Source organism: Loxodonta africana, chromosome 6, assembly GCF_030014295.1.
Source record: "Loxodonta africana isolate mLoxAfr1 chromosome 6, mLoxAfr1.hap2, whole genome shotgun sequence".
In the NCBI taxonomy this organism is placed as follows: domain Eukaryota; kingdom Metazoa; phylum Chordata; class Mammalia; order Proboscidea; family Elephantidae; genus Loxodonta; species Loxodonta africana.
Window position 1 is genome coordinate 19,527,844 of NC_087347.1, and position 144,179 is coordinate 19,672,022.

At 38.0% G+C, this 144,179-nt stretch overlaps 1 protein-coding gene and 2 long non-coding RNA genes across 3 annotated transcripts; all 3 read right to left on the reverse strand.

The window, feature by feature from the left end:
• Positions 1-15,012: 15,012 nt before the first annotated feature.
• Positions 15,013-60,167, reverse strand: LOC135231527 (putative serine protease K12H4.7). The gene is made up of 6 exons (XM_064286631.1): positions 60,113-60,167; positions 38,690-38,804; positions 27,014-27,212; positions 25,743-25,833; positions 23,475-23,683; positions 15,013-15,482 (listed from the first exon to the last, which is right to left on the reverse strand). Exons 1-6 carry the CDS (start codon positions 60,157-60,159, stop codon positions 15,373-15,375), a joined length of 771 nt encoding a protein of 256 aa, XP_064142701.1. The 5' UTR covers positions 60,160-60,167; the 3' UTR covers positions 15,013-15,372.
• A 5,733-nt stretch (positions 60,168-65,900) lies between these two features.
• On the reverse strand, positions 65,901-77,483 carry LOC135231528 (uncharacterized). The gene is made up of 3 exons (XR_010322225.1): positions 77,257-77,483; positions 71,474-71,658; positions 65,901-65,965 (listed from the first exon to the last, which is right to left on the reverse strand). It is a non-coding gene; the product is annotated as an uncharacterized LOC135231528 (long non-coding RNA).
• A 22,937-nt stretch (positions 77,484-100,420) lies between these two features.
• LOC135231529 (uncharacterized) lies at positions 100,421-108,788 on the reverse strand. The gene is made up of 2 exons (XR_010322226.1): positions 108,726-108,788; positions 100,421-100,565 (listed from the first exon to the last, which is right to left on the reverse strand). It is a non-coding gene; the product is annotated as an uncharacterized LOC135231529 (long non-coding RNA).
• Between the last annotated feature and the right edge of the window lie 35,391 nt (positions 108,789-144,179).

Consider the following 144,179-nt stretch of genomic DNA (forward strand, 5'->3'; position numbering starts at 1 on the left):
TAAACTCTAAAGGCACTGAAAAGAGAAACTCATGGTTCTACAACAATACTAGGAGACCTCAACACACCACTCTTGGTTAAAGACAGAACCTCTAGAAAGAAACTCAACAAAGATACAGAAGAGTTAAAGGGCACAATTAGTCAACTTATTCTTGTAGACATATATAGAACATTGCACCGAAGAGCTACAAACTACACATTCTTTTCCAGTGCACATGGAATGTTCTCCAGAATAGACCACATCTTAGGCCACAGAGCAACACTCAGAAAAATACAAGACATTCAGGTAATACAAAGTATCTTCTCTAACCACAATGCCATCAAGGTAAAAATTAACAACAGGAAGAGCAAGGAAAAAAAAATCAATTACTTGGAAACTACATAACTCCCTGCTTAAAAACCACTGGGTAATAGAAAAAAACAGAGATAGAATCAAACAATTCATAGAGTCAAATGAGAATGAAAACTCATCATACCAAAACCTTTGGGATATAGCAAAGGCAGTCCTCAGCAGTCAATTTATAGCAATAAATGCATACATCAAAAAAATTAGAAAGAAACAAAATCAAACATTAGCTACACAACTCAAATAGGAAGAGAACAAAAACAAAAACAAAAAAAGCCCACCGCCACCAGAAAAAAGAAATAATAAAGATCAGAGCAGAAATAGAGAATAGAAAAACAATAGAAAGAATAATAATAATAAAGCTGGTTCTTTGAAAGGATCAACAAAATCAACAAACCACTGGTCAAACTAACAAAGAAAAAAAAAAAAGGAGAGGACACAAAGACACCAAAAAAGAAAGTTACAGACTAATATCACTTATGAACATAGATGCAAAATATTCTCAACAAAAATCAAGCCAAGAGAATTCATTATGATATTAAAAAAAATAATACACCACGAACAAGTAGGACTCATACCAGGTATGCAAGGAATAAAATATGCATAGAAGGGAAATTTCTCAATATAGTAAATGGCATCTACGCAAAACCATTGGGCAACATCATCTTAATGGAGAGAGGCTGAAAACATTCCCATTGAGAACAGAAACAAGACAAGGGTTTCTTTATTATCACTCTATTTAACATTGTGCTGGAAGTCCCAGCTAGAGCAATAGGCAAAAAAAGTAAGAAAGAAAGACAACCAAATTGGCACTGAAGAAGTTAAACTGTCCCTATTTGCAAATGAGATGATACCATACACAGACAACCCAAAAGACTATATGTATAAGACAACTATGGGAACTAATAGAAAGATCCAGCAAAATAGCAAGATATAAGACAAGTGTACAAAAATCAACTGAATTCCTATACACCAATAAAGAGGACAATGCAAAGGAAATCATAATAACAGTACCATTTATAATAGTCCCTAAAAAAATAAAATACTTAGAAGTAAATCTAACCAGGGGTGCAAAAGACTTATATAAAGAAAACTACAAAACACTACTGCAAGAAACCAAAAGATTTCTACATAAATGGAAAAACATACCATACTCATGGATAGGTAAACTAAACATTGTGAAAATGACAATTCTACTTGAAGCAATTTCCAAATACAAGGCAGTCTCCAACCAAATACCAACAACATTCTTTAAAGAGATGGAAAAACTAATCATTAAATTTATACAGAAAGGAAGAAACCTTGGATAAGCAAAGCACTATTGAAGAAAAAGAAAGTAGGAGTACTCACACTATCTGACCTCACAACCTACTTTATAGCTACAGTAGTCAAGATAGCCTGGTACTGATAGAAGGACAGATACTTTGACAAATGGAACAGAATTGAGAACCCAGATGTAAATCCGTCCACCTATGGTCATCTGATCTTTCACAAGGGCTGAAAGACCATCAAATGAAAAAAAAAAAAAAAAGACAGCCTTTTTAACAAACGTGCTGACAAAACTGTATGGGCATCTGCAAAAAAATGAAACAGGACCCATACCTCACACCATGTACAAAAACTAATTCTAAATAGATCAAAGAGCTAAATGTAAAGCCAAAAACTATAAAGATGATAGAAGAAAAAATAGGATCAATGCTAGAGGCCCTAATACATGGCATTAACAGGATACCAACCACACGTAATCAACAAAACACAAACTGCAGAAGATAAGCTAGATAACTGGGATCTTCTAAAAATTAAACATGCTCATCAAAAGACTCCACCAAAAGAGTAAAAAGAGAACCTACAGACTGAGAAAAAATTTGGGGCTACTACAAATCAGGCAAAGGTCTAATCTCTAAAATTTATAAGAAATTCCAACATCTCTGCAAAAAAAAAGACAAATAACCCAATTAAAAAATGGGCAAAAGAAATGATCAGACACTTCAATGAAGAAGAGATTCAAGTGGCCAACAGACACATGAGGATATGCTAGTGATCACAGGCCATTAAACCCGTTGCCATCCAGTCAATTCCAACTCACACGGATCCTACAGGGCAGAGTAGAACTGCCCCATACGGTTTCCAAGGAGCATCTGGGAACTTGAATGAGTGACCTTTTGGTTAGCAGCTATAACTCTTAACCACTAAGCCACAAGGGTTTTCCAGTAGCCGTTAGTGAAATGCAAATCAAAACCAAACTGTGATAACATCTACCCCTGCATTACTGGCAGGGATCAGAAAATTTTAAAAAAGGAAATAACAACTGTTGGAGAGTCTGTGGGGAAATTGGAAATCTTATGTACTTCTGGAAGGAATGTAAAATGATACAACCATTTTGGAAAATGATATGCTGCTTCCTTAAAAAAAAAGAAATACCATATGATCCAGCAACACCAATCCTAGGAATATATCCTAGAGAAATGAGTCATCACAAGAATAGAAATATGCACTCCCATGTTCATTGTAGCATTGTTCACAATAGCAAAAAAATGGAAACAACCTCTATTCCCATCAACAGAGGAATGGATAAACAAACTATGGTGCGTACACACAATGGGGTACTAGGTGATGATAAAGAACAATGATGAATCTGTGAAGCATTTCAAGACAGGGATGAATCTGGAGGACTTTATGCTGAGTGAAATAAGTCTATCAGGAAAAGACAAATATTGTATGAGACCATTAATTTAAAAACATATGAAAATGTTTACACATAAAAAGAAAAAATCTTTGGTGGCTATGAGGGAGGGAAGAGGTGGGGATGGAAAAACACTAAATAGACAATAGATAAGTGCTAACTTTGGTGAAGGGTAAGCCAGTACTCAATTCTGGGGAAGCCAGTACAATTTGTACAAGGCAAGGTCATAGAAGCTCCATAGATACATTCAAACTCCCTGAGGGACAAAATTACTGGGACAAGGGCTGTGGGGACCATGGTCTTAGGGAACATCTAGCTCAACTGGCATAACACAGTTTATAAAGATAATGTTCCACATTCTATGTTGGTGAGTAGGGTCTGGGGTCTTAAAAGTCTGTGGGTGGCCATCTAAGATACTCCACTGGTCTCACCCCTTCTGGAGCAAGGGAGAGTAAAAGGAGCTAAAGATACAAGGGAAAGATTAGTCTAAAAGACTAATGAACCACATCTACCACAGCCTATACCAGACTGAGTCTAGTGCAAGTAGATGGTGCCAGGCTACCACCACTGACTGTTACACGGATCACCATAGAGGTTCCCAGACAGACCTGGAGAAAAATGTAGAACAAAAATCTAACTGGCAAAAAAAGACCAGACTTACTGGCCTGACAGAGATTGGAGAAACCCTGAGAGTATGGCCTCTGGACACCATTTTAGCTCAGTAATGAAGTCGCTCCAGAGGGTTACCCTTCAGCCAAAGATTAGACAGGCCCATAAAACAAAACAAGACTAAAGGGGTGCAACAAACCAGGGGCAAAGACTGAAAGGCAGGAATGGACAGGAAAGGTGGTAATAAGGAACCCAAGATTGAAAAGGGAGAGTGTTGCCATGTCATGGGGTTATAAACCAATGTCTTAAGACAATATGTATACTAACTGTTTAATAAGAAACTAGTTTGTTCTGTAAACCTTCATCTGAAGTACAATTAAAAAAAGAAAAGAAAAAGCTGGAGACACCCTAAACCCCCATCAATAGATGAACGGATAATAAATATGTGCTGTATGCTTACAATGGAATATATGCAGCCATAAAGAATAATGAGTCCAAAACATCTTACAGCATGGATGTATCTTAAGGATATTATGCTAAGTTAAGTAAATCAAGCACAAAAGGACAAATATTGTATGATATCACTTGTATATAATGATAAAAATAGGTATACATAGAAATATATATTTTTTGGTGGTTAGTAGAGATGGGAGGGATAGGGAGAAGAAATCACTCTGTAGACAGCAGACACTTTTTTATACTGATTTAGTGGATATTATGAAAAGACATTGAACTGTATGGATCACAGCACGTTATAGATAACATTGCAAAGAATGAGAATTCATGAACACTTGCTTGTGCTTACGTGGAACAAGTAAATAGATTAAGAAGCAGTGATTCCAAAAGAAGAGGATAATTTGTGGTTCAAAGTCAGGAGAGGTGTATATCAGAGTTGAATCCTTTCATCATACATATTCAACCTGTACGCTGAACAAATCATCCAAGAAGCTGGAGTATAAGAAGAAGACAGGGGGTTCAGGATTGGAGGAAGACTCATTAATAACCTTCAATATGCAGATGACACAACCTTGCTTGCTGAAATTGAAGATGACTTGAAACACTTAATGATGAAAATCAAAGACCATGGCCTTCAGTGTGGATTATTCCTCAGCATTAAAAAAAAAAAAACAAAAACTGCACAGCTGGATTAATAAGCAATAGCCTGATAAACGGAGAAAAGATTGAAGTTGTCATGGATTCCATTCTACCTGTATCCATAATTAGCTCCCATGGAAGCAGCAGTCAAGAAATCAAAACAGGGTTAACAGTCTGCAAATCTGCTGCAAAAGACTTCTTTAATGTGTTGAAATGCAAAGATGTCATCTTGAAGAATAAGGTACTCCTGACTCAAGCCATGGTATTTTCAATCAGCTCATGTGCATGCGAAAGCTGAATGATGGATAAGGAATACCGCAGAAAAACTGACACCTTTGAATAGTGTTGGTGAAGAATTTTGGATATACCATGGACTACCAAAAGAAGGGTCAAACCTGTCTTGGAGAAAGTACAACCAGTGTGGTCCTTTAGAAATAGGGACGGCAAGACTAAGTCTCACATACTTTGGACATGTTATCAGGAAGGATCTATTCCTGGAGAAGGACACATTGCTTGGTAAAGTAGAAGGCCAGCAAAAAAAAAGAGGAAAACCCTCAACAAGATGAATTGACACAGTGGCTGCAACAATGGGCTCAAGTATAACAATGATTGTGAGGATGGCGCAGTACTGGGCAGTGCTTCCTCTGTTTTATATAGGGTTGTTATTAGTCGGAACTGACTCGACAGCACCTAACAACGATAACAACAACATACAGAACAAATTAGTTTCTCATTAAACAATACATAAATTGTTTTGTGACACTGGTTGCCAACCCTGCGATATGCCAACACTCTCCCCTTCTCCACCCCAGATTCCCAGTATCCATTCCTTCAGTTTTCCTGTCCTTTCATGACTTCTCATCTTTGCTTTTTGCCTGATGTGCCCATTAGTCCCTTATACAAGTTTGAACTATGAAGCACATCCCTCATATGTGTTACTGTTGGCCCTATAGTCATGTCTTATTTTTGTCTGAAAAGTGAACCACTAGAGTGACTTCAGTACTAAGTTAAAAGGGTGATCTGGGGCTAGCTCAGTTGGCATAACATAGTCTATAAAGACAATGTTCTACATCTGACCGTGGTCAGTAGCGACTGACATCTTATCTTAAAAGCCTGCAACCAGCATCTAGTGTACATCTACTGGTCCCATCCCAGCTGGAGCAAAGGAATATGAAGAAGACCAAAGACACAAGGGAAAGTTTAGTCTAAAAGACTAACGGACCACAACTACCATAACCTCTACCAGACTGAGCCCAGAACAACTAGATAGTGCTAAGTTATCACTACCAACTGCTCTGGAAGGGATCACAGTAGAGGATCCTGGACAGAGCTGGAGGAAAATACTGAACAAAATTCAAAGACAGCTGTTATTTTTGGCCATGGGAAAGGCAATTCTGAATGTGTGTGATGGGTGTACAACTTAATCAAGGTAAATGATTGCAATAAGAAATACACAAAATCAAGGGGCCTTATTAGTAAATGCTGTAACATATATGATTTGGCAAGAACAGCTTTAACAATCAAATATATATATGTGGTTACATCAAACCAAAAAAAAAAAAACATTTCTGTCAAATTGATTCTGAATCACAGCAACCCTATATGACAGAGTAGAGCTGCCTCATAGGGTTTCAAAGGAGTGGCTGGTGGATTTGAATGGCCAACCTTTTGGTTAGCAGCCATAGCACTGTGCCCCAAATGGCTACATAAGTTGATATATATCCATATATGCATGTAGCAAGATATATGTCTGTATATATATATGTGCATATTTAGCTGTATCTATAGGCATCCAGGGAACCCTGGTAGCACATTGGCTAAGCATTTGGATTCTAACCAGAAGGCCTGCTGTTTTAATGCACCAGCTGCTTCTTGAAATCTTTTGAGGCAGTTTCACTCTGCCCTACGAGGTTGCCATGAGTTGGAACTGACTCAGTGACAATGGGTTTGGTTTTCTTGGTATTGGTAAGCATAGATATAAACATGTTTGTGTGTGCTGCACCTGGATTAATATGTATAATAAAGCACATGGAGGGCACAGCCACAGATATCTCCCATATATAACCAAACACCTCACAGGATTGATTTACTGGGGTTTGAAGTTTTAGGACTATATTCTCCCGGGACAACTCGACCCATGAACACAACATGGTACATGAAGTTTATGACTTACATCCCAGTGTGGTAAATGATGTCTGGGATCTTAAAAGCTGGTGAGTGGCCATCTAGGGTACAACTGTTGGTCTCTATTTGTCTGGAGTAAAAGAGAAAGATGACAACTAAAGTCTTAAACGAGAAACTAGTCTACAGGATTAATTGCCTATGCGAACCAGGGCCTCATCTCTCAGATAACAGAAGACCTAAATGGTGCCCAGCTACCACTAGTGACCATTCTGACCAGAGACACAATAGTTGGTTCCGAATAGAAGGGGAAAAAATTGTAGAAGAAATTTCCAATTCTAAAAAAATAAAAATAAGGCCAGATTTACTGAACTGGTAGAAATTAGAGGAACCTCCGGGTCATTCCCCCTGAGACAACCTTTAAATGATGAACTGAAACAACTCCCAAAGGTCACCTTTTAGCAAAACAGCTCGGGTCATAAAATAATCAATCTCACTGGTGATAACTATGCTTCCTTAAATTGTCTCAATGTGAGCTTCCTGTCTCCTGGTCTAGTAAAGATTGAACGCTCCTGTCTGTTCCTAGACCTGCATTGTCCAATACAATAGCCACTGGCTATGAAGGGCTTGAGACATGGCTAATGAGAATTGAGATGCGCTTTAAGTGTAACACCCATACCATACCAAAGCCTTACTACTAAAAAAAAAAGGAAAATATCTCAATCATTTTGTATTAATTATATGTTGAAATGGAAGTTTTGGGTGTATTTGTTGCTGTTATTAGGTTCCATGGAGACAGTTCCGACTCACCTAGACCATATATGCAAGAGAACGAAAAGACTGCCTAGTTCCATGGAGACAGTTCCGACTCACCTAGACCATATATGCAAGAGAACGAAAACACTGCCTAGTCCTCAGCCATTCCCCAAATCTCTGCTATGTTTGAGCCCCATTTTTGAGGTCACTGTGTCAGTGCCTCTCCTTGAGGTTCTTCACTTTTTTCCCTAAACCTTTACTTTACCAAGCATGGTGTCTTTCTCCAGGGACCGGTCACTCCTGATAACAAGCGCCAAGTACGTGAGATGAAGTCTCATCACCTTCCTAAGGAGCATTCTTGCTGTACTTCTTCCAAGGTAGATTTATTTGTTCTTCTGCCAGTCCATGGTATATACAATATTCCTCATCGACACCGTAATTCAAAGGCATTAACTCTTCTTCTGTCTTCCTTATTCATTTTTCAGTTTCTGCATGCGTATGAGATGATTTCAGATCAGTCACACCTTAGTCGTCAAAGTGACATCTTTGCCTTTCAATATTTTAAAGTTGCCTTTTGTAGCAGATTTCCCCAAAGCAATATACCATTTGGTTTTTTGACTGAGGCTTCCATAGGTGTTGATAGTGGATCCAAGTAAACCTTGACAACTTCTGTCTTCAGCTGGGTTCTCATGAGAAGCAAAACCAGTAAAGCGTATAAATATGTACACAGAAAGATTTAAATCAAGGAAACAGCTCATGCGATTGTACAGGCTTAAACACTCCAAGTCTGTAGATCAAGATGGAGGCCTCTACCAATTTACACAGCTGAAGAAGCTAGCTAACCCAAGATCGACATGTAGAAGAGCAGGGCTCCTGATCAGAGGCTGCGAAGGTCGTCAAACCCCAAGATGGGCAGGCAAGACAACAAGGTTTCTCCTTATTCGTTTAGCTGCAGATCGGCAGATCAGGGAGCTGGACTCTTGCTTACAGGCTGTGAAGATCCACGAATCCCAAGATTGACAGGTAAGCTGCTAACTGAAGTCCGAAGGACCAGAGGTCAGACAACAAAAGGCAGCTGATGAATCCAGAACAAGCCAAAATCCTTGGCAAGTGGAGCAGGAAGTAAGTAGGTGATGGAGGGTGGAGAGATGAAGGCTGAGGGTGTAGTAAGCCACCATGGCCCCACCCCCGCCAGTACCACTCAGCAGATTCTATCATGGGGTGATTGCACATCAGATTTCAACACTGAAGTGATTACAACGCTGTACAACTGCCAAAACACTGAAAATCATGGCCTAGCCAAGTTGACACACAATCTTAACTGTCACAGCTTCATTATTTTCTCAATTTAACGTGATGTTGTTTATAAGTACAATTTTGAATACATTAGGTTAAATAAAATAATAGCATAAAATTAAGCCTTAGGTAAATTAATATACATATGTATATATCTATATATACATATGTATGTGTACACATACATGTATGTTTTTGTTAGTTGTCATCAAGCTGATTCAGATTCATAGCAAACCTAGGTACAACAGAACTAAACTGCTTAGTCCTGTGCCATCATCGCAATCATTGCTATGGTTGAGATCATTGTTGCAGCCTCTGCATCAATCCACCTCATTGAGGGTCTTCCTCTTTTTCACTGATCCTGTATTGTACCAAGCATAATGTCCGTCTCCAGGGACAGTCCTATCCTGATAAAATGTCCAAAATATCTGAGGCAAAGCCTTGCCATACTTGCTTCTAGGAAGCATTCTGTCTGTACTTCTTCCAAGGCAGATTTTTTGTTTTTTTCGCCCATGTTATATTCAATATTCTTTGCCAACACCACAATTCAAAGTCATCAATTCTTCTTCAGTCTTCCTTATTAATTGTCCAACTTTTACCTGAATATGAGGCAACTGAAAACACCATGGCTCGTGTCAGGTGCAACTTAGTCCTTAAAATGACATCTATGCTTTTATCACTTTAAAGAGAACTTTTGCAGCAGGTTTGCCCAATGCCATATGTCCTTTGATTCCTTGACTGCTGCTTCCATGGGTGTTGACTGTGGAAATAGTCAAATGAAATCCCTGAAAACTTCAATCCTTTCTGTTTATCAAGATATTGCTTACTGGTCCAGTTGTGAAAACTATTATTTTCTTTATTTGAGGTGTAATTGATAGTGAAGTATGAGCTTTCAGCAAGCAAGGTTGTGTCATCTGCATATCGCAGGTTGTTAAAGAGATTTCCTCCAAACTTGATGCCACATTTTTCTTAATATCATCCAGGTTTTGGAATTATTTTTTCAGCGTACACACTGAATAGGTATAGTGAAATGATACAACCCTGACCCAAAACTTTCCTGACTTTAAAACATACAGTATTCCTATGTTTTGTTCAAACAATTGCCTCTTTCTCTGAGTACAGGTTCCTCATGAGCACAACTAAGTGTTCTGGAATTCCCACTTTTGGCAAAATTATCCATGACTTGTTATGATCTACACAGTCAAATGCCTTTGCATATTCAATAAAACACAGGTAAACAACTTTCTGGTACTCTGCTTTCAGCCAAGATCAATCTGACATAAGCAATGATATCCCTCATCCCACTTCTGAATCCAGCTTGAATTTCTGGCAGTTCTGGTTTGGTGTACTACTGTAAGTGATTTCCTATGATCTTCAGCAAAATTTTACTTGTGTGTGTCATTAATAACAAACCAAAAAAGCCAGTTGCTGTAGAGTCAATCCTGACTCATAGCAACCTTATAGGACAGAGTAGAACTGCCCCACATGGTTTCTAAGAAGTGCCTGGTGAATTTGAACTTCCAACCTTTTGATTACCAGCCATAACTCTTAACCACTCTGCCACCAGGGTTTCCACGGCATTAATAATATCATTCAATAATTTCCACATTCCGTTGGATCCCCTTCCTTTGGAATGGGTAAAAATATGGATATTTTCCAGTTAGTTGGCCAGATAGACGTCTTTCAATCTTCTTGGCGTAGACAAGTGAGCACTTCCAGTGCTGCATCATTTTGTTGAAATATCTCAGTTGGTATTCTCTCAGTTCCTGGAGCCTTGTTTTCACTATAGCTTGGATACCTTCCTTTATTGGTTCTTGATCACATACTACCTCCTGAAATGGAAGAAGGTCAACCCATTATTTTTGGTATAGTGACTTTGTGTATTCTTTCCATCTTCTTTTGATGTTTCCTCATTATTTCACATTTCCTTGTAGAATCCTTCAATATTGCAACTCGAGGCTAGAATTTTTTCTTCAGTTTTTTCAGCTTGACAAATGCCGAACGTATTCTTCCCTTTAGTTTCTATGTCAAGGTCTTTGCTCATTTTGTTATAATACTTCTTTTTCTTGAGCTGCCCTTTGAAATCTTCTGTTCAGCTTTTATTTCGTCATTTGTTCCTTTAGCTTTAGCTACTCTAAGTTCAAAAGAAGCTTTCAGAGTACTTTCTGGCAGCCATTTTGGTCTTTTCTTTCTTTGTTGTCCTCTTAATGACCTCATGCTTTTTTCATGTATGATGTCCTTTATATCGTTTCACAACTCATGTGTTTGTTGGTCTTCAGTGTTCAGTGTATGAAATCTGCTTTTGAGATGGTCTCTAAATTCAGGTGGGATACACTCAAAGTCGTACTTTGGCTTTTGTGGACTTTCATGTGAGCACTTGATGATCTGTTCCACAGGTGGCCCCTGGCCTTGATCTGACTGATGAAATTGAGCTTTTCTGTCATCTCTTTCCACTGTTGTAGTCAATTAGATTCCCATGTATTTCATCTGGGATTGTCCATGTGTATAGTCACTGTTTATGTTGCTTAAAAAAATGTATTTGCAATGAAAAAATCCTTAGTCTTGTGAAATTCCATCATGCAATCTCCAGTATCATTTCCATTACTATGGCCATGTTTTTGAACTACTGGTCCTTTTTCTGCATTCCAATCCCCAGTAATTATCAATGCAACTTGATTAAATTTTTTGTCAATTTCAGACTTCAGAAGTAGGTAAAAAATTCTTCATCTTTAGCTTTATTGTTTGGTGTGTATATTTGTATAATAGTAGCACTAACTGGTCTTCTTTTTAGGTGTATGGATATTATCCTATCACTGACCACAATGCACTTCAGGATAGATTTTGAAATGTTCTTTTTGATGATGAATGAGACACCATCCCTCTTCAATTAAAATTCCTGGCATAGTAGATCATGTGATTGTCTGATTCAAAATGGCCAACACAAGTCCATTTCAGCTCACTAATGCCTAGTATATCTAGGTTTATGTGTTTCTTTTCATTTTTGATGGCTTGACTTGAAAATTTTCATTCATACTTTGAACATTCCACATTCCTGTTATTAATGGATGTGTGCAGCTGTTTCTGCCCATTTTAAGTAATACCACACTAGTAAATGAAGGTCCCAAAAGCTGGACTCCTTTCCTGTCATTAAAGTCAAGTCCAAGGAAGCATCTCTTGCCCTGTCATCTTTTGAGTGCTTCCAACCTGAGGGGCTCATCTTTTGGCACAACTCCAGGGTGGAATTTTTTCTTCAGTTCTTTCAGATTGAGAAATGCCCAGTGTGTTCTTCCCTTTTGGTTTTCTATCTCCAGCTCTTTGCACATGTCATTTTGATACTTTATTTTGTCTTCTCGAGCCACCCTTTGAAATCTTCTGTTCAGCTCTTTTATTTCATCATTTCTTCCCTTTGCTTTAGCTACTTTGAGACATTTCAGAGCAAGTTTCAGAATCTCCTCTGACATCCATCTTCGTCTTTTCTTTTTTCCTACCTCTTCAGTGACCTCTTGCTTTCTTTACGTATGATGTCTTTGATGACATTCCACAACTCCTCTGGTCTTCGGTCACTAGAGTTCAGTGCTTCAAATCTATTCTTCAGATGGTCTCTAAATTCAGGTGGAATATACTGAAGGTTGTATTTTGGCTCTCATGGACTTATTCTGATTTTCTTCAGTTTAAACTTGAGCTTGTTCATGAACAATTCATGGTCTGTTTCATAGTCAGCCTCTAGCCTAGTTTTGACTGATGCTATTGAGGTTTTCCATCTTCTATTTCCACAGATGTAGGTGATTTGACTCTAGCATACTCCATCTGGTGAGGTCCATGTGTATAGTTGCTGTCTCTGTTAATGAAAAAAGGTATTTGCAATGAAGAAGCCATTGGTCTTACAAAATTCTTTCATTCAATCTCTGGCATTGTTTCCATTACAAAGGCCATGTTTTCCAACTACCGATCTTCCTTCTTTGTTTCCAACTTTTGCATTCCAAGCACCAGTAATTATTAATGCATTTGATTGCATGTCCAATCAATTTCAGACTGTAGAAGTTGGTAGAAATCTTTGGTTTCTTCATATTTTGTCTTAGTGGTTAGTGCGTAAATTTGAATTATACTTGTATTAACTTGTCTTCCTGGTAGGTATATGGATATTATCCTATCACTGACACCATTGTCCTTCAGGACAGATCTTGAAATTTTCATTTTGATGATGAATTCAACACCGTTCTTCAAGTAGTCATTTCCGGCATAGAAGACTCTATGGTAGTCTGATTTAAAATGGCCAATACCAGTCCATTTCAGTTCACTAATGCCTAGAATATTGATGTTTATGCATTCCATTTCATTTTGACAATTTCCAATTTCCCTAGATTCGTACTTTGTACATTTCACGTTCTGATTATTTTGTTTCTTCTTATTTTGAGTCACGCCACATCAGCAAAGGAAAGTCTCTAAACCTTTACTCCATCCACATCATTAAGGTCAACACTACTTTGAAGAGTGAACTCTTCACCAATCGTCTGTTAAGTGACTTCCAACCTGGGGAGTGCTCATCTTTTGGTACTATATTAGACAATGTTCAACTGATATTCATAAGGTTTTCCCTGGCTAATTCTTTTCAGAAGTAAACTGCCAGGACCTTCTTCCTAGTCTGTCTTAGCTGAAATATGTCCTCCATGGGTGACCCTGCTGGTATACAAATACCAGTGGCATAGTTTCCAGCATCATAGCAACATGCAAGCCTCCACAGCAAGAGAAACTGATAGACATGTGGGAGACATAGTTCCCCCTAATATTATTAACTTATGATACATTCACCAAACTAAGAAACCAAAATTAGCACACTAATATTAATAATAACTTCAATCGTATGTAGTAACTAAAGAGCTACTCAAATAATGAGATCAATAACATCTCACTAAACAGACAGTAGATAAGTGATAACTTTGATGAAGTGTAAGACAACACACAATACTGGGGAAACCAGAACAACTTGACCAACACAAGGTCATGGAAGCTCCCTAGATGCATCCAAAGTCCCTGAGTGACTGAATTACTGGGCTGAGGACTGGGGATCATTGTCTCAGGGAACATCTAGCTCAATTGGCATAACATAGATTATAAAGAAATTGTTCTACATTCTACTTCGGTGAGTAGCATCTGGGGACTTAAAAGCCTGTGAGTAGCCATCTAAGATGCTCCACTGGTCTCACCCCATCTAGAGTAATGGAGGATGAAGAAAATCAACGGCACAAGGGAAAGATTAGTCCAAAGGACTGGTAGACCACAAGTACCACAGCCTCCACCAGACTGAGTCCAGCAGAAATAGGTGGTGACCAGCTACCACCAAGGATCACAATACAGGATCCTGAACACAGCTGGAGAAAAATGTAGAACAAAGTTCTAACTCACACACACAAACAGACTTACTAGTGTGACAAAGACTGGAGAAACCTCAAGAGAATGGCCCCTGGACACCCTTTCAACTCGGTACTGAAATCACTGCAGAGGTTCAACATTCATTCAAAGATCAGACAGACCCATAAAACAAAATGAGACTGAATGGGCACAGCACCCCGGGGGCAAAGACATGAAGGCAGGAGGGGACAAGGAAGCTGGTAATGGGGAACCCAAGGATGAGAAGGGGAGAGTGTTGATAGTTCGAGGAGTTCACAAGCAATGTTACAAAACAATGTGTATATTATTTGTTTAATGAGAAACTGATTTGTTCTGTAAATCTCCATCTAAAGCACAATAAAAAATAATATTAATAAAAAGAACATCTCAGGCCTTTTTTTAAGGAAAAAAAATACCATCTTGACTAAATAATACCCTTGAAATAGGTTTTAGACATCTATCGCTAATATGGAGTTCTCTTCAGATGAATTAAAAATCACCTAATTTGGACAGGAGTTACAATGAAATCTGAGATAAGAGGTATAGTAATTTCCATGTTGAGGAAACTTTAATTTTTTTATTAGGCAAAGCAGTACCATTTTTTAAGCGCTGGGGACTCCAGGAAAGGTTGGTTGGTAGAATCCCTAAATTTTCTTAACAAAGACAGGAATTCATTATTTGGCAAAGTATTTTGTCTTGTTTATGTATTAATAGGTATATAAAACAAATCAAAACATTTATATTTGCATGTTATGAACAGCCTTTATTGAAAAGAATAAGAGTGATGAAATAGAGATTGTTCAGGAAAACATGGAAAGTATAGCTTCCATCACCATGGCAACCAACTGAATGTTTACACCTGGTATTCCAGGGTAATTATTTCTTGTGTGCTGGATGATCTGCTCCTTTGCAAGGTCACCAAGAAAGGAGGAACAAGATGACCCTCCATGAACACAAAACCAACTTAAATCCTACAGAGAGGGATTACTCTAATTTCACCCTTGTAGGACATTTTGCATTTCAGCAATAAAATGAGAGTCTAGATTTCAGGTTCTGTTGCATGTGTTTTTCAGAGAGATCTATTTCTTTAGCCATTTTCGTAGAATCCGGAAGATTTTTTCTCGTGCATGAATCAGTTCAGCTGAATCAATATCCTTTTGTTCGAATGTATCTGCACAATGTACTGAACCTAAAAAGAGAAAGATAAATGTTAGAATACTTACATACCAAGCATCAGAAGACCAAATGCCCTTAACTCCTAGCTACATTTTTAGAACCACTTTAAACCTGTTCAAACAATCCAAAACTTCACCCCCATCCTTCAAAGGTTCTAATTTAATTCGTCTGGGGTGGGGGTGGGTATCAGTAACTTTCAAAACTTGGTTAAAAGGTGATTAAAACGTGCAGCTGTAATGAAGAAAGAGAATTAGTTTACTAACATAATGGGCTTTGAATCAAAGAAGTAAGCTTCTTTGTAGATTAAGGAACGGCAAATATATGATATTTATTAAAGCAAGTTATTGTGGAAGTGTACGTAATTCTCTTGTGCTACAAACTAATCAATGTGTCTGGGAATGGCTAAGGTAGTAGATTTAGAGAATAATGCTTTTAGTTTGCTTTTTCTTCAGTCCAAGTGTGGTATAACTTAAGTTCCATCTGAGAAAATTACACTGTCTGAATCTTAGTGAGTTTCATTTTAGAAAGTTCTCCCAGCAAGTCTACTGGAGTTGCAGTGTACAGGCCCAAGAGCCGATTGCTCCATTTTCAGATATTCTGCAAGTTGGCTCTTACACAGTGAGCTTGAAATTATCTTGATGGGAGCATGTACACCACGAAAATCAGCAGATGCTAAAAAATCAGTGCTTTTTTTTTTTCCTTAAGAAAAATGGATTGATAAACATGTAACATGTAAGTATAAGATGAAACAGGCAAAATTTGATGGGGACTTAAATATTTGTCAAACCCTTCATTTTGTGGATGTAGAACCTACACCTCAGAGAATTTAAGTGACTCGTCAAGAAAATTGCTAAGGATTGAAGCCAGATCACCAGAAGGTCTGTCATTATGTAGCAAATGCTATCAAATGTGAGCTCAGGGTTTACAAATAATCATCCAACCAAAACAAAAACATAACAAAATGGAACATTTGCCTTAGAGTTCAACTCATGGTGACCCCATATGTTTCAGAGTAGACCTGTGCTCCATAAGGTTTTCAATGGCATGATCTTTGGAAAGCAAATGACCAGGCCTTTCCTCTGAGGCACCCCCAATCTTTCAGTTAGTAGCTGAACATGTAACCATTTGCGCCACTCAGGGATCCAAGCATCCATCCATTCGGTATTATTTATTTTAGGGGCAAGACGTATTTGCTACTACACAAATATTCCTTACTGTCAAGTCGATTCTGATTAATTGTAATCCTTTTGGAAGGAGTAGAACTTCCCCATCAGGTTTCCAGGGCTGTAATCTTTAAGGAAACAGAACACCACATCTTTGCCTACAGAGCAACTGGTGGGTTTGAATGCTGGCCTTTTGGTTAGCAGCTGAGAGTTTAACTGTTGCACCAACAGAACTCCTTATTTTCTTTTAAGAAGCTAAAATTATGTAACAACCATGGCACATCCAGGCAGTGGAGTACTATTCACCCATTAAAAAAAAACTTCTATGTACTTAGATGGAAAGATCTTCTGTGTATATTGGTAAAAGAAACAAGGAAGTTATCAGACCATGTATATATTATGCTACCTTTTTTCGCAAAGGGGTAAGAATATATATGATTGCATTTGCCAAAAGAAGAATCCCTGCTGGCACCGTGATTGAAACACTCAGCTGCTAACCAAATGTGGGCAGTTCGAAACTACCAGCCATTCTGCTGGAAAAAGGTGTGGCAATCCGCTTCCATAAAGATTTACAGCCTTGGAAACATTTAGAGGAAGTCCTACTCTGTCCTAAAGGTGATTATGAGTTGGAATCAAATTGCTGGCAGTGAGTTTTTTTTTTTTTAATTTGATTTGCAAATAAAGAAATATCAGAAAGATGAACAAGAAACTAAGAGAGATGGCTCCTTAACTGGTTAAGAGGGAAACAGGGTAGGAAAGGTAAGACTTGTGTCTGTAAAGAAATAAGCAAAGCCCCTCACAAGTGACAGATGGTTACAAAGTATGGAGTTTCCTATAAACATGAACAATTTCACAGAATTTCAAGTTCAGATGAGGTGACACCATGACTGTGATGAGATCAGGTATAAATAAGACACACTGTAATCATGTGTGACAAAAACAATGACACCCTGCAAATATAAGGAATCCTGGGTGATGCAAACTGTTAAGTCTGGGCTACTAACTGAGAGATTGGCAGTTCAAATCCACCCAGAAATGCCTTGGAACAAAGAAATGGCAATCTACTTCCAGAAGATCACAGCCATTGAAAACCCTCTGGAGCACAGCAGCACTCTGAAACACACAGGGTCAACATGAGTGAAAGCTGGAACTGTTTATTATTATACAACCAAAGTAACAACCTATCCTTTTTTCCAGGCTGACATTCGTAGCTACTATTGTTCTACCATGACAGCTCTAGCCCCACTTTGTTCCTCCTGCCTCCTGAATAAAAATTATAATGATTCTTGATCATTGAATTGCCTCAAATGACTTACAGCATTTAATTTTGACCAATGGCCAAATCTGAACATGCCAAGATATGAAATGGTAGTTCTGACGCATACTGAAATTACAAATATCCAAGAATACATAATGAAGTTCAAAATAAAAAAAGTAGCTGATTACACCAACTTGATTTTATTCTCTAATACAATGAGTCATAAAACTGTATTTTCAATGAGCACAGAACACTAATTGAATACAAGACCAATTAGAAATGGGATAAAAAGAGATGTGGAAATGGAAGTAAAGGGGAAAAGGCATATTTATCTACAAAATTTGACTCTCTTTATAGATAAATGGCTTTTTTTTTTTTCCTCAGCTAATGTGAAAAACCTGTAGATAAGACTTTGGCCTTCTTGCTGGGTTCTCTTAACTTCATTTTTGTAATTTTATAATTTTTCTTTCAGCACATAGTCTCTGAACATTAGCCATATGGTACGCACCATGGATTCAAAAATGAATAAGATCCAGTCACAGCGATCAGAGAGATTGCTTCCTAGAGGGTGAATCCTAAACTTCCCCTTCACCTTCTCAGTTATGCCTAGATATCTGTGACCAAAGAAAGATCTCTGTGCAGTTATTTGATCAATATCTGTCTCACATGTATGTTGAGTAGCTCCGAGGAGCAGTGATTGTGTGCACCCTTATCCCCCTAGTGTCCAGCTCACCATCTGACACAAGTAGACCCTCCAGAAATACTTTTAAATGAATAAATTTGAATACTCCATTTTACTAAGTTTCGTGAAAAATAAGGATTTGCAATAGCTTTCTCAGGTTTTCGAGGTCTTTTTGAAACCGTAAGAACTTATATCTCCAAAAAACTTGGAAGACGGGTGGCACAATGCTAAAAGAATTAGACTTCTAATGAGACTCCTTGGCTTTGAATACTGGTCCTATTACTTATTACACTGGGAGTCAGTCTGGTTGTCTTAACCTCTGTATGAGTCCTTGGGTGGTAACATCAGAGAGGCAGGAGGTTCAAATTCACCCAGAGGTGACTCAGAAGAAAGGCCCGACTAGCTCTTCAGAATAAATCAGTGATTTAAAACTCTATGGAGCATAGTTCTGCTCTGACACACACGGGGTGATAAGGAGTTGGGGTCAACTAGACAGCAATAGGTTTACTAGTTTTATGGTCCATTTTCTCATCTGTAAAATGAGAAATGTGTTAACAATTTCCCCTGATTGTTAGGAGGATATGAGATTATACATGTAAAGTGTGACATGCAGTGCACAGTATGGTAGCCACCATGAGCTACCTATGGCTATCTTGTTGTTGTTACATGTTGCTGACAAAGTTTTGACTCACAGTGACCCTATGCACAACAGAAAGAAACACTGCCCTGTCCTGTGCCATCTTCACAAGTGTTGTCATGTTTTAGCCCACTGTTGCAGCCACTGTTTAAGTCCATCTTGTTGAGGGCAGTCTTCTTTTTTGCTGACCCTCTACCAAACATGATGTCCTTCTCTAGAAATTGGTCCCTCCTGATAACATGTCCAAAGTATATAAGACTAAGTCCCACCATATTCCCTTCTAATTAGAATTCTGGCTATACCTCTCCAAGACAGATTTGCTTATTCTTCTGACAGTCCAAGATTTATGCAATACTATTTGATAACAGCATAATTTAAAGGCATGGATTCTTCTTAAGTCGTCCTTATTCATTGTCTAGTTTTCACATGAATATGAGGCAAGTGAAAACACCATAACATGGATCAGATACATCTTAGTCCTTAAAGAGAAAGCTATGCTTTTTAACACTTTAGAGAGAAATTTTTGAGCAATGGAATGTACTCTTTGATCTCTTGACTTCTACTACCATGGATGGTGATAGTGGATCCAAGTATAACGAAATCCTTCACAACTTCAATCTTTACTCAACCTGTCAGGATGTTGCTTATTGGTCCAATTTTGAGTTTTCTTTATGTTGAGAAAAAAATCCATACTGAAGGGTATGGTCTTTGAGCTTCATCAGTTAAGTGCTTCAAATTCTCTTCATTTTTACCAAGCAAGGTTGTATCATCTGCATATCGCAGCTTGTTAATAAGCCTTTGTCCAATCTTTATGCTCTATTCTTCATATACTCCACGTGTGGGTAAAGATCACTTGAAATGTGCCTCATCCAAACTGGCATGGATACACACTGGACTTTCAGTGCTTAGTATTAAAAATGTAAAAATCATGTTAATTATCCTCATATTAATTATATGTTGAAAATATTTTGAATATATTGTGTTAAATAAAATATATTCTGAAAGTTAATTTGTGTTGTGTATTTACTTGAAAATTTTATATGTTCTCCAAATGTATAGCTCAAATTATACTTTTATTAAATAGCATTGGAAAAAAATAGTGGCTGGTGGTGCAGTGACTAAAGCACTTGGCTATGAACCAAATGGTCAGAGGTTTGAACTACCAGTTGGACCACTGTTGAAAGATGTGGCCGTCTGGTTCCATAAAGATTTACAGCCTTGAAAACACTCTAGGGCAGTTTTACTCTGTCCTGCTTGGTTGCTATGAGTCAGAATCAACTTGATGGCAATGGGTTTGTTTGGTTTTTGGTAAGTACAAACAAATTAGATTAATTTAAAAATAAGTAGAATTATTGTAAAATTTCGTGTTAGGGACTAATTCTGAAGTAGAATACAAAAAAATTGTGTTTGTGTGGTAAAATAATAATTCTATGCAAGAAAGGTTGTTTAGTAGCCTTGGTACTCTATGGTCACCTATTCCAAGTTATTTAAGTATTCTTCCTCAGAGTTACCAATCACTGAGCAATTTTTACATGTCAGGCTCTATAATAAATATTTTATACTTACCATCTTCTTGAATATTATAGCCCTATAATTTGTGAATCCACCACCTGTCAGTCAGTTTGTCACACTGCTTTGGCTTGTATATTATTAAGATTCTGGAATTTTTGCCACAGATATTTAAAATACTAACAGGGTCACCCATGGAGAACAGGTTTCAATGGAGCTTCCAGCATATGACTAGAAAGAAAGGCCTGATGATCTATTTCTAAAAAGTAGCCAATGAAATCTCTATGGATCACAATAGAGTTATTGTCTGATAGAGTACTGGAAGATGAGCCCCCTAGATTAGAAGACTCAAGCATGCCAGTGATCATAATGGTTCTTTTGTACATGGCATTGCTATCAGTTGGAGCCTACTCAATGGCAACGAGCCATAAAGTTTGTGATTAACATATATAATGTGTAATATATAATATATTTTGTTTCAAGGCCAACTTCATGGTTTCTATTATGGCATTATACATCACCCACTCTTGAATGTGAGAGAAATGGCAGTCAAACCAAGTATGCAGGAATTGTAGGTTCCCATGTCATAGCTATAGTGAGCACCTCCTGCCTGGGTATATCCATGGGATTGTGACTGAGTTCTGAACATTATTTGATACGTCTTGGTGGGGAAAGGACAAGGATACCTTCATAGAGAGATCAGAAAACTAGAAAATCTAAAGTCTGATGTTTCTGAAAGCAACACTGACCCTTTAAACCTTAAAACTCCCTGACCTGCTCTGATATAATAGGAACTTGCTTTAACCACATTTCTTCTCATGTGTCTTCCCACCTATCTTTCTGACATTTTAATTAGTCCCTAGAAGAATTGTAATTTTCCATTAAGATGTGATCTCATCCTTGATATCTATGCAGAGGCAAGAGAAGGACAAGAACAAAGTACTAGTCTGGTCCCTGTTCAGATCACATTTATGCTGTGTACTTTTTTTTACTCTTTACAATAACAAGAGGGGCATGAGACTGTCTTCTTACTGAATTTGCAGTCATCAAGCCAAAAAAAGCAAAATGATTGGGAGCTTTGGATAAGGCATTTTCCTCCCCACAAGGAATTTATGTTAGGATCTCATCTCCGGGGGATACCATAGTAATAGTGCCTTCTGTTTTCATTAGAAAACCAAAATGACCTCGTCCAGCTTCTTATAAGTTAAACTTTTGGGCAAAAATTGATTACTAGCTTCATATACACTATCACACTCTTACATGTGAATGAAAGAAATTTCGGAATAGCTGGAGTGAGAATAGATGAAGGGTACTGCTCAGGTGTCTTTTGAACTATTTCAGAAGATACAGAGAAGTTTAAGAGCCAGGTAGCAGGAATTTGACAGTGTTTTTGATTTGGGTTGGATAATTGTAGGAATGGTAATTTCAACCCAGGAACTTTCTAAAATTCCTGCCACTAAATCTATAAACTTACTGTTTTCCATCATACTTATTTGCTCCATTTACAGCAGAGTCATCTGTGAAGGCAGGTCCTCCATGAGTTGCCCGACCCTTTCCTTTCGTGACTTCCCTTTAGTGTGACATCTTTCTCCCTAATCCTATTCCATTCAACAGCAGCTTTTTTTTTTTTTTCTCTCTTCCACTCTTCACAGCCAAGGATTTTAAGCTTGCTGTTTCTGTTTCTTCACCTCCTCTATTTCCATGTACTTTATCCTGACTTCTACTGACTCGTCCAGAATAACACTCAATGAGAGAGGTCAAGGTCACTGAGTCCAATGACCTTTTTGACATTTTCATATTAAATTTTGAGGGTTTTTAAGCTGAAAATCATGGTGTGGGCTTCTGTAAATGTCCCATTAGCATAATAAACAGAGCATTTTATTTTGCAGTGAAAATACATATTTTATCCAGTACCATATATAGATTGTTGAGATTATTTTAAAACTAATTTCAGTAACCTCAGCAGGTAAAAGGGATCAAATGGAAAGACGGTGTGATCCAAGAAAGATTACTACTCTAAGAATCAAGCTATTGTGCTGGCGGACACTAATTTATACAGTGTTCAGAAACCTTAGACAAAACAACTTCTTTTAATGAGCAATTACATTCACAAAAGAAAATGACCTTATATCTTTGATTATATGAAACCATATATACTTCTTAAATAAATAAACACGAGGACAATAGTACTCAAATGGTTAATTTTATAGGCACATTAGATGTCTATGCTAATTACTACTTTTTAATGTGTCCTATTTTAGATGCCAGCCAGAAGTTGAAATACTATTGAAGACTAAATGATCTACTAATCACATGCTTGGAAATATTTTCTGCTTTTTTTCAATAACATCAAAAGCAATTTATTAATGTTATTGATAGCTGTAGACAAGTCTGCCACAAACTCATGGAGACCCCATACACAACAGAACTAAATGCTTCCTGGTCCTGTGCCATTCCTGAGATTGGTTGCAGATCAAATCATTGTGATCCCTAGGGCATTCATTAGCTGATTTCTATAAATAGATCATTTTAATCCGGAAGCTCCATCGAAAACTGTACATCATAAAACACACAAGCCTGTAATGACAGACTGGTAGTGGCTGTACATAATGTGTATTGTCAGGAAATCCAACCGTGTCTTCCCAAAATGAAGGCAAGAATTCAACCACTGAACCGCTTTAGCCTCCTTCATTTATTATGACACGCTGACATATTTCATCCTATTTATAGGTCTTTGACTATTCACAATGTGTTACCTTTAATGAAGACAGCAGGTAAATCTTTACTGATATCCTTTGTGATCCCCAGAGGGTGCCAAGGATCAAAGGAACCATTGGGAAAGATGATTTTGCTTCCTGTCACGTTGAAGCCACCATAGTATGCATTGGTCGACATAACACCTGTGTTCAGTGAATCATAATTGAACTCAGGGCCAAAGAAATCAGAACATTGTTGAACAAAATAACTGCAAAGAAAATGAGGCACAATTTTAGGTGCTGGAGATTGGGGTTGAGGAATGCAGGAAAGACATCCACGGAAAGAGTGTTATTTATTTAGATGTTTTGTTTTCCCCTGAGAATCTGAGTTGCTTAAAACAGCTAAAGAAGGATTTTTTCAGTTTAAGAAGCAAATGTATCTATTTATCTAGCTAGCTATCTAGCTATCTGTCCAAGTCTAGCTTTTCCTCCTATGAGGTCCTCGATTCAGTAAACACAGAGGAATGTGGCCAACGAAGTACTTGCCTATTGGACCCTTGGTCAAGTCAATGTACCACCTTAGTGAGGGGGCTATAGACACCACAGGCTGCTGCTTTCTGGACTTGACCCAGGGCTTCAAACAAAAAAAAATGGGAAATGCTGCCCTTTGCCTTCCCAAGTCCATACTTGGACTAGTAACCACTGTGGAAGGAAGAAAACTGAATGCATAGCCTGCCAGCCTGATAAAGAAGAGACTACAGAGGCAGTGAAAGTGAGAGACTACCTCCAATGCAGAGAGGCAGGCCCCAGAGCTACTGGAACCCACCCAATTCTAGTTGTTCTAGCCTGAGTGTTTAGAACATCAAACAGAGAGAGACTAAAGAATAGAATCAATCAAAAGGAAGATTTCTCCTCCTGTGTCCTAGGAGCAAAAGTGATATGCAAAAGAACAAAGGGCTGAAAATGTAGATGGCCTTCTCTCCACACTGGTGGAATAGACACCAAAAGAAGTGAGGTTACGGTAGTTGTTTGCCCCAAAACAGGTACCTTCACCATAGACTTCACTCTTTAAAATTGTGGTTTAATTAATACACTTGACATAGACTAAGTCCTAGCTCCTTTCCTCATTAAGAAATTTGACCTTTGGACTTTGGTAGGAGAAAATATAGGCTCCAAGTCAGGAATCATACCTTGCTCTACAAACCCAGTAAATATAAACAAAGGATCACAAAACAATGAGAATAAAGTTTACTAGGGGTTATCTGTCTTGCTTCATACAACTAGCAAACCTTCAATAACCAAAATCCAAAACGGATGGAGAATTTGTTTTCTTTAGTTGCAACTTTGCTGTCACCCATGATCCTTAATTGGATTTTTCAATAAACACACAAAAGTACATTCTTGGTTAAAAAGTATTAGACAAAATGACCTTCTAAAGCCAGCAAGTAAGACTGAGGCTCCTAGTTTACTTATTCTTATTCATGCTCTAAAACCGATAGAGGGTTTCCTGGCAGCTACTAATTAAGTCAGATTTGGAAATCTCAGATTTGGTCCTGCATATCTTATTGGAATTATTTTTGATTTCTCAAACTTCCATCTAAAATATTTCTACCTTAAGTTTTATCAACCTGAAATTGGCCAACTTGATCAATTTCAGTGTGGAAAAGAAAAGAAAAGAAAAGAAAAGAAAAGAAAAGAAAAGAAAGGAAGGAAGGAAGGAAGGAAGGAAGGAAGGAAGGAAGGAAGGAAGGAAGGAAGGAAGGAAGGAAGGAAGGAAGGAAGAGAAAGGAAGAAAGAAAGAGAGAGAGAAAGAGAAAGAGAGAGAGAGAGAAAGAAAGAGAGAGACAGAGAGAGAGAGAGAGACAGAGAGAGAGAGAGAGACAGAGAGACAGAGAGAGAGAGAGAGACAGAGAGACAGAGAGAGAAGAGAGAGAGAGGAGAGAGAGAGAGAGAGAGAGAGAGAGAGAAGAGAGAAAGAGAGAAAGAGAGAAAGAGAGAAAGAGAGAAAGAGAGAAAGAGAGAAAGAGAGAAAGAGAGAAAGAGAGAGAAAGAGAGAAAGAGAGAAAGAGAGAAAGAGAGAAAGAGAGAAAGAGAGAAAGAGAGAAAGAGAGAAAGAGAGAAAGAGAGAAAGAGAGAAAGAGAGAAAGAGAGAAAGAGAGAAAGAGAGAAAGAGAGAAAGAGAGAAAGAAAGAAAGAAAGAAAGAAAGAAAGAAAGAAAGAAAGAAAGAAAGAAAGAAAGAAAGAAAGAAAGAAAGAAAGAAAGAAAGAAAGAAGAAACCTGCAATCATGGTTTCTAGTGACAAACAGAAGTCAAAATAGAACCTTTACCTGAGAGGCAACCCAGTGAAGGGCTGGTTCTTTGAATCCGTGGTCTGAAAGAACCCAAATTCAGTGCAAGACTGGTAGAAGAATTGCCTGCCTAGAAAGCAAATCATCAATTCATTTAACCAGAAATGGTATTTTTGTCAATTACCAACTAAAAGCTTAAAAGATTTCAGTACACAGTTTTACATGATGCTCTTGACATTCTAAAACACATTTGATCTCATCATTATCAATATTTTTAGTCATATACAACATTGCCAGAGCAAGACCTGACTACATCTGATGAGAAGGAGATTCTGGGAAGGTCCCCACATGCTCCTAAAGGAATCCTGTCTTTTTTCCTCAGGACCATCTCTATGAGCACCTCGATTCTGCCCTTCTTTCTGCTCTCGATTTCCAGCATCTGCTGGAACATGCACCATTCTGTCTGTATCTGCCTGTAGTTAACTTCCCTTCAGGATGTCACAGGTTCTTCTCCACAAAATTTCTTGAAGGAAGGATGCACACTCAATGTCACTGTGCTTAACCATCTCTACATCTTCAGTCACGCTATAACTACAAGTTCTCCCCAGAGGTCACCAATATTGCTGGGATGATATGGATCAACTCATTGATTTGTGGATAATAACTGAGAATTTCAGTTCATTTAAAGTCTAGCAGCTATGTTAAGGATTCACATGTCTTTGGTCAATTTAAACATATTAAGAACTATTCATACTACAAATAGCTTGAAGTTTTAGTTATATTGGATGTCAAACAGGCTAATGATAGAGAGAGGGCCCCTGGGTGGTGCAAATGATTTTTACTCGACTACTAACTTAAAGGTTGGCAATTTGAACCCACCCAGCAGTGCCACGCAAGAAAGCCCTGGTGATCTTGTCCTATACAGATTACAGCCTAGAAAACCTATGGTACATTTCTGTTCTGTAACAAATGGTATTGCCATGACTCGAAATCGACTGGACAGCAACAGGTTAGGTCATTTGAGAGTGCAACCACATTTGGAGACCCACTTTGTACAGAATTTGAAGTGGAATGAACTACTTTGTTGGCACCGGTGATGCTAGATTAGTGTTGAAAAGTACTAATGGCCACCTTTCTGTGTTTTGTTTCTTGCAATCCTAAGCATTTGGTATTTCTGAATCTTTTACTAAAGTGGTTTAATCTGTGTATGCCCAACTCCTCGACTCATTCAGTCTCTGTTCCCATCCTTGAGGAAACCCTTTAGCTCTGGTTGTTTTGTCAGTTCTCATTTTCACCAGATAATGCTTTACCTATTGCAGGATTTTGGTGGTTGATGTAAGAGTCCAAGTAGACTTCCAGTTTCTTTCTGTAATGTGCAGGAAAGCAACGCAAATATTCATGATTGTATAGTAACTGTATAATCCTGATGTATCTATAGTATGGTGAACCCAGTGAGGTGTTAGCCATCATGTCACAAAGTTCATCGATGCTGAATGAAATCTGTTCTCCCTGCAAAAATCAAGATTCCAGTTATCCTTAAGACAATATATATGAGATGGCTTTCGGCTCCAAATGGAAATGAGCTCCAAAATTATTTTCAATGCTTCAAATGATTGTTTTCAATTCAAATAAGTTACAAATAGTCTTTGGTGACTTGGCCTGAAGATCAACTCCTGAAAACTATCAGCTCACTTGTATGGATTTGCAGAGTCTACTAGAAGCGAGTGAACCTCCTTTGTGCAAGATACATATCTCATAAAAGCACTTGGTTTAACAAAGACTTTTGTATTCAGGTCGCTATTTTGTTTCGAATTGGTAACAAACAAGCAAGCTTTGATTTAGCATGCAGTATCTTGCCAGATCAATGCTAGAACCTGTGGGAGGTGTAAAAGGTGAGTGTCAAAGATCTAGTCTAAGAACACATGATACATAAAATATGGAAAGAGTAATGAGTGACTCTGGGATTTCTGAGAGAGTTTTGTGAGGACTAGAATCCTGAGAAAAGCTTCTTGAGGATGTAGGAATTGATGTGGACCTGGAAGATGGTATAAGGTTTAAAAAATAGAAATAGAATAAATTTGTAATATTTTATTAATATGAAGTATCTCAAATAGGCATAGGTGTAGAGATTAGTGTTTAATAGTGTTTATAGGCAAAGAGGGAAAGAAAAAGGGGGAATCATTATTTACGTAACATAGAGTTCTCGTTTATGGGGATGGAAAATTTGGCAATGCATATTGGTGATGGTTGCACAACATGGTTAATGTTATTGTTTTTTACTGAATTGCACATGTGAGAAATGTTGAAATCCAAACGTTAGGTTTTTATATTTTCACAGTAATAAAAATTAAAACTCTAGCATGCATTTTAGGCAAGTAGAACAACACGTCTGAAGGAGTGGTGGCAAGGGTGTGCAACGTCTATGAGGATGATCGGTAAGCCTGGTTGTGTGACACTGAATTAGCTACTTAACTGTCTGAGCCTTAGTTGGCTCATGTGTTCCATGTAGACAACAAGAAAAAGCTACTCAGAATAACTGATAAGATTGCTGTGAGGATTAAATGAAAGCTGTCCTTAGGATCATGCCTGGAACAAAGGTCTTTCAATAAGAAGCAGCATTGTTTTCATTATAATTGTTGTATTTCTTCTTCCTTTTTTTTTTTAATTGTGGTAAGGGTATAGGAATTAGAACATTTGCCATTTCTATCATCTACATATATATGTAATTAATATTTGTTAATTACGATTATTATGTTGTTCAATAAACACCATTTTTTTGTTTTAGTCAAGAAAACTAAAAACACAAAGCAAAACTGGATATATCTATTAATCATAGAATCCAGTCAGATATAAAACTCTTACATTTTTGTTGGTTATCATTTTTAGAGGGTTAAAGGTCTGTGTAGAAAAGTTTTTAAGGGAACAATAACATTTTTTACTTCAAATATACTATACCTATTAAGAACAACAAAAGTTTTAATGTAGATGAAGGCCAAATCTGTTGGCAGAATTATACTTCCTGATTTACACTTAGTGAATTGTCTATGGATTTAGGAACCCCTAATGCCATTTTTTTTTTTTTAATAATGCCATACTTGGAGGTCCAGGGTAGTGCAAATGGTTAACACACTCAGCTGCTAATCTAAAGGCTAGAGATTCAAGTCCTCCCAGAGGTGTCTCAGAAGAAGAGTTTAGCAATGTACTTCCCAGCAATCATCTAATGGAAACTTTGGGTACAATTCTACTGTGACACACATGGAGACACTATGAGTAGGATCGACATGACGGCAACTGGTTGATTAAACTCTACATTTGCACAGGAAATCTAAGGCTGGATACCAACACTGAATGGGTTGCTAGAGAAAATGAGTGTGAGAAAGGAAACATAAAACAAAACAAAACAAAAAATCAAGCCCAGAGTCGACGAGTCGATTCCGACTCATAACGACCCTGTATGATAGAGTAGAACTGTCGCATAGAGTTTCCAAGAAGCTCCTGGCGGATTCCAACTGCCCACCCTTTGGTTAGCAGCTGTAGCATTTTACCACTACGCCACTAGGGTTTCCAAAGGAAACATATTTACTCTTTTTTAACTCGTTTTTCTCACGTTTCATAGACTTTCCTATTGTGGGATTATGAGGAGGGGTAAGGAGAGCCCTGGTGATGGTAGTGGTTAAGAGCTCTTCTGCCAACCAAAAGGTCTGTATTTCAAATTCATCAGCCATTCTTAGGAAATCTGTTGGGCGTTCTACTCTGTCCTATAGGGTCGCTATGAGTTGAATCTGATTCAACGTCAATGGGTTTGACTTTTTCCTTTTTTTTTTAAGGATGGACATTTGCAGTTAGTATAGAAGACAAGAAACTTAAATTCAATGTAAATTCCATAAGAATCACATGAGGACCTGATGCCTAGTTCCCACTGTAGAGGTTTGTCAGTGAGGACAAGGAATCTGCATTGTTAACTTGACTTTCAGGTAACTGTCCTGCAAATTGGTCCTAATCACAATTTTAGAAATTCTAGTAGAGCTGAACCCTCTTAGGCGCTGATATTGAAAGAAAAAAAACTACTGTCACCATGTGTTCTATACAGTGGCATTTCAGGGGATTTGGTTTGATTTGGCATAGCTAAAGCCCTGTTAAGAGAAGGAATAGATTTGCAGTGTTTGCTTGAGTGAGGGGAAAAAGCCTTTAAAAACCCATAATTTCCTGAGCTTCATCTATGTTCATGGCTTCATATTAGATAATCAAAACCAAACCAAACACATTGACGTCCAGTCGATTCGGACTCATAGCGACCCTATAGGACAGAGTAGAACTGCCCCCATAGAGTTTTTATAAGTGGTATCTTATAAAAGAGAGGACTAGCCACAAGGAGCACCTGGTGGATTCGAACTGTGAATCCTTTGGTCAGCAGCCATAGCACTTAACCACTACGCTACCAGGGTTTCCTCATATTAGATAAATAGCAGGGGATTAATACATATTCCTCTTTTCTACTAGGCTCTTCAAAGGGCAAATCTAAATATCAATTTTCTTACTAGAGTTGTATGTTAGTTCAGCAGAAAGAAAACCATATGAACTTCAATCCACTCACTTCCCTTACAGCATGTAAAATTTTTCAAAATCTAAGCTTAGTGTATTATCAGAAAAAAAAGCTAGATTTTTGCATACGAAAATTCTATGCTTCAAGGTTGTAAATGTGTAGTTGCCAATTGACATATTCCTAAGAATGTTCCGATATTTCAGTCTTTTTTAACTCGTTTTTCTCACGTTTCATAGACTTTCCTATTGTGGGATTATGAGGAGGGGTAAGGAGAGCCCTGGTGATGGTAGTGGTTAAGAGCTCTTCTGCCAACCAAAAGGTCTGTATTTCAAATTCATCAGCCATTCTTAGGAAATCTGTTGGGCGTTCTACTCTGTCCTATAGGGTCGCTATGAGTTGAATCTGATTCAACGTCAATGGGTTTGACTTTTTCCTTTTTTTTTTAAGGATGGACATTTGCAGTTAGTATAGAAGACAAGAAACTTAAATTCAATGTAAATTCCATAAGAATCACATGAGGACCTGATGCCTAGTTCCCACTGTAGAGGTTTGTCAGTGAGGACAAGGAATCTGCATTGTTAACTTGACTTTCAGGTAACTGTCCTGCAAATTGGTCCTAATCACAATTTTAGAAATTCTAGTAGAGCTGAACCCTCTTAGGCGCTGATATTGAAAGAAAAAAAACTACTGTCACCATGTGTTCTATACAGTGGCATTTCAGGGGATTTGGTTTGATTTGGCATAGCTAAAGCCCTGTTAAGAGAAGGAATAGATTTGCAGTGTTTGCTTGAGTGAGGGGAAAAAGCCTTTAAAAACCCATAATTTCCTGAGCTTCATCTATGTTCATGGCTTCATATTAGATAATCAAAACCAAACCAAACACATTGACGTCCAGTCGATTCGGACTCATAGCGACCCTATAGGACAGAGTAGAACTGCCCCCATAGAGTTTTTATAAGTGGTATCTTATAAAAGAGAGGACTAGCCACAAGGAGCACCTGGTGGATTCGAACTGTGAATCCTTTGGTCAGCAGCCATAGCACTTAACCACTACGCTACCAGGGTTTCCTCATATTAGATAAATAGCAGGGGATTAATACATATTCCTCTTTTCTACTAGGCTCTTCAAAGGGCAAATCTAAATATCAATTTTCTTACTAGAGTTGTATGTTAGTTCAGCAGAAAGAAAACCATATGAACTTCAATCCACTCACTTCCCTTACAGCATGTAAAATTTTTCAAAATCTAAGCTTAGTGTATTATCAGAAAAAAAAGCTAGATTTTTGCATACGAAAATTCTATGCTTCAAGGTTGTAAATGTGTAGTTGCCAATTGACATATTCCTAAGAATGTTCCGATATTTCAGTCATGAAGCAAAAGGTACAATAAAGACTCTTATAAATAATAATAATCTTGGAAATGTAAAAAGAAAAAGAAAACATTAAGAGTAAAATCTATCCTTGACCAAGCCCTTTCCAGTCGCTTCCTAACTTCAAAGCACTTCTAAAAAATTATTGGGTGTTATTCATTAAAATCCCCAAGCCAACAGTGCTGAGGGAAAGAACCTACCCTGTGAATATTAAAGTTTGAATTTTAAAGAGCATGTGAGCTTCCTTTAATGGTTCTTTCAGGAAGACACTATCCTGCCATCACCTGAAGAACAGCCTTGCATCTTAGCTCTGCCTCATTTTGCCTGTGTGACTGTAGGCCAGTCACGTGGCCTCTCTGAGGATCAGGGTCCATATTTTTAAAAATGGATGTAACAAAGTCCACCAGGAGAGTATCTTAGAGTAACTGAGATAAAGTACATGCACTTGTCCTACACAGTGCTGCATCAGAGTTGTGATCGTTAAATCTGATATTTTCCATGATAGAATGAACATTCAATTTAGAAAAAAAAAAAAAAAGGAAGAAGAAAGGGAAAAGGGAGGAAGGGAGGAAAGGAAAAAAAAAAAAAGCCATGAGGATAAATTTGTTAACTTGTAATCTTTTTGAAAAAGACGTTTTGAAAATGTAATATATATATTATTACAGTAGTCAACGTATAAGTTTTATTCACAGAAACTCACATTGAAATTCTGATACAGCGCCTTAGTAGACTTGTTTCTTTGGGCAAGTGATTTCAAGCCTGGGCTCCTCATTTGTAATATAGAACTAACATAGAGACAATGAAAGAACTTCTAGCAGAAAAAAATATAAACTACTTAGTATAAGGTCTGGGGCAGGATAAGCCCTTGACCTGTGGAAGTTGTTATTAATATCATTATCTCATTATTATTGTTGATATCCCTTAACAATATGGATAGGCCATCGCCCTTGGATGCTCATTTCTAGGCAAACTTATTTTAGTACAAGTCCCTTACATTTGCAAACGATCAAATTGCATGATCTTGGCCTGACAAAACAACTATCAGCCTCAAAAATAACCTCTAAACGGTTTTCCAGACCATTGGAGGCTAGCCATATCATATTTGGCTTCTAAGTCCTGAAATGTTTGTAATCTTTGCTGAGAGTTGCTGACAACCAAATTGGAGACCAAGCACACCAGTAACAAAGTCAGGGAATTCTCCATTGTTCTGAATAGAAAGGTGGGCAGGAAATTAACACTTAACACATTAAATCACAGAGAATTATCTGTACCTGAAGTATTATTTTAATTCTGGTGAAAAGTGGGCATGGCATACCCTTACAGAGATTTTAAAAAATGCATATAGAGTCAATTACTAAGTAAGTACTAATTATTAAGTAATAAAAATCTCAGGTATGATATCCAAATTAGAAAACAGATATACAAATCACAAGCCAAATCTTTCCTTGAATGACCCTTTAGAAATGATCAAGAATTTTCTCCACAAACTACTTCCAAATAGAATAGGGAAGGAAGTGTGACCCTCATCTCTTCTGTGTGACTAAAATGTCCAGGTGTGGAGGAGGATGGGTACAGGAGAGTCGATGTGGATGGTTCTGTTATTTTAGGCCCTCATTAATTGTTTTTTGGGGGAAAGAAGCCAGTGGAAGTTTCTGCTCCCCAGCCTGACCTTGTTATTCCCAACATGTTTTGCCAAGAGTTAGGGGCAGCTCCTTTCCAACAATGACTTCAGCTTTCAGTGGATTCTGAACCCAAATGGTCTCAGGTTTCTTAATCACTAAACCAAAAACAAAAACAAAACAAAACAAAAAAACTCTAATTCATTCAAAGTCATCCATAATTACAATTTCTATTTTTCCCTTCATAGAAAGATGAGTTTCTATCAAGACTTTAAGGTATAATTTAAAAAAATATTTTCTTTGCTAGACATTCCACATATACTATTATTGAATGCCTATTATGGGTTGAATTTTGTCCCTCCAAATGTCAGGTTGCAGTCCTAACCCATGATTTCTGTGAACACGAACTCATTTGGAAATAGGGTCTTAGAAGATGTTATCATATAAATTAACATGATGTCCTACCTAAGTAGGTGAGTTCTAATCCAATATGAGTGGTATCTTATAAAAAGAGAGGACTAGCCACAAACAGACAGACACTTACTAATGAAGGAAAAAAAGGCATGTAATAATGGAATTATGATGAGGCTGAAATCCAAGGAATGCCTAACGTTACCAGAAGTTGAGAGAGATTAGAAAGGATCTCCCCTAGAGCCTTCAGAGAGTACATGGCCAAGGTGACAGCTTGAATTAGGGCTTCTAGCCTACAGAACAGTGAGACACTAAGTTTATGTGGTTTATAGCCACCCATCTTGTGATACTTTGTTAAGGTAGTACAAGGAAACTACTACAATACCCCATGATATAGATGCATTATGCCCAAGAGCTTTCTTTGGAGCTAGTAGTACCCACTTCATGTGATAGTCTGCTGTGAGACACATAGATAACAAGAAAAAGAAGCTGTGGAGGAGGGACATGTAGATCAATCTTGACCCAAACCAATGTTCCTTCTCTGGATAAAAAAGAAAAACTGAGTGGGAGCCAGGCAGAGTCTCTGTTCTAAAGAAGGGTATGATCTAGTAGCAGGAATATACACACAGAGTACCCCAAATGAGGTGGAAAAAAAATACATATACAACAAGATCACACATAAAATGCTGGGAGTCTGGAGCAGTGGTTAAAAAAAAATCAGCTTGATGTAATCAGGAAGGATTTCATGGAGGTTGCTTTTGAAAAGCACTTAAGGTATTTTCAGGGGAACAAGAATGGGGGGCATTCCAGAAGACTAGAGTAATATGAGGGGAAATGTTCATGTGAATATAAGAAGAGCAAATTGTAGAATTTGGCTAGACATTGGAAACCCTTGTGGCATACTGGTTAAGTGCTACAGCTGCTAATCAAGAGGTCAGCACTACAAATCTGCCAGGCACTTCTTGGAAATGCTAAGGGGCAGTTCTACTCTGTCCTTTACAGTCGCTATGAGGCAGAATTGACTCGATGGAAGAAGGATTTTTTTTTTTTTTTTTTTTTTAGAACATAAGTCGTGAACTTTGGAAGAATGGGACTTGCTATAATAGCAGACTAAACACTTTTTTAGGAGTTCATTCTGTTGATGAAAAGAGTTTCCTGAGGGTTCTTTCATTCTACAACTCATCTGGTCTTCGGTCACTAGTGTTCAACGCGTCAAATCTATTCTTGAGATGGTCTTTAAATTCAGATGGAATATACTCAAGGTCATATTTTGGCTTTCATGGACTTGCTCTGATTTTCTTCAGTTTCAGCTTAAACTTGCATATAAGCAATTGATGGTCTGTTCCACAGTTGGCTCCTGGCCTTGTTCTGACTGATGATATTGAGTTTTCCATCGTCTCTTTCCACAGATGTAGTTAATTTGATTTCTGTATGTTCCATCTGGTGAGGTCCATGTGTATTGTTGCCATTTATTTTGGTGAAAGAAGGTATTCACGATGAAGAAGTCATTGGTCTTGCAAAATTCTATCATTCGATCTCCAGCATTGTTTCTATCACCAAGGACATATTTTCCAACTACTGATCCTTATTCTTTGTTTCCAACTTTCACATCCCAATCATCCATGAAGAAAGCAAGAGGTGACGGGAAAGAAAGAAAAGACTAAAATGGATGTCAGAGGAGACTCTGAAACTTGCTCTTGAGTGTCGAGCAGCTAAAGCAAAAGGAAGAATTGATGAAGTAAAGGAACAGAACAGAAGATTTCAAAGGGCCTCTAGAGAAGACAAAGTAAAGTATTATACTGGCATGTGCAAAGAGCTGGAGAAGGAAAACCAAAAGGCATTTCTCAAGCTGAAAGAACTGAAGAAAAAATTCAAGCCTCGAGTTGCAATAGTGAAGGATTCCATGGGGAAAATATTAAATGATGCAGGAAGGATCAAAAGAAGATGGAAGGAATACACAGAGTCATTATACCAAAAAGAATTAGTGGATATTATTTCAAGAAGTGGCGTGTGATCAGGAACCGATGGTACTGAAGGAAGAAGTCCAAGCTGCTCTGAAGGCATTGGTGAAAAACAAGGCTCCAGGGATTGATGGAATATCAGTTGAGATGTTTCAACAAACAGATGCAGCGCTGGAGGTGCTCACTCGTCTATGCCAAGAAATATGGAAGACAGCTTCCTGGTCAACTGACGGGAACAGATCCATATTTATGCCTATTCTCAAGAAAGGTGATCCAACCGAATGTGGAAATTATAGAACAATATCATTAATATCACACGCAAGCAAAATTTTGCTGAAGATCATTCAAAAGTGGCTGCAGCAGTATATTGACAGGGAACTGCCAGAAATTCAGGCTGGTTTCAGAAGAGGACATGGAACCAGGGATATCATTGCTGATGTCAGATGGATCCTGGATGAAAGCAGAGAATACCAGAAGGATGTTTACATGTGTTTTATTGACTATGCAAAGGCATTAGACTGTGTGGGTCATAACAAACTATGGATAACACTGCAAAGAATGAGAAATCCAGAACACTTAATTGTGCTCTTGAAGAACCTTTACATAGATCAAGAGGCAGTTGTTCAGACGGAACAAGGGGATATTGACTGGTTTAAAGCCAGGAAAGGTGTGTGTCAGGGTTGTATTTTTTCGCCATACTTATTCAATCTGTATGCTGAGCAATTAATATGAGAAGCTGGACTATATGAAGAAGAATGGGGCATCAGGATTGGAGGAAGATTCATTAACAACCTGTGTTATGTAGATGACACAACCTTACTTGCTGAAAGTGAAGAGGACTTGAAGCACTTACTAATTAAGATCAAAGACCACAGACTTCAGTTTGGATTACACCTCAACACAAAGAAAACAAAAATCCTCACAACTGGACCAATGAGCAACATCACGATAAACGGAGAAAAGATTGAAGTTGTCAAGGATTTCATTTTACTTGAATCCACAATCAACAGCCATGGAAGCAGCAGTCAAGAAATCAAAAGATGAGTTGCACTGGGCAAATCTGCTGCAAAGGACCTCTTCAAAGTGTTGAAGAGCAAAGGTGTCACCCTGAAGACTAAGGTGCGCCTGACCCAAGCCATGGTATTTTCAATCACATCATATGCGTGTGAAAGCTGGACAATGAATAAGGAAGACTGAAGAAGAATTGACGCCTTTGAATTGTGGTGTTGGCAAAGAGTATTGAATATACGGTGGACTGCCAAAAGAACGAACAAGCCTGTCTTGGAAGAAGTGTGGCCAGAATGCTCCTTAGAGGCAAGGATGGCGCAACTGCGTCTTACATACTTTGGACAAGTTGTCAGGATGGATCAGTCCCTGGAGAAGGACGTCATGCTTGGCAGAGTACAGCGTCAGCGGAAAAGAGGAAGACCCTCAACAAGGTGGATTGACATAGTGGCTGCAACAATGAGCTCAAGCATAGCAATGATTGTAAGGATGGCACAGGACTGGGTAGTGTTTCTTTCTGTTGTGCATAGGGTCGCTAGGAGTCAGAACTGACTCGATGGCACCTAACAACAACAACAAGGGTTCTTTAGAAAGAGAGGCAGCAAGATAAGAGGTGTGTTTTAGGAAGATTAACCTACAGTTTGGTATACAAAGAACAGGTTTGAGTGGGGCAGACAGAAGGCTGGAAGACAGATCAGAAACCATGAAGAATCAGATTGAGAGTAAGGGAGGGATAACAGTGAAAGAGGGCATTGCCACAGCTGCCTATCTTTACCAATCTTTCCAGCCACATAGCACAGTGCTGCCACTAAACTGGTACACAGTGTGGGAGGATGGAAGCAAGGGAGGAAAAACGAAACAGAGTGTTAGAAGGAGGTAGGGAGATGGTGGGGGAAGGAGGAAAAATATGAGAGACATTTCCATTTTGACTTTGGAAACTTGTGTGCAATATTATCAACTAACAATTATCAAGACCCTCCCCCCAAAAAAGCAAAAAAAGAGTGTACAAATCTGGAGAGATCGAAGTAAGATTTGCAGTCTAGCTAACTGTATGGTGCCCAAATCAATTGGCTTTTATAATGTGCTATATTTACCTAAGATGCTAAACCCATTGCCGTCGATTTCATTCTGACTCATAGCGACCCTATGTAAGATGCTAATATTGGTTAAAATGAGACTTTTCAGTATACTTTTTTAATTCCTTGTGAGTCCATAATTAGTTCAAAATAAAAAGGTATAAAAAAAAATCAGTGTTAAATCATGAACCAATTTATCCCCTTGTTCTACCAGATGTCTGTCCTTACTTACTCTTTTTGGCAGTTAACTTGGCTGGGTTAGAACAGGGTGACCTGCGGGGTGAGACTGCCTTGATTAGGTACCCCAGCCTCTGGACATATTCCTTAATCTCTGGCATTCCTCAAAAAAAAAACTTTCCCTAATATCCCAAAAAAGTTGTGATTTTCTAGATACATGAAAGTTCACAGTTTTTCCATTTCAAAATCTGTCTTACTCGACCCAATGGATCAAAAGAGTTAGAAATGTCATCATCTTCATATTCAAATTTTCTTTTAAATTTCCTGCTTCTGAGAGTTATTCAAAGTATGGAAATTTACCTTGTCCTTTTTTTTTCCTTCAGTTCACACAAAAATAATTTCTTTTTTTTCTATTTGCTTATAATTCTTACTATCAAATAGGTCAGACTCAGAGTACTCCTACTTAATGGGACAGCTTTTTAAAATTTTGGAAATGAAAAAGTTTATTGAAATAGTTGTACTCTGTCCTACAATGTATCCATTACTGCATTTTGTAAAGAGTTTCCAAGTGTATTTAGAATAAAAGATGAGTAGGATGAGGAAGTTGTAGCAAATTAATAATTTGATAGCTGACATGTTTCATCATTTAGTTTGATTCTCAGAAGAGAAGCTTGTATGTATTGTTTGAATTTTTTAAAATACACCCACACCACGTGTGTCTTCACAACTAATTTATGACACCTAGACAACTAGTGAACACCTACTTGAGAATTTCTTTCTTCCTCTATATGTTCTCCCCCCACTTCTTTCTTCATTTTCTTTTACCTTATAATTCTTTTCATTCCTATTATTCTGAACAGCGGACTTAAGTGGAAACATCAAACGGTCTAGAAAAAAGGCTTTGTCCATTGCAGAGTAAAGTCTCATAGGTTTACATAACCTAGGGGAAAGAAAACAGAAAAACAGAAGTGAAGTTCCATTTTACTTCAACATCAAAACCCAAATGTAGAAAATAATCCGAAATGGATTAATACTGAATTTCTTCTGAATATTTATACTGTGGAAGGAGAAATAAATTATGGTCCCTACTTTAAGTTTTCAAAATATATCTATGAAAATAATTCCATCCAACTTTCCAATTTTTATGTAACACTACAGCTAACAAATTGCTTTCATTTAAATCAATGCATTGGATCACAAAAATCCTGAGAGCATTCTGAGACAGTGGCTATCTTTGAAAATCTAACATTGCAGAAGACTCATTTCTTTAAGGAATATGTCTCTATAATACATAATAATTTGAGATTAAAATGATATTTGATGCTCTTCCCAAACACACTAACAATATACATATATTGATCTTATTTCTACACCACTACACACACACATGCACACACATGGTATATATTAGCAGGTAACTAACTTTGAAATAGAGACACAGAGCATTTCTAAGATTATAGGGAAGAATCACAAGGATTATCCATTTTGCCTCTGACATTTTATTCTGTCTATCCCAGTCATACATCTCAAGCCTGCTAGCCCATTACACCCTGTCCCTAGTCCTTTGAACTCTTCTTTGCCTGTCTGAGAACCTTTGGCTTCATAGCACTGAACTCCATCACATCTCTAATGCAAAGACTTGCTGTTTACAAATAGTCTATTGAACCTTGGCCTTTCCCTGCATTTGTTAGCATGGCACAGAGTTCTGAAGGAATTCCTCCCCCCTCTTCAACCTTTGGAAAAGAACCACATGTCTAAGCCCATCTCTTCTCTTAATGATAGCTGGAGACATAGTGCCTACCAGTGTGGGTTAAATTGTGAAGGAAGGAGAAAGATCTAAGTGTCAGAAACCTACTAAACATGCCATGAGGACAGGAAACTCCTACTTGTGGACAGAAGATGATCCAAAGCTCAATGACATTATTTATGTCAAAGCAATTTATGCCAAAGAAGAATGAACAGAAGGATGTGGCTGCCTCTTGTGGGATTTGTACATCCAGATTCAATACAAATAAATTTCAATCTAAGGATTAAAGGGAGATTTATAGTTCTCCATGATCAAAGGGAAAGGGGAAGACAACATTCATAACAAGTCACTCATCTTGCAAAAGCAGGCCTGTGGTACAGTGCTTAAGCTCAGGATTGCTAACTGAAAAATTCAAGGGTTCAAACTCACCAGCTGCTCTTCAGGAAAAAGGCCCTGGCAATTTGTTCTCTTAAAGATTGCATCCCAGCAAAGGAGAATGAAGAATACCAAAGACACAAGGAAAATATTAGCCCAAGAGACAGAAAGGGCCACATAAACCAGAGATTCCATCAGCCTAAGACCAGAAGAACTAGATGGTTCCCAGCTACCACCAATGACTGACCTGACAGGGAACACAACAGACTGTCCCTGATGGAGGAGGAGAAAGCTGGGTGCAGAACTCAAATTCTATTAAAAAGGCCAGACTTAATTGTCTGGCTGGTACAGGAGGAACTCCAGAAGATATGGACCCCAGACTCTCTGTTAGTCCAGGACTAAAACCATTCCCTAAGCCAACTGTTCAGCCAAAGATTAGAACTTGACTATAACACATAAAGTGATACTTGTAAAGAGTGTGCTTTTTAGCTCAAGTAGATACATGAGACTAAATGGGCAGCTCCTGTCCAGAGGCGAGATGAGAAGGCAAAAATTTACAGGAGCTGGTTGAATAAACATGCATAATCCAGGGAGGAAAACAGGAGTGTATTGTCACATTACAGGCAGAGCAACTAGGGTCACGTAACAACGTGTGCATAAATTTTTGTATAAGAAACTCACTTGAGCTGTAAACTTTCACTTAAAGGGCAATATTAATTAAAAAAAAAAAAAATTCCGTCCCTGGAAATGCTATATGACAGTGCTCTCTGTCCTACAGGATTACCATGAGTAGGAATTGATTTGACAGCACACAACAACAGTAACAATCTGCCAAATAGGGGGAATCTGGAAAAGGAGTGGGTGCTGCCTTTGTAAATAAGGCATTGGGAGGTAGGGATGAGAGGTCATGCATCCTAAGATGATAACCTTTCCAAGTAGCAGAAATCCTCAGAGACTATGTGTCTCATGGTGAGAATTCTATCATTCTGAGACCACTGACAGACCCAGCACAGATGATTAATTTGTCCACAGTCTGGTCCTCCATCTTCTGAAACCCTCCCCAGTGTACATACAGAATTGTGCCAAAGATCAAGACACATTAATGGAAAAAAAAAAAAAAAACTTACTTTCCACCACCAGTTGGACAAGCCAAACACCAGTTTGCAAATCATCAGCCAGTATTGTACTAAGGAGATCACAACTGGGAAATATTCATGGGTTATAAACCTGAACTCCGATGAGAACCATCACATTTTCTTTGGAAAATGAGCCTGTTCACTCATATAGAAGTTTATATAGTTTCAGGAGTTCAGAAACGTATTTTGAGAATTTTCATATAACTAATTGCCTTGAAAAAAGGTTAAAATTCAGTAGAAAAACAGGAAATCCTTAGGGTAAAATTTAGAATACTTTTAAAAAATGGGTTACTTGAAAATGAAAATAGGAAAAATTAATAACAAATGAAACCCAAGCATAACAGTTTTAGTAAAATAGCAAAATCACATCGGACCCCACTTTAAACGGAAAAGTAGTCTTGAAAAGTTAAATAGTACTCAAAGATGCAATAGAAAGACTCCAAAGGGTAGGGTGGTGGTGGTGGTGGTGGAAAGGTACACGTAATGAAATAAATACAGAACAAATATGAAGAAGCTGCACTGACTGTGCAAACAACCAAAATACAACTTAAAATTGCTAGAAGAAACTTGGTCACTTTACCCAAGAGAGCCCATGGAGATAGCAGGTAATCGTGATAAAATCAGAAAAATAAAACCAGAAATAGGATGCAAATTGTAGGACAAACAGAGCCATATACTAAGTTATTTAAATACACAAAGAATGGGAGACAAACTATTGGGATGGTGGACTTCTATATTTCCTCTTAATAAATTTCAAGAAAATCCCATAAGAACTTACAAGTGAATGAGGATAGATATTTTAAATTTCCTAGCAGTAAATTTTAACAATAATGATAATAGTCATAATATTACTAATATGTCATTATAACACACGATGTTCAATGGCCTGATCATGAAATTTTGTATCCATTCCTTCATTCATTGCGTCAACAGTGCCCTATGTTCCAACTACCAATCCTTCTTTGCTTCCAACTTTCGCATTCTAATCACCAGTAATTATCAGTGCATTCTGATTGCATGTTCTATCAATTTCAGCCTGCAGAAGTTGGTAAAAATCTTCATTTCCTTCATCTTTGGCCTTAGTGGTTGTTGCATAAATCTGAATAATAGTCATATTAACTGGTCTTCCTTGTAGGCATATGGATATTATCCTATCACTGACAAGGTAGTACTTCAGGGCAGATCTTGAAATGTTCTTTTTGATGATGAACGCAGTGCCATTCCTCTTCAAGTTGTCATTCCCAGCATACGAGACCATAAAATTGGATGATTCAAAATGGCCTATAGCAGTCCATTTTAGCTCACTAATGCCTAGGATATTGATATTTATATGTTCCATTTCATTTTTGACAATTTCCAGTTTTCATAGTTTCATATTTCATACATTTCATATTCTGATTATTAATGCATGTTTGTGGCTGTTTATTTTCATTTTGCTCATATGCAAGTTCAAGGTGAAGATGAAAAAAATTAGAACAAGTTTGACAACAGCCAAAGTATGACCTTGAGTATATCCCACCTGAATTTATAGATCATCTCAAGAAAAGGTTTGACATGCTGAACACTAACAACCAAAGACCAGAAGAGTTATGGAAAGACATTGACGATATCATACATGACAAAAGCAAGAGATCATTAAAAATGTAGGAAAGAAAGACCAAAATGGAGGTCAGAGGAGACTCTGAAGCTTGCTCTTGAATGTTGAGTAGCTAAGACAAAAGGAAGAAATGATGACACAAATAATTGAGCAGAAGATTTCAATGGGCAGCTTTAGAAGACAAAGTAAACTATTATAATGACAAGTGCAAAGAGCTGGAGATAGAAAACGAAAAGGGGAGAACATACTTAGTATTTCCCAGTTGAAAGAACTGAAGGAAAAACTCAAACCTCTAGTTGCAATATTGAAGGATTCTATGGATAAATTATTAAATGCCTCAGGGAGCATGAAAAGAAGATGGAAGGAATACACAGAGTCATTATACCAAAAAGAATTGGTCGATATTCAATCATTTCAAGAGGTAGCATATGATCAGGTACTGACGGTACTGAAGAAAGAAGTCCAAGCTACTCTGAAGACACTGTAGAAAAATAAGTCTCCGGGAATTGACACCGTATCAATTGAGATGTTTCAAAAAAGGAATGTGCCAATGGAAGTGCTCGCTCTTCTATGCCAAAAAATTTGGAAGACTGCTACCTGTCCAATTAACTGGAAGAGATTCGTATTTATTCTTATCCCCAAGAAAGATGATCCAACAAAATGTGGAAATTATTGAACAATATCATTAATATTACATGCAAGTAAAAGTTTGTTGAAGATCATTCAAACGTGGCTGCAGCAGTATATCGACAAAGAACTGCCAGAAATCAGGTCCGATCCACAAGAGGACATAGAGTCAAGTATATCACTGCTGATGTTAGATGGATCTTAGTTCAAAGCAAAGAATAACAGAAAAATGTTTATGTGTGTTTTATTGACTACAAAAAAGTATGAGACTGTGTGGATCAAAATAAATTATGGATAACATTGCAAAGAATGCAGATTCCAGAATACTTAATTGTGCTAAGGAGGAACCTCTACACAGACCAAGAGACAGTTTGGACAGAACAAGGGGATACTGCGTGGTTTAAAGTCAGAAAAGTTTTTCATCAGGGTTCTATCTTTCACCATAACTATTCAGTCCGTATGCTCAGCAAACAACCTGAGAAGCTGGACTCTATGAAGAAGAACTGGGCATCAGGATTGGTGGAAGACCCATTAACAACCTGCTTATTTTTTTATACAGATGACACAACAATGCCTACTGAAAGGGAAGAAGACATGAAACACTAATGAAGATCAAAGACCACAGCCTTCAGTAAGGATGACACTTCAACATGAAAAAAAAAAACCTCACAACTGGACAGATAAGTAACATCATGGTAAATGGAGAAAAGGTTGAATATGTCACAGATTTCATTTTACTTGGATCCACAATCAACACCCATGGAAGCAGCAGTCAAGAAATCAAAAGACGCATTGCATTGGGCAAGTCCAGTGCAAAATAAGTGTTGAAAAGAAAATATGTCACCTTGAAGACTAAGGTACACCCAACCCAAGCCATGGTATTTTCAATCACATCATAGGCATACAAAACCTGACAATGAACAAGGAAGACAGAAGAAGAATTGATGGCTTTGAATTGTAGCATTGACAAAGAATATTGAATATACCATGGACTGTCAAAAAAGGAACAAATTTGTCTTGAAAGAAGTACAATCAGAATGCTTCTTAGAAGCAAGGATGGTGGAACTAAGCCTTACATATTTTGAACATATTTTCAGGAGACATCTGTCTCTGGAGAAGGAAGTCATGCTTGGTAAAATACAGAGTCAACGGAAAAGAGGATGGCCGTAAACGAGATGGATTGACACGGTGGTTGCAACGATAGGCTCAAGGACAACAATGATTTTAGGCGTGGTATGCTACTGAGCAACGTTTCTTCTTTTGTGCATATGTTCACTATGAGTCAGAAACAACTCGATGGCACACAACAACAACAATAAGAGCATATAGAGACCATCTGGCAATATATATTGACAACAGTTTACAATGAAAAGACTAGAGTGATTGGTCTTTCTGAAAATAAAATTAAATTTATGAAAAGATTTTGTAAAAATATAGGGATCAAGCTAAATATATTCCATGTATAAAAAGCCAAAACCAAACCCGTTGCCATCCAGTAGATTCCAACACATAATGACCTTAGAGGAAAGAATAGAACTTCCCCATATGATTTCCATGGAGCGCCTGGTGGATTCAAACTGCTGACCTTTTGATTAGCAGACAAACCCTTAACCACTACCAGGATATCCATTCCATGTATAAGAGATAAGAAAAGTTTCCTAAATTGTTATTTAGAGTGACCACTTTCAATAATCCACAAATTCTTATTACCTCTCAACCACAAACAAAAGATCTATAAGATTTTAAGAAATCTAGCTGTGTATGTTTTCTGCGTGTTTGCTGCCATTAATCTACAACTAAATTAATATTATTCACTTCCCACTTTAGCTAAAAATGTATTTATGCACTTGGGAGAAAAGAGACTTAAGTCAATTTTTAACTCATTGTAATAAAATTTCCAAGAAAGTCACTAGTTTTCACTCTTAAAACGTATAATGAAAATACGATATTTAAGTATCCTGGGTTTCCAACTTATTTAGGAAATATTCAAAGGGCAATGTGAAGCAGAAAATTTATGAATAATTTTAAATGCTAAAGGTGTTTGGAGCATAAGACTAGTAATATACTTTAGAGTTAACTTTTTCTGAATCTGTGTGGGCTGAGGTAAATTAGAACTCATAGAAAAATCACTAAAATGGAAGGAGAGAAAAGAGAACCGTCAAAATGACCACATCTTATCAATAGCAGAAATCTCTCAAGAATACTCGACGATTCACACATTTCCTTTGGCCAAGGTATTTAATTCCCACTGCAGCAGTAGCTCTTAACCACTTCACAATCAGGGCTCCAACTTCCACTAAGAAACCGAAAAACCAAACCCAGTGCTGTCAAGTCGATTTCTACTCATAGCGACCCTATAGGACAGAGTAGAACTGCCCCATAGAGTTTCCAAGGAGCACCTGGCGGATTCGAACTGCCAACCCTTTGGTTGGCAGCCATAGCACTTAACCACTACACCACCAGGGTGCTCACCAACTTCTACTTAGGAGAATTTAAACGCCCTCAAATAGAATTCACATCAGACCAGAAGCAATCTACAAATATTTCTCTAAATTTAACTGTTTCAATCAAACATCATATGGTCTACTATGCCGCCAGCTATGACAACTTGAAGAGGAATGGCATTGCATTCATCGTCAAAAAGAATATATCAATATCTATTCTGAAATATAGCACTGCCAGTGATAGGATAATATCCATATGCCTATAAGGAAGAAAAGTTAACACCAGCTACACACCAACACCTAAGGCCAATTAAATTGAAGATTTTTAACAACTTCAGCTGTCTGAAATTTATGGAACATGCAATCAAGATGCACTGATAATTACTGGGTATTGTAATCCATGAGTTGGAAAGAAAAAGAGAAGGATCTGTAGTTAGAAAACAGGGCCTCGATGATGGAAATTATGCCAGAGATCACATGATAGAACTTTGCAAGAACGTTGCAAGTACATTTTTTTCAACAACATAAATGGCAGCTGTACACGTGGACCTCATCAGGTGGAATACACAGGAATCAGATCGACTACATCTGTGGAAAGAGACAATGGAAAAGCTCAATATCATCTGTCAGAATAAGATCAAAGGCTAACTGCAGGACAGACCATCTATTGCTCATTTGCAAGTTCAAACTGAAGCTGAATAAAATTAGAACAAGTCCACAAGAGCCAAAGTAAGACCTTGAATAGATCCCACCTGAATTTAGAGATCATCTCAAGAACAGATTTGAGAAATTTAACACTAATGACTGAAAAACCAGACAAGTTGTGGAATGAGTAAGGACATCATACGTGATGAAAGCAAGAGGTCATTAAAAAGATAGAAAAGAAAGAAAAGACTAAAATCATTGTCAAAAGAGACTGAAACTTGCTTCTGAAAGTTAAGTAGCTAAAGCAAATGGGAGAAATGATAAAGTAAAAGAGCTGAACAGAAAATTTCAAAGAGCAGATCTAGAAGACAAAGTAAAGCATTATAATGACATGTGGAGTTAGAAACTAAAAGGGAAGAAGATGCTAGGCATTTTTGAAGCTGAAAGAAGTGAAGAAAAAAATTCACATCTTGAGTTGAAAGATTGTATGAGGAAAATATTAAACAGTGCAGGAAGCATCAAAAGAAAATGGAAGGAATACACAGAGTCGCTATACCAAAAAGAACTGGTGGATGCTCAAACATTTCAGGAGGTAGCACATGATCAGAAACTGATGGTACTGAAGGAAAAGGTCCAAGCTTCACTGAAGGAAATGGTGAAAAATCAGGCTTCAGGAATTGACGGAATACCAATTTAGATTTTTCAGCAAATGGATGCAATGTTGAAAGTGCCCACTCATCTATGCCAAGAAATTTGGAAGGCAGCTATTTGGCCAATCAATTGAAAGAGATCCATATTTATGCCTATTCCCATGGAAGGGGCTCCAATCAAATTCAAACATTATTGAACAATATTATTAACGTCACACATAAGTAAAATTTTGCTGAATATCTTTCAAAAGCAGCTGCAGCAGCACAATGACAGGGAACTGTCTGAAATTCAAGCTGGATTCAGAAGAGGATGTGTAATCAAGGATATCATTGTTGATGTCAGCTGCATCAGGGCTGAAACCAGACAATACCATAAAGATGTATATCTGTGCTTTATATATTATGCAAAGAATTTCCACCCTGTGGATCATAACAAATCACGGATAACAGGGCAAAGAATGGGAATTCCAGAACATGCAATTGAGCTCATGTGGAACCTGTACATTGACCAAGAGGCACTCGTTTGAACAGAACAATTATATACTTCATGGCCTAAAATCAGGAAAGTTGTTCCTTAAGGTTTTATCCTTTCATTATAATTATTCAATCTCTATGTTAATCAAATAATATGAGAAACTGGACTATATGAAGAAGAACATGGCATCAGGATTCGAGAAAGACTCTTTAACAACCTGCGTTATGCAGATGACAAAACCGTGCGTGTTGAAAGTGAAAAGGACTTGAAGCACTTACTGATAAATATCAAAGACTACAGCTTCAGTATGGATTACGCCTTAACATAAAGAAAACAAAAATTCTTACAACTGGAATAAGCAACTTCTTGATAAATGGAGAAAAGTTTGGAGTTGTTAAGATTTTCATTTTACTTGGATCCGCAAACAACACCCATGGAAGCAACAGTCAAGAAATCAAAGGACACAATGAATTGGGCAAATCTGATGCAAAAGACCTTTTTAAAGTTTTGAAAAGCAAAGATGTCACCTTGAAGACTAAGGTCCACCTGACCCAAGCCATGGTGTTTTCAATTGCCTCATATGCATGTGAAAGCTGGGCAAAAATAAGGAAGACCAAAGAATTGACACCTTTGAATTATGGTGTTGATGAAGAATATTGAATACACCATGAAATGTCAAGAAAAAATGAACATCTTGAAAAATATACAGCCAAATTGCTCCTTAGAAGCAACAATGGGGAGATTCCATCTCACATATTTGAGACAAGTCATCAGGAGGAATCAATCCTTGGAGAAGTACATCATGGTTGAACAGTAGGGGGTTAGTGAAAAATTAGAAAACCCTCAAGGAGATGGATTGTTTCAGTATTGCAACAACAGGGCTTATGCATAACAAGGGGATGTCTGAGGAGCAGACAGCTTTGCATTCCTTTGTGCATAGGATTGCCAGGAATTAGGGGCATAATAACAACAGCTAGCAAGAAAAACAACAACCTCACTTCTCCAAGCCTCCCTGGCCTTGGCATTATAACAGGAGGAGAATAAGAGCTCCAGGATTTTCATGGGAATGGCTTATTAGCACAATGCTAGGCACATAGATGTCTGCTATTACTTTAGCCAGGAGGTAGAATTTAATCAAGGGTTTATGATGGATAGAATCTGGGTAGGGTGAAAAGAAAGAAAGTTCCAGAATGAGGAGCAACATGTGAACAAAACCAGAGGCAGAAATGGGAAGAGTGTAGAGAAAATCTGTACCAAAATTTTCAATCTTTTTACCAATTGTACTAAGAAGATACAAAACTTATATAATGAATATTTTGTGTATTTAACCAGAGGAAGAATACAAATCCCCAATCCTGTTCCCTTCAAGATTCTTATTCAGTAGGTCTAGAGAGAGACCTATAAGGTAGATATGAGTATGAATCGACTTCATGGCAACGGTTTTAGGTAAATACAGCCAGAAAGTTCCTTAGATTCAAAGGTGATGAAGCTTCATCTTCCTTAGTGTGGGCATGTCATCAGGAGGGACCAATCTGTAGAGAAGATCATTATGTTTGGTAAAGAAGAGGATTAATGATAAAAAGGAAGACTCTCAAGAAGATGGATTGATACAGTGACTGCAGCAATGATTATGAAGCTGGCACAGGACCAGTTAATGTTTCATTCTGTTATACATAGGGTCACTATGGGTCAGAACTGATTCTAGGCACCTAATAATAACAACAAGGAGAGATTCAGAACCTGTATATGAAAAAACACTACACACTTCTGGGTCATATAGTTTACACTAACCCTACTATTCATAAGACTGTAGCTATTCTATGAGTCTATGAAAACATATTTTAACATATACTTTTGACCCTAAATTTTTTAAGTTTAAGTAACTCAAAAAGTACTTTCACCACTACCATGGAAATCTCTACTCCAGATCTTAAACAACGATGGATTCTTTATTTCTTGTTTTTGCTGTTGTTGCTGTTAGGTCCAGTTTGTCCTGAACAATTTCTACCCTATTGACAACTGAACGAAACACTGCCCAATCCTGAGCCATCCTCACAATTGTTATGCTCGAGCCCACTGTTGCAGTCCTGTGTCATCCTATCTCATTGAAGGTCTTTCACTTTTTCACTGACCCTCTACTTACCCAAGTATGATGGTCTTCTCCAGGAACTGGCCCCTTCTGATTACATGTACAAAGTATGTGAGAGGAGTATTCTGGCTGTACTTCTTCAAAGACAGATTGGTTCATTCTTCTGGCAGTCCATGGTATAATCAATATTCTTTGCCAACACCAATATTCAAAGACATCAATTCAACTTTGATCTTCCTTCCTCATTGTCCAACTCTCACATGCATATGAGGCTATTGAAAACACCATGGCTTGGGTCAGGATCACCTTAGTCTTTAATGTAACATCTTTGCTTTTTTAACATGCTAAAGAAATTGTTTGCAGGTAAGTTGCCCAATGAAATGTAATGCAATGCAATCCATGCGTCTTAGTCATCTAGTGCTCCCATAACAGAATACCAGAAGTGGATGGATTTAACAAAGAGAAATTTATTTCCTCATAGAAAAGTAGGCTAAAAGTCCAAATTAAAGCTGTCAGCTCCAAGGGAAGGGTTTTTCTCTCTATCAGCCATGGACGAAGGTCCTTGTCCTCAGTCTTCCTGTGGTCGAGGAGAATCTCAGGCACAGGGACCCCAGGTCCAGAGGACATGCTCTGCTCTTGGACTGCTTTCTTGGTGGTATGAGGTCCCCAACTCTCTGCTTGCTTTCCTTTTATCTCTTGAGAGATAAAAGGTGGTTCAGGACACACCCCAGGGGAATTCCTTTTACCTTGCATCAGGGAGGTGACCTGGGTAAGGGTGGTGTTACAATCCCAATCTAATCTTTTAACATAAAATTACAATGACAAAATGGAGGGCAACCACAGAATTCTGGGAATCACGGCCTAACCAAGTTGATAGACACATTTTTGGGGGGACAAAATTCACCCATGATAGCATGTAAGAAAATGACATAAGGCGGAGCCAAGATGGCGGAATAGACAGACTCTTCCATCGAGCCTTCTTTACAACAAAAACCAGAAAAAACAAGTGAAATGAGTATATTTGTGATAAGCTGGGTAACCTGAGCATCAAAGGTAAGCTTAGACAATGAACTGAGGGGAGGGGGAAGAAGAGGCTGTTCAGAAGTGCAGAGGAGTTACCAGGCCTCAATCACAGGGAGCCCTCAGGCGCCATTCCCAGAGCCACGGAGGCAGTGGCGCGGGCTGTTACTAGCCTTCAGCCGCAGTTTCCTCAGGGAGAAGAAGCCAGCCGCACAGCCCACTCACACCTCCAGAACCTGAGGAGAACTGTGAACTCTCAGCAAAAGTTAAGTGCTTGAGTATATTTTACAGCATCCCCCCCAACCCCAAGCCGGCTTCAGCAGCTGAATCCCTGGGCCTGAGATAGACCCTGGTGAGCACCTAGAGCCATCCTCCCAGCCTTGGGGAAGGAAAAAATTTGCAAGTGGGGGGAAAAGATAATTTGCTAGCTCCATTAACTGGGGGAGCTCAGGACAGAAGCAGCTCCTGTCCAGGCATAAACCATCTGTGGAACTTGAGCACCTTTCCCTTCTGCATGGACCTGTGTGGGCCTATTTCGGGAGAATAGGCCCTTGTTGGCAAACTGCAACCATTTCAGCTGTGCAGAGGAGAGGTGGGTGTTTGAAGTTTGACATTGCTTTGCCTATTAAACAAGGTCCTCACCTACCCACAACAGGGACCTAAAAACTGGTAGCTCCACTCAGGTCACCCAGCCACCCATTACAGGGGTCCAAAGAAAACTGGTACCTCCCAGTCCTTACGACAAAAACTTTGAGTGCCCATGGTCCCTCTACAGAACCCACCCACTAGCACGCTCTAGGGAACAGAGACGTGTTTTCCTCAGAGACACTTGGGGGTCGGTTCTCAGCCCCCTGCCTTGTTCAGAGCATGACCCCCTGCTGCAAACAGATACCAGTATATACGCCAACCACCCCTGCCCCTCTAAGACTGTAGAACAGAGCCTGTACCACACACTTGATATCAGCTACCTGGAAGCCTAAGCTGAATTCATACAAGAAAACTGAATGGACTCTTAGACTGAGATACCTGATAACAGCTCTAGCCAGCTGGGGACAGGACACCAGAGCTCCAAAGGCGAAAATAATCAAGCTAGCTCACTCAAGCAACCCATAGGGGTATACCAAAACAAAACAAAGCAAGCAGCTACAAAACAGTAAGCAGGCATAAACTAATACAATAACTTATAGATGGCTTGGAGACAACAGTCACTATCAAGTCACATAAAGAAATAGGCTGGGAGGTGGGGCCAAGATGGCTGACTACGTAGAAGCTACCTCAGATCCCTTTTGCAACAAAGACTTGGAAAACCAAGTGAGTCGATCACATACATGACAATCTACAAACCTGACCATCAAACACAGATCTAAAGAGTTGACCTGAGTGACAGGGGAGAGAAAAGCTGCTCCCTGAAGCAGTGACCGCCTCTGGAACCGGCATCCCACTCCACAGCCTTGAGCCCTTGCGGTTCCCTGGTGCCGAGTGGCAGGACTGATTGCGGCTTGCTGAGGTGGGGCAGGCACAGGACACAGCCCTAACCCCTAGCCCTCTGGGGTAACCTCGGTAGAGACTCTGCCAGCACAAGAAGGCTGCACACTGACACAACTAATGAGAGAACAAGCAACCACGGGGAAGGAGCGATGGTTTTCGGAGACTGGAGCCAGCATCCCAGTCAGAAAACCTTGGCTCTGGGCTTTGGACTGGGCACAGGGGAGCTGAGCATGGCTTCCTGAGACCACGCAAACACAGGACACAGCCCTAACCCCCTGAAGTTACCTCAGGGGAAGCCCAGCCAGCACATGCAGGCAGCGCAGTGACATGGCTGACAAGCGGAGAAGTCACCGGGAGGCAGTGACTGGTTTTGGAGCCTGAAGTGCAGCGTCCCAGCTGGGGAACCTTAGTGCTGGGCTTTGGACTGGGAGTGGAGGAGCTGACCAAGGCTTCTGAGACAGCACAAGCATGGGAAGCAGGCCTGGTGCTCTGGAGCAATCTCGACCCAGCCAGTGCACACAGGCTACACACTCCTTGGGAATCTCAGATAAAACAGTCATCACCAAGCAAGATAAGTAACTTTGTCTATATTGCTGGGCGCTACTCTCTCCTTTCTATCTGATCCCTCCCCTCCCTGCCCCAGGTGGCTTCATTAACATTGGAATATCCTGGGCCAGGGAGTGAAGTGCTCTGTGGGTTTTTTTTTTTTTTTTTGTCTTTTCCTAACCCATTCTCCTGGACTGAGAGAAACAGCTACTAAAAACCCGGGGACCAAAAATCCTTCCCTGACTTCCCTAAATTGGAATAAAAATACAGAACCAGCTCCAACCAAGCATATGAGATCCACAGTTTTTGGCTTTCATAACACAAAGGCAATTCTGATAGAGATCTGATTGTAATTGTTTTAGCAGATCACTGGAAAGACAAGTTTTCCAGGTCTGATATCTCTACCTATTAAACAGAGCCCTCACTGACCCACACCAGGGAACTCAGGGCTGAAGCTCCACCCAAACCACCTAGCCACCTGCCAAAGGGTTCTGAGGATGCTGACACCTACCAATCTCTTGTGCTTTGGGTGCACAAGGTACAGCTGCAGAGCCCACCAATCAAAGTGGTTTACGAATAGAGACACGCCTACCTCACTGGCACGTGGGGAAAAGCTGTCAGCATCCTGCCCCCCCTGGAGTGTGACCCCCTGCTGCTACGAGAATCTGGTGCACACAACTATCACCACTACTCCTCTAAGTTAATAGGTTACAGTGTACACCACACACTTGGTGACCCAAAATCAGATTCTATTCAAGAATAGTGAATGGACTCATAGGCTAATATATCTGGTAACAGCTCAAACCAGCTGGTAACAAGACATAAGTGATTCGAAGGCTACAACAATCAAGACAGTGCAATCTAGTAGCCCAGCTGGATGTATTGAAAGAAAACAAAACAACACTCAGTGAGCAAATATAAAATAAATCATTACAATATCTTATAGATGGCTAGGAGACAGCAGTCGGTATCAAACCACATAAAGAAGCAGACCATGATTGCTTCTACAACTCTCCACATTAAAAAATCAAAATCTTCCCCAAATGAAGATACAATCCTGGAATTGCCAGATGCAGAATTTAAAAAAACTAATTTACAGAATGCTTCAAGACATCAGGGATGACCTCAGAAATGAAATAAAGCAATCTACAGAAAAAGCCAAGGAACACACTGATAAAGCAGTTGAAGAACTGAAAAAGATTATTCAAGAACATAGTGGACAAATTAATAAGCTACAAGAATCCATGGAGAGACAGCATTCAGAAATCCAAAAGATTAACAGCAAAATTACAGAATTAGCTCAATAGGAAGAGGAGCAGAATTGAGCAATTCGAATGCAGAGTGGGGGAGGTGGAGGATAAGGCACTTGACACCAATATAAAAAAAAAAAAAATTCAATATAGTGGAGGAAAAATCAGATAAAAGAATTAAAAAAAAAATGAAGAAACCCTAAGAATCATGTGGGACTCTATCAAGAAGAATAATTTGTGTGTGATTGGAGTTCCAGAACAGGGAGGGATAACAGAAAATATAGAAAGGATAGATGAAGATCTGTTGGTGGAAAACTTCCCTGGCATCATGAAAGATGAAAGGATATCTATCCAAGATGTTCATTGAACCCCTTATAAGATTGACCCAAAAAGAAAATCACCAAGGCATATTATCATCAAACTTGCCAAAACCAGAGATAAAGAGAAAATTTTAAAAGCAGCCAGGGAAAAAAGAAAAGTCTCCTACAAAGGAGAATCAATAAGAATAAGTTCAGACTACTCTGCAGAAACCACACAGGCAAGAAGGCAATGGCATGACATGTATAGAGCACTGAAGGAGAAGAACTGCCAGCCAAGGATGATATATCCAGCAAAACTCTCTCTCAAATATGAAGGTGAAATTAAAACATTTACATATAAACACAAGCTTAGAGAATTTGCAAAAACCAAACCAAAGCTACAAGAATTACTAAAGGAAATTGTTTGGTCAGAAAATCAATAATATCAGATACCAACACAACACAAAGTCACAGAACATAACATCCTGATATCAACTCAAATAGGGAAATCACAAAAACAAATTAAGATTAATTTTAAAAATAAAAAAACACTCAAAACAGGGAATCATTGAAGTCATTATGTAAAAGATCACAATAATCAAAAAAAGGGACTAAATACAGGAGGCATAGATCTTCCATATGGAGAGGAAAACAAGGCGATATAGGATGATACAAGTTAGGTATTTACTTAGAAAAATAGGAGTAATATTAAGGTAACCACAAAGAGGTCTAACAATTCCATAATTCAGAATAAAAACCAAAGAAAACATAACAATTCAGCAAACATAAAGTGAACTACTATGAAAATGAAGAACACACAATTTAGAAAGAAAAACGTCTCGGCACAAAAAAGTAAGTGGAAAAATGAAATTGTCAACGACATGCACAAAAAGGCATCAAAACTACAGCACTAAACTCATACTTATCTATAATTACGCTGAATGTAAATGGACTAAATGCACCAATAAGGAGACAGAGAGTCTCAGACTGGATAAAGAAACACGATCCGTCTATATGCTGCCTACAAGAGACACACCTTAGACTTAGAGACAAAAACAAACTAAAAGGATGGAAAAAAATATATCAAGCAAACAACAAGCAAAAAAGAGCAGGAGTAGCAATATTAATTTCTGACAAAATAGACTTTAAAGTTAAATCCACCACAAAGGATAAAGAAGGAAACTACATAATGATTAAAGGGACAATTGACCAAGAAGATATAACCATATTAAATATTCATGCACCCAATGACAGGGCTGCAAGATACATAAAACAAACTTTAACAGACCTAAAAAGTGAGATAGACCCCTCCACAATTATAGTAGGAGACTTCAACACACCACTTTCTGAGAAGGATAGGACTTCCAATAAGAAGCTCGATAGAGACATGGAAGACATAATTGCTACAATCAACCAACTTGACCTCACAGACTTATACAGAACACTCCACCCAACAGCTGCAAAGTATACTTTTTTTTCTAGTGCACATGGAACATTCTCTAGAATAGATCACACATTAGGTCATAAAAAAAACCATCATAGAATCCAAAACATCGAAAAATTACAAAGTATCTTCTCAGACCACAAAGCCAGAAAAGTAGAAATTAGTAACAGAAAAATCAGGGAAAAAAATCAAATACTTGGAAACTGAACAAAAAAACTGCTCAAAAAAGACTGGGTTATAGAAGACATTAAGGAGGGAATAAAGAAATTCATAGAATGCAATAAGAATGAAAACACTTCCTATCAAAACCTCTGGGACACAGCAAAAGCAGTGCTCAGGGTTCAATTTATATCGACAAATGCACACATACATAAAGAAGAAAGAGCCAAAATTAGAGAATTGTCCCTACAACTTGAACAAATAGAAAGAGAGCAACAAAAGAATCCATCAGGCACCAGAAGAAAACAAATAATAAAAATTAGAGCTGAACTAAATGAATTAGAGAACAGAAAAACAATTGAAAGAATTAACAAAGCCAAAAGCTGGTTCTTTGAAAAAATTAACAAAAATGATAAACCATTGGCCAGACTGACTAAAGAAATACAGGAAAGGAAACAAATAACCAGAATAAGAAACGAGATGGGCCATATCACAACAGTCCCAACTGAAATTAAAAGAATCATATCAGATTTTTACGAAAAATTGTATTCTAACAAATTTGCAAACCCAGAAGAAATGGATGAATTCCTAGAAAAACATTACCTACTTAAACTAACACAATCAGAAGTAGAACAACTAAATAGACCCATAACAAAAAAAGAGATTGAAACGGTAATCAAAAAACTCCCAACAAAAAAAGCCCTGGTCCTGACAGCTATACTGCAGAGTTCTACCAAACTTTCAGAGAAGAGTTAACACCACTACTACTAAAGGTATTTCAGAGCATAGAAAAGGACGGAATACTACCAAATTCATTCTTTGAAGCCACCATATCCCTGATACCAAAATCAGGTAAAGACACCACAAGAAAAGAAAATTATAGATCTATATCCCTCATGAACATAGATGCAAAAATCCTTAACAAAATTCTAGCCAATAGAATTCAACAACATATCAAAAAAGGAATTCACCATGACCAAGTGGGATTCATACCAGGTATGCAGGGATGGTTCAACATTAGAAAAACAATTAATGCAATCCATGACATGAATAAAACAAAAGACAAGAATCACCTGATTTTATCAATTGATGCAGAAAAGGCATTTGACAAAGTTCAATACCCATTCGTGATAAAAACTCTTAGTAAAATTGGAATAGAAGGAAAATTTCTCAACATAATAAAGGGCTGTTATACAAAGCCAACAGCCAACATCACCCTAAATGGAGAGAGCCTGAAAACATTCCCACTGAGATCGGGAACCAGACAAGGATGCCCTTTTTCACCACTCTTATTCAACATTGTGCTGGAAGTCCTAGCCAGAGCAACTAGGCTAGATAAAGAAATAAAAGGCTTCCAGATTGACAAGGAAGAAGTTAAAGTATCTCTATTTGGAGATGACATGATCTTATACACAGAAAAACCTAAGGAATCCTCCAGAAAACTACTGAAATTAATAGAAGAGTTCAGCAGAGAATTGGATACAAGATAAACATACAAAAATCAGTTGGATTCCTCTACACCAACAAAAAGAACATCGAAGAGGAAATCACCAAATCAACGCCACTTACAGTAGCCCCCAAGAAGATAAAATACTTAGGAATAAATCTTACCAGAGATGTAAAAGACTTATACAAAGAAAACTACAGTACGCTTCTGCAAGAAACCAAAACAGACTTACATAAGTGGAAGAACATACCTTGCTCGTGGATAGGAAGACTTAATATTTTAAATATGTCTATTCTGTGATATATTCATTTAATGCAATTCTGATCTAAATCCAAGGGACATTCTTTAATGGTGAGACAAATGGAGAAACAAATCACCAATTTCATAAGGAAGGGAAAGAGGCCCTGGATAAATAAGGCATTACTGAAAAAGAAGAACGAAGTTGGAGGCTTTACTATACCTGATTTTAGAACCTATTACACTGCCACAGTAGTCAAAATAGCCTGGTACTGGTACAAGAACAGATACATGGACCCATGGAACAGACTTGAGAATTCAGACATAAATCCATCCATATACGAGTAGCTGATATTTGACAAAGGCCCCAAAACAGTTAAATTGGGAAAAGACAGTCTTTTTAACAAATGCTGTTGGCATAACTGGATATCCATCTGCAAAACAATGAAAAAAGACCCATACCTCACTCCATGCACAAAAACTAACTCAAAATGGATCAAAGACCCAAATATAAAATCTAAAACGATAAAGATCATGGAAGAAAATATAGGGACAACATTAGGAGCCGTAATACATGGCATAAACAGGATACAAAACAGTATCAAGAATGTAGAAGAAAAACTAGATAACTGGGAGCTCCTAAAAATCAAACACTTATGCTCATCCAAGACTTCACCAAAAGAGTAAAAAGACTACCTACAGACTGGGAAAAAGTTTTTAGCTATGACATTTCTGATCTGCGCCTAATCTCTAAAATCTACATGATACTAAAAAACTCAACTGCAAAAAGACAAATAACCCAATTAAAAAATGGATGGGCAAAAGATATAAATAGACACTTCACTAAAGAAGACATTCAGGTACCTAACAGATACATGAGGAAATGTTCAGAATCATTACCCATTAGAGAAATGCAGATCAAAACTACAATGGGATTTCATCTCACTCCAATAAGTCTGGGATTAAGCCAAAAAACACAAAATAATAAATGTGGAGAGATTGGAACACTTGTACTCTGCTGGAGGGAATGTAAAATGGTGCAACCACTTTGGAAATCGATTTGGCGCTTCCTTAAAAAGCTAGAAATAGAACTACCATACGATCCAGGAATCCCACTCCTTGGAATATATCCTAGAGAAATAAGAGCCTTTACACAAACAGATATATGCACACCCATGTTTATTGCAGCACTGTTTACAGTAGCAAAAAGATGGAAGCAACCCAGGTGCCCACCAACGGATAAATGGATAAATAAATTATGGTATATTCACACAATGGAATAGCACGCTTCCATAAAGAACAGTGAGGAATCTGTGAAACATTTCATAACATGGAGAAACCTGGAAGGCATTATGCTGAGTGAAATTAGTCAGTTGCAAAAGGACAAATATTGTATAAGACCACTATTATAAGAACTTGAGAAATAGTTTAAACTGAGAAGAAAACATTCTTTTCTGGTTACAAGAGGGGGGAGGGAGGGAGGGTAGGAGAGGGGCATTCACTAATTACATAGTAGATAAGAACTACTTTAGGTGAAGGGAAAGACAGCACACAATACAGGGAAGGTCAGCACAATTGGACTAACCCAAAAGCAAAGAAGTTTCCTGAATAAACTGAATGCTTTGAAGGCCAGGGTAGTAGGGGCACGGAAATGGGGACCATGGTTTCAGGGGACATCTAGGTCAATTGGCATAATAAAATCTATTAAGAAAACACTCTGCACCCCTCTTTGAACAGTGGCATCTGGGGTCTTAAACGCTAGCAAGCAGCCATCTAAGATACATCAATTGGTCTCAACCCACCTGCATCAAAGGAGAATGAAGAACACCAAGGACACAAGGCGATTACAAGCCCAAGAGACAGAAAGGGCCACATGAACCAGAGACTACATCATCCTGAGACCAGAAGAACTAGATTGTGCCTGGCTACAATCGATGACTGCCCCGACAGGGAACACAACAGAGAACCCCTGAAGGAGCAGGAGAGCAGTGGGATGCAGACCCCAAATTCTCATATGACAGACTTAATGGCCTGACTGAGACTAGAAGGACCCCAGTGGTCATGGCCCCCAGACCTTCTGTTGGCCCAGGACAGGAACCATTCCCGAAGCCAACTCTTCAGACATGGATGGGACTGGTCAATGGGTTGGAGAGGGATTCTGGTGAGGAGTGAGCTTCTTGGATCAGGTGGACACTTGAGACTATGTTGGCATCTCCTGTCTGGAAGGGAGATGAGAGAGTGGAGGGGGTTAGAAGCTGACGAAATGGACACAAAAAGAGAGAGGGGAGGGAGAGAGCGGCTGTCTCATTAGGGGGAGAGTAAGGGGTGTATATAGGGTTGCTATGAGTTGGAATCGACTCGATGGCACTGGGTTTGGTTTTTGGTTTGTTTAGCAAGGGGTATATGTGTTTTTGTGTGAGAGACTGACTTGATTTGTAAACTTTCACTTAAAGCACAATAAAAATTATTTTTAAAAAAACGAAAAAAGAAAATAACATAAATGATGTAATTTCAAGTAAATACCAGACTGTATTTAGACACAGACTCCCTCACAGGCAAATCAATCTACTTACGTGAAATCATTTTCAAGCTTACTGTAGTATTTTGGAAGTTTCAGCATCTTCACAACTTGACCAAAAACCTCTTTCACTGCCTGAAAACATGTGCTGTTATGAGTGGCCAGAGATCTTTGAACAACTTCGAGGTACTCTAAGAATAAAAATAAATAAATAAATAAGATGCATTCAATAACATTTAACTGTAACTATTTATAAAAGAGTTCTTTAAAGTTTGCAATTACCTCCATTTTATTATAAATTTAACCTGCAAAATTAACAGATTTCGTCAGAATGCCAAGAAATGTCACTAGTAAACAGAGACTTATAACCATGCTCTGTTAATCCTTATCTATTAATGAACTGGGGCATGGTTTTACTCTTTAAACTAGGTAGGTAGAAATGTGCCTCAAATTTACACATTTCAGATTTGTTGGACTAGATGATATTCTATCAAGGACACAGAAACCTGAACTGTTTATATTGAAAATTTCAAATATTTAAGGAAAACTATCTGCAATATATCTCTTTATTTGGGGGAGGTGGGCCTTTTTATTTCTGATAGAGAAACTTAATTAAGTAGAAATTTTACACTTTTTTCATATTAATAGGAACATCTATGCAGAAGCCCAAATTGGCACTGAAGACTTTTTATCCACTTTGAAAAATCCTAATGCCATTAACTATAGTTTATCATAAAGTCAGGTAAAACAAAAGCCAAACCCGTTGTCATTGAGCCAATTCTGACTTATAGCAGTCCTATAGGATAGTAGAACTGCCCCATAGAGTTTCCAAGGAGCACATGGTGGATTCAAACTGCCGACCTTTGGCTGGCAGCCATATCTCTTAACCGCTATTCCACCAGGGTCAGGTAGCAGGAAAAAAATGAAAGACAACTTCAAAATGGGTAACTTTTGGCAGGAGCCAACATAGTGCTATAGATCGAAGCACTACAGTGTCCCTATACAACAAAGATCTGAAAAACTAAGTAAAACAGAGACAAATGTCTATCCTATAACCCTAGAGCATCAAATGAAGAGATAAAGAACTCAGCCAAGCACCAAATGGAATAAGAGACTGACAGAGAACAGAGAGCTACGAATGTTATGTGCAGAGGTCCCTTCAGCTAATGCAGCATGGATCCTCCATCTTGGAATCCTGTCGGAGATTGGCAGACAGGGAGCATGGGAAAGCAGCTTCACATTGCTCCCAGCAGGAGACCAAACAGCTGGTAACCAGGGATATATGCTTTCCCACCTCCCATCGTTCTGTCCCCTGCTTGATCTCCCTGGCTTCATAGCTTGCTGCAGTAGTTCTATCAGCGAAGAAGTAAAGGGTCTGTACCACTTGGATTCACCCCACCCACATCAGAGATTGGCAGACAGGGAGTATGGGAAAGCAGCTTCCTGGAGCTCCCAGCAGGAGACAGAGTGCCGGGTAACCAGCAATATACACTTACCCACCCCCTCTCTTCTATGAAACATTTCATAACATGGAGGAACCTGGAAGGCATTATGCTGAGTGAAATTAGTCAGTTGCAAAAGGACAAACATTGTATAAGACCACTATTATAAGATCTTGAGAAATAGTTTAAACTGAGAAGAACACATTCTTTTGTGGTTATGAGGGAGGGTGGGAGAGGGATATTTACTAATTAGATAGTAGATAGGAACTATTTTAGGTGAAGGAAAGGACAACACTCAATACAGGCGAGGTCAGCACAACTGAACTAAACCAAAAGCAAAGAAGTTTCCTGAATATACTGAATGCTTCAAAGGTCAGCAAAGGAAGGGCAGGAGTTTGGGGACCATGGTTTCAGGAGACATTTAAGTCGATTGGCACAATAAAATCTATTAAGAAAACATTCTGCATCCCACTTTGAAGAGTGGCATCTGGGGTCTTAAAGGCTAGCAAGTGGCCATCTAAGATGCATCAATGAGTCTCAACCCACCTGGATCAAAGGAGAATGAAGAACAGCAAGGATACAAGGTAATTACAAGCCCAAGAGACAGAAAGTGCTCCATGAACTAGAGACTGCATCTTCCTGAGACCAGAAGAACTAGATGGTGCCTGGCCACAACCGATGACTTCCCTGACAGGGAACACAACAGAGAACCCCTGAGGGAGCAGGAGAACAGTGGGATGTGGACCCCAAATTCTCAAGAAAAGACTAGACTTAATGGTCTGACTGAGACTAGAAGGACCCCAGTGGCCATGATCCCCAAACCTTCTGTAGATCCAGGACAGGAACCATTCCTGAAGACAACACACAGACATGGATTGGACTGGACAATGGGTTGGAAAGAGATGCTGATGAGGAGTGAGCTATTTGCATCAGGTGGACACTTGAGACTATGTTGCCATCTCCTGTCTGGAGGGGAGATGGGAGGTTAGAAGCTGGCAAAATGGTTATGAAAAGAGAGACAGGAAGAAGGGAGCAGGCTGTTTTATTACGGGAAGAGTAATTGCGAGTATGTGGTAAGGAGTATATAAATTTATAAGTGAGAGACTGATTTGATTTATAAACTTTCACTTAAAGTACAATAAAAATTATTTTTAAAAAATGTTTAGGAATAAATCTAACCAGAGATTGAAAAGACCTATACAAAGAAAACTACAAAACACTACAGCAAGAAACCAAAAGAGATACACATAAATGGAAAAACATACCATGCTTATGGATAGGTAGACGTAATATTGTAAAAATGGTGATTTTACACAAAGTGATTTACAAATACAAGGCAATCCTAACACAAATAACAGCAACAGTATTTAAAGAGACAAAAAATGAATCATTATCCTTACATGGAAGGGCAGAAGCCCTGGATAAATAAAGCACTATTGAAAATGAAGAATGAAGTAGGAGGACTTGCACTACCTGACCTCAGAACCGATAATACAGCTACAGTAGACAAAACAGCTTGGTACTGGTATGAAAACAGATACATTGGCCATTTGGAAAAGAATTTAGAGCCCAGATGTAAATCCATCCACCTATGGTCAACTGACGTTCAACAAGAGCCCAAAGTCCATGAAATGGGGAAAAGACAATCTTTTTAACAAATAATGCTGGCAAAATTGGATGTCCATCTGCAAAAAATTGAAACAGGATCCATACGTCACACCACACACAAAAAAAAATTATTAAAAATGGATCAAAAGCCTAAATATAAAGCCCAAAACTATAAAGTTCATAGAAGAAAAATAGAATCAACACTAGAGGCCCTAATAGACAGCATTAACAGGACACAAACCATAACCAACAACACACAAACTCCAGAATACCAGCTAGATTACTGGGGTCTTCTAAAAATTAAACATTTAATGCTCATCAAAAGACTTCACCACAAGAGTAAAACAAGAACCTACTTATCGGGAAAGAGTTTTTGGCTTAGAAATCGAAGGTCTAATCTCTAAAACATACAGGAAAATCCAACACCTTTACGAAAAAAAAAAATTCAAATTAAAAAATAGGCAAAGGAAATGAACAGATATTTCACAAAAAAAGACATTGGAGGGGCCAACAGATATATGAGGAAATGCTCATGACCACTAGCCAGTAGAGAAATGCAAATCAAAACACGTTGAGATACCATCCCACCCCAACATTACTAGCACAAACCAAAAAACCCAGGAAATAACAAATGTTGGAAAGGCTGCAGGGAGATAGAAACTCTTATGCACTGCTGGTGGGAATGCAAAATGATACAACCATTTTGCCAAACGGTATGGCGCTTCCTTAGGTACAAACAGAAATACCACATGATCCAGCAATCCCACTCTTAGAATATATCCTAGAGAAATGAGTCATCACACGAATAGGCAGATGCACACCCATGTTCACTGCAGCATTGATCACAATAGTAAAAAGATGGGAATAACTTAGATGCCCATCAACAGAGGAAAGGGTAAATGAACAATGGTACATACACACAATGGAGTATTATGCAATGAAAAAGAACAATGATGAATCTGTGTATCGTCTTATAATGTGGATGAATCTGTAGGGCTCTATGCTGAGTGAAATAAGTTAATCACGAAAGGACAAATATTGTAGGAGACCATTACCGTAAAAAGTCACGAAAATTTTACACACAAAAAGAAACATCCTTTGATGGTTATGAGGGAGTAGAAGGGTGGGGATGGAAAAACATTAAATATACAATAGATAAGTGGTAACTCTGGTAAAGGGTAAGACAGTGCACAATAATGGGGAAGCCAGAAAAACTTGTACAAGTCAAGGTCATGGAAGCACCATAGAGACATTAAAACCCCCTGAGGGATCTAATGGCCAAACTGAGTGCTGTGGGTACCAGGGTCTCAGGGAACATCCAGCTTAACTGACATAACACAGTTTATAAAGAAAATGTTCTATATTCTACTTTGTGAATAGCATCTGGACTCTTAAATCCTGTAAGCAGCCATCCAAGATACTCCACCGGTATCACCCCTTCATTAGCAAGAGAGATGAAGAAAACTAAAGATATAAGGGAAGTATTAGTCCAAAGGACTAATGGACTACATCTGCCATGGCTTCCACCAGACTGAGTCCAGTACAAATATCTGGTGCCAGGCTACCACTACTGACTGCTCTGACTGGGGTCACAATAAAGTGTCTGGGACAGAGCTGGCAAAAAATGTAAAACAAAATTCTAACTCACAAAAAAGAACAGACTTACTGGCCTATAGAGATTGGAGAAACCTTTAGAGTATGGTCCCCGGACATCCTTTTAGCTCAGAAGTGAAAACACTGCTGAGGTTCACTCTTCAGCCAAAGATTAGACAGGTATATAAAACAAAATGAGACTAAAGGGGCACAACAGCCCAGGCGGAAGGATTGGAAGACAGGAAGGGATAGGAAACCTCATAATAGGGAACCCAAGTTTGAGAAGGGAGAGTGTTGACCTGTCATGGGGTTGGGAAGCAAAATTATAAAACAATATGTGTATTAACCGTTTAAAGAGAACCTAGTTTGTTCTCTAAACCGTCATCTAAAGTACAAAAAAAAAGTTAAAATACTAAAAAAGAATAGGTAAGTTTTGTCATTTAGAAAAAGAACTTTTCACTAACTTTTTTGGAAAGAGCTAAATCATGAATTCTTTCACTATTAAATCAAAAGCTATGACTTATCACATCATTTCTGCCAATTAAGAAGTTGTCACCTATCATATAGGTGCAAATATTGATACCAATTACCAACGGTAGGTAGCACAGAAATATCTCATGGGCCCTATCATATGGGTAGGAAGATAGACTCAAGTCTAGTTGTGTGATGCTATGTTGTTGGACCATGCTTGATTAATTAATCACTAACTTACAGATGCTTTTGCTATTTTATAGATATACACATATATGTATATAATATACATAAAAAATCATATAAACATATATATGCATGTATGTGCTATAAAAGCCAAACCTGTTGCTGCCATGTTGATTCCAACTCATGGTGACCTCATATGTGTCAAAGCAGAACTGCGCTCCATAGGGTTCTCAATGACTGATTTTTCAGAAGTAGATTGCCAGACTTGGCTTCCAAGGTGCCTCTGCATGGACTTAAACATCCAACTTTTGACTATCAGCCCAGATTGTTAACCATTTGTGCCACCCAAGGACTCCCATATATAGATGGACTTACCATAAAAATTAGCTTTTGCTTGGATTGGTGCGCTGCTGCCCACTGCTGCAGCAAACAGGTCAGGGTGTTTTATTCTCGACCACACTGCGAGGGAGCCGCCATAAGAGCAGCCAAATGCAACCCACTTATTTCGGGTGAGTCCCATTTTTTCTGCTATTTGAGTTCGGAAGTTCACAATGTCAGCCAAAGCTTGCCTGCTGCTGAGGTAATGGAGGCTGGCAGTACTCAGATCTCTACAATTAAAGCATAAAAACACTCTGTGACAACAAAGGAGAGAATGTGTGGCTTAACATCAGCTTTACTATAAAATAAACATGAATATTATGAAAGCATATTGAATACTTATATCGTCTATCTTGAAATTTCAGTTAGCATAATCTGGTTGACAATGACAAAGAAATGCAGGAACTAGCATTAATTGTTATCATTTGTCTCATTTTAGTTATTTCATTTCCTCTTGTGGACACTCTCAAGTAGCTTCAAATGCCTGTCACTACCCACATCATTTCTACCTTTTGCATTCCAATCACCAGTAATTTTCAGTGCTGCTTGTTTGCATGTTTGACCACTTTGGAATGTGAAAGTTAGAAACAAAGCTGAGGGATCTGTAGTTGGAAAATATGACCTTGGTAATAGAAACAAAGCTGGAGATTGCACAACGGAATTTTGCAAGACCAATGACTTCTTCGTTGCAAATATCTGTTTCCATCAACATAAATGGTAACTATACATGCGGACCATGCGAAACAGAATGCACAGGAATCAAATCAATTACATCTGTGGAAAGGGACAATGGAAAAACTCAATATCATCAGTCAGAACAAGGCCAGGAGCTGACCATGAATCAGACCAGGAATTGTTCATATGCAAGTTAACTTTGAAACTGAGGAAAATGAGAACAAGTCCAGGAAAGCCAAAGTACAACCTTGAGTATATCCCACCTGAATTGAGAGATGATCTCAAGGATAGATTTCACATGTTGAACATTAATGACTAAAGACCAGACAAGTTATGGAATGACATCACAGACAGCATAAACGAAGAAAGCAAGAGGTAATTGAAAAGAAAACAAACAAAAAAGACCAAAATGGATGTCAGAACAATTTCTGAAGTCTGTCCTTGAATGTTGAGTAGCTAAAGCAAAGGGAAAAAATGATGAAATGAAAAAGCTGAACAGAAGATTTCAAAATGCTTGAGAAGACAAAGTATTATAGTGACATGTGCGAAGATCTGGAGTTAGAAAACAAAAAGAAAGAACACACAGCATTTCTCAAGCTGAAAGAACTTAAGAAAAAATTCAAGCCTAGAGTTACAATACTGAAGAATTCTGCAGGGAAAATATTGAATCATGCAGGAAACATCAAAAGAAGATGCAAGGAATACACAGAGTCAGTATACCAAAAAGAATTGGTCAACATTCAACCATAGACACACCCAAACCGTTTTAGGGACCAAGTTGCTGGGCTGAAAGCTGTGGGACCAAGGTCTCTAGTCACATCTAGCTCAATTGACAAAGCATAGTATACAAAGAAAATGTACTACAGTCCACTTTGGTGTGCATCCTCAGAGTCCTTAAAAGCCTGTAAGTGGCCTTCTAGGGCACTCCACTGGTCTCATCCCTTCAGGAGCAAGGAAGAATGAAGAAAACTAAAGATACGAGGGAAATAATGATCCAAAGGACTAATGGACCACACCTACCATAGCTTCCACCAGAATAAGTCCAGCAGAAGTAGATGACTACTGGCTACAACCACTGACTGCTCTGACAGCGATCACAAAAGAGGGTCCTGGACGGAGCCAGAAAAAACTGTAGAACAAAATTCTGACTCAAAAAGAAAGACCAGGCTGGCTGGCCTGACAGAGAATGGAAAAACCCTGGGAGTACAGCCCCCGGACACATTTTCAACCCAGTAATGAAGTCATTCCTGAGGTTCACCATTCAGCCAAAGACTGGACAGGCCCAAAGAACAATACGAGACTAAAGGGGTACGCCAGCCAAGGAGCAACGACTAGAAGGCATAAGGTAACAGGAAAGCTGGTAATAGGAGGGAAAAAAAAAGATTTCAAAGGACTGAAGAAGACGAAGTATTATGATACGTGAGCAAAGCCCTGGACATAGAAAACCAAAAGGAAGGAACACACTCAGCATTTCTCAAGCTGAAAGGACTGAAGAAAAAATTCAAGCCCTGAGTTCACATATTGAAGGTTTCTACGAGGAAAATATTAAACAACACAGGAAGAATCAAAAGAAGATGGAAGGAATACATGGAGTCCTATACCAAAAAGAATTGGTTGACGTTCAACCATTTCAGAAGGTTCCACATGATCAGGAAGTGATGGTACTGAGGAAGAGGTTCAAGCTGCACTAAAGACATTTGTGAAAAATAAGTCTCGAGGAATTGAAAGAATACCAATTGAGATATTTCAACAAATGCATGCAGAGCTGGAAGTGCTCATTTGTCTAAACCAAAAAATTCGGAAAATAGTTACCTGGTCAACGGACTGTAAGTAACCCATATTTATACCTATTTCCAAGAAAGGTGATCCAAATGAAAGTGGAAATTATCAAACAATATCACTAATATCAAGGTGACATCTTTGCTCTTCAACACTTTAAAGATGTCACCTTGAAGACTAAGGTGTGCCTGACCCAAGCCATGGTATTTTCAACTGCATCATCTGCATGTGAAAGCTGGACAATGGATAAGGAAGACTGAAGAAGAATTGACACCTTTGAATTGTGGTGTTGGCGAAGAATATTGAACATACCATGGACTGCCAAAACGACGAACAACTCTGTCTTAGAAGTACAACCAGAATGATCCTTAGAAGTAAGGATGGTGAGACTGTGCCTTACATACTTTGGACATGTTGTCTGGAGGGATCAGTCCCTGGAGAAAGACATCATGCTTGGCAGAGTACAGGGTCAGCAGAAAAGAGGAAGACCCTCAATGATGTGGATCGACACAGTGGTTGCAAAGATGAGCTCGAGCATAACAATGATTGTAAGGATGGCTCAGGACTGGGCAGTGTTCTCTTCTGTGGTGCATAGGGTCGCTATGAGTCGGACCCAACTCGACGGCACCTAACAACAACATCACAAATATGACATGCAAGTAAAATTTTGCTGAAGATCATTCAAAAGTGGCTGCAGCAGTATATCAATAGGGAACAGCCAGAAATTCAAGCCAGATATAGAAGAGGACTTGGAACGAGTGATAAGGTATGCCTGACCCAAGTTGTGGTGTTTTTTAATGTTCTCAAATGCATGTGAAAGCTGGAAAATGAATAAGTAAGACAGGAGAAAAATTGACACCTTTGTATCATGGTGTTGGCAAAGAATATTGAATATACAAAGGTCTTTACCAAAAGAATGAAAAAATCTGTCTTGGAAGAAGTACAACTAGAATGCTTCTTAGAAGAAATGATTGTGAGACAGTGTCTCACATAGTTTGAACATATTTTCAAGAGGGAACAATTCCTAGAGAAGGACAGCATGCTTTGTAAAATACAGGGTCAGCAGAAAATGGAAGACCCAGAATGAGATGGATTCACACAGTGGCTGCAACAATGGGCTCAAGAATAGTAATGCTTGTGAGGAAGGTGTAGGACTGGATGGTGTTTCCTTCTGTTGTATATAGGGCCAGTATGAGTTGGAACCATCTCATTGGAACCTAATAACAGCAAATACCCATATGAGCTCATTTCTTCTTTCACCAAACTGAACCACAAATATCACATTATTACCCAGACTCAGAGAAGAGCCCATTAAAATGTCAGTAGTTTAATTGTCTGCAAAGCTTTAAAAAACACGCATTAAATTGTACTGATGCTGTTCTTCAACCTTTCTTCTTTTCTGCTACACGTAGACAAAGCACTATTTAAACCTAAGGTTTTCAGTCATAAGAAAACTAAGTAAAATTTTGAAATTTATTTTTCCATAATGTGTCATTCATAACATGGTTTCCTATAAACCTGGGATGTTTTTAATTCTTATTGCTAAAGACAAAATTCTGCCTTCCCCTCCACATGATGCTATAACTAGCTGATCATGAATTTAACACTAGACAAAGGACATAGAATATTCTCAAAAAGAAACACAAACGGTCCACAAATATTTGAAAATGATTAGCCCTTTCTATTACCAAAGTAACACAAATATGAATATTTTTCCCCTCCTATTAAACTGGCAAGATTTATTTTAGTACTCAGTGTTGGCATGGATGGGATGAGGCAGGCTCTGTCCTGTACCACTTGTGGAGGTGTGGACTGGTAGAATCATTCAGAAAGCAATTTGTCCTCATGTAATAAGTACATCAAGAAGCAAAACGTTTACCTTGGCTCAGCATTTCTACTAAGAAGCTACAGCAGAACCTATTAATTTTCCCCTTATATTTATTTTTCCTTTTATATTTATGTAATCAGAGCCCTGGATTTCAGCTGGGCACATAACTGCCCAGAATAAACACTATGTATCCTAGGCACCCTTCCAGCCAGATATGGGCTTACTGATTAATGATCAAGCCAATGGGATATAACTGGAAACATGTAGATAAGATTTATGGGAATACTCTATCATAGGTTTCTTCCCACTTTCTAAAAGCGAACTCTCAAATCCTTAGACTCTCCTCCCATTTGCTCACTCAATGTCCAAATTCTATTGTAGGTTCATTCTAACACCCAGCTTACTGAAATATACCACATGAAATTAATTTGAATAGCAAACAAGTTATTTGCTATAGTTATTTAATAAAACACAGGTTATTCCATTCTTGAAAAATTTACTTCCTCTGAAAAATTAGTAAAGAAATCTCTGACTTAAAACTATTTGTAGACTGTCACAGCATCATTTACACACACACGTGCAAATCAAATTTTCCAATGAGGTAATGAAGAATTGATGGAATTATTGGAGTCTCACCTCACTACCAGAAGTTAAGTTGACATGCAATTCAAAAATCACATTTGTAGAGTCACTGTTAGACAGAAGCCTATGAAACCTTCAGTAAGTATTAGCCTGTCATGATAAAACTTAAAACTTTGGCTCATAAAAAAGGTATCATTTTATTGACACTAATCTTGTTCTCAGGCTTATGAGAGGCAATCCTTAATTTAATGACAATAAAAGATTCTGACATTAAATTGGATTTTTCAGAACATTTCAAGAACTTTTTTAAACATTCTATTTGCCTGACTTCGTATAATGAATAGTTTATAATTTTAAGCAAGTAAGTTAAAAATATATCTTTCTACTGGAAGAAAAAATAGCAGATGGCAAGAATAAGCTATTGAGGCAAAAACAGTTCTCATTCTTCTTTCGTGGTATGCCACTGCAGGCTGAAATTTAATAATAATATCCAGTTACGTTTGATGAGCGGTTTTAACAAAATGATCACCATCTTTCCATGAGGAGCATAATTTTCATGGTACACAATTCTATTGAAGTAAAGAGAAAAAGGTAGTGTGCCATTTTGTTTAAACATGTTCAGGAAAATAAGTTTTAAAATGAAATTATAGTACTTGAGGAATACATTTTTTTTAAAGGAAATTCCACATGAATCTTTTTATCAAGAACGTTGCTCCTAGCCCCAACCTCTACGTACAGTTTTTCTTTCTTATCATTTGAATTTTCAAATATTCACCTTCTTCAGTGAGGAGCATATTTAGAGTTAACATTGCCTAAACAGAGAGAAAATCAACTACAATGAAAACAACCACAAAAAAGACAAGCTTAGACTTACCCTGTTGGTTGGCTGTGTCCATAAAACCTGTGTTCCAGGACTAAGAAGAGGGCACCCAATCTCTCAGCATATGTAACCCAGGTTCTATTTATTGATATCCAGGATCCACGGGCAATCCACGCCCCTCCAGTCATCAGAAATACTGGCCCTCCAGGTTTGTAGAAGGCATCGTTAAGAAAATATCTCTGTGAAAGTAAAAATATTCTTGTAAGTCACTAACTCACCAGGGCTTGCAGTTTGTGGTTTCTGATAACTGGATGGCAGCATGATTTGATTTGTCAGATTTGAATTATGACTCTGAAAACAAGAAAAGCAACCCATTGCTGTTGAATCGATTTTGACTCATAGAGACTCTATAGGGCAGAGAAGAACGGTCCTATAGGGTTTCCAAGGAGTACCTGCTGGATTCAATCTGCTGACCTTTTGGTTAGCTGCCATAGCTCTTAACCACTACTCTACCAGGGTTTCCATGATTCTGAGATCCCATTTAAACCAGTGTCATTGCTCAAGTCACTGTGCCTACATGCTAGATAAATTTATTTTTTTCTTTTGGTGGTAAAAAAAAACCAACACAAAGTCAGCCATTTCAACCGTTTTCAAGCATACAATCCAGTGGTGTAAATTGCACCCACAAAGTGCAACCATCACTACTATTTGTTTACATTTCAAATTTAGAATGTGAGATTCCTGTTTGATTTTATACTTGTAGCTATTTTCTTTTACTCTGAAAGTTCAGGTTCTAACATTAATATAATTATTTATTTGCTTTATGCAAAAAATATATAGTAATACTCATTAGTATAACAAGAGCAACATTTAAAAGAACTCTGGTGTTGCAGTGGTTAAGTACAAGGCTACTAACTGGATGGTTGGTCATTCAAACCCACCACCTGTCCCTGGGGATAAATGGAAGCCAACTGGCACATCTTTCTCCAAGGAGTGCCTGCTGGATTTGGACCAATGACCTTTCAGTTAGTAGCTTCGCCTTAACCACTGCACCACCAGGGCTCCTTCCCATAAATACTACAGTCTAGGAAACACAGAGGGGCAGTTCTACTCTGTCCTATATGGTTGTTATGAGTTGGAATCAACATGATGGTATGCAGAAGGAACAATATTAAGAGAGTATGGGTGGTTTCAGTGTTGAGTTAGAAAGGGAACCCACAGTAGAAAGAAGGAGAGTGTTGACACATTGTGAGAATTGAATCCAATGTCACAAAACAATTTATGCATAACTTTTTGAATGAGAAACTAATTTTCTCTCTAAACTTTCACCTAAAGTACAATTAATAAAAAGAGTGACAGGATCATTATTAAAAATGTTTCTGTGTGTAAGTATACTTAGAATTTATTCTACAAGAGATATAAAGTCAGAGTACTGAGCTATCTAGTCGCTTAAGATAATTCTCTCTTGTTAAGCCACAGATATAATAGACAATTAGCTAGTTTATTTTTTCATATTATGTTCAATTTTTAATTGTTTTATTGGAAATATTTAAATGGTCCCAAAGTTAAATCTTTAGAGCAAATTATGTTCAGAAAAACTGAGGCCACCTTATTTCTAAAAGCTTTTATCTCCATCTCATGTATGTAATCATTTTTATCTTTATTCTTCCTTTATTTTGTAAAACATACACATACAAACATAAATATAATTTTTCTGCTGTTTCTTAAGGTCCCATTCTGCTATTTTCACTCAATATCATATCATGGAGATAATTACGTAGCATTATATTAAGATTTTGAAATATTCCTTATTCTCTTTTACAAGTACATTTTATTTTCAAGTGTAGACATATCTTAATAATTAAACTAGTATTCTATTGATGAACATTTGATTTATTTCCCATCTGCTTTTATTCTAAATGTTGCTTAAATCCATAGTTTGCACTTATATCTTTTCATAGCTTTGCTATGTATCTTTGAGACAGATTCTTGAAAAAAGAGAACAAAAACATTGCCATCGAGTTGATTCCAACTCATAACAACCCTATAGGACAGAGTAGAACTGCCCCATAGAGTTTCCAAAGAGCTCCTTGTGTTTGAACTGCTGACATTTTGGTTAGCAGCTGTAGCTCTTAACCACTATGCCATCGTGGTTTCCAAGGGTATAATTTTACTAAATATTGCTAAATTCTCTCTATAACAGTTGCACCATTTAGCCATTCCTAACTACTATGTATGGGAGTGCCTGTTCACCAATAGCCTAGCCAACAGAGTAGGTTCTTAGGCTAGAAAAGCGGTACCGGCAAACACTTCGTAACTGTGACCAAAGCTTTTCCTAAGAATTCAAGAACTTAAAGGAAAATCAACTGTCTGTGAAAAAGAACAGAACATTTAATGAAAAAAAAAATCACATAAAGAGATGAAAACTACTGTGGTCATGCTTAAAACATAAGTAGAAAGAAAAATAAACTTATTATAGAAATAACAAGTATTCACAGAAGTGAAGAATATAGAGGTCAAGCTAGAGAAGAATTAGTAGAAATAAATGGAAAAGTATTTAAATTGCATTAGAGAGAAAATTAGAACTACCTGAATGTAATTGACTACCGACGCTCAACACGTGTATAACTGGTGACTTTAAAGATGAAAAATAAATATACAAAAAGGAAAAATATATTATTAAGATAATGTTACAGAATAAATAGACTGTGTCTCAGGAAAAACTGGTATCAATTTGTCAGTGCTAACATGTGTCCCAAAACCCAAAAGCCCAAACCCAAACCCAGCAGGTTGATTCCAACCCACAGTGACCCTACAGAGCAGAGTAGAACCACCCCTTAGGGTTTCCAAGGAGTGGATGGTGGATTCAAGCTGCAAGCTCTTAACCATGTGCCACCAGAACTCCAGGTAAGTCCCAGGAAATTTTATTTACTCCAAAGAAAAAGAAAGGATCCTTCAGGCATTGAGGCAAAAAGTCCCAAGTAAGAAGATATGTAGTTTGGTGGACTCTACATGCTACATAGCAACATGCAATGCTAGATGAGAGTTTAACTCAGGGAAGAAAACTGACAAGCAATAATTGTATATTTAACCATTCAGATATCACACAAGTAGTAAAATTCCCAGAGTGTAATTATTGTAAGTCCTTCTATGATTATCGATTTTAACAAAGGAATTGGAAGTGAAAAATTAATCTATTTACATACAACATTAAGATTAAAACGACCAAGAGGTTACGGTTATTATATAGAATGAAATGTTACAAAATATGAAAACCCAAAACATATGCTGATCAAAAGTAGAAAAATGCGGAACAGAATTTCAAATTCTCATGGAATGTAGAATTACTGGATTCATGGAGGCTGGAAGAACTCTTGAAATATTTGCTCTGATACAATCCTTAAACCTGAAACCAAAAATATCCCCTAAAGTCTTCTTAAAATCAAATAATAATTTAGCTTTACTACTAAAGTATGTGTGCCTTAAATGTTGTGCTCTTCAAGGTCTAGGTACATGGAAGAAAATTTGCAAAAGAAACCCTAAAGATTAGATAGGAATCTTAGAGGGCAGTGAATTTATGTTAATGGAGGAGGAACAAACCAGAAAAGGAGGGTAGGAATAGTTGCACAGCTCAGAGAATGGAATCAATGTCACTAAATTAGACCTGTAGAAACTGTTGAACTGGAGCATGTTTGACTGTTTATACTCTGAACCACAACAAAACACATAAAATAAATTACAAACAAAGCAAGAAACATATGGCTGTAATAACAAAACCCGGTGCCTTCGAGTCGATTGTGACTCATAGCGACCCTATAGGACAGAGTAGAACTGGCCCATAGAGTTTCCAAGGAGCACCTGGCGGATTCGAACTGCTGACCCTTTGGTTAGCAGCTGTAGCACTTAATCACTATGCCACCAGGGTTTCCATGGCTATAATATTGCTTATAAAATAGAAAAGCTAAGGAGCAAAGGTGGGAAGTTACATGCAAAAGGAAGGACTTCATCTTTTATAAAATCATAAAAAAGAGAAGCTGTAATAATAATAACGTTTTGTTATTGTTCCTAGGTGCTGTGGAGTTAGTTCTGACTCCTAGTGACCCCATTTACTAGAGAACAAAACACAGCCCTTTCCCATGTCATCTTCACAGTCATTGCTATGTTTGAACCCATTGTTGCAGTCCCTTTGTCAACCCATCCTGTTGAGGATCTTTCATTATTTCCCTGACCCTCTAACAACATGATGTTCTTCCTCCAGGGACTAGGCCCTGCCAATAACATAGCCAAAGCACCTGTGCCAAAGTCTCCCTGTCCTTGCTTCTAAGGAGTCTTTGGGCTTTACTTTTTCCAAGACAGATTTGTTCCTTCTTCTTTATTTTTTCACATTTTAAAGAGGTCTTTTGCAGATGATTTGCCCCATGCAATACATACTTTGATGTCTTGACTGATGCTTCCATGGCTGTTGACTATGGATTCTAGTAAAATGAAATTCTTGACAACTTCAATCTTTTCTCAATTTATCAGGGTGCTGCTTATTGTTTCAGTTGTGGGGTTTTGTTTTCTTTATATCGAGGTGTAATCCATACTTAAGGCTGTAGTCTTTGCTCTGATTAGTATTTGCTTCAGATACTCTTTGCTTTTTGCAGCAAGCTTGTGTCATCTGCAGGTTGTTAATGAGTCTTCTTCCATAAAACCAGTCAAAATCAAGTGTATTGAAATATCTTTTTTTTGTCAATTTGACTTTGGACCATTTAAATATCAATATCAAATTTAAAACACAAATTTTAAAAATAATAGAGTGAAATAAATGGGCATAAATGATATATGATTAGCACATAACCATACAGAAAGGACCAATTTTGATTGAGAAGTCAGCAATTTACATGTATATCTTAGATAGAATCGATCTCATGGACAAATAGACTGCAAAGTAAATTTTGAATTTAGTAATTATACTGTTGGTGGCAGTTTTTGTGTTATAATTCTGAGACTGCTGTGTAATACAAGGTAAAGAAAGTAAGTGATTGTATAATTTTCTACTTCCATCATCCTTCCTTAATGTTCTTTTAAAATCTGGTAAATAAAGAGAATGTGTCAAACATTTATACTGTCTTTCTAATACAAATTGTGTCACCATGTAGCCAAATAATACATAATGGAATTACTTTTATACTTATATTCCAGCTAATAAATGAAGAATGAAGAAAATTAATATTATTATTTTGCAAACCCCCCAATATGAATAATTGGACCTAAGCATTGGGCATCAACAATTTCTACCATAACAAGAATTAAAAAAAAAAAAAAATTCAGGCATTTCATATCCCTACATAAAAGAAATTGCCAGTATAAGGTGAACTTGCTCCTATAGATTTTGATCAGTTCAATAGATCCAGCAAACAGATTTGTAGAAATCTATGTGACCTTGAAAGCAAACAAACAAAAATAACAGGAAACTTTCCTTCATAAAGTCATCGATGGCATGTTACCTCAGTGAAATACCCTGAAACCAAAAAACAAAATCTGCTGTCATAAAATCAATTCTGATTCACGGTGAGTCCATGAGTGTCAGAGAAGTGCTATGCTGCATAGAGTTTTCAAGGCTGTGACCTTTCAGAAGGAGATCATCAGGTCTTTCTTCTGAAGTGCTTCTACCTGGGTTTGAACTACCAGCTTTCATGTTAGTATTTCAGTACTTAACCTTTTGCACCACCCAGGGACTGAAAACCTTCCCCATGTCTTCTATACCTCTCAGACTTCTGAAGCACCCACCTAAAGACCTCAAGCTCATACCATCCCCTACTTGTCATTACATGCCCTGGTCATTATTTTTTTACCTGTAGCCATAACTGTGAAGAATTTTTGCTAAAGTGGTCCAACTTTTGCCAGAAAGAATAAACACGAGTAGGGTGCACCCCTTTGCTCTCAGAGGTACCACGAGTCCGTCTCCAGAGAAAACTCTGAGCAGAGGAACAGAAGAGAAGCAACAACAGCCACCCAAGAGCTTGGGCCATGGTCATGTTGTGGGAAGAAGTTTCCACAGTTTGGACTATTTCTACTGCAATTGCTCCACACCCTAGTGCAAGAATGACAGGCATCAGTAGTGGATCCAGGTCCCTGGGGCTACATGATGATCTCTCTCTCTCTAGAAATGTAGGTACTACCATTTTCCCCACCTCCTGAAACTATGGGGACATTCAAGTAGAAAAGGTCAAATGGGGGAAGGGAAATGATACCTACTAGTGACTTTTCACCCCATACACGTGGGTGAAGACCCTTGGCAAGTGGTGCCCAGGACTGCAGGATCCACCAAAGGTGAGAGCCCAGGGTAATAGTGAGAGATATTGAGAAACTCATTCTGTATTGAGTGATTTCCATGTTTTTGCTTCCTTGTTGCTTTTGGAGTCTTCTGGCAGGACTCCAAGACCACACATATGGAATGACCAGGTGAAAGTCCAAATTCCAAATGGTAGGAAATTGTTGTGCAGAAACCTAAGCATTTGAGGCTCTGGTTACAGTTTCACTCTCCTATTCCCTCTACTTCATTGTAGAACTGGTGCTGCTATTGCTGTCTCATCTTAATCTTCATCAACACCACCATTATCACTCCTTTTTCAATGTCACCACTGCCATGAACATGTTCTGAGATGCCCAAACCCTGCTGACCTCCTGGAGAGATAAGCAGTTACCACGGCTTTTCTGCCTTGCAATGTCTTGTAGCAGAGTTAAGAATGGAACATCAGCGCAGGAAAGTGAGAGAAGAGAGAAAGGCATAGGAGTAATGGTCTGGGAGGCCTTTAAGTAAACACATGTCTATGCCAATATAGAACTGGGGTGTTTTAAATGGTGCAAGGATTTGCATAAAGGTGGGATCTTAGAACGGTGTCTTTAGTTCTCATTGGCACTCTTATGCGCCTAGAGCCCAAAGAATAATTAACACCACTGGCTTGGATGGGTTTGAAACTTTAACTTACAGTGACCTTAGGTATAACAGAACAAAACCTTGCCTGGTCCTGCACCATTCACGTAATTGTTGGTATCTTTGAGTTCATTGTTGCTGTCACAAGTCATTCTATCTCAAGGAGGGTTTCACCTTAATTTTGCTGACCCTCTCCTTTACCAAACATGATGTCCTTTTCTAGAAATTGGCCTTTCCTGATTACATGTCCACTGTAAGCATGACAAAATCTCATCATCCTCCGTGGCTTCTGAGGAGCATGTTACCTGTGCCTTATGTTTTATGAGTTCATTATTATTTTAATTATATGGAAGAGTGGTGCTTACATTATAAGCTTCAGTCCTATTCTTTGCCGTTTAATCAAGACATCTGAGAAATATAACTGGACATCAAGACCCCCCCTGCAGTTACCGTTGTTATTAGGTGCCATCAGATCAGTTCTGACTCATAACCATGCTAGGCATAACAAAGAAACACTGCCCAATTCTGAGCCATCCTCACAATCTTTGCTATGTGTGAGCCTGTTTTTGCAACCACTGTGTCAATCCATCTCGTCAAGGGTCTTCCTCATTTTCACTGACCACTCTTCATTACCAATCATGATGTCCTTCTCCAGGAACTGGTCCCTCCTGATAAAATGTTCAAAGTTCCTGAGATGACGTTTCACAATCCTCAGTTCCAAGGAGCCCTATGGATGTTTTTATTGCAAGACAGACTTGTTAGTTCTTCTGGAAGTCCATAGTATATTCAGTGTTCTTGAGCAACAAAACAATTCAAAGGCATCAATACTTTGTCTTCCTTATTCATTGTCTAGTTTTTGCACATATACGAGGTGATTAAAAATACCATGGCTTAGATCAGGAACACCTTAGTCCTCAAAATGACAGCTGTGATTTTCAACACGTTAAAGAATCCTTTTGCAACACAATTGTCCAATGCAATACATTGTTTGATTTCTTGACTGCTGCTTCCATGTGTATTTATTGTGGAACCCTGCAGAGAAATATATAAATTAAGAGCATCGAAAAATTCTTTCTCCTTAAGGGACCCTGACCCTACTAGTATTTGATTGTACCACGGGGCAGTAAATACTTTGCATCTTTTTTGTCCTGTTTCCGTACGAACTCATAGACTCACAGAAGCATTTGAGAACTGGTAACAAGAAACTTTCTTGTCTAAGTCTTTTCGTTCTTTCCACCCAAAACATCAAGTTTGTGTATCTATTTTTTTTAATTGTGCTTTAAGTGGAATTTTAAAATTTAAGTCATTTTTCCATACAAGAACTTATACACATATTGTTATGTGACCCTAGTTGTTCTCTCTACTATGTGACAGTACACTTCACCTCTCCACACTGTATTTTTCTTGTCGATTCAACCAGCTCCTGTCCCCTTCTGCCTTCTCATCTCACCTCCAGACAGTATCTGCCCATTTAGTTTCATGCATTTACTTGAGCCAAGAAGCACACTCTTCAACAGTATCATTTAATGTCTTATAGTATGCTGTAACATTTGTCCTAAGAACTGGCCTCAGGAATGTTTTTAGTTTTAGGATGACAGAAAGACTGGGGGCGATGAACTCTGGGGTCCCTCCAGTGTCAGTGAGACCATCAAGCCTGGTCTTTTTAGTAGAAATTGAGTTCTGAATCCCAATTATAGACTGCTCCATCTGGGACTCTCTGTTTGGTTCCCTGTCAGGATAATCATTGGTGATACCTGGGTACCATCTGGTTCTTCTGGTCTCAGGCTGATGGAATCTCTGGTTTATTTGGCCCTCTCTGTCACTTAGTCTCATATTTTTCTTATATCTTTGGTATTCATCATTCCACTTTGCTCCAGGTGGGTTGGGACAAACTGATGCATCTAAGATGGCTGCTTGCTAGCTTTTAAGACCCCAGATACCACTCACCATTGTGGCTTGCAGAACATTTTCTTAATAAACTGTTATGCCAATTGACCTGGATGTCTCCTTATACTATGGTCACCAGACTCCTGCCCATGCTACTTTGTCCTTAAAAGTGTTTAGCTGTGTTCAGGAAATAGCTTTTGTTTAGTCCAGTTGTGCTGACTTCACCTGAATTGTGTTGTTCTTCCCTTCACCTAAAAAAGTTCTTGCCTACTATCTAGTTAGTAAGTACCCCTCACCCTCCCTCCCCACACTAGCAACCATCGAAGAATTTTTTCTTCTGTGTTTAATTCTTTTCTTGACTTTTTATAGTAGTGGTCTCATTGAATACTTGTCCTTTTGGAACTGACTAATTTCACTCAGCATAATGCATTCCAGATTCCTCCATGTTAAGAGAGACTTCTCAGATTCCTCAGTGTTTTTTACTGTTGCATAGCATTCCCTTGTGTGAAAAAAAAAAAAAAAAGTGTGTGAATATACCATAATTTGTTTATACATTCATCCGTTGATTGATTTCTAGGTTGTTTCCATCTTTTTGCTATTGTGAACAGTGCTGCAATGCACATGGGTGTGCATATATCTATTCCTGGGACAGCTCTTATTTCCCTAGGATATATTCCAAGGATTGGGATACGATACTTCTGTTTCTAGCTTTTTAAGGAAGCTGTAAATGAATTTCCTATGTGATTGTACCATTTTACATTCTCACCAGCAGTGTATAAGCATTTCACTCTCTACAGCCTCTCCAAAATATATTATTTTGTGTTTTTTTGGATTAATGCCAACCTAGTTTGGGTAAGATGGTGTCACATTGTAGTCTTGATTAGCTTTTATTTAATAGCTCATGATCATTAGCATTTCCTCATTTTGCTTTGGCCATCCAAGCCATGGGAACCTTTGCTTTGTCCCACACATAGCTGTGAATTGTTTAAATAATATATTAAAAAGCAAGTATAATGTGCCACACCCTGGGTTAGGTTCTGGATCTGTTTAAAAGGGGTTAATGAACATCTATCTACAAAGGGGACCTTTGGCCTGAACCTCAATGATGGGAAGCCAGCTTGAAAGACCTAGGGGGCAAGTGTTCCAGGCTGAAAGAACAAAGCTTTGAGGAGGAAACATCTTTGACTAGTGGTGGTTTCATGGTGATTTGTGCACAGAAGGAGTTTCATAAAATGATGACCATGTCCTCTGATATATAACTGAAGAAACATGTCCTCTCTTCTGGTCTTAAAGTGAAAACTAATCTACTTAGTCACAGACTTGGCCAAACCTTAATGGATACTATCATTTCCTTTACACCTTGGAGAGCATTGATAGGCTGTTGAATACTAGCTGTAACGTGCACTCAATACCAGCAGCTAATATTAAGTGCCTCTAAGTACTACCAGCTTTACCCTAAATACCATTGAGAATAAACATTTCATTCAACAAACCTTGCTTAAGCCTCTGTTATATTGTACTCTTCCTCAGGACAAACAATGAGGGACAGAGCTTTCAGGTTCTTTGGGATCTGGGAGCGGGCAAAAGGCACTTGTTCTCAAGAATGTGACAAATTCTATGAGTGGGGCAAATCAGTGCCATGGAAGTCCCACCTTCTTTGATTTTAAGGAGAATTTCAATTGTATCTCCTCTAAGGCTGGCATGTTCCTTATTTTTTTAATTTTTTAGTAATTTTTATTGTGCTTTAAGTGAAAGTTTACAAATCAAGTTAGTCTCTCACATAAAAACTTACATGCACCCTGCTACATATTCCCAATTACTCTCCCCCGCTCCATGAGACAGCCCTCTCTCTCCTTCCACTCTCTCTTTTCATGTCCATTTTGCCTACTTCTAAGCCCCTCTACCCTCCCAGATCCCCTCCAGACAGGAGATTCCAACATTGTCTCAAGTATCCACCTGGTGCAAGTGGCTCACGCCTCACTAGCATCCTTCTCCAATCCACGGTCCAGTCCAATCCATGTCTGAGGAGTTGGCTTCGGGAATGGTTCCTGTCCGGGGCCTACAGAAGGTTTGGGGACCACGACCGCCGGGGTCCTTCTAGTCTCAGTCAGATCAATAAGTCTGGTCTCTTTATGAGAATGTGGGGTCTGCATCCCACTGTTCTCCCTCAGGGGTTCTCTGTTGTGTTCCCTGTCAGGGCAGTCTTCGGTTGTGGCCAGGCACCATCTAGTTCTTCTGGTCTCAGGATGATGTTGTCTCTTGTTCATCTAGCCCTTCCTGTCTCTTGGGCTCGTAATTATCTTGTGTCCTTAGTGTTCTTCATTCTCCTTTGATGCAGGTGGGTTGAGACTCATCTTAGCGCTGCATCTTAGATGGCCGCTTGCTAGCATTTAAGACCCCACAAGCCACTCTTCAAGGTGGGATACAGGATGTTTTCTTAATAGATTTTATTATGCCAATTGACTTAGATGTCCCCTGAAACCATGGTCCCCAAACCCCTGCCCTTCCTTCGCTGACCTTTGAAGCATTCAGTATATTCAGGAAACTTCTTTGCTTTGGTTTAGTCCAGTTTTGCTGACCTCCACTGTGTTGAGTGTTGTCCTTCCTTTCACCTAAAGTAGTTCTTGTCTACTCTCTATTTAGTAAACACCCCTCTCACACAAGGGAGTGTGTTCTTCTCAGTTTAAACTATTTCTCAAGATCTTATAATAGTGGTCTTATACAATATTTGTCCTTTCGCAACTGACTAATTTCACTCAGCATAATGCCTTCCAGGTTCCTCCATGTTATGAAATGTTTCATAGATTCATCACTGTTGTTTATTGATGTGTAGTATTCCATTGTGTGAATATACCATAATTTATTTTTCCATTCATGCGTTGATGGGCACCTTGATTAGTTCCATCTTTTTGCTATTGTAAACAGTGCTGCAATAAACATGGGCGTGCATATATCTGTTCGTGTAAAGGCTCTTATTTCTCTAGGATATATTCCGAGGAGTGGGATTGCTGGGTCTTATGGTAGTTCTATTTCTAGCTTTTTAAGGAAATGCCAAATTGATTTCCGAAGTGGTTGTACCATTTTAAATTCCCACCATTTATTATTTTGTGTTTTTTGGATTAATGCAAGCCCTGTTGGAATGAGATGGAATCTCATGGTAGTTTTGATTTGCATTTCTCTAATGGCTCACTATAGAGAGCATTTCATCATGTATCTGTGGGCTCACTGAATATCTTTAGTGAAGTGCCTGTTCACATCCATTGCCATTTTTTAATTGATTTGTTTGTCTTTTCGTGGTTGAGTTTTAACAGAAAAAAAAAAAAAATTTTTTTTTTTAGAGTCATGTAGATATTAGAGATCAGGCGCTGGTTGGAGATGTCATAGCTGAATTTTTTTTCCCAGTCTGTAGGTGGTCTTTTTAATCTTTTGTTGAAGTCTCTAGATGAGCATAGGTGTTTGATTTTTAGGGGCTCCCAGTTATCTGGTTTTTCTTCAGCATTTTTAGTAATGTTTTGTATTCTGTTTATGCCATGTATTAGGGATCTTATCTTTCTCCCTATTTTTTTCTTCCATGATCTGTACTGTTTTAGATTTTATGTTTAGGTCTTTGATCCATTTGGAGTTAGTTTTTGTGCATGGTGTGAGGTATGGGTCCTGTTTCATGTCTTTAAAAATGGATATCCAGTTATGCCAGCACCATTTGTTAAAAAGACTATCTTTTCTCCAATTAACTGACACTGGACCTTTGTCAAATATCAGCTGCTCATACATGGATGGATTTTTATCTGAATTCTCAATTCTGTTCTATTGGTCTATGTGTCTGCTGTTGTACCAGTACCAGACTGTTTTGGCTATTGTGGTGGTATAATAGGTTCTAAAATCAGGTAGAGTGAGGCCTCCCACTTTCTTCTTTTTCAGTAATGCTTTACTTATCCGGGGCTTCTTTCCCTTCCGTATGAAGTTGGTGATTTGTTTCTCCACCTCACTAAAAAATGTTGTTGGAATTTGGATCAGAAGTGCATTGTATACATGGATAGTTTTCGTAGAATAGACATTTTTACAATGGTAAGTCTTTCTATCCATAAGCAAGGTGTGTTTTTCTACTTATGCAGGTCCCTTTTGGTTTCTTGCAGTAGCACCTTGTAGTTTTCTTTGTATAGGTCTTTTACATCTTTGGAAAGCTTTATTCCTAAGTATTTTATCTTCTTGGGAACTACTGTGAATGGTATTGATTTGGTGATTTCCTCTTCGATGTTCTTTTTGTTGATGTAGAGGAATCCAAGTAATTTTTGTATGTTTATCTTGTAACCTGATACCCTACTGAACTCTTCTGTTAGTTTCAGTAGTTTTCTTGAGGATTCCTTAGGGTCTTCTGTATATAAGATCATGTCATCTGCAAATAGAGGTAATTTGACTTCTTCTTTGCCAATCTGGATGCCCTTTTTTTCTTTGTCTAACCTAATTGCTCTGGCTAGGACTTCCAGCACAATGTTGAATAACAGCAGTGATAAAGGGTATCCTTGTCTGGTTCCCGTTCTCAGGGGAAATGTTTTCAGGCTGACTCCATTTAGAATGATGCTGGCTGTTGCCTTTGTATAAATGCCCTTTGTTATGTTGAGGAATTTTCCTTCTATTCCTATTTGCTGAGGGTTTTTATCGTGAATAGGTGTTGGACTTTCTCAAATGCCTTTTCTTCATCAGTTGATAAAATCATGTGGTTCTTGCGTTTTATTTTATTATTATGGTGGATTACATTAGTTGTTTTTCTAATATTCAACCATCCTTGCATAAAAAAACCCAGTGCCATCGATTTGTAAACCTGGTATAAATCCCAATTGGTCATGGTGGATTATTTTTTGGTATGTTGTTGAATTCTATTGGCTAGAATTTTATTGAGGATTTTTGCATCTATATTCATGAGGAATATAGGTCTGTAACTTTCTTTTTTTGTGCTGTCTTTAGCTGGTTTTGGTACCAGGGATATGCTGGCTTCATAGAATGAATTAGGGAGTATTCTGTCCTTTTCTACGCTTTGAAATTCCTGTAGTAGTAGTGGTGTTAACTCTTCTCTGAAGGTTTGGGAGTTTTTTGATTACTGTTTCCATCTCTTTTTTTGTTATGGGTCTATTTAATTATTCTACTTCTGTTTGTGTTGGTTTAGGTAGGTATTGTGTTCCTAAGAATTCATCCATTTCTTCTAGTTTTGCAAACTTGTTAGAGTACAATTTTTTGTAGTAATCTGATACAATTCTTTTAATTTTAGTTGGATCTGTTGTGATATGGCCCATCTCATTTCTTATTCAGGTTATTTGTTTCTTTTCCTGTATTTCTTTAGTCAGCCTGGCCAATGGTTTATCAATTTTGTTAATTTTTTCAAAGAACCAGCTTTAGGCCCTGTTAACTCTTTCAATTGTTTTTCTGTTCTCTAATTCATTTAATTCTGCTCTAATTTCTATTATTTGTTTTCTTCTAGTGCCTGACAGTTTCTTTTGTTGCTGTCTTTCTCTTTGTTCAAGTTGTAAGGACAGTTCTTTGATTTTGCCTCTTTCTTCTTTATGTATGTGTGCATTTGAAATAAATTGACCTCTGAGCACTGCTTTCACTATATCCCAAAGGTTTTGATAGGAAGTGTTTAGAGTCTAGTTGAATTCTATGAATTTCTTTATTCCCTCCTTAATGTCTTTTATAACCCAGTCTTTTTTGAGCAGAGTATTGTTCAGTTTCCAAGTGTTTGATTTCTTTTCCCTGGTTTTTCTGTTATTGATTTTACTTTTATGGCTTTATGGTCTAAGAACATTCTTGTAATATTTCAATGTTTTGGATTCTGCAAAGGCTTGTTTTATGACCTAATATTTGAACTATTCTAGAGAATGTTCCATGTGCACTAGAAAAGAAAGTATACTTTGCAGCTGTTGGGTGGAGTGTTCTGTATAAGTCTATGAGGTCAAGTTGGTTGATCATAGAATTACATCTTCCGTGTCTCTATTGAGCTTCTTACTGGATGTCCTATCCCTCACCAAAAGTGGTGTAATGAAGTCTCCTACTATAATTGTGGAGGTGTCTATCTCACTTTTCAATTCTGTGAAAGTTTGTTTTATATCTCTTGCAGCCCTGTCACTGGGTGCACAAATATTTAATATGGTTATGTGTTCCTGGTAAATTGTCCCTTTACTCATTATGTTGTGTCCTTGTTTATCCTTTGTGGTGGATTTAACTTTATAGTCTCTTTTGTCATAAATTAATATTGCTACTCCTGCTCTTTTTTGCTTGTTGTTTGCTTGATATATTTTTTTCCATCCTTTGAGTTTTAGTTTGTTTGTGTCTCTAAGTCTAAGTTGTGTCTCTAAGTCTAAGCTGTGTCTCTTGTAGGCAGCATATAGATGGATCGTGTTTTTTAAACCAGTCTTAAGATTCTCTGTTTCTTTATTGGTGCATTTAGTCCATTTACATTCATTGTAATTATAGATAAGTATGAGTTTAGTGCTGTTGTTTTGATGACTTTTTTGTGTGTGCTGTTGACAATTTCATTTTTCCACTTACTTTTTTGTGCTGAGAAGTTTTTCTTTGTAGATTGTGTGTTCCTCATTTTTGTAGTAGTTGAATTTATTTTTCCTCAGTCATTATGTTTATCTTGGTTTTTATTTTGAAGTATGGCATTGTTAGACCTCTTTGTGGTTACCTTAATATCTACCCCTGTTTGTCAAAGCAAAAACCTAACTTCTATCACCTTATATTGCCTTGGTTTCCTCTCCATGTGGAAGATCTATGCCTCCTGCATTTAGTCCCTCTTTTTTGATTATTGTAATCTTTTACATAATGACTTCAATGATTCCCTGATTTGAGCAATTTTTTTTTTAATTAATCTTATTTTGTTTTTGCAATTTCCCTATCTGAGTTGATACCAGTATGTTTTGTTCTGTGACCTTGTGTTTTATTGGTATCTGATATTATTTATTTTCTGACCAAAGAATTTCCTTTAATAATTCTTGCAGTTTTGGTTTGGTTTTTGAAAATTCTCTAAGCTTGTGTTTATCTGTAAATGTCTTTATTTCACCTTCATATGTGACAGAGAGTTTTACTGGATATATGATTCTTGGCTGGCAGTTTTTCCCCTTCAGTGCTCTCTCTATATATATGTCACCCTATTGCCTTCTTGCCTACATGGTTTGTGCCGAGCAGTCTGAACTTATTCTTATTGATTCTCCTTTGTAGGTGACTCTTTGTTTAACCTTGGCTGTTTTTAAAATTTTCTCTTTATCTTTGCTTTTGGCAAGTTTGATGATAATATGTCTTAGTGATTTTCTTTTTGGATCAATCTTATATGGGGTTCGATGAGCATCTTGGATAGATATTCTTTCGTCTTTCACGATGCCAAGAAAGTTTTCTGCCAACAGAGCCTCAACTATTCTCTCTGTATTTTCTGTTATCCCTCCCTGTTCTGGAACTCCAATCATATGCAAGTTATTCTTCTTGATAGAGTCCCACATGATTCTTAGGGTTTCTTCATTTTTTTTTTTTTAATTCTTTTATCTGATTTTCCTTCAAATATATTGGTGCCAATTGCCTTATCCTCCATCTCTCCAACTCTGCATTCCAATTCCTCGATTCTGCTCCTCTGGCTTTCTATTGAGTTGTCTAATTCTGTAATTTTGTTGTTAATCTTTTGAATTTCTAAATGCTGTCTCTCTATGGATTCGTATAGCTTATTAAGTTTTTCACTATGTTCTTGAATAATCTTTTCAATTTCTTCAGTTGATTTATCTCTGTGTTCCTTGGCTTTTTCTGTAGATTGCCTTATTTCATTTCTGAGGTCATCCCTGATGTCTTGAAGCATTCTGTATATTAGTTTTGTGTATTGTACATCTGGCAATTCCAGGAATGTATCTACATCTGGGTATGACGTTGATTCTTTGATTTGGGGTTTTTTTTGAAGCAATCATGGCCTGCTTCTTTATGTGATTTGATATTGACTGCTGTTTTTGAGCCATCTACGAGATATTGTAATGATTTTTTTTTATATTTTCTCACTGAGTCTTATCTTCTTGTTTTGTTTTGTTTCAGTACACCCAGATAGGCTACTAGATTGCACTATCTTGATTGTTTTAGCCTTTGGATTAGTTATGTGCTGTTACCAGCTGGTCTGAGCTTTTACCAGGTATATGAGCCTATGAGTCCATTCACTATTCTTGAATAGAATCAGCTCAAGTGTCCTGATAGTGGGTCACCTAGTGTGTGGTGTAGGCTGTCATGTATTGACTTAGAGGAATAGTGGTGATGGTTGTATGTTCCAGTTTCTAGCAGCAGCAGGGGTTCACATTCCAAGGAGGGCAGGATGCTGACAGCCTTCCCCAAGTGCCAGTGAGGTAGGGGTGTCTCTATTCTCTAGAGCACTCTGGTGGGTGGGCTCTGCAGCTGTACCTTAGGCACCCAGTGCTTGTACCTCTAAAGATTGGTAGGTGTCACTTTCCTTAGACCCCTTTAGCAGATGGCTAGATGGTGTAGGTGGAGCCTCAGCCCTCAGTTCCCTGGTGTGGATCAGCAAGGGCTCTGTTAAATAGGCAGAGAGGCATCTGACCTCTGAAACTTGCCTTTCCACTTTTCAGCTAAAACTATTGCAGTCAGATCTCTATCAGAATTGCCTTTGCATTATAATAGCCACCTGGTTCCCTGTAGGGATGAGGGCCAAATACTGTGGGTCTCTCATGCCTGGATAGAGCTAGTTTTGTATTGTTATGCCAGTTTAAGGAATTCAGGGAAGGATTTTTCCATTGATTGTTAGTTGCTGCTTTTCTCAGGCCAGGAGAATGGGTTAGAAAATAAAGAAAGAAAGGAATGAAGGAAGGAAGGAAGGAGGGGAGGGAGGAAGGAAAGAAGGAAGGAAGGAAGAGAAAGGAAGGAGGGAGGGAGAGAGAGAGAAAGGGAGGAGGGGAGGAAGGAAGGAAGGAAGGGAGGGAGGGAGGGAGGGAGGGAGGGAGGGAGAGAGAGAGAGAGAAAGAGAGAGAGAGAGAGAAAAGAAAGAAAGAAAGAAAGAAAGAAAGAAAGAAAGAAAGAAAGAAAGAAAGAAAGAAAGAAAGAAAGAAAGAAAGAAAGAAAGAAAGAAAGAAAGAAAGAAAGAAAGAAAGAAAGAAAGAAAGAAAGAAAGAAAGAAAGAAAGAAAGAAAGAAAGAAAGAAAGAAAGAAAGAAAGAAAGAAAGAAAGAAAGAAAGAAAGAAAGAAAGAAAGAAAGAAAGAAAGAAAGAAAGAAAGAAAGAAAGAAAGAAAGAAAGAAAGAAAGAGAGAGAGAAAGAAAACCTGCAGTGTGCTTCACTCTCTGGTCTACGGAATTCCAACATTAATCAAGCTGGCTAGGGCAGGGAGAGGAGGGATCAGATAGATAGGAGAGAGTAGTGAGGCCAGATAGACAAAGTTACTTATCTTATTTGGTAAGGACAGTTCTTTTTGAGATTCCAGAGGGGTGTGTAGCCTGTGTGCGCAGGCTGGATCCCCTCTGAGACTGCCACAGATGGTTAGAGCTGCATCCCATGCTTGCACCATCTCAGGAAGCAGCAATCAGCCCCTCCACACTTAGTCCAAAGCCTGGCACCAAGGTTTCCTGGCTGGGCTGCTGGGCTCGATGCTCCAAAGCCAGTTGCTGCTTCCCCATGGTTTCGCATCCTCCTGTCAGCTGCGTTGGTGTGCAGCCCGCATGCGCTTGCTGGGTCTCCCCTGAGGTTACTCCAGGGGGTTAGGGCTGCGTCCCTTGCTTGCCCCATCTCAGTAAGCCATGATCAGCCCCACCACTCTGGCACGAGAGAACCACAAGGGCTCAAGACTGGGGCATGGTAACACTCAAAATACAAGACATAGAGATAATACAAAGTATCTTCTCTGACCACAATACCTACAAGGTAGAAATTAAGAACAGGAAGAGCAAGGAAAAAAAAATCAATTACAGGAAAACTGAATAACACCCTCCTGAAAAACCACTGGGTAATAGAAGAAATCAGAGATAGAATCAAATAATTCCTAGAATCAAATGAGAATGAAAACTCATCATACCAAAACCTTTGCGACATAGCAAGGGCAGTCCTCAGAAGTCAATTTATAGCAATAGATGCATACAACAACAAAAAAAAAGAAAGAAACAACATCAAACATTAGCTACAAAACTCAAACAAATAGAAAGAGAACAATAACAAAAAAAAGCCCACAGCCACCAGAAAAAAGAAATAATAAAGATCAGAGAAGAAATAAATGAAATACAGAACAGAAATACAATAGAAAGAATAAAAAAAAAAATGCTGCTTCTTTGAAAGGATCAATAAAATCAACAAACCACTGGCCAAACTGACAAAATAAAAACAGGAGAAGGTACAAAGACACCACAAACAAGAAAGTTACAGACCGATATCACACATGAACATAGATGCAAAAAATTCTCAACAAAATTCTAGCGAATAAAATTCATCATCATATCAAAAAAATAATACTGCACGACATAGTAGGACTCATACCAGGTATGCATGTACAAAATATGGATAGAAGGGAAATTCCTCAACATAGTAAATAGCATCAATGCAAAACCATCAGTCAATGTCATTCCTAATGGAGGGAGGCTGAAAACATTCCCCTTCACAACAGAAACAAGACAAGGGTTTCTTTATTACCACTCTATTTAACATTGCGTTGGAAGTCCCAGGTAGAGCAATAACGCAAAACCAAACCAAACCCACTGCCATCGAGTCGATTCTGACTCATAGCGACTCTATAGGACAGAATAGAACTGCCTGATAGAGTTTCCAAGGAGGGCCTGGAGGATTCGAACTGCCGACCTCTTGGTTAGCAGCCGTAGCACTTAACCACTATGCCACCAGGTTTTCCAGACCAATAAGGCATAATAAACAAATAAATAAAGGGCATCCGAATTGGTAATGAAGAGGTTAAAGTGTCCCTATTTGCAGATGAGATGGTACCATACACAGACAACCCAAAAGACTGTATGAGACAACTACTGGAACTAATAGAAAGAGTCAACAAAATAGCAAGATACAAGACAAGTGTACAAAAATCAACTGGATTCCTATACAGCAATAAAGAGAACAGTGAAAAAGAAATCAGAATAATAATATCATTTATAATTGTTCCTAAAAAAATTAAATTTTTAGGAGTATATCGAACCAGGGATGCAAAAGACTTATACAAAGAAAACTACAAAACACTACTGCAAGAAACCAAACGAGATCTACATAAATGGAAAAACAAAAATGGCAATTCTACTTAAAGCAATTTACAAATACAAGGCAGTCTCCATTCAAACACCAACAACATTCTTTAAAGAGATGGAAAAACTCATCATTAACTTTATATGGAAAGGAAGAAGCCCTGGATAAGTAAACACTATTGAAGAAAAAGAAAGTAGGAGGACTCACACTATCTGACTTCACAACCTACTATACAGCTACAGTAGTCAAGACAGCTTGGTACTGATAGAAGGACAGGTACTTTGACAAATGAAACAGAATTGGGCACCCAGATGTAAATCCATCCACCAATGGTCACCTTATCTTTTGCAAAGGCCCAAAGTCCATCAAACGGAAAAAAAAAAAAAGCCTTTTTAACAAATGGTGCTGGCAAAACTGGATGTGCATCTGCATAAAAATGAAACAGTACCCATATTTCACACCATATACAAAAACTAATTCTAAATGGATCAAAGAGCTAAATATAAAGCCAAAAACTATAAACTTACTAGAAGAAAAAACAGGATCAATGCTAGAGGCCCAAACACACAGCACTAACCGGATACCAACCGTAATCAACAACACACAAACTCCAGAAGATAAGCTAGATAACTGGGATCTTCTAAAAATTAAACACTTATGCTCATCAAAAGACTTCACCAAAAGAGTAAAAAGAGAATCTACAGACTGAGAAAACAATTTGGAGCTATTACAAATCAGACAAAGGTCTAATCTCTAAAATTTGCAAGAAATCCCAACACCTCTGTAACAAAAAGGAAAACAATCCAATTAAAGAATGGGCAAAAGAAATGATCAGACACTTCAACAAAGAAGACTTTCAAGTGGCCAACAGACACATGAGGAAATTCTCGTGATCACGAGCTATTAAACTCATTGCCATCCACTCGATTCTAACTCACAGAGATCCTACAGGACAGAGTAGGACTGTCCCATAGGGTTTCCAATTTGCATCTGGTGAACTTGAATGGGTGACCTCTTGGTAAGCACCTGTACCTCTTAACCACTATGCCACAAGGATTTCTCAGTAGCCATTAGTGAAATGCAAATCAAAACCACAATGTGATAACATGCACGCCTGCATTACTGGCACAGATCAGAAAATTAAAAATAGAAAAAACAACAGGAAATAAAAAATGCTGGAGAGCCTACAGGAAGATGGGCACTCTTATGCACTTTTGGAGAGAATGTAAAATGATACAACCATTTTGGAAAATGATATGGTGCTTTCTTAAAAAAAAAAAAAAAAATAGAAATACCGTATGATCCAGCAACACCACTCCTAGGAATATATCCTAGAGAAATGGGTTGTCAGAAGAATAGAAATATGCACACCCACGTTCATTGCAGCATTGTTCACAACAGCAAAAAGGTGGAAACAATTTGGATACCCATCAACAGAGGAATGGATAAACAAACTATGGTACATACACACAATGGGGTACTAGGCAATGATAAAGAACAATGATGAATCTGTGAAGCATTTCACGACATGGATGAATCTGGAGGACATCATGCTGAGTGAAATAATTCTATCATGAAAGGACAAATATTGTATGAGATCATTACTGTAAAGACACATGAAAATGTTTACACACAAAAAGAAACAACCTTTGATGGTTATGATGGGGTGGGTGGGGATGGAAAAACACTAAATAGACAATAGATAAGTGCTAACTTTGGTGAAGGGTAAGTCAGTGCTCAATTCTGGGGAAGCCAGCACAGTTTGCACAATGCAAGGTCATAGAAGCTCCATAGACACATCCAAACTCCCTGAGGGACAAAATCACTGGGTCAAGGGCTGTTGGGACCATGGTCTCAGGCAACATTTTGCTCAATCGGCATAACACATTTTATTAAGAAAATGTACATTCTACTTTGGTGAGTAGTGTCTGGGGTCTTAAAAGTCTATGAATGGCCATCTAAGATACTCCACTGGTCTCACCCCTTTGGGAGCAAGGGAGAGTGAAGGAAGCTAAAGATACAAGGGAAAGATTAGTCCAAAAGACTAATGGATCACATCTACCATGGCCTATACCACACTGAGTCTTGTGCAACTGAATGGTGCCAGGCTACCACCACTGACTCTTCTGACAGGGATCACAATAAAGGTTCCCAGACAGACCTTGAGAAAAATGTAGAACAAAATTCTAACTGGCAAAAAAAAAAAGACCAGACTTACTGGCCTGACAGAGACTGGAGAAACCCTGAGAGTATTGCCTCCTGACACCATTTTAGCTCAGTAATGAAGTCGCTCCCGAGGTTTATCCTTCAGTCAAAGATTAGACAGGCCTATAAAACAAAACAAAACTGAAGGGGCACAACAAACCAGGGGTGAGAACTTCATGGTAGGAATGGAGAGAAAAGCTGGTAATAAGGAACCTAAGGTTGAAAAGGAAGAGTGTTGCCATGTCATGGGGTTGTTAATCAATGTCATAAGACAATAAGTATACTAACTTTTAATGAGAAACTAGTTTGTTCTGTAAACCTTCCTCTAAAGTACATTTAAAAAAAAGAAAGACAAGAAAATTTGGAGACACATTAAGCCCCCAAAAATGGATGAATGGAAAAAAAAAATGTGTGCTGTATACTTACAATGGAATATATACAGCCATAAAGAACAATGAGTCCAAAACATCTTATCTCATGGATACATCTAAAGGACATTATGCTAAGTTAAATAAGTCAAGCACAAAAGGGCAAACCTTGTATGATACCACTTGTATAAAATGATAAAAATAGACATACATAGAATTATAAATTCTTTGGTGGTTACTAGGGATGGGAGGGATAGGGAGATGGAATCACTTCCTAGACTTCAGAAACTTTTTTATAATGATTTAGTTGAAACTATGCAAAGATATTCAACTGTGTGGATCATAGCACATTATGGATAATATTACAAAGAATGGGAATTCTTGAACACTTGATTGTGCTGATGAGGAACCTGTAAATAGATTAAGAAGCAGAGCTTCCAGTGGAACAAGGGGATACTTTGTGGTTCAAAGTCAGGAAAGTTGTACATAAGAGTTGTAACTTTTCGTCATACATATTCAATCTGTACGCTGAACAAATAATTTGAGAAGATGGAGTGTATGAAGAAGATGGGGCATCAGGATTGGAGGAAGACTTATTAATAACGTTTGATACCCAGATGACAGCCTTGCTTGCTGAAATTGAAGAGGACTGGAAGCACTTACTGATGGAAATCAAAGGCCATGGCCTTCAATATGGATTATTCCTCAACATAAAAAAAACAAATCTGCACAACTGGACTAATAAGCAACAGGCTGATAAATGGAGAAAAGATCAAAGTTGTCAAGGGTTTCATTTGACTTGTATTCATAAATAGCTCCTATGGAAGCAGCAGTCAAGAAGTCAAAACAGGCTTAACATTCTGCAAGTCTGTTGCAAAAGACTTCTTTAATCTGTTGAAATGCAAAGATGTCATCTTGAAGACTAAGGTATTCCTGACTCAAGACATGTTGTTTTCAATCAGCTCATGTGCATGCGAAAGCTAGGTGGTGGATAAGGAATACTTCAGGAAAATTGACACATTTGAATTGTGTTGGTGAAGAATTTTGAATATACCATGTACAACCTGTCTCGGAGAAATTACAACTAGAGTGATCCTTAGAAACAGGGATGGTGAGACTAAGTCTCACATACTTCGGACATGTTATCAGGAAGGATCATTTCCTACGGAAGGACATGTTGCTTGGTAAAGTAGAAGTCCAGCAAAAAAGAGGAAGATCATCAACAAGATGAATTGACACAGTGGCTGCAACAATGGGCTCAAGCATAACAATGACTGTGATAATGGCCCAGTACTGGGCAGTGTTTCCTTCTGTTTTACACAGGGTTGTTATTAGTCAGAACTGACTCGACAGCACCTAAGAACAAAAACAACATACAGAACAAATTAGTTTCCAATTAAACAATTAATACACAAATCGTTTTGTGACACCGGTTGCCAACCCTGTGATATGCCAACACTCTCCCCTTCTCCACCCCAGGTTCCCAGCATCCATTTCTTCAGATATCCTGTACTTTCATGCCTTCTCGTCTTTGCTTTTTTGGCTGACGTGCCCATTAGTCTCTTATGCATGTTTGAACTATGAAGCACATCCCTCATATGTGTTACTGTTGGCCCTATAGACATATTTTTGTCTGAAAAGTGAACCACTACAGTGACTTACGTACTGAGATAAAAGGGTGACCTGGGGCTAGCTCAGTTGGCATAACATAGTCTATAAGGAAAGTGTTTTACATCTGACCGTGGTCAGTAGCGACTGATGTCTTAAAGCCTGCGAGCAGCATCTAATGTGCATCTACTGGTCCCATCCCAGCTGGAGCAAAGGAATATGAAGAAGACCAAACACAAGGGAAAAGTTAGTCTAAAAGACTAATGGACCACAACTACCACAATCTCCACCAGACTGAGCCCAGGACTAGATAGTGCTAGGTTATCACTACTAACTGCTCTGGAAGGGATCACAATAGAGAATCCTGGACAAAGCTAGAGGGAAATGTTGAACAAAATTCAAAGACAACTGTTATTTTTGGTGATGGGAAAGACAATTCTGAATGTGTGTGATGTGTGCACAACTTAATCAAGGTAAATGATGACAATAATAAATTCACAAAATTAAGGGACCTTCTCAGTAAATGCTGTAACATATATGATTTGCCAACAACAGCTTTAATAGCCAAAATATATATATATAAAATATATATATATATATATGCATACATGTGTTTACATCAACCCCCCCCCAAAAAAAAAACCAAAAACAAATGCATTGTTGTTAAGTTGATTCTGAATCATAGCAACTGTATAGGACAGAGTAGAACTGCCCCACAGGGTTTCCTAGGTGTGGCTGGTGGATTTGAACAGCCAACCTTTTGGTTAGCAGCCAAAGCACTGGGCCACAAGTGGTTACATAGGTAGATATATATCCATGTATGCATATAGCAAGGTATATATGTCTGTACGTATGTGTGCATATTTACTGTATCTGTAGGCATTCAGAGAACCCTGGTGGCACACTGGTTAAGTATTTGGCTGCTAACCAAAAGATCTGCAGTTTGAATGCACCAGCTGCTCCTTGAAACCCTTTGAGGCAGTTCTACTTGTCTTCTAAGGTTGCTGTGAGTTGGAATGTACTCAAGTGAGAATGGTTTTGGTTTTCTTGGTAATGCTAGGCATAGATATAAATATGTTTGTGTGTGCTGCATGTAGATTAATGTATGTAATAAAGCACATGGGGGCACAGCCACAGATACCTCCCATACATAACCAAACACCTCACAGGATTAATTTACTGGGATTTGAAGTTTTAGGACTATACTCTCCTGGGACAACTTGATCCATGAGCACAACATGGTTCATAAAGTTTATGGCCTACATCCCAGTATGGTAAATATTATCTGGGACCTTAAAAGCTTGTGAGTGGCCATCTAAGATACAAATATTGGTCTCTATTTGTCTGGAGTAAAAGAGAAAGATGACAACTAAAGACTTAAAGGAGAAACTAGTCTACAGGATTAATTGCCTACACAAACCAGGGTCTCATCTCTCAGAGAACAGAAGACCCAAATGGTGCCCAGCTACCACTACTGACCATCCTGACCAGAGACACAATAAATGTTTCCAAATCGAAGGGAGAAAATTGTAGAAGAAATTTCTGATTCTTTACAAAAATAAAAAAGGCCAGATTTACTGAACTGGTAGGAATTAGGGGAACCTCTGAAATACTCACCCTTATATAACCATTAAGTGATGAGCTGAAACAACCCCCAGAGGTCACCTTTCAGCAAAACAGATCAGGATATAAAATAATCAATGTCACTGGTGATAACTATGCTTCTTTAAAAAAAAAAAAAAAAAAGATTTGATGAGACCAAACAGTCAACTGTTACCCTAAAGCAGAGATGAGAAAGTCAAAGGGGCAGGGAAGCTGGATTAATGGAAGTAGAATAACCTGAACAAAAATATTGAAAATATTGATACAACGTGAAAAATATAACCAATGTCACTGAACAAAGTGTACACAAATTGTTAAATGGGAATCTAATTTGCCGTGTAAACTTCCACCAAAAAATCAATTTTATATGTATACACACACACATATACATAAAAAAAAAAAAACAGTGCCGTCGAGTCGATTCCAACTCATAGCGACTCTATAGAACAGAGTAGAACTGCCCCATAGAGTTTCCAAGGAGTGCCTGGAGGATTCAAACTGCTGACCCTTTGGTTTGCAGCCGTAGGTAGCACTTAACCACTATGCCACCAGGGTTTCCATAATATATATATATAATTTTTTTTAAGGACATACAAAGATATTTCAGAATGTGGATTTCCTCATAATTTCAATTCAGTGCAATGCTCTTGAATTGTCTCAATGTGAACTTTCTAACTCCTAAGCTAATAAACAATGAATGTTCCTATCTTTTCCTAGAGTGGCACTGTCCAATACAGCAGCCACTAGCTACGAAGGTCTTGAGACGTGGCTAATCTGAACTGAGATGTGCTCTCAGTGTAAAATCCATACCGTATCAAAGTCTTACTATTGAAAAAAAAAAAGTAAAATATCTCAATAATTTTATATTAATTGTATGTTGAAATGGAAGTTTTAGATATATTTGTTGTTTTTATTAGGTTCCATGGAGAGAGTTCCAACTCATCTAGACCATATATAAAAGAGAACGAAAACACTGCCTGGTCCTCAGCCATTCCCCAAATCTCTGCTACGTTTGAGCCCCATTGCTGCAGCCACTGTGTCAATGCATCTCCTTGAGTTTCTTCATTTTTTTCACTAACCCTTTACCAAGCATGATGTCTTTCTCCAGGGACTGGTCACTCCTGATAACAAGCACAAAGTATGTGAGATGAAGTCTCACCATCCTCCCTTCTAAGGAGCATTCTTGCTGTACTTCTTCCAAGACAGATGTGTTTGTTCTTCTGCCAGTCCATGGTATATATGATATTCTTCATCAACACCATAATTCAAAGGCATTAATTCTTCTTCTGTCTTCCTTATTCATTGTCCAGCTTTTGCACACATATGACGTGATTTCAGATAGCATGGCTAGGTCAGGCACACCTTAGTCCTCAAAGTGACATCTTTGCTTCTTAATATTTTAAAGTTGTCTTTTGTAGCACAGTCCCCCAAAGCAATATATCATTTGGTGTCTTGACTGCTGCTTCCATGGGTATTGATAGTGGATCCAAGTAAACTTTGACAACTTCTGTCTTTGGCTGGGCTCTCTAGAGAAGCAAAACCAATAAAGTGTATAAATATATACAGAGAGAGATTTATATCAAGAAACAGCTCACGCGATTGTAGAGGCTTGACCTCTCCAAGTCTGTGGATCAGGATGGAGGCCTCTACCAATTCACACAGCTGTAGATCCTGGTTTATTCAAGATCCACAGGCAGGAGAGCAGGACTCCTGCTCACTGGCTGTGAAGGTAGTCCAATCCCAAGATGAGAAGGTAAGACCACAAGGTTTCTCCTGATTCACTTGGCTGCAGGGGCTGGCAAACATAAGATCGGCAGATCAGGGAGCTGGACTCTTGCTCACAGGTTGTGAAGATCCACGTATCCCAAGACTGACAGGTAAGCTGCTAGCTCAAGTTCCAAGAACCAGAGGTCAGAAGTCAAAAGGCAGCTGCTTGAACCCAGAGCAAGCGAAAATCATTGGCAAGGGGAGCAGGAAGTAAGTAGGTGATGGAGGATGGAGAGATGAAGGCTGAGGGGGCAGTGAGCCACCACAGCCCTTGCCCCTACTGGTACCACTCAGCAGGTTCTATCACTGGGTGATCACATAACAAATTTCAACACGGAAGAGATTACAACATTATACAACTTCCAAAACACTGAAAATCATGGCCCAGCCAAGTTGACACACAATCTTAACTGTCACAACTTCATTATTTTCTCCATTTAACACGATGTTGTTTATCGGTTCAGTTTTGAATATATTAGGTTAGATAAAATAAATAACATAAAATAAAACCTTAAGTAAATTAATATACACATATATGTATGTGTATATATATACATATGTTTTTGTATATATACACACACACACATATATATTTTTGTTAGTTGCCATCAAGTCAATTCAGATTCACAGGAAACCTAGGTACAGCAGAACTAAACTGCTTGGTCCTGTGCCATCCTCACAATCATTGCTATGTTTTAGCTCATTGTTGCAGCCTCTGTATCAATCCACCTCACTGAGGGTCTTCCTTTTTTTCACTGACCCTCTATTGTACCAAGCATAATGTCCTTCTCCAGAGACATATCCCTCCTGATAAAATGTCCAAAATATCTGAGACAAAGTTTTGCCATTCTTGCTTCTGAGGAGCATTCTGGCTGTACTTCTTCCAAGGCAGATTTTTTCATTTTTTTACTCAGTTTGTCATACTGTGGGAGCTTGTGTGTTGCTGTGATGCTAGAAGCTATGCCACTGGTATTCAGACACCAGCAGGGTCACCCATGGAGGACAGGTTTCAGCTGAGCTTCCATACTAAGACACTCAAGTGTGTCTACCCCTAAATCTTCTTAAAGTACTCGTTATTTGGCAAAGTATTTTGTCTTGCTTATGTATTAACAGGTATCTAAAATTAATCAAAACATTTATACTCATATGTTATGAATAGCCTTTATTGAAAAGAGTAAGAGTTAATGAAACAGAGATTGTTCTGGAAAACATAGATTGTACAGCTTCCATCCCCATGGCAACCAACTGAATTTTTGCACCTGGTACTCCAGGGTAGTTAATTCTTGTGTGCTGGATCATCTGCACCTTCTTAAGGTCACCAAGAAAGGAGGAACAAGAGGACCCTCCATGAAAACAAAACCAACCTAAATCCTAAAGAAAGGGACAGCTCTAATTTAACGCTTGTAGGATATCTTTCATTTGAGCAATAAAATGGGAGTCCAGATTTCAGGTTCTGTTGCATTTATTTTTCAGAGACATCTATTGCTTTAGCCATTTTTGTAGAATCTGGAAGATTTTTTCTCGTGCTTGAATTAGTTCAGCTGAATCAGTATTCTTTTGTTCGTACACGTCTGCACAATGTACTGCACCTAAAAAGAGAAAGATAAGTGTCCGAATACGTACATACGAAGCATCCAAAGACCAAATGTCCTTAACTCTCAGGTACACATTAGAACCACTTTGAAACCTGTTCAGACAAATACCTGACCCCATCCTTCAGAGGCTCTAATTTAATCAGTCTGGGATGGGGGTAGGTATCAGTAATTTTCAAAAGCTGGTTAAAAAGTGATTAAAATGTGCAGCCATAATTAAGAAAGAGAATTAGTTTACTAATATAATGGCTTTGAATCAAAGAAGTAAGCTTCTTTGTAGATTACGGAATGATAAATATATGATATTTATTAAAATGAGTTACTGTTGAAGTGTATGTAATCCTCTTATGCTACAAATTAATGAATGTTTCTGGGAATGATTAAGGTAGTAGATTTAGAAAATCATGCTTTTAGTTTCCTTTTTGTTCAATCCAAGTGTGATATAACTTAAGTTCCATCTAAGGAAGTTACAGCATCTGAATCTCAGGGAGTTTCATTTTAGAAAGTTCTCGCAGCAGTCTACTGGAGTTACAGCGTACAGGTCCAAAATTGACTCTTCAATTTTCAGACATTCTGCAAGCTGGCTGTTATACAGTGAGCTTGAAATTGGTCTTGATGGGAGTATTTACACCATGGAAGTCAGCAGATGTTAAGAAATCAGTGTTTTTTTTTTTTTTTTCCTTAAGAAGAATGGATCGATAAACCCTTAACATGTAAGTATAAGATCAATCAGACAAAATTTGATGGGGACTTAAATATTTGTTAAACCCTTCATTTTGCAGGTGTGGAACCTACACCTCAAAGAGTTTAAGTGACTTGTTAAGAACATTGCTAAGGATTGAACCCAGATCACCAAAAGTTCTGTCACATGCTGGATTATGTAGCAAATGCTGTCAAATGTGAGCTCAGGGTTTTATAAATAAGCATCCAACCAAAGCAAAAACGTGGAACAAAATAGAATAAAACATTTGCCTTAGAGTCCAACTCATGGTGACCCCTTATGTTCAGAGTAGAACTGTGCTCTATAAGGTTTTCAATGGCATGATCTTTGGAAAGCAGATGACCAGGCCTTTCTTCTGAGGCCCCACAAACCTTTCAGTTAGTAGCCAAACACGTAACCTTGTGCGCCACTCAGGGATTCCAAGCATCCATCCATTAGGCATTATTTATTTTAGGGGCAAGATGTATTTGCTACTACCCATAAATTTCCTTGCTGTCAAGTCGATTCCAATTAATTGTAATCCTTTTGGAAAGAGTAGAACTGCCCCAAAGTGTTTCCAAGGCTGTAGTCTTTAAGGAAACAGAGAACCACATCTTTCCCTGCAGAGCAACTGGGGAGTCTGAATGCCGGCCTTTTGTTTAGCAGCTGAGTGTTTAACCATTGCACCACCAGAATTCCTTATATTCTTTTAAGAACCTAAAATTATGCAATAACTATGGCACGTCCAGACACTGGAGTACTATTTACCCATTGAAAAAACAATAAGAAAGGCTCCTATGTACTTAGATGGAAAGATCTCCAGTGTATACTGGTAAGAGGAGCAAGGAAGGTGTCAGACAGTGTATATATTATGCTACTTTCTTTTTGCAAAGAATATATATGACTGTATTTGCCAAAAGCAGAAGCGCTGGTGGCACCTTGGTTAAACCACTTGGCTGCTAACCAAATGCGGATAGTTTGAAATCACCCCACCCATTCTGCTGGAAAATGATGTGGCAATCTGCTTCCATAAAGATTTACAGCCTTAAAAACATTTTGAGGAAGTCCTACTCTGTCCTAAAGGTCATTATGAGTTGGAATCAAATTGCTGGCAGTGAGTTTTTTTTTGTTTGTTTTTTAATTTTGATTTGCAAAAAAAGAAATACCAGAAAGATGAACAAGAAACTAATAGAGATGGCTCCCTAATAGGTTAGGAGGGAAACAGGATAGGAAAGGTAAGACTTCTGTCTGTAGAGAAATAAGCAAAGCCCCTCACAACTGACAGATGGTTACAAACTATGGAGTTTCCTATAAACATAAACAATTTCATAGAATTTCAAGTTCAGATGAGGTGACACCATGACTTTGATCAGATCAGGTAGAAATAAGGTACACTGTAATCATGTATGAGCATAGACAAAAAACAATGACACCCTGGAACCACAAGGATGCAAACTGTTAAGTACAGGGCTACTAACTGAGAGATTGGCAGTTCAAATCCACCCAGAAATGCCTTAGAAGAAAGAAGTGGCGATCTATTTCCAGAAGATCACAGCCATTGAAAACCCTCTGGAGCACAGCAGCACTCTGAAACACACGGGGTCAACATGATTGGAAGCTGGAACTGGTTATTATTATACAACAACAAAAGTAACAAACTATCCTTTTCTCCAGGTGGACATGCATAGCTACTACTGTTCTACCATGACAGCTCTAGCCCCGCCTCTAGAATAAAAATTATAATGATTCTCGATTATTGAATTGCCTCAACTGCCTTACAGAATTTAATTTTGACCAATGGCCAAATTTGAACATGCCAAAATATGAAAAGGTAGTTCGGATGCATAGTGGAATTCTGAATATCTAAGAATACATAATGAAGTTCAAAAAAAAAAGTAGGCTATTATACCAACTTGATTTTATTATCTAATATAATGAGTCTTAAAACTGTATTTTCAATGAGCACAAAACACTGAGTGAATACAAGACCAATTAGAAATGGGATAATAAGAGATGTGGAAATGAAAGTGAAGTGGAAAAGGCAGATTTATCTACAAAATTGGACTCAGTACTTCAAATTCTCTAGTTATAGATAAGTGGCTTTTTTTTTTTTCAGCTAATGTGTTAAGAACCTGAGGATGAGACTTTTACCTCCTTGCTGGGTTCTCTTAACTTCATTTTATAATTTTATAATTTTTCAGTCAGCACGTAGTCTCTGAACATCAATCGTATAGTAGGGACCATGGATTAAAAAATGAATAAGATCCAGTCACAGCAATCAGAGAGATTGCTTCCTAGAGGGTGAATCCTAAACTTCCCCTTCACTTTCTTAATTCTGTCTAGACATCTGTGACCCAGGAAAGCTTTCTGTGTAGTCATTTGATCAATATCTGTCTCACATGTACAATGAGTAGCTCCTAGGAGCAGTGACTGTGTGCACCCTTATCCCCCTAGTGTCCAGCACAGCATCTGACACAAGTAGACCCCCCAGAAATACTTTTAAATGAATGAGTTTGAGTACTCCATCTTACCAAGTTCTGTGAAAAATAAGAATTTGCAATAGCTTTCTCAGGTTTTCAAAGTCTTTTTGAAATCATAAGAACTTATAGCTCAAAAAAACTTGGAAGGCTGGTGGCACAATGGTTAAAGAACAAGGCTCCTACTGAGACTCACTGGCTTTGAATAGGTCCTACTACTTACTACACTGGAAGTCTTAGTCTGGTTGTCTTTACCTCTGTATGAGTCCTTGGGTGGTAACATCAGAAAGGTTGGAGGTTCAAATTCACCCAGACGTGCCTCAGAAGAAAGGCCTAACTATCTTTTCAAAATAAATCAGTGATTTAAAACTCTATGGAGCATAGTTCTACTCTGACACCTGGGGTGATAAGGAGTCAGGGGTGATAAGGAGTCAGGGTCAACTAGACGGCAACAGGTTTATTAGTTTTATGGTCTGTTTTCTCATCTGTAAAATCTGAAATGTGTTAACATTTACCTTTCTTTGATTGTTAGGAGGATATAATGAGATTACACATGTTAAGTGTGACCTGCAGTGTTCAATATGGTAGCCAAAATGAGGTACATGTTGCTATCTTGTTGTTGTTATGTGCCGCTGACAAAGTTCTGACTCATAGTGACCCTATGTACAACAGAAAGAAACACTGCCCTGTCTTGCACCATCTTCACAATTGTTGTAATGTTTTAGCCCACTGTTGCAGCCACTGTGTCAGTCCATCTTGTTGAGGGTCATCTTCTTTTTTGCTGACCCTCAACCAAGCATGATGTCCTTCTCTAGAGACTGGTCCCTCCTGATAACATGTCCAAAGTATATAAGACAAAGTCTTACCATATTCGCTTCTAATTAGAATTCTGTCTATACTTCTCCAAGACAGATTTGCTCATTCTTCTGGCAGTCCAAGGTATATTCAATACTATTTGAAAACAATATAATTCAAAGTCAGGGATTCTTCTTAGGTCTTCCTTATTCATTGACCAGCTTTCACATGCATATGCGGCAAATGAAAACATCATAGCTTAGATGAGATACACATTAGTCCTTAAAGAGAACGCTGTGATTTTTAACACTTTAGAGAGAAATTCTGTAGCAGATTTGCCCAATGCAATGAACCGTTTGATTTCTTGACTTCTACTGCTATGGATGGTGATAGTGGATCCAAGTATAATGAAATCCTTCACAACATCAATCTTTACTCCACTTGTAAAGACATTGCTTATTTGTCCAATTGTGAGTTTTCTTTATGTTGAGGTATAATCCATACTGAAGGCTGTGGTCTTTGATCTTCATCAGTATGTGCTTCAAGTTCTTTTCACTTTCAGCAAGCAAGGTTGTATCATCTGCATGTCACAGTTTGTTAATGAGTCTTTCTCCAATCCTTATGCCCCATTCTTCATATAGTCCACGAGTGGTTATAGACCACTTAAAATATGGCTCATCCAAATTGACATGTGCCTTAAGTAAAATGCACACTGGATTTTGAGTGCTTAGTATAAAAAAAAAGTAAAAATCATGTAAACTATCCTCTTATATTAATTATATGTTGAAATGAAAATATTCTGAATATATTGTGTTAAAGTATATTCTCAAAGTTAACTTCATTTGTGCGTGTGTGTGCATGTTTATATTTACTTGAAAATTTTATATGTTCTCCAAGTGTATAACTCAAATTACACTTCTAAAAAATACCATTGGAAAAATGGTGGCTAGCCCTGGAGGTGCAGTGATTAAAGTGAACGGCTGTTAACACAATGGTCAGAGGTTTGAACTACCAGTGGCACCATGGATGAAAGATGTGGCAACCTGGTCCCATAAAGATTTACAGCCTTGAAAACTCTCTAGGGCAGTTTAACTCAGTCCTGTATGGTTGCTATGAGTCAGAATCGACTCGATAGCAATGAGTTTGTTTTAGTTTGGGGGAGGTACAAACAAAATTAGATTCATTTAAAAATAAGTAGAATCATTGTAAAATTTAGTGTTAGGCGTTAATTCGGAAGTAGAATACAAAAGATTTGTGTTCATGTGGTAAAATAATTCTGTGCATAAAGGTTTTCTAGTGTCCTTGGTACACTATGGTTGCCTATTCCAAGTTATTTAAGTATTCTTTCTCAGAGTTACCAATCAGTGAGCAATTTTTACATGTCAGGCTTTATACTAAATATTTTATACTTACCATCTTATTGAATAATATAGCCCTAAAATTTGTGAATCTACCAACCGTCAGTTAGTTTGTCATACTGTAGTGGCTTGTATATTATTAAGATACTGGAAGTTATGCCACAAATGTTTAAAATACTAGCAGAGTCACCCACGCAGGACAGGTTTCAATAGAGCTTCCAGAGTATGACTAGAAAGAAAGGCCTGATGATCTACTTCTAAAAAGTAGTCAATGAAATCTCTATGGATCACAATAGAGTTATTGTCTGATACAGTACTGGATGATGAACCCCTAGATTGGAAGGCAACACTAGACTCAAGCATGCCAGTACTCATAATGGTCCTTTTATACATGGCATTGGTATGAATTGGAGCCTACTCAATGGCGACTAGCATAAACCTTGTGATTAACATACATAATCTGTAATACATAAGATATTCTATTTCAAGACCGACTTCATGCTTTCTATTACGGCATTATACATCACCCACTCTTGAATATGAGAGAAGTGGCAGTCAATATAAGTATGCAGGAATTGTATGTTCCCGTGTCACAGCTATACTGAGCACCTCCTGCCTGGGTATATCCATGGGATTGTGACTCAGATCTGAACATTATCTGATACTTCTTGGTCTGGAAAGGGTAAGGATACCCTCAGAGAGAGATCAGAAAACTAGAAAATCTTCTAAAGTCTGATGTTCCTGGAAGCAACACTGACCCTTTAAACCTTAAATCTCCCTGACCTGCTCTCACGAATAAGAATTTGCCTAAATCACATTTCTTCTCATTATTCTTAACTAAGGTGTTGAAAATATCCTCCCACCTATCTCCTTGACATTTTAATTAATCCCTAAAAGAATTCTAATTTTTCATTAAGGTGTGATCTTATCCTTGATATGTATGCAGAGACAAAAAAAGGGCGAGAACAAAGTATATCAGCCTTGTCCCTGTTGGGATCACATTTATGCTATGTTCTCTTTACAATAACAAGAAGGGGCATGAGACTGTCTTGGAACTGAAATTGTATTAACCAAAGTCAAAAGGAGCAAAACCATTAGGAGCTTTGGATAAGGCATTATCCTCCCCACCAAGAATTTATGCTAAGATCTCATCTCTGGGAGATACCATAGCGATACTGCCTTCTGTTTTCATTAGAAAACCAAAATGACCTCCTCCACCTTCTTATAAGATAGACCCTTGGACAAAAATTGATTACTAGCATCATATACACTATCACATACACTAACACATACACACACAATGTGAATGAGAGAACTTTGGGTTAGCTGTAGTGAGAATAGATGGATACTGCTTAGACGTCTTTTGGACTATTCCAGGAGAAGAGACAGAGAAGTTTAAGAGCCAGGTAGCAGGACTTGACAGTGTTCTTGATTTGAGGTGGGTAGCTGTAAGAATGGTAACTACAACCCAAGGGACTTTCTCAAATTCCTGCCACTAAGACTAAACCTACAGTGCTTTCCCTCATCTCTTAAGTTATTTGCTCCATTTATAGCACAGCCCCCTGTGAAGGCAGGTCCTGCATGTGTTCCCAGACCTCTTCCTTTCCTGACTTCCCATTAATGTGACATCTTTCTTCTAAATCCTATTCCATTCAACAGCAGCTATTTTTTTTTTCTCTCCCACTCCTCATAGTCGAGGTGTTAAAGCTTGCTGTTTCTGTTTCTTCAACTCCTCTATTTCAATGTACTTTCTCCTGACTTCTACTGACTCATCCAGAATAACACTCAATGAGAGAGGTCGAGATCACTAAATCCAATAACAGTTTTGACATTCTCATGTTATATTTTGATGTTTTTTAAGCTGAAAATCATGGTGAAGGCTTCTGTAAATGTCACATTAGAATAAAAAACAGTGGATTTTATTTTAAAGTAAAAATACACATTTTATGCAGTACTATATATACATTATTGAGATTATTTTAAAACTGATTTCAGTAACCTCAGCAGTAAAATGGATCACATGGAAAGACGGTGTGATCCAAGTAAGGTTTCTACCTTAAGAACCAAGCTGTTGAGCTGGTGGTCACTGATTTATCTAGTGTTCAGAGGTTAGACAAAACAACTTGTTTTAATGAGCAATTACATTCAGAAAAGAAAATGATCTCATATCACTTGATTATATGAAACCATATACACTTCTTATTTAAAAACAAACAAACAACAACAACAACAACAAAAAACCACAAGGACGATAGTACTCAAATTGTTAGTTTTATAGGCACATTAGTTGTCTGTGCTAATTAGTACTTTTTAATGTGTTCTATTTTAGATGCCAGCCAGAAGTTGAAATAGTAGTGAAGACTAAATGATCTACTTATCACCTGCTTAGAAGTATTTTGTGCTTTTTGCACATAACATCATCAAAAGCAACTTATTAATGTTATTGATAGCTGTAGTCAAGTCTGCCACAAACTCATGGAGACCCCATACACAACAGAACTAAACACTTCCAGGTCCTGTGCCATTCCTGTGATTGGTTGCAGTTCAAACCACTGTGATCCCTAGGGCACTCATTGGCTGACTTCTACAAATAGATTACTTTAATCTGGAAGCTCCATTGAAACATGTACATCATAAAACACACGAGCCTCTAATGACAAACTGGTAGTAGCTGTACATAATGTGTATTGTCAGGGAATCCAAACCTGTTTTCCCACATTGAAGGCAAGAATTCAACCACTGAACCACTTTACTCTCCTTAATTTATTAGGACATGCTGACATATGCCATCTTATTTATAGGTCTTTGAATATTCACAATGTGTTACCTTCAATGAAGACAGCAAGCAAATCTTCACTGATATTCTTTGTGATTCCGAGAGGGTGCCAAGGATCAAAGGAACCATTGGGAAAGATGATTTTGCTTCCCGTCACGTTGAAGCCACCGTAGTATTCATTGGTAGACATAACACCCGTGTTCAGTGAATCATAATTGAAGTTAGGGCCAAAGAAATCAGAACACTGTTGAACAAAATAACTGCAAAGAAAATGAGACACAATTTTAGGTGCTGGAGATCAGTGTTGAAGAATGTAGGAAAGACCTCTATGGAAAGAGTGTGGTGCTATTTATTTAGTTGTTTTGTTTTCCCCTGAGAACTTGAGTTGCATAAAATAGCTAAAAGAAGGGTTTCTTCAGTTTAAGGAGGAAATGTATCTATTTTTCTAGCTTGCTATCTAGCTTGCTAGCTATCTATCCGTATCCAGCCTTTCCTTCTATGAGGTCCTCGATTCACTAAACACAGAGGACTGTGGCCAACAAAGTACTTGTGTATCAGACCCTTGGTCAACTAGATGTACTACCTTAAAGAGGAGGCTACAGAGACCACAGCCTGGTGTTTTCTGGACTCCACCCAGGGCTTCAAAGCAAAAAAAGCAGAAAACCCTGTTCTTTGCATTCCCAAGTCCCCACTTGGACTAGTAACCACTGTGGAAGGGAGAAAACTGAAGGCATAGCCTGCCAGCCTGATAAGAAGGGACTACAGAGGCAGTGAAGTGAGAGACTACCTCCAATGTAGAGAGGCAGGCCCCAGAGTTCCTGGAACCCACCCAGTTCTAGTTGTTCTAGCCTGAGGATTTAGAACATCAAAGGGAGACTACAGAAGCAAACCAATGAAAAGGAAGATATCTCCTCCTGTGTTCTAGGAGCAAAAGTGATACGCAAAGGAACAAAGGGCTGAAAATGTAGATGGCCTTCTCTCCACACTGGTGGAATAGACACCAAAAAGAAATGAGGCTACAGTAGGTGTTTGCCCCAATACAGGTACCTTCCCCATAGACATCACTCTTAAAAATCTGGTTCAATTAATATACCTGACATAGACTAAGTCCTAGCTCCTTTTGTCATTTGGGAATTTGAGCCTTTGGACTATGATAGGAGAAAATATAGGCTCCATGTTAGGAATCATATCTTGCTCTACAAACCCAGTAAACATGAACAAAGGACCATAAAACAATGAGAATAAAGTTTACTAAGGGTTACCTGTCTTGCTTCATATAACTAGCAAATCTTCACTAACCAAAATTCAAAAGAGGTGGAGAACTTGCTTTCTTTAGTTCCAACTTTGCTGTCACCCATGATCCTTAATTGGATTTTTCAATAAACACACAAAGTACATTCTTGGTTAAAGAGTATTAGATAAAATGACCTTCTAATTTTTTAATGCCAGCAAGTAAGACTAAGACTACTAGTTTATTTATTCTTATTCATCCTCTAAAACCTATAGAGTGTTTCCTGGCAGCTACTAGTTAAGTCAGATTTGGAAATCTGAGATTTGGTTCTACATATCTTATTGGAATTATTTTTGATTTCTCAAACTTCCATGCAAAATATTCTTACCTTAAATTTTATCAGTCTGAAATTGGCCCATTTGATCAATTTAATTGTGAAGAAAGAAAAGAAAGAAAGAAGGAAAGAAAGAAAGAGAAGAGAAGGAAGGAAGGAAGGAAGGAAGGAAGGAAGGAAGGAAGGAAGGAAGGAAGGAAGGAAGGAAGGAAGGAAGGAAGGAAGGAGGGAAGGAAGGAGGGAAGGAAGGAGGGAAGGAAGGAGGGAAGGAAGGAGGGAAGGAAGGAGGGAAGGAAGGAGGGAAGGAAGGAGGGAAGGAAGGAGGGAAGGAAGGAGGGAAGGAAGGAGGGAAGGAAGGAGGGAAGGAAGGAGGGAAGGAAAGAGGGAAGGAAGGAGGGAAGGAAGGAGGGAAGGAAGGAGGGAAGGAAGGAAGAAAAAGAAAGAAAGAACCTGCAATCATTGTTTCTAGTGACAAACAGAAGTCAAAATAGAACCTTTACCTGAGAGGCAGCCCAGTGAAGGGCTGGTTCTTTGAATCCGTGGTATGAAAGAACCCAAATTCAGTGCAACACTGATAAAAGTATTGCCTGACTAGAAAGAAAAACATCAACTGATTTAAGCAGAAATGATATTTTTGTCAATTACCAAATAAAAAGCTTAAAAGATTTCAGTACACAAATATACATGATGCTTGTGACTTTCTAAAACACACTTGATCTCATCATTATCAATATTTTTAGTCTTATCCAACATTACCAGAGCAAGACCTGAAACTACGTCCAATGAGGAGATTTTTGCAAGGTCCCCACATGCTCCTAAAGTAATCCTATCTGTTTTCCTCAGGACTACCTCTATGAGTACTGTGATTCTGTCCTTCTTTCCACCCTCGATTTCCAGCTTCTACTGGAACATGCTCCATTCTATCTGCATCTGCCTTTAGTTCACTCTCCTTCAGGATGTCACAGGCTCTTCTCCACAAAGTTTCTTGATAGAAGGATGCGTACTCAATGGCCCTGTGCCGCACCATCTCCAACTCTTCAGTCACGCTATGACCACAACTTCTCCCCCAGAGGTCACCAATATTGGTGGGATGATATAGATCGATTCATTAATTTGTGGATAAGAACTGAGATGTTCAGTTCATTTACAGTCTAACAGCTATGTCAAAGATTCACACGTCTTTGATCAATTTAGTTGAACATATTAAGAACTATTCATGACACAAAGAGCTTGAAGTTGTAGTTATATTGGATGTCAAACAGGCTAATGATAGAGAGAGGGTCCCTGGGTGATGTAAACGATTTTTATTCAACTACTAACTTAAAGTTTGGGGACTTGAACCCACCCAGCAGTGCCACGCAAGAAAGGCCTGGTGATCTTGTCCTGTAAAGATTACAGCCAAGAAAACTTATGGTATATTTCTCTTCTGTAACACATGAGGTTGCCATGAATCAAAATTGATCAGATGGCAACAGATTAGGTCATTTCAGAGTGCAACCACATTTGGAGAACTACTCTATATAGAATTTGAAGTGGAGTGAAGTATTTTGTTGACACCAGTGATGCTAGATTAGTGTTGAAAAGTACTAATGGCCACCTTTCTGTGTTCTGCTTCATGCAATTTGAAGCACTTGGTATTTCTGAATCTTTTACTAAAGTAGTTTAATCTGTGTAAGTCCAGCTTCTTGACTCATTCACTCTCTGTTCCCATCCTTGAGTAAACCCCTTAGCTCTGGCTATTTTGTCACTTCTCATTTTCACCAGATGATGCTTTACCTGTTGTAGGATTGTGGCGGTCAATGGAAGAGTCCAAGAAGACTTCCAGTTTCTCATTGTAATGTGCAGCAAAGCAAGACGAATATTCATGCATGAATATTAAATGTATAATTCTAATGTATCTATAGTACGGTGAACCCAGTGAGGTGTTAGCCATCGTGTTACAAAGTTCATCCATGCTGAATGAAACCTGTTCTCCCTGCAAAAATCAAGATTTCAATTATCCTTAAGACAATATACATGGGATGGCTTTCAGCTCCATATGGAATTTAGGTCCAAAATTATTTTCAATGCTTTAAGTGATTGCTTTCAATTCAAATAAGTTACAAATGGTCTTTGGTGACTTGGCCTAGCTAACCATACTGCACCAATATCAACTGGTTTTTATAATGTACTGTATTTATGTAAGATGCTATAATTGGATAAAGGTAAATGAAAGAAACATGAGTCTTCTCAGTATACTTTTTGTAATGCCTTTTGAGTCCATAATTAGTTCAAAATAAAAAGGGTTAAGAAAATCAAAGCAAGTCATGAACCAGTTTATCCCTTTGTCCTTCAAGATGTCTGTCCTTACTTACTCTTTTTAGCAGTTAACCTGGATGGGTTAGAACAGGGGTACCTGGGGGGTGAGGCTACCTTGGTTAGGTACCCCAGTCTCTGGGCATGTTCCTGAATCTCTGGCATCCATCAAAAAAAAAAAAAAAAAAAAAACTTTCCCTAATCGCCCAAAAAGGTTGTGATTTTTTTCTAGATATATCAAAGTTCACAAGTGTTCCATTTCAAAATCTGTCATATCCCATGACCCAGTGGATCAAAAGAGTTAGAAAAATTATCACTTCATATTCAAAATTTTTCTTTAATTTCCTGTTTCTGAGAGTTATTCAAAGTGTTGAAATTCACCACGTCTTTTTCTTCATTCCACACGAGCCATAATTTCATTTTTTTTTTTCTATTTGCTTATAATCGTTACTATCAAACAAGTCAGGCTCAGAGCACTCCTACTTTAATGGGACAGCTTTCTAAAATTTTGGAAATGAAATATTTTATTGAAATAGCTGTATTCTGTCATATAGTATGTACATTCTTCCATTTTTTAAGGGGTTTCCGAGAGCATTTAGAATAAAAGATGAGTAAGATGAGGAAGTTGTGGCATATTAATAATTTGATAGCTGATATATATCATCATTTAGTCTGATTCTCATAATGGAAGGTTGTATTGTTTGAATTTCTTAAAATACACCCACACCATGTGTGTCTTTTCTACAAGTAATTTTATGACACCTAGACAACCTACTTGAGCTTTTCTTTCTTTCTCTATATGTTCTCCCCCCTTTCTTCCTTAATTTTTTTACCTTGTCATTCTTTTTATTCTTATTATGCTGAACTGCGGTCTCAACAGGAAAAATCAAATTTTCTAGAAAATAGGCTTTATCCATTTCTGAGTAAAGTTTAAGAGGTTTACATAACCTAAGGGGAAGAAAACAGAAAAAATATGTGAAGTTCCAATTCACTTCAACATCAAAACCCAAATATAGAAACTAATCCAACATGAATTAATACTAGATTTCTTCAGAACATTTATACTGTGGAAGAAGAAATAAATTATGGTTCCTACTTTAAGTTTTCAAAATATGTCTACTAAAATATTTCTATCCAGCATTTATGTAACACTATTTTTTTTATCATTGTTCTCAAAATGCTTTCACTTAATGCATTGGATCACAAAAATCCTGAGAGCATTCTGAGACAGTGGTTATCTTTGAAAATCTAAGATTACAGAAGACTCATTTTTTAAAGGACTATGTCTCTACAATATATAATTTGAGATTAAAATGATATTTGGTGCTCTTCCCAATCACATTAACAATATACACATATTGATTCCATTTCTACACCTCTACACACCCACATACACACACACAGTATATATAGCAGATAACTAACTTTGAAACAGAGGTACAGAGGAATTCTAAGATTATACGGAAGAATCTCAAGGATTATCCATATTGAATCTGATACTATTCTGTCTAACCCAGTCATGCTCCTCAAGCCTGCTAGCCCATTACAACCTGCCCCAAGCTCTTTGAACTCTTCTTTGCCTGAGAACCTTTGGCTTCATAGCACTGACCTCCATCACATCTCTAATCCGAAAGACCTGCTGTTTACAAGTAGTGTCTTAAGTTCGAACCTTGGCCTTTCCTTGCGGTTATTACCATGGCACAGAGTCCTTCTCCAGCCGTTGGAAAAGAGCCAATTTTCTAAGTTCATCTCTTCTGTTAGTGATAGCTAGAGACATAGTGCCCAAGAGTGTGGGTAAATTGTGAAGGAATAAGGAAGGTCTAAGTGTCAGAAACCTAGTAAACATGCAGTGAGGACTGGAAACTCCTCCTTGTGGACAGAGGGTGACTCAAAGCTCAATGACATTATTTATTTCAAAGCAATTTGTGTGAAAAAAAGAATGAACAGGAGGAGATGGCTGTCTGATGTGGGTTTTGTACAAATGAATTTCAATCTAAGAAATAAATGAAGTTTTATAGTTCTTCATGAGAAAAGGGAAAGGGGAAGACAACATTCATAACATGTTACTAATCTCACAAAAGCAGGCCTATGGCACAATATTTAAGCTCAGGAATGCTAACTGAAAATTCAAGGGTTCAAACTCACCAGCTGCTCTTTGGGAGAAAAGTCCAGGGAATTTGCTCTTTTAAAGACTGCATCCCAGCCAAGGAAAATGAAGAACGCCAAAGACACAAGGAAAATATTAGCCCAAGAGACAGAAAGGGCCACATAAACCAGAGACTGCCTCAGCCTGAGACCAGAAGAACTAGATGGTGCTTGGCTACCACCAGTGACAAACCTGACAGGGAACACAACAGACAGTCCCTGATGGAGCAGGAGAAAACTGGGGTGGAGAACTCAAATTCTATTAGAAAGACCAGACTTAATGGTCTGACTGGGACTGGAAGAACCCCAGAAGATATGTGCCCCAGACTCTCTGTTAGCCCAGAACTAAAACCATTCCCTAAGCCAACTCTTCAGACAAAGATTAGACTTGACTATAACAAAGAACATATAAAATGTTACTCGTAAAGAGCGTGCTTCTTAGCTCAAGTAGATACATGAGACTAAATGGGCAGATCCTGTCCAGAAGCGAGATGAGCAGGCAGAAAGAGACAGGAGATAGTTGAATGAACATGTAAAATCGGGGGTGAAAAGGACGAGTGTGCAGTCACATTACAGGGAGAGCAACTAGGGTCACGTAACAACGTGTGTATACATTTTTGTATAAGAAACTTACTTGAGCTGTAAACTTTCACTTAAAGGGCATTATTAATTAAAAAAAAAAAAATGCTTCCCAGGAAACCCTATAGGACAGTGCTCTCTGTCCTACAGGATTACCATGAGTGGGAATTGAGTTGATAGCCCACAACAACAATCTCTCAAATAGGGAAATCAGGAAAAGGAGAAGGTGCTTCCTTTGTAAATAAAGCATCAGGAGGAAGAGATGAGAGGTTATGCATTCTAAGATGATAACCTCCCCAGGTAGCAGAAATCCTCAGAGACTATGTGTCTCATGATGAGAATTCTATCATTTTGGGACCACTGACAGACCCAGGACATATAACTAGTTTGACCACAGTCTGGTCCCCCATCTTCTGAAATCCTCCCCAGTGCACATACAGAATTGTGCCAAAAATCAAGACACATTAATAAAAAAAAAAAAAAAAACTTCCCTTTCACCTTCTGTCAGACAAGTCAAACACCAGTTCACAAATTATCAGCAAATATTATAGTAAGGAGATCACAACTGTGAAACATTCATGAGTTATAAACCTGAACTCTGTTGAGAACTATCACATTTTCCCTGGAAAATGAGCCTCTTCACTCACATGGAAGTTTATATACTTTCAGGGTTTTACGAAAGTAGTTTGAGAATGTTTGTATAACTAAATTGCCTTGAAAAATGTTAAAATTCAGTAGAAAAACAGGAAATCCTTAGGGTGAAATTTAGAATACTTAAAAAAAATTGGGTTAATTGAAAGTGAAAATGGGAAAAATACATAAAAAAATGAAAGACAAGTATAATAATTTTAGTTAAATAGCAAAATCACATTGAAACCCACTTTAAATGGAAAGGAAATCTTGGAAAGTTAAATGGCACTCAAAGATGCAATAGAAAGATTCCAAAAGGGTGGGGTAGGGGTAGTGGTGGAAAGCTACCCTTTATGAAATAAATACAGAACAAATATGAAGAAGCTGCATTGACTGTGCAAACAACCAAAATACAAATTAAAATTGCAAGAAGAAACTTGGTCACTTTACCCAAGAGAGCACATGGAGATAGCAGGTAATTGTGATAAAATCAGAAAAATAAAACCAGAAATTAGATGCAAATTGCAGGACAAACAGAGCCAAGTACTAAGTTATTTAAATACAAGAAGAATGAGAGACAAACTATCGGGATGGTAGACTTCTATATTTCCTCTTAATAAATGGCAAGAAAAATCTCATAAAATGTTACAAATGAATGAGGATAGAGATTTAAAATTTCCTAGCAGTCAATTTTAACAATAATGATAATAATAGTCATAATATTACTAATGCATAATTATAAGACACAATGTTCAATGGTCTGATCACGAAATTTTGTATTCATTCCTTCACTCATTGCTTCAACAGTAATTGCCTAGTATTTTAGTGGGGATCTTAAATTGTCAATCCACATAAAGTACTCCATAAATACTGTCTGTTAATATTTTGATTGTTATCAGAGATTTCTGATTATACAGCACCCATTCTCCCAATTTTGGTAAGTGAACCTCTTTTTTATCTTTGGAAATCATTCTCATCCTATTTTTAACCCATGTGGGTCAGGAGGGGCTTATATCTACTCTTAGGTTTTAGAATGTCTCCTGACCATGACTAAGGCAGTCAGGACACCACACTCCTAAGCTAAGGTGGTGGATTCATGGGTTAGCCCATGTCCAAATAAGATTTAAAAAATCAGGTTCACATAACAACTGCATAACGAGAGTAAAAGATTCATCTGCTAGGAGGACTGCTCAAATGCACACACTCAGTTCTGACTGAAATATAGATAAATTTTAGTTATGTAATACACTGAATTGAATATATCTAAGGATTAAAATTGACAACTCTTCTAGTAAATCTCTGTCAATTCATCATTCCAAAATATTTTGAAGCCTCTCTCGAGTCCTGCACTTTGCTTTGTACATAACGGGCACTCAGAGACAAAATACAACTGCTAAAAATAAAGCGGGGCAGAAGCAAATAAGGAATAGAGCCAATACTTGAGATTACATTTTTATTATGGAGCCTTATACAGAGACCTTGTTTCATCTTGAACTTGCAAATGAGCAATTGGTGGTCTGTTCTACTGTTGGCCCCTGGCCTTGTTCTGACTGATGATACTGAGCTTTTCCATTGTCTCTTTCCACAGATGTAGTCAATTTGATTCCTGTGTATTCCATCTGGTGAGGTCCATGTATGGAGTCGCTGTTTATGTTGGTGAAAAAAGGTATTTGCAATGAAGAAGTCCTTGGTCTTGCAGAATTCTATCATGCAACCTCTAGCATCATTTCTATCACCAAGGCCCTATTTTCCAACTACTGGTCCTTCTCTGTTTCCAGCTTTTGCATCCCAATCACCAGTAATTATCAATGCCTTCTGATTGCATGTTTGATCAATTTCAGACTGCAGAAGTTGGTAAAAATTTCCATATTTTTCAACTTTGGCCTTAGTGTTTGGTGCATAAATTTGAATAGTATTCATATTAACTGGTCTTCCTTGTAGGCATATGGATATTATCCTATCACTGACAAGGTAGTACTTCAGAACAGATCTTGAAATGTTCTTTTTGATGATGAATGCAATACCATTCCTCTTCAAGTTGTCTTTCCCAGCATAGTAGACCACATGATTGTCTGATTCAAAATGGCCAATAGCAGTCCATTTCAGCTCACTAATGCCTAGGATATTGATGTTTATATGTTCCATTTCTTTTTTGACAATTTCCAGTTTTCTTAGATTCAAACTTCATACGTTCCATATTCTGATTATTAATGCACATTTGCAGCTGTTTATTTTCATTTTGCTTATATGCAAGTTTGAGTTGAAACTGAATAAAATTAGAACAAGTCGATGAGAGTCAAAGTATGACCCTGAGTATATCCCACCTGAATTTACAGATCCTCTCAAGAATAGCTTTGACATATTGAACACTAATGACCGAAGGCCAGAAGAGTTATGGAATGATATTGATGATATCATACATGAAGAAGGCAAGTGGTCATTAAGAAATCAGCAAGGAAAGACCAAAAAGGATGTCAGAGGAGACTGTGAAACTTGCTCTTCAATGTTGAGTACCTAAAGCAAAAGAAAGATTGATGATGTAAATAATTGAACAGAAGATTTCAAAGGGCAGTTTGAGAAGACAAACCAAAATATTATAATGACAAGTGCAAAGAGTTGGAGATACAAAACCAAAAGGAAGAACATGCTCAGTTTTTCCCAAGCTGAAAGAACTGAAGAAAAAATTCAAGCCTCTAGTTGTAATAGTGAAGGATTCTATGGATAAAATATTAAATGACTCAGGAAACATCAAAAGAAGATGGAAGGAATATACAGAGTCATTATACCAAAAAGAATTGGTCGATATTCAATCATTTCAAGATGTAGCACATGATCAAGTACTGATGGTACTGAAGGAAGAAGTCCAAGCTACTCTGAAGGCCTTGTAGAAAAGCAAGTCTCCAGGAATTGACACAATATCAATTGAGATGGTTCAAAAAACAGATGTAGCACTGGAAGGGCTCACTAGTCTATGCCAAAAAATTTGGAAGACAGCTACCTGGCCAATTAACTGGAGGATATTCATATTTATTCTTATCCCCAGGAAAGGTGATCCAACAGAATGTGGAGGAAAGGTGATCCAACAGAATGTGGAAATTATTGAACAATATTATTAATATCATATGCAATAAACATTTGCTGAAAAACTTTCAAAATTGGCTGCAGCACTGTATTGACAGAGAACTGCCAGAAATTCAGGCCAGATTCACAAGAGGATGTAGAACCAAGGATTTCATTGCTGATGTCAGATGGATCTTAGCTGAAAGCAGAGAATAACAGAAAAGTGTTTATGTGTGTTTTATTGACTATGCAAAAGTATGAGACTGTGGATCAAAACAAATTATGGATGACATTAGGAAGAATGGGTATTCCAGAACACTTGATTGTGCTCAGGAGGAACCTCTACATAGATCAAGAGACAGTTGTTTGGACATAACAAGGGAATACTGCATGGCTTAAAGTCAGAAAAGTTTTGCATCCAGGTTCTATCCTTTCACCATACCTATTCAATCTGTATGCTCAAGAAATAATCTGAGCAGCTGGGCTCTAGGAAAAAGAACAGGGCATCAGGATTGGTGTAAGACCTATCAACAATCTGCATTATGCAAATGACATAACAATGCTTGCTGAAAGTGAAGAGGACATGAAGCACTTACTAATGAAGATCAAAGACCACAGCCTTCAGTAAGGATTACACTTCAATGTAAAAAAAAAAAAAAACCTCACAACTGGACAAATAAGCAACATCATGGTAAATGGAGGAAAGGTTGAATTTGTCAAGGATTTTATTTTACTTGGGTCCAAAAGCAACACCCATGGAAGCAGCAGTCAAGAAATCAAAGGACGCATTGCTTTGGCAAATCCACTGTAAAAGACCTCTTTAGAGTGTTGAAAAGCAAAGAAGTCACCCGGAAGACTAAGATGTACCCAACACAACCCATGGTATTTTCAATCACATCAGGCATGGGAAACCTGGTCGATGAATAAGAAAGAGAGAAGAAGAATGGATGGCTTTGAATTGTGACATTGACAAAGAATATTGACTATACCATGGACTGCCAAAAAAGAAACAAATCTGTCTTGGAAGAAGTACAACCAGAATACTCCTTAGAAGCAAGGATGGCAAGACTAAGCCATACATACACATATTGTCAGAAGACATCAGTCCCTGGAGGAAGACACCATGCTTGGTGAAGTACAGGATAAATGAAAGGAGGAGGGCCCTCAATGAGATGGATTGACACAGTGTTTCCAATGACGGGCTCAAGCACTACAATGATTTTAGGCATGGTCCACTACTGGGCAGTGTTTCTTCTTTTGTGCATAGGTTGCTATGAGTCAGGGCCAATTCGATGACACCTAACAACAACAACAACATATAGAGACCATCTGGCAATATATATTGACAACGGTTTACAAAGACAAGGCTAGAGTGATTAGTCTTTCTGGAAATAAAACTTAATTCATGACAAGATTTTGTAAAAATAACAGGATCTAACTAAATACATTCCGTGTACAAAAGGCCAAAACCAAACCCATCGCCGTTGAGTAGATTCCAACTCATAATGACCCTACCTACAGGAAAAAGTAGAGCTTCCTCATAGATTTCCATTGAGCGCCTGGTGAATTCGAACTGCAGACCTTTTGATTAGCGGCCAAACTCTTAACCACTACCAGGGTTTCCAGTCCGTGTATAACAGATCAGAAAAGTTTTCAAAATTGTTATTTACAGTAACTGCTTTCAATAATCCACAAATTCTTATTACCTCTCAACCCTAAACAAAAGATGTATAAGAATTTAAGAAATCTATTTGTTTGTCTTTTCTGAGTGTTTGCTGCCATTAACCTACAATTAAATTAATATTATTCAATTCCCACTGCAGCTAACAATATATTTATGCACTTGGGAGAAAAGGGACTTAGTGAATTTAACTCGCTGTAATAAAAATTCCAAGAAACTCACTAGTTTTAAATTTTTAAAAATAAGATATTTAAGGACCCTGGATTTCCCAACTTATTTAGGAAGTATTCAAAGGGCAATGTGAAACAAAAGTTTCTGAATGATTTTAAATGCACAAGGTATTTGGAGCATAAAACTGGTAATATACATTACAGTTAACTTTTTTCTGAATCTATATGTGGGCTGAGGTAAAATAGAACCCACATAAAAATCACTTCCACGGAAGGAGAGAAAAGAGAACAGTTAAAATGACCACATCTTATCATTAGCAGAAATCTTTCAAGAATACTTAACAATTCACACAGTTCCTCTGGCCAAGGCATTTCTCACTGCAGCAGTAGCTCTTAACCACTGCACAATCAGGGCTCCAACTTCCACTTAGGAGAATTTAAATGCCCTCAAATAGAATTAATATCAGATCAAAAGCCATCTACAAATATTTCTCTAAATTTAACTGTTGCAATCAAACAATCTTCTATGCCGGATATGACAACTTGAAGAAGAATGGCACTGCATTCATCATCAAAAAGAATATTTCAATATCTATTCTGAAATACAACACTGTCAGTGATAGGATAATGTCTACATATACCTAAAAGGAAGAAGAGTTAATACTAGTTAACACACCAACAACTAAGGCCAATTAAATTGAAGATTTTTAAGAACTTCTGCAGTCTGATATTTATGGAACATGCAATCAAGATGCACTGATAATTACTGGGGATTGTAATCCGAGAGTTGGATACAAAAAAGAAGGATCTGTAGTTAGAAAACATGGCTTGGTTATAGAAATGATGCCAAAGATCACATGACAGAACTTTGTAAGACCAACAACTTCTTCATTGCAAACATGTTTTTTTTTTCTTCTACCACATAAATGGCAGCTGTACACGTGTACTTAACAAGGTGGAATATTCAAGAATCAAGTTGACTACATCTGTGGAAAGAGACAATAGAAAAGCTCAATATCATCAGTCAGAACAAGGTCAGGGGCTACTGCAGAACAGACCGTCAGCTGCTCATTTGCAAGTTCAGAGTGAAGCTGAATAAAATTAGAAAAAGTCCACAAGAGCCAAAGTATGACCCTGAGTACCTAAATTTAGAGACCATCTCAAGAATAGATTTGATGAATTTAACACTAATGAATGAAAACCAAACGAGTTGTGGAATAAGTAAGGACATCATACATGATGAAAGCAAGAGGTCATTAAAAAGATAGAGAAGAAAGAAAAGACTAAAATGAATGTTGAAAGAGACTGAAACTTGCTTTTGAAAGTTAAGTAGCTAAAGTAAATGGGAGAAATGATAAAGTAAAAAAGCTAAACAGAAAATTTCAAAGAGCAGATCTTTAAGACAAAGTAAAGTATTATGATGACTTGTGCAAAGACCTGGAGTTAGAAACCGAACCTGAAGAAGTTGCTTGGCATTTCTGAAGCAAAAAGAACTGAAGAAAAATATTCAAGTCTTGAGTTGAAATATTGAAAGATTCTATGATAAAAATATTAAATGATGCAGGAAGCACCAAAAGAAGATGGAAGAAATACACAGAGTCACTATATACCAAAAAGAATTGGTGGACAGTGACACATTTCAAGAGGTAGCATATATCAGGAACTGATGACACTGAAGGAAGAGGTCCAAGCTGCACTGAAGGAATTGGCTAAAAACAAGGCTCCAGGAATTGACAGAAAGCAAATTTAGATGTTTCAACAAATGTATGCAGTGTTGGAGTGCCCACTCCTGTATGCCAAGAAATTTGGAAGATAGCTACTTGGCCAATTGATTGAAAAATATCCATATTTATACCTATTCTCAAGGAAGGGGCTCCAAATCAATGCAGAAGTTATCAAACAGTATCATTAACACCACACTTAAGTAAAATTTTAGTGAAGATCATTTAAAAGAAGCTGCAGCAGTACATCAACAGGGAACCGTCTTAAAGCTGGATTCAGAAGAGGACATGGAATCAGAAATATCATTGTTGATGTCAGCAGGATCCTGGCTGAAAGCAGGAAATACCATAAAGATGTTTAACTGTGTTTTATATATCATGCAAAGATTTTTAGCCTGTGGATCATAATAAATTATGGATAACATTGCAAAGAAAGGGAATTTCAGAACACATAATTCAGCTCATGTGAAACCTGTACATTGACCAAGAGGTAGTCGTTTGAAGAGAACAATTGGATACTTCGCAGTTTAAAATCAGGAAAGGTGTTTGTTAGGATTGTATCCTTTCACTATACTTATTCAATCTGTATGCTGAGCAAATAATTTGAGAAACTAGACTATATGAAGAAGAACACAGCATCAGGATTGGAGGAAGACTCATTAACAACCTACATTATGCAAATGACACAACCTTGCTTGCTGAAAGTGAAAAGAACTTGAAGCACTTACCGATAAATATCAAAGACTACAGCCTCAGTATGGATTATGCCTTAACAAAAAGAAAACAAAAATTCTGACAACTGGAACAATAAGCAACATCTCGATAAATGGAGAAAAGTTTGGAGTTGTCCAGAATTTCATTTTACTGGGGTCCACAATCAACACCCATAGAAGCAACAGTCAAGAAATCAAAGGACACATTGAATTGGGAAAGTCTGATGCAAAAGACCAAGCCCTGGTGTTTTCAATTGCCTCATATGCATGTCAAAGCTGGGCAAAGAATAAGAAAGACCAAAGAAGATTTGACACCTTTGAATTATGCTGTTGATGAAGAATATTGAATATACCATGAACTGCCAAAAAAAAAGAACATATTTGTCTTAAAAAATATATAGCCAAATTGCTCCTCAGAAACAAGAATGGTGAGACTTCATCCACATATTTTGGACCTATTGTCAAGAGGAATCAATCCCTGGAGAAGTACATCATACTTGTAAAAGTAGGGTGTCAGTAAATAAGAGGGAAACCCTCAAGGAGATGGATTGTTCCAGTACTGCAAAAAAAGAGCTCATGCAAAACAAGGGGATGGCTTGAGGAGCAGACAGCTTTGCATTCCTTTATGCAGAGGATTACCAGGAATTAGGGGCATAATATCAACAGCTAACAAGAAAAACAACAATCTCACTTCTCCAAACCACCCTGCCCTTGGCTTTATGAGGAGGAGAATATGAGCTCCCTCACAGGATTATCATGGTCATGGTTTACGGGAGGTAGAATAGGATAGAATCACGGTAGGGTGAAAAAAAAAGAAGGTTCCAGAATGGGGAGCAACATGTGAACAAAACCAGAGGCAGAAATGAGATGCAGTGTAGAGAATATCTCTACCAAAATTTTCAATCTTTTTACCAATTGTACTAAGAAGATACAAAACTTATATAATGAATATTTTGTGTATTTAAACAGAGGAAGAATATAGATCCCCAATCCTGTTCCCTTGGAGGTTCTTATTCAGTAGGTCTAGAGAGAGACCTGTACGGTGGATATGAGTCTGACTAGACTTCATGGCAATGGGTTGAAGGAAATATAGCCAGAATGTTCCTTAGATTCGAGAGCGATGAGGCTTTATCTTGCTTAATGTAGACGTGTCATCCGGAGGAGCAAATCTCTAGAGAAGAACATTATGTTAGGTAGAGGATCAATGATAAAAAGGAAGGCTGTCAAGAAGATGGACTGATAGAGTGATAGCAACAATGATTGCGAAGATGGCACAGGACCGGGCAATGTTTCCTTCTGTTATACATAGGGTCACCCTGGGTCAAAACTGATTCTAAAAAACAAAAAAACTGATTCTACGCACCTAATAATAACAAGGAGAGACTCAGAACCTGTATATGAAAAAACAGTACATATTTGTGGTCATGTAGGTTACACTAAGCCTACTATTCATAATACTCTAGCTATTCTATGAGTCTATGAAAACATATTTTAACATATTTGTTTGACCCTAACTTTTTTAAGTTTAAGTTACTCAAAAAGAACTTCCACCACTACCATGAAAATCTCTACTCCAGATCTTAAACAACAATAGTTTCTATATGTACTGTTTTTGTTATTGTTGTTGTTCCTGTTAGGTTCAGTTGGTTCTGAAAAATTTCTACCCTATTTACAACAGAATGAAACACTGCCCGATCCTGAGCCATCCTCACAGTTGTTGTTACACTTGAGCCCACTGTTGCAGCCCTGTGTCAACTTATCACTTAAAGTGTCTTCCTCTTTTTCACTGACCCTCTACTTATCCAAGCATGATGTCCTTCTCCAGGGACTGGTCCCTCCTGATGACAATACAAAGAAAGTTGGAGGAGCATTCTGACTGTACTTCTTCCAAGACAGATTGGTTTATTCTTCTGGCAGTCCATGGTATAATCAATATTCTTCATCATCACCAACATTCAAAGACATCGATTCATTTTCAATCTTCCTTCCTCATTGTCCAACTCTCCGGTGCATATGAAGCTTTTGAAAACACCATGGCTTGGGTCAGGAGCACCTTAGTCTTTAATGTGACATTTTTGCTTTTTATTTCTAAAGAAGTCGTTTGCAGGTAACTTGCCCAATGCAATGCAAAGCAATGCAATGTATGTGTCTTAGTCATCTAGTGTTCCAATAAGAGAATACCACAAGTGGATGGCATTAACAAAGAGAAATTTATTTCCTCGTAGTAAAGTAGGCTAAAAGTCCAAATTGAAAGTGTCAGCTCCAAGGGAACGGTTTCTCTCTCTATCTACTCTGGAAGAAGGTCCATGTCCTCAGTCTTCCCATGGTCAAGGAGCTTCTCAGATGCAGGGACACCATGTCCAGATGATACACTCTGCTCTGGGTGCAGCTTTCTGGGTGGTATGAGGTCCCCAACTCTCTGCTTGCTTTCCTTTTCTTTTATCTCTTGAGAGAGAAAACGTGGTGCAGGACACACTCCAGTGATACTCCCTTTACCTTGGATTAGGGAGTTGACCTGAGTAAGGGTGGTATTACAATCTTACCCTAATCCTTTGACATAATATTACAATCACAAAATGGAGGACAACCACAGAATAGTGGGAATCATTTCCTAACCAAATTGATAGACATATTTTTGGGGTGACATAATTCAATCCATGACAGCATGTAAGAAAATGACATTAATGATGTAACTTCAAGTAAATACCAGACTATATTTAGATACAGACTCCCTCACGGGTAAGTCAATCCACTTACATGAAATCACTTTCAAGCTTACTGTAGTATTCTGGAACCTTCAGCATCTTCACAACTTGATTAAAGGCCTCTTTCACTCTGCGGAAACATTTGTTGTTATGAGTGGCCAGAGATCTTTGAACAACTTCAAGGTACTCTAAAGATACGAAAGAAAAAAGGAAAAGATTTATTCACTATGATTTAACTGGAACCATTTATGAAATAGAGTTTTTCCAGTTTGTAATTACCTCCATTTTATGACAAAGTTAAGAAACTGAAAAATTAACAGATTTTGTCAGAATGCCAAGAAAAGTCACTATTAAACAGAAACTTATAACCATGCTCTGTAAATCCTGATCTATTAATGAACTGGGGCATGGTTTTACTCTTTAAACTAAGTAGGTAGAAATATGCCTCAAATTTATACATTTCAGATTTATTAGACCAGATGATATTTTATCAAGGATACAGAAACCTGAACAGTTTATATTTGAAAAGTTTAAATATTTAAATATAAATTATCTGGAATTTATCTTTTTTTTTTGGTGAGGTGGGTTGTTTTCTTTTTGAAAGAGAAAATTAAGTAGATATTTTACCCCTTATTCATTTTCATGGGAACATGTATGCGGAAGCCCAAATTGCCACTGATGGGTTTATATCCACTTGGAAAAATCCTAATGACTCTAACTATAAATGGTTCATCATAAAGTCAGGTAAAACAAAAACCAAACCTGTTGTTGTCGAGTCAATTCTGACTTATACTGTCCCTATAGCACAGTAGAACCGTCCCATAGGGTTTCCAGGAACACCTGGTAGACTCAAACTGCCAACATTTGGTTGGCAGCCATAGCTCTTAACTACTATGCCACCAGGGTCAGGTAGCAGGAAAAAAATTGAAGGACAACTTCAAAATGGGTAAGTTTTAGCAGGAGCCAATATAGTGCTATAGATGGAAGCACCATAGTGTCCCTCTACAGCAAAGACCTGAAAAACTGAGTAAAACACAGACATATGTCAATCCTGTAACCCTAAGCATCAAATGAAGAGATAAAAAACTCAGCCAAGCACCAAATGGAATAAGAAACTGACAGACAACAGAGAGCTAGGAATGAAATGTGCATAGGTCCCCCATCAGCAAACGCAGCATGGATCCTCCATCTTGGACTCCTGTCAGAGATTGGCAGACAGAGAGTCCAGGAAAGCAGCTTCATGTAGACCCCAACAGGAGATGGAACACCTTGTAACCACAGATATCTATATATGCTTTCCCACCCTCCAAGGTTCTGTCCCCTGCTTGACCTCCCTGGCTTCATAGCTTGCTGCAGTAGTTCGATCAGCCCAGAAGTACAGGGTCTGCACCACTTGGATTCACCCCACCCACATCAGAGACTGGCAAACAGGGAGCATGGGAAAGCAGGTTCATGGAACTACCAGCAGGAGACACAGCACCGGTAACCAGCAATATACACTTACCCACACCCACACCCTTCAACCCCTTTGCTCAGCCTCCTCTGCTTTCCACCGGCTACTGTCTCTTGGCTGGAAGGCACTGCCTTTGACCCCATGCCACTTGGATTCACCTCGCCCACACTGGCCAGCTCTCTGAGTAACATTTGTTTGTTGCTGGTGTTGCTTTTATTTGTTTCTTTTGGTTTTTTCCATGCCTCTCACCACCTTTGCTCCTTTCGCTCAAACACCTGGCTCCATGTGCAATCTTTGCTTCTTCTTTAAACCTGTGATGGGCTGCTTGACCAGGAAACTTCTTCCCCAGGCTGCATTGCCGTGCTGGTGGGATTCCCGTTTTTTTGTTTTGTTTTGTTTTGTGTTGTTTTATCTGGTTCTGTTTTGTTTGTTTGTTTTCTTTTGCTTTTTGTGGCTTGGGAGCTCCTTCTGGCCAGACCGTACTGTGTGACTTGGGAGCAATTTCCCTCTTCAGCTAGGCCCCGTCAGTGGAATCCTTGGGGGGATTACTTTTCTCTTTTTCCCATTATCTTTCTTCATTTCTCAGTTCATCATCTCTCTGTACTTACATTCTTTTCCTTCCCCCTGAAACCTGGCATTGTGTGACATCTCTATCCTTTCCAGAGAGGCTGTGCTGCATTTCCTGGGAGTCAATTCCCTGGTCTCCCAGACACACCTGTGGAGACCATGAGGGCTTTGCTTTTTTATTTCTAATTCTCAAGTTATTTATTATTATGTTTTTCTTTTTCCCTTTTCCTTTTGTTTTAATCCATTTATCAGTTTCTTGTCTCTCCACTAAAATGGCAAGCTCCCTTGGAACTTTTTTTTGCTCCTGTTTCTCTCTCTCCTCTTTCCAATACCCATCTTAGCTCCACACATCACAACCTCCCCCCTCCTTGATGCCTACCTGCACTGTGCACTGAACAGCACACACCTGAGCAGCTCAAGCACAGCCCCCTCACTGTTAACTACCTTGGAGGGTTTCTGGCCTGCCCTGTAGGCCATAGTACATGACACAAACAACCCATTTCAGCCCTTCCCCTTCATCTGGACATGTCTTACTGCATCGTAACTGAGCTAAAGGCCATGCCCACTGGACAAGGAGGTAAAAAGTATCATGCCCACATAGGAGCAAACAACGAAGGATGCATAGCCTGCCTGCTCGGATATAAACAAATAAAAGAAAAATGAGGGATAAAAAAAGGAATACTATAAATAAATGAAAAAATAAGTACAGAATAACTTGAAGACAGCAGAAAATACAAAAACATATTTAAAAAAAAAAAAAAAAGGATTGTTCCAGTACATGTCCAAAATAAAACACCAGGTGACTTTCCAGTAGAAGAAAATGCACTAAAACTACCTGATAAGGAATTCAAATCTTTAATGTTTGGAGCTATCCAAGAGTTGAAGTAAAAAGTAGATAAAAATGAGGGGGGAAAAAACAACAAATTTATAGAAAAGGGGCAGAAAATTCGTGTGGAAAATATAGACCAAAAAATAGAAGAATTCAGTAAAATAACAAAGGAACAAAATGCCAAAATAAATTCACAACTAGAAATCATAAAAACAGCAATTAGAAATCCAAAAGATAAACTACAAGGTTTCACAAATAGTGTCATAAAAGGACTGAGGAGCAGGTTTGAAATGATGGAAGACAGGATCGGTGAAATTGAAGACAAACACTGGGCTACGACTCTGAGGAAAAATCAAAAGGAAGAATGAATGACAATCAAGAAACTCTGAGAATTATGTGGGATACAATCAAAAGTAAAAATTTCCAAGTGATCAAAGTTCTATAACAGGGGGAGAAAATGGAAGAAACAGAGAAGATCATTGAATAATTGCTGACAGAAAACTTCTCTAATATCATGAAAGATGAAAAGGTGACTCTCCAAGAAGCTCAATGAACCCCATATAGGATAGACCCCAAAAAGAAATCACCAAGTCATACACTAATCACACTAACTAAAAGCAAAGACGAAGATTGTACCAGCCAGATATCATCCTAGGAAATATATCCTCTAGGACTATCCAAAACTGAAAGAATTACAACAGGGAACCAGAGAGGTTAACCTGTAATGACCACAATGTCAGAACAATAAAGAGAGGGAATAAACAGTGTAAGTATAGAACTTTGTAATGGAGACGAAGGCAACGTACAGACTAGTTCGAACCTGGGAATGTAAGGGTAAACTTCCAGGTAACAACAAAGAAAGTTAACAAACCTAGTCACCAATAGAAAGAAGAAAAACATAAACTCTCAGTAAAACCAAATCTAAAAAAACAAAAGAAATGAAACAAAAAAAAAAAATCCACAAACAAAAGGACTTCAGCACAGGAGAGGAAGAGGAACAAAGAAAACATCAGCACCACAAAAAAGCACTACAAAATGACAGCAATAAACTCACACTTATCAATAAGTATACTGAATGTAAATGGCCAAAACACACCTTAAAAGAGGCAGAGAGTGACAGAACGGATTTAAAAAAACAAACCAACAAAAAAAAAAACACAGGACCTATCAATATGCTGTCTACAAGAGGCACGCTTCAGAAACAAAGATGTAAATTTATTAAAAATCTTAGGATAAAAATATATATATCAAGCAAACAATTACCAAAAAAGAGCAGGAGTGGCAATACTAATCTCACATAAAATAGCATTTAAAACAAAATCCACCATAAAAGACAAAGAAGGCCACTATATAAATGATTAAAGGGACGATCATCATGAGAACAATGCCATCAAGGTAGAAAGTAACAAGAAGAGCAGGAAAAAAAGATCAATTACATGGAAACTGAATAACACCCTGCTAAAAACCACTCAGTAATAGAAGAAATCAGAGATGGATCAAAAAATTCCTAGTATCAATTGAGATAGAAAATCTGTCATGCCAAAACCTTTAGAGACTGAAAACACATCATACCAACACTTTTAGAACATAGCAAAAGCAGTCATCTGAGGTCAATTTATAACAATATAAGCATACATCAAAAAAGAAGAAAGGGACAAAATCAAAACATTTGCTACACAACTCAAACAAACAGAAAGAGAACAGAAAAGAAGCCCACGCCCACCGGAAGAAAGGAAATAATAAAGATCAGAGCAGAAATAAATGAAATAGAGAATAGAAAAAGAATAGAGGACCAAAAACAAAACCCAGACTTGGCTCTTTGAATGGATCCACAAAATTGGCAAACCACTTGCCAAACTGAAAAAAGAAAAACAAGAGAGAATGCACGTAACCCAAATAAGAAATGAAACGGGGGACATTGCAACAGAGCGAAACGAAATAAAAAGGATCATGACAGAGTATTATGAAAACTGTACTCCAACAAATTTGAACACCTAGAGGAAATGGACAAATTCCTAGAAAAACACTACTTACACAAAATAACACAAAATGATGCTGAAAATCAGAACAGACCCATAACAGAGAAGAGATTGAAAAAGTAACAAAAAAATCCAACAAATAAAAAGCCCTGGCCCAGATGGTTTCACTGGAGAATTCTAGCAAACATTCAGAGAAGAGCTTAGACCAAGACTACTCAGGCTATTTCAGAACATAGAAAAGGTAGTGACACTTCAAAATTTATTCTGTGAAGCCAGATAACCCTGATACCCAAACCAGGCAAAGACACCACACATACACAAAAGAATATTACACACCAATATTTCTCATAAATATAGATGCAAAAATTCTCAACACAATTCTAGCCAATAAAATTCAGCATCATGTTAAAAAAAAAATGGATCACAACCAACTAGGATTCATACCAGTCATAGGAGGACGATTGAACATTAGAAAATCAATCAGCGCTATCCACCACATAAAAGGAAAGACAAGAATCACATGATCATCTCATCGATGCACAAAACACATTTGACAAAGTCCAACACCCATTCCTGATAAACAGTCTCAATAAAATAGGTACAGTTAAGCAATGTCATACAACAATGTGTGTACTGTTCGATGAGAAACTACTTTGTTCTGTAAACCTTCATCTAAGGTACAACAAAAAAATGGCTATAGAAGTGAAATTTCTTAACATTATAAAGAGCATCTATGCAAAATAAAGAGCCGACATCATTCTTAATCGAGAGAGGGCGAAAACATTCATCTTGGGAACAGGAATAAGACAGGGATGGCCTTTATCACCACTCTATTTAGCACTGTGCTGGAAGTCCTAGCTAGAGCAATAGGGCAAGAAAAAGAAATAAAGTGTATCCAAATTGATAATGAAGAAGTTTAACTGTCCCTGTTTGTGGATGATACGATTCTATACATAGAAAACCCAAAAGACTCCATGAGGCAACTACTGGAACTAATAGAAAGATTAAGCAGAGTAATAGGGTACAAGATAAACATACAAAAGTCAGCCTGTTTCCTATATTCCAGTAAAGAGAATAATGCAAAGGAAATCGGGAAAACAATACCATTTATAGTAGCCCCTAGAAATAAAATACTTAGGGGTAAATCTAACAAGGGATGTAAAAGACCTATACAAAGAAACCTACAGAATACTATGGCAAGAAACCAAAGGAGATATACACAAACAGAAAAACATACGATGCTTATGGATAGGTAGATGTAACATTGTGAAAATGACAATTTTACACAAAGTGATTTACAAATACAAGGCAATCCTAACGTAAATACCAGCAACATTATTTAAAGAGACAAAAAATGAATCATTAACTATATGGAAAGGAAAGAAGCCCTGGATAACCATTGAAGATGAAGAATGAAGTAGGAGACACACACTACCTGATCTCAGAACTTACTATACAGCTACAGTGGTCAACACAGCTTGGTACTGGTATGAAAACAGATATACTGGCCATTTGAAACAGAATTGACAACCCAGATTTAAATCCATCCACCTATGGTCAACTGATGTTCGACAAGAGGCCAAAGCCCATCAAATGGGGAAAAGACAGACTTTTTTTTAACAAATGCTGCTGGCAAAACTGGATGTCCATCTGCAAAAAAATGAAGCGGGATCCATACCACAAAGCATACACAAAAAAAATAATTCAAAATGGACCAATGACCTAAATATAAACCCAAAAACTATAAAGTTCAGAGAAGAAAAAATAGAATCAACACTAGAGGCCCGAATACATGGCATTAACAGGATACAAACCATAACCATCAACACACAAACTCCAGAATATAAACGAGATTACTGAGGTCTTCTAAAAATTAAACACTTAATGCTCACCAAAAGATTAAAACAAGAACCTACAGATTGGGAAACAGTTTTTGGCTGTTACAAATCAAAGGTCTAATCTCTAAAATATATGAGAAAATCCAACACCTCTACAAAAAAAAAAAAAAAAAGACAATCCAATTAAAAAAATATGGAAAGAAAACGAATAGACATTTCACAAAAAAAGACATCTGAGGGGCCAACAGATATATGAGGGAATCCACGTGATCACTAGCCTGTAGAGAAATGCAAATCAAAACACATTCACATATCGTTGCACCCCAACATTACTGGCACAAAACAAAAAAACCCAGGAAATAATAAATATTGGAAAGCCTTCAGGGCAATCGAAACTCTTATGCACTGCTGGTGGGAATGCAAAATGATACAACCATTTTGCAGAACAATATGGTGCTTCCTTAGAGAGGTAGAAACAGAAATACCATATGATCTACCAACCCCACTCCCAGAATACATCCTAGAGAAAAGTCATCACGCCAAAAGGCAGGTGCACACCCATGTTCACTGCTGCACTGATCACAATAGAAAATAGATGGAAACAACCTAGATGCCCAACCACAGAGGAATGGATAAATGAACCATGGTACATACACACAATGGAGTATTATACAATGATAAAGAACAATAATGAATCTGTGAATCATCTCATAACATGGATGAATCTGTAGGGCTCTGTGCTGAGTGAAAGAAGTCAATCACGAAAGGACAAATATTGTAGGAGACCATGCTGTAAAAACTCACGAAAATTTACACACACAAAAAAACAATCTTTTATGGTTACAACAGAGTGCAGTATTGGGGATGGAAAACCATTAAATAGATAACAGATAAGTGGTAGCTTTGGTGAAGGGTAAGACAGTACACAATAATGGCGAAGCCAGAAAAACTTGTACAATACAAGGTCATGGAATATCCATAGACAAATCAAAACTCCCTGAGGAATCTAATTGCCGAACTGAGGGCTGTGGGCATCAGGGTCTCAGGGAACATCCAGCTTAATTACCATAACACAGTTTATAAAGAAAATGTTCTACATTCTACTTTATAAGTAGCATCTGGGGTCTTAAACCCTGTGAGCAGCCATCCAAGATACTCCACTGGTATCACCCCTTCATGAGCAAGGGAGAAGGAAGAAAACTAAAGATATAAGGGAAATATTACTCCAAAGGACTAATGGATCACATCCGTCATGGCCTCCACCAGACTGAGTCCAGTACAGGTATCTGGTGTCTGACTACCACACTGACTGCTCTGACTGGAGTCACAATAAAGGGTCTGGGACAGAGCTGACAAAAAATGTAAAACAAAATTCTAACTCACAAAAAAAGACCAGACTTAACTTTTTTGGAAAAAGCTAAATCATGAGTTCTTTCACTATTAAATCAAAAGCTATGACTTATCACATCATTTCCACCAATTAAGAAGCTGTCACCAATCATATAGCTACAAATATGGATACCAACTACCAACGGTAGGTAGCACAGGAATCTCTCATGGACCCTATCATATGGGGAGGAAGATAGACTCAAGTCTAGTTGAGTGATGCTATATTATTGGACCATGCTTGATTAAGTAATCACTAACTTACAGATGCTTTTGCTATTATATATATATATATAATTTACATAATACAAATAGACATACATGTGCATGTATGTGCCATAGAACCAAACCTGTTACCACCATGTTGATTCCAACTCATGGTGACCTCATATGTGTCAAAGTAGAACTGTGCTCCATAGGGTTCTCAGTGACTGATTTTTCAGAAGTAGATTGCCAGACTTTGCTTCCAAGGTGCCTCTGCATGGACTAGAACATCCAACTTTTTGATTATCAGCCCAGATTGTTAACCATTTATGGCACCCAGGGACTCCCATATATAGATGGACTTACCATAAAAATTAGCTTTTGCTTGGATCGGGGCACTGCTACCCACTGCTGCAGCAAACAGGTCAGGGTGTTTTATTCTCGACCACACTGCAAGGGAGCCGCCGTAAGAGCAGCCAAATGCAACCCACTTATTTCTGGTAAGTCTCATTTTTTTTGCTATTTTAGTTCGGAAGTTCACAATGTCAGCCAAGGCTTGCCTGCTGCTGAGGTACTGGAGGCTGGCAGTACTCAGATCCCTACAATTAAAGCATAAAAAACACTCTGTGACAACAAAGCAAAGAATGTGTGGCTTAACATCAATTTTACTATAAAGTAAAAATGAATATTATGAAAAGATGTTGACTATTTTTATCAGGTCTACCTTGAAATTTCAGTTAGCATGATCTGGTTGACAGTGACAAAGAAATGCAGGAACTAGCAATAATTGCTATCGTTCGTCTCATTTTAGTTATTTCATTTCTTCTTGTCGCCACTCAGAAGGAGCTTCAAATGTCTGTCAATATCCTATGGTTTCTAACTTTTGCATTCCAATCACCAGTAATTATCAATGCTGCCTGATTACGTGTTTGATCATTTTTGGAATGTGAAAGTTGGAAACAAAGCTGAAGGATCTATAGTTGGAAAGAATGACCTTGGTAATAGAAACAAAGCTGGAGATTGCATAATGGAATTTCACAAGACCAATGACTTCTTCATTGCAAATATCTGTTTCCACCAACATGAATGGTGACTATACATGTGGACCATGCCAAACAGAATACACAAGAATCAAATCAAGTACATCTGTGGAAAGAGACAATGGAAAAACTCAACATCATCAGTCAGAACAAGGCCAGTAGCTAACTGCGAATCAGACCATGAATTGCTCATATGCAAGTTCAGTTTGAAAGTGAGGGAAATGAGAACAAGTCCACGAAAGCCAACGTACAACATTGAGTACATTCCACCTGAATTTGGAGACCGTCTGAAGAATAGATTTGATGGATTGAACACTAGTGACCGAAGACCAGACGAGTTGTGGAATGACATCAAGGACATCGTCTGTGAAGAAAGCAAGAGGTCACTGAAAAGACAGGAAAGAAAGACAAGGCCAAGGTGGATGTCAGAGGAGACTCTGAAACTTGCTCTTGAGCATCAAACAGCTAAAGCAAAAGGAAGAATTGATGAAGTAAAAGAACTGAACAGAAGATTTCAAAGGGCCTCTCGAGAAGACAAAATAAAGTATTATAATGACATGTGCAAGAGCTGGAGATGGAAAACCAAAAGGGAAGAACACGCTCAGCGTTTCTCAAGCTGAAAGAACTGAAGAAAAAATTCAAGCCTCAAGTTGCAATAGTGAAGGATTCCATGGGGAAAATATTAAATGATGCAGGAAGCATCAAAAGAAGATGGAAGGATTACACAGAGTCATTACATCAAAAAGAATTAGTTGATATGCAACCATTTCAAGAGGTGGCATATGATCAGGAACCGATGGCACTGAAGGAAGAAGTCCAAGCTGCTCTGAAGGCATTGGCGAAAAACAGGGCTCCAGGAATTGATGGAATATCAATTGAGATGTTTCAACAAACAGAAGCAGCAGTGGAGGTGCTCACTTGTCTATCCCAAGAAATATGGAAGACAGCTTCCTGGCCAACTGATTGCAAGAGACCCATATTTATACCTATTTCAAGAAAGGTGATCCAGCTGAATCTGGAAATTATAAAACGATATCATTAATATCACGCGCAAGCAAAATTTTGCTGAAGATCATTCAAAAACGGCTGCAGCAGTATATCGACAGGGAACTGCCAGAAATTCAGGCAGGTTTCAGAAGAGGATGTGGAACCAGGGATATCACTGCTGATGTCAGATGGATCCTGGCTAAAAGCAGAGAATACCAGAAGGATGTTTATCTGTGTTTTATTGATTATGCAAAGGCATTTGACTGTGTGGATCATAACAAACTATGGATAACAATGCAAAGAATGGGAATTCCAGAACACTTAATTGTGCTCGTGAGGAACCTTTACATAGATCAAGAAGTAGTTGTTCAGACAGAACAAGGGGATACTGATTGGTTTTAAGTCAGGAAAGGTGTGTGTCAGGGTTGTATTCTTTCACCATACCTATTTAATCTGTATGCTGAACAAATAATACAAGAAGCTGGACTATATGAAGAAGAATGGGGCATCAGGATTGGAGGAAGATTCATTAACAACCTGCAGTATGCACGTGACACAACCTTTCTTGCTGAAAGTGAAGAGGACTTGAAGCACTTACTAATGAAGATCAAAGACCACAGCCTTCAGTATGGATTACACCTCAACATAAAGAAAACAAAAATCCTCACAACTGGACCAATGAACAACATCATAATAAACGGAGAAAAGATTGAAGTTGTCAAGGATTTCATTTTACTTGGATCCACAATCAACAGCCATGGAAGCAGCAGTCAAGAAATCCAAAGACACATTGCATTGGGCAAATCTGCTGCAAAGGACCTCTTCAAAGTGTTGAAGAGCGAAGACGTCACCCTGAAGACTAAGGTGCACCTGACCCAAGCCATGGCATTTTCAATCACATCATGTGCATGTTAAAGCTGGACAATGAATAAGGAAGATAGAAGAAGAGTTGACACCTTTGAATTGTGGTGTTGGTGAAGAATATTGAATATATCATGTATCGCCAGAAGAATGAACAAATCTGTCTTACTAGAAGTATAATCAGAATCCTCCTTAGGAGCAAGGATGGCGAGACTGCGTCTTATATACTTTGGACGTGTTGTTAGGGGGGATCAGACCCTGGAGAAGGACATCATGCTTGGTAAATTACAGGGTCATCGGAAAAGAGGAAGACCCTCAATGAGGTGGATTGACACAGTGGCTGCAACAATGAGCTCAAGCATAACAAGGATTGTAAGGATGGCTCAGGACCAGGCAGTGTTTCGTTCTGTCGTGCACAGGGTCGCTATGAGTCGGAACCAACTCCACGGCACCTAACAACAACAACAAGTTAAAAATGTATCTTTCTACTGGGGGAAAAAATAGTAGGCGGCAAGAATAAGCTATTGAGGCAAAAACAGTTATCATTCTTGTTTCTTGCTCTGCCACTGGAGGCTGAAATTTAATATATCCAGTTACGTTTCATGAGTAATTTCAACAAAAAGGTCTGCACTTTTCCATGAGAAGGATATTTTTTTTTTTGGTATAAAATTCTATTGAAGTACAAAAAAAAAAAAAAAGAAGAAGTATGCCGTTTTGTTTAAACATGTTCAGGAAAATAAAAGTTTTAAAATGAAATTATAGAACATGAGGAATACTTTTTTTTAAAGGAAATTTCACAAGAATCTTTTTATCAAGAGCATTGTTCTTAACCCCAACCTCTACGTACAGTTTTTCTTTCTTATCATTTGAATTTTCAAATATTCAGCTTCTTCAAAGAGGAGCATATTTAGAGTTAACATTGCCTAAATGAAAAAGAGAGAGAAGAGCAACCACAATGAGAACAACCACAAAGAAGACAAACTTAGACTTACCCTGTTGGTTGGCTGTGTCCGTAAAACCTGTGTTCCAGAAGTAAGAAGAGGGCGCCCAATCTCTCAGCATATGAAACCCAGGTATTATTTATTGATAACCAGGATTCACAGACAGTCCATGACCCTGAAATCATCAGGAATACTGGCCCTCTGGGTTTGTAGAAGGCATCATTAATGAAATACCTCTGCAAAAGTAAAAATATTCTTTTAAGTCACTAACGCACCAGACCTTGCAATTTGTTTGTGGTTTCTGATAACTGGATGGCACCATGATTTGATTTGTCAGATCTGAATTATGATTCTGAGAACAACAAGAGCAACCAGTTGCCGTTGAATCAATTCTGACTCATAGAGGCCCTGCAGGGCAGAGAATAACGGCCCAATAGAGTTTCCAATGCTGAACTTTTGGTTAGCTGTCATAGCTCTTAACCACTATGCCACCAGGGTTTCCATGATTCTGAGATTCCATTTAAATCGGTGTCATTGCTCAAGTCACTGTGCCTACATGTTGGAGAAATTTATTTTTTGCTTTTGGTGATAAAACAGACCCAACACAAAATCGGCCATTTCAAGCATTTTAAAGTGTACAATCCAGTGGTGTAAATTGTACCCACAAAGTGCAACCATCACTACTATTTGTTTACACTTCAAATTTAGAATGTGAGATTCCTGTTTGATTTTATACTTGTAGCTATTTTCTTTTACTCTGAAAGTTCACATTCTAAAATTAATATAATTATTTATTTGCTTTGTACAAATAATACATAGTAATACATATTAGCATAATGAGAGCAATATTAAAAAGAACTCTGGTGTTGCAGTGGTTAAGTGCAAGGCTGCTAACTGAACGGTTAGTGGTTCAAAACCACCAACTGCCCCTGGGGATAAATGGAAGCCAACTGGCGCATCTTTCTTCCAAGGAGTGCCTGCTGGATTTGAACCACTGAACTTTCAGTTAGCAGCCCTGCTCTTAACCACTGCACCATCAGGGCTCCTTGCCATAAATATTACAGGCTAGGAAACACTGAGGGGCAATGAGGTTGCTATGAGTTGGAATCAATATCTTGGTACGCAGAAAGAACAATATGGAGAGAATATGGGTGGCTTCAGTGCTGAGTTAGAAAAGGAACCTGCGGTAGAAGGGAGTGTGCTGACACATTGCGGGAATTGAATCCAATGCCACAAACAATTTGTGCATAAATTTTTGAGTGAGAAACTAATTTTCTCTCTAAACTTTCACCTAAAATGCAAATAATAAAAAGAGTGACAGCATCATTATTGAAAACTGATTTCCTTTCTAATGTTGCTGTGTGTATGTATACTTAGAATTTACTCTACAAGAGACACAAAGTCAAAGTACTGAGATATCTCGTCTCTTAAGATAATTCTCTTTAGTTTAGCCACAGATATAATAGACAATTAGCTCTTTTTTTATCATATGTTCAATTTTTAATTATTTTATTGTAAATATTTACATGGTTCCAAAGCAAAATCTGCAAAGTATATTCAGAAAAACTGGTTATTTTATTTCCAAAAGCTTTTATCTCTGTCTCATGTATGTAACCTTTTTTACTTTTTATTTATTCTTCAATTATTTTATAAAAAATATATATATATGTAATTTTCTGCCATTTCTTAGGGTGCCGTTCTGCTATTTTCACTCAATATCATATCATGGAGATCATTACATAGCAATATAAGATTTTGAAATATTCCTTATTCTCTTTTAAAACTACTTTTTATTTTCAAGTGTAGACATATCTTAATAATTAAAAAATTCTATTGATGAACATTTGATTTATTTCCCATCTGCTTTTATTCTAAATGTTGCTTAAATCCATAGTTTGCACTTATATCTTTTCATAGCTTTGCTATGTATCCTTGAGACAGATTCTTGAAAAAAGAAAACAAAAACATTGCCATCGAGTTGATTCCAACTCATAACAACCCCATAGGACAGAGTAGAACTGCCCCATAGAGTTTCCAAAGAGCACCTGGTGGATTTGAACTGCCAACATTTTGGTTAGCAGCTGTAGCTCTTGAGTACTATTCCACCAAGGTTTCTGAAAGAGGATGTAATTTTACTAAATATTGCTAAATGCTCCCTAAAACAGTTGTACCGTTTAACCATTCCAAACTACTTTATATAAGTGTGCCTGTTAACCAATAGCCTAGCCAATAGAGTAGGTCATCAGGCTAGAAAACTTTATTGGCAAGCAGTTCATAACTGTGAACAAAATTTTTCCTAAGAATTTAAGAACTTAAAGCAAAATCAACTCTCAGTAAAAGAGATCAGAAGACTTAATGAAAAAAAAAATAGCATAAAGAGAGGAAAACTATAGTGGTCATGCTCAAAATACAAGTAGAAGGAAAAATAAACTTATAGCAATAACAGTTATTCACAGAATTGAAGAATCTAGAGATCAAGCTAGAGAAGAATTAGTAGAAATAAATGGAAAAGTATTTAAATTGAATTAGAGAGAAAATTAGAACTAGCTGAGTGTAATTGACTACGGACACTCAACCTGTATAATTGGTAAATTTAAAGAAGGAAAATAAATAGACTAGGAAAAATATATTATTAAAAAGAAAGTTACAGAATAAATAGACATTGTCTCAGGAAAAACTGGTAACAATTTGTCAGTACCAACATAGATCCCAAATTCCAAAAACCCAAATCCATTCCTGGCGAGTTTATTCCAAACCACAGTGACCCTACAGAATAGAGTAGAACTACCCCATAGGATTTCCAAGGAGTAGGTGATGGATTCAAGCTGCAAGCTCTTAACCATGTGCCAGCAGAGCTCCAGTTGAGTCCCAGGAAATTTTGTTTACTCCAAAGAAAAAGAAAGGATCCTTCAGGCATTGAGGCAAAAGTCCCAAGGACTGTACATGCTACATAGGAACATGCAATGCTATAAAAAAAAAAAAAAAATGCTATATGAGAGTTTAACTCAGGGAAGAAAACTGACAAGCAAGAGTTGTGTATTTAACCATTCAGATATCATACAAGTAGTAAAGTTCCCAGAGTGTAATTATTGTAAGGCCTTCTTTAATAATTGATTCAAACAAAGGAATTGGAGTGGAAAATTTATCTATTTACATATAATATTAAGCCTAAAACAACCAAGAGGTTATGGCTATTGAATAGAATGAAATGTTATACAATATGAAAATTTGAAACATATACTAACCAAAAGCAGAAAAATGCAGAACAGAATTTCAAATTCTCTTGGAATGTAGAATTACTGGATTCATGGAGGCTGGATGAACTCTTGAAATATTTACCCTGATATAATCCTTAAACCTCAAACAAAAAATATCCCCTGAAGTCTTCTTAAAGCCAAATAATTATTTAGCTTTACTACTAAAGTATGTGTGCCTTGAATGTTATGCTCTTTAAGATCTATGTAAATGAAAGAAAATTTACAAAAGAAACCCTAAAGATTAGACAGGAATCTTAGGGTGGAGTGAATTTATGTTAATGGAGGAGGAACAAACCAGAAAAGGAGGGTGGGAATGGTTGCACAACTCGAAGAATGGAATCAATGTCACTAAATTAGACCTGTAGAAACCATTGTGCTGGAGTGTGTTTGACTGCTTATACTCTGAACTACAACAAAACACACAAAATAAATCACAAACACAACAAGAAATATATGGCTGTAGTATCGCTAACAAAATAGAAAAGTAAAGGAGTAAAGGTGGGAAGTTACATGCAAAAAGAAGGACTTCATCTTTTATAAAATCATAAAGAGAAGCAATAAGAATAATAACGTTTTGTTGTTGTTCCTAGGTGCTGTGGAGTTAGTTCTGACTCCTAGTGACCCCGTGACTAGAGAACGAAACACAGCCCTTTACTGTGTCATCCTCACAATCACTGCTATGTGTGAACACATTGTCGCAGTCCTTGTGTCAGTCCATTGTGTTGAGGATCTTTCATTCTTTCCCTGACCCTCTAACAAGCATGATGTCCTTCTCCAGGGACTAGTCCCTGCCAATAACATGTCCAAAGCACCTGTGCCAACGTCTCCCCATCCTTGCTTCTAAGGAGTCTGGCTCTACTTTTTCAAAGACAGATTTATTCCTTCTTCTTTGGTTTTTAACATTTTAAAGAGGTCTTTTGCAGCTGATTTACCTCACGCAGTACATACTTTGATGTCTTGACTGCTGCTTCCATGGCTGTTGGCTGTGGATCCTAGTAAAATGAAATCCTTGACAAATTCAGCCTTTTCTCCATTTACCATGATACTGCTTATTGGTCCATTTGTGGGATTTTTGTTTTGTTTATAATGAAGTGCAACCCATACTGAAGGCTGTAGTCTGCTCCGATCAGTATTTGCTTAAGTCCTCTTTGCTTTTTGTAAGCAAGCTAGTGTAATCTGCATGTTGTTAATGAGTCTTCCTCCATACAACCAGTCAAAATCGAGTTTATTGAAATGTCTTTTTTTGTCAATTCAACTTTGGACCATACAAATATATAATTATGAAACAATATCAAATTTAAAACACAAATTTTAAAAATAATAAAGTTAAATAACATAAATGGTATATGATTAGCACAAAACCACACAGAAAGGACCAATTTTGATTGACTGAGGAGTAATTTAACTGTATATCTTAGATAGAATTAATTTCATGGACAAATAGCAAAGTAAATTTTTAAATTTTTTTTAGTAATTATATTGTTGGTGGCAGCGTTGGTATTATTATTCTGAGACTGCTGTGTAATATAAGATAAAGAAAATAAGTGATTGTGTAATTTTCTAAATCCATCATTCTTAATGTCCTTTTAAAATCTTGTTAATAAAGAGAATGAGTCAAGCATTTATACTGTCATTCCAATACAAATTGTGTCACCATGTAGCCAAATAATACATAATGGAAATTTCATGTATACTCACATTCCAGCTAATAAATGAAGAAAGAAGAAAATTAATATTATTATTTTGCAACCCCCCACCGATATGAGTAATTAAACCCAAGCACTGGGCATCAACTATTTCTACCATAACAAGAGATTAAAAAAAAAAAAAAAACTCAAGCATGTCATATCTTTACATGAAAGAACTTGCCATTATAAGGTAAACTTGCTCCTATAGATTTTGATCAATTTTATAGATCCAACAACAGATTTGTAGAAAATCTACTTGACCTCCAAAGCAAACAAACAAAAATAACACAAAATTTTCCTTCATAATTTCATTGATGGCATGTTACCTCAGTGAAATATCCTAAAACCAAAAAAAACGAACCTGTTGTCATAAAATCAATTCTGATTCATGGTGAGTCCATGAGTGTCAAAGAAGCACTATGTTCCATAGAGTTTTCAGGGCTGTGACCTTTCAGAAGGAGATCAGCAGGTCTTTCTTCTGAGGTGACTCTAGCTGGGTTTGAACCACCAACCTTCATGTTAGTAGTTCAGTATTTAACTATTTGCTCAATCCAGAGACTGAAAATCTTCCCCATCTCTTCTATACTTCCCAGATTTCTGCAGCACCCACCTCAAGACTTCAAGCTCACACCATCCCCTACTTGTCATCATGTGCCCTGGTCATTACTTTTTACCTGTGTCCATGACGGTGAAGAACTTTTGCTAAAATGGTCCAACTTTTGCCGGAAAGAATGAGTAGAGTACATCCGTTTGCTCTGAAAGGCACCACGAGTCCGCCTCCAGAGAAAACTCTGAGCAGAGGAACAGAAGAGCAGCAGCAACAGCCACCCAAGAGCTTGGGCCATGGTCGTGTTGTGGGAACAAGTTTCCACAGTTTGGCCTATTTCTACTGCAATTGCTCCCCACCCTAGTGCCAGAATGACAGGCATCAGTAGTGGATCTATGTCCTTGGGGCTACATGATGATCTTGCTCTCTAGAAATGTAGGTAACACAATCTTCCCCACCTCCTGAGGCTACAGGGACATTCAAGTAGAAAAGATCAAATGGGGGGAGGGAAATGAGGCCTACTAGTGACTTTTCACCCCACACCCTTGGGTAAAGACCCTGGGCAAGTGGTACCCAGGTCTGCAGGATTCACCAAAGGTGAGAGCGCAGGGTAATAATGAGAGATGTTGACAAACTCATCCTGTATTGAATGATTTCCTTGTCG

Coding starts and splice junctions, on each gene's coding strand:
- LOC135231527 (XM_064286631.1), bottom strand. CDS start 60,159: ATGCTGAAACTTCCAAAATACTACAGTAAGCTTGAAAATGATTTCAC. Junction 27,213..38,689: donor GGAATGAAAAGAATTATAAG/GTAAAAGAAAAT, acceptor TGATTTTTGCAG/GGAGAACAGATTTCATTCAG. Junction 15,483..23,474: donor ACCTGCTGTCTTCATTAAAG/GTAACACATTGT, acceptor TTCTCTTTTTAG/GTTCAGTACATTGTGCAGAT.